The sequence below is a fragment of the Simochromis diagramma genome, unplaced genomic scaffold (assembly GCF_900408965.1).
Source record: "Simochromis diagramma unplaced genomic scaffold, fSimDia1.1 OVJJ01000816.1, whole genome shotgun sequence".
Lineage (NCBI taxonomy): Eukaryota > Metazoa > Chordata > Actinopteri > Cichliformes > Cichlidae > Simochromis > Simochromis diagramma.
Window position 1 is genome coordinate 15934184 of NW_024386908.1, and position 121896 is coordinate 16056079.

At 39.8% G+C, this 121896-nt stretch overlaps 8 protein-coding genes and 2 long non-coding RNA genes across 17 annotated transcripts in view; 8 read left to right on the forward strand and 2 right to left on the reverse strand.

Moving 5' to 3' along the window:
- The window catches only part of rassf3 (Ras association domain family member 3), a 69364-nt gene extending 57600 nt beyond the window's left edge, over positions 1 to 11764 (forward strand). For all 4 annotated transcript variants that reach the window (XM_040035688.1, XM_040035689.1, XM_040035690.1 and 1 more), the window contains 5 exons: positions 4467 to 4574; positions 6202 to 6360; positions 6609 to 6696; positions 8433 to 8548; positions 9331 to 11764. In XM_040035688.1, the coding sequence (XP_039891622.1) occupies positions 4467 to 4574; positions 6202 to 6360; positions 6609 to 6696; positions 8433 to 8548; positions 9331 to 9480 (621 nt within the window). In that variant the 3' untranslated portion in view covers positions 9481 to 11764. The remainder of the gene's footprint in view (positions 1 to 4466; positions 4575 to 6201; positions 6361 to 6608; positions 6697 to 8432; positions 8549 to 9330) is intronic.
- Positions 11765 to 13637: 1873 nt separating this feature from the next.
- Positions 13638 to 16157, reverse strand: LOC120735915. The gene is made up of 2 exons (XR_005696374.1): positions 15652 to 16157; positions 13638 to 15471 (listed from the first exon to the last, which is right to left on the reverse strand). It is a non-coding gene; the product is annotated as an uncharacterized LOC120735915 (long non-coding RNA).
- A 2043-nt stretch (positions 16158 to 18200) lies between these two features.
- Positions 18201 to 22456, forward strand: LOC120735911 (serine/threonine-protein kinase pim-2-like). Its single transcript, XM_040035692.1, has 9 exons — positions 18201 to 18866; positions 19255 to 19491; positions 19617 to 19742; positions 19866 to 19960; positions 20099 to 20146; positions 20231 to 20449; positions 20539 to 20719; positions 20806 to 20976; positions 21066 to 22456. Exons 1-9 carry the CDS (start codon positions 18806 to 18808, stop codon positions 21155 to 21157), a joined length of 1230 nt encoding a protein of 409 aa, XP_039891626.1. The 5' UTR covers positions 18201 to 18805; the 3' UTR covers positions 21158 to 22456.
- Positions 22457 to 28824: 6368 nt separating this feature from the next.
- Positions 28825 to 30666, forward strand: LOC120735538. Its single transcript, XR_005696296.1, has 3 exons — positions 28825 to 28929; positions 29016 to 29186; positions 29276 to 30666. It is a non-coding gene; the product is annotated as an uncharacterized LOC120735538 (long non-coding RNA).
- Positions 30667 to 35143: 4477 nt separating this feature from the next.
- LOC120735540 (serine/threonine-protein kinase pim-2-like) lies at positions 35144 to 38304 on the forward strand. The gene is made up of 9 exons (XM_040034931.1): positions 35144 to 35268; positions 35657 to 35893; positions 36019 to 36144; positions 36268 to 36362; positions 36501 to 36548; positions 36633 to 36851; positions 36941 to 37121; positions 37208 to 37378; positions 37468 to 38304. Exons 1-9 carry the CDS (start codon positions 35208 to 35210, stop codon positions 37557 to 37559), a joined length of 1230 nt encoding a protein of 409 aa, XP_039890865.1. The 5' UTR covers positions 35144 to 35207; the 3' UTR covers positions 37560 to 38304.
- Positions 38305 to 43259: 4955 nt separating this feature from the next.
- On the forward strand, positions 43260 to 46051 carry LOC120735539 (serine/threonine-protein kinase pim-1-like). The gene is made up of 9 exons (XM_040034930.1): positions 43260 to 43389; positions 43778 to 44014; positions 44140 to 44265; positions 44389 to 44483; positions 44622 to 44669; positions 44754 to 44972; positions 45062 to 45243; positions 45330 to 45500; positions 45590 to 46051. Exons 1-7 carry the CDS (start codon positions 43329 to 43331, stop codon positions 45212 to 45214), a joined length of 939 nt encoding a protein of 312 aa, XP_039890864.1. The 5' UTR covers positions 43260 to 43328; the 3' UTR covers positions 45215 to 45243; positions 45330 to 45500; positions 45590 to 46051.
- A 3590-nt stretch (positions 46052 to 49641) lies between these two features.
- On the forward strand, positions 49642 to 52971 carry LOC120736147 (serine/threonine-protein kinase pim-2-like). Its single transcript, XM_040036134.1, has 9 exons — positions 49642 to 50304; positions 50693 to 50929; positions 51055 to 51180; positions 51304 to 51398; positions 51537 to 51584; positions 51669 to 51887; positions 51977 to 52157; positions 52244 to 52414; positions 52504 to 52971. The coding sequence occupies exons 1-9, from the start codon at positions 50244 to 50246 to the stop codon at positions 52593 to 52595; spliced, it is 1230 nt and encodes a 409-aa protein (XP_039892068.1). The 5' UTR covers positions 49642 to 50243; the 3' UTR covers positions 52596 to 52971.
- A 7547-nt stretch (positions 52972 to 60518) lies between these two features.
- zgc:194209 (uncharacterized protein LOC570908 homolog) lies at positions 60519 to 76646 on the forward strand. The gene is made up of 9 exons (XM_040035704.1): positions 60519 to 60635; positions 69996 to 70085; positions 70503 to 70624; positions 70713 to 70814; positions 71417 to 71569; positions 71648 to 71763; positions 73171 to 73331; positions 73473 to 73668; positions 75518 to 76646. Exons 2-9 carry the CDS (start codon positions 69997 to 69999, stop codon positions 75725 to 75727), a joined length of 1149 nt encoding a protein of 382 aa, XP_039891638.1. The 5' UTR covers positions 60519 to 60635; position 69996; the 3' UTR covers positions 75728 to 76646.
- A 1762-nt stretch (positions 76647 to 78408) lies between these two features.
- gnsa (glucosamine (N-acetyl)-6-sulfatase a) lies at positions 78409 to 94303 on the reverse strand. The gene is made up of 14 exons (XM_040035703.1): positions 93980 to 94303; positions 91048 to 91107; positions 90125 to 90331; positions 88478 to 88543; positions 85854 to 85952; positions 85282 to 85449; positions 85044 to 85126; positions 84300 to 84418; positions 83877 to 83980; positions 82881 to 82982; positions 82456 to 82566; positions 82232 to 82342; positions 81579 to 81739; positions 78409 to 81192 (listed from the first exon to the last, which is right to left on the reverse strand). The coding sequence occupies exons 1-14, from the start codon at positions 94148 to 94150 to the stop codon at positions 81117 to 81119; spliced, it is 1638 nt and encodes a 545-aa protein (XP_039891637.1). The 5' UTR covers positions 94151 to 94303; the 3' UTR covers positions 78409 to 81116.
- A 1044-nt stretch (positions 94304 to 95347) lies between these two features.
- Positions 95348 to 121249, forward strand: tbc1d30 (TBC1 domain family, member 30). 5 transcript variants are annotated; one of them, XM_040035695.1, is made up of 15 exons: positions 95348 to 96142; positions 100371 to 100535; positions 108500 to 108561; positions 109115 to 109180; positions 109750 to 109875; positions 111124 to 111309; positions 111497 to 111566; positions 112397 to 112495; positions 112616 to 112784; positions 114204 to 114309; positions 114398 to 114504; positions 114979 to 115118; positions 116201 to 116446; positions 117483 to 117572; positions 119736 to 121249. In XM_040035695.1, the coding sequence occupies exons 1-15, from the start codon at positions 95629 to 95631 to the stop codon at positions 121007 to 121009; spliced, it is 3420 nt and encodes a 1139-aa protein (XP_039891629.1). In that variant the 5' UTR covers positions 95348 to 95628; the 3' UTR covers positions 121010 to 121249. The 5 variants fall into 5 exon arrangements, with proteins under 5 accessions (XP_039891629.1, XP_039891631.1, XP_039891632.1 ...); XM_040035697.1 differs by lacking the exon at positions 117483 to 117572; XM_040035698.1 differs by lacking the exons at positions 95348 to 96142; positions 100371 to 100535 and adding an exon at positions 104008 to 106203.
- The last annotated feature ends 647 nt before the right edge of the window (positions 121250 to 121896 follow it).

Consider the following 121896-nt stretch of genomic DNA (forward strand, 5'->3'; position numbering starts at 1 on the left):
AAAACACTGAAATCACTTCCCACACATACCAACTGTAGACTTCAGTGAAGTGATAAAGGTGGAGCCTGATGTTTAAAGGCCTTTTTGTCCTTCTTTGACTCATTGTGATTAATAATGTCATGGCAGACCTCTTTTTAAAAACCTTCTTTCTGTTCTCCTCTGTCCCTTCAGTGCAGCGTTGCTCTTCCAGCTTTGGTGGGAGGGTTCGCTGCACGCTTAAATTGGACCATGACCTCATTGTGTTGCAGCTCCGCTGTGCTCTGCTTGTCCTGTTTGTTTGGATTGTGGTCACTGTCTCCCTCCCAGTTACCTTTAACCCCGTCTACCCTGCTCGAAGTGGAGAAGCTGACACGCTCACATTCACACACACGCCTGCTTCGTACTAATGTCACTTTAATCCTGCTGTTTCTCTGCTTAAACTGGTTAATTAGGACTTTTATCGGGAAACTCATTAGAGGGAAGGTGTGTGGAAGCATTGAATTGACTATTTAAGATGAGGTGAGGACAGCTGATGTAGATCAGCAGGGTTATCTACTGACCTACACGATCTCCCACAAACAAACACAAACTCTGCAGAGTCATGGAAGGAAGGATTCCCCTTGAGGGAGTATTTCTTATCATATCCCCACTCACATCTTACCTTCTCTTTCATTTTTGTCCTCTCCGTGTGCACATTGAGATGGCACATAATCTGCTTATCTGTCACTTCCTGCTAATAAGCTTTGACTCGTCTAACCTAGCAGCCACTTAAAGGTGAGACCGATGGTGGAAAAACCCCAGCAGGTCAAAATCAACGTCACGACACTCAGGTAGACACAGGTATTACCAAGTAGATGAAAGCATCTGTGAAACAGGGACTCGAACTGTTGTGACTTTGTTTCTGTGCCCGTGTGACTGATCAGATCTGCTTTAATCCCAATGAGTCAGTGTCTGGACTTATTACACGGACAGATTAAGATCAACAGGGTGTCAGGAGGTGACTTCAGAGGCGTGTACTGTAAAGTTCAACATAACCAGGCTTTCTTGACAAAACCTAAAACAGGTTTTGTCAAGTCTCTCACAGCACAAAAGGAGTTGTTGACCGAGGTGGAAAACTGAGTATTTGGAGCTTTCAGCAAAAATACCAAATTGAAAGATCAGGTTGGGCCAAGAAATAAAAATAAAAAATAAATAAATAAAGGTTTATTTTATGTGTCACAGATTTAAGGATAACAACTAATTATTATTATTATTATTATTAAGGTTTGTGTTAATCATAGTGTACTAATTAATGAAGGACTATAGCAGTACCACAGTGCTAAAACTGTACATACTTAGTGTCACTATAGAGGCTGAATAATAGCTCAGTAAACATGCATGATCATTTTTATTATCTTGTTTTGTTGTTTGCAGTGATTTCAAATTGCTTATTTTTATGCAACAACTTGAAACCCCAAAAAACCCTCAAAAGGTAAAACAGTAATTTCTTACTTTTGAGAACTCAAACAAATGAAGCTAAAAACAATCTAAATTTTCTTTTAATCCATTTAGTGACCTACTTCAACTCATAAACCATCAATAAATGCACGGGATTCATAATTTCAGGCAGTGACCGCCAAGTTCCCCCTGAAAAGATCCCCATATTTTCTTTTGTAATCAGGTAAGCATGCATTAGAAGAGTAAAGTAAATGTAACTGCAGAGAAGTAAATCTGTCAGATTAGTGTTATCCTTAAACATAAAGCACTTTAGCGCGGACCTAAACTGGCATTGCTGTTTTTTCTCAGAGCCATAAACCTCAGCGTTTGCACATGCTGTATTGGCACCTTGTCTTTACTTTGAGCACTGTGTGCGTGTGTTATCCATATAAGGGTGTATGTGCCTTCAAAGCCTGCCTAGATTCTGCTGTGCGTGTGTGTGTGTGTGCGTGTGTGTGTATGTGGTTTTTAATAGATGCTGCGGAGAGCTGCACTATGCCCATGTAAGCTCAGACTGCTGGGGAATTAAAGTCGGTCTAGAGCATCTGCACTGGCACTCTCATATATAAACAGAAAATAATAGAAATCAGGTTTAAATTCTGCTTTGAACATCTGGAATCCACTGCTTTGAGACTTAAAGTTGTAGCTTTAAAAAATTATGTGACTTGGAGTAAAAAAACAACATCTGTGGAGAGGAGCTGATTATTTACTCCGTTGTTCTATAATCTGCTGATAATTTTTTGACATTAAAATTTGAAGATGTCAAGTTCTCGGCCACACAATTAATTGGTTTTATTATAGGAAGACAATGTTTGGCTTTTTAAAGAGTTTAGATGAGCTGCAGTGAGCTTTCGATAAGTCAAAGCGGTTAGACCACAAAGGCCAGGCAGAACATCCATAGGATTTACCCCCTTATAGTTCTTATAAAGGAGGATGCTGCTCTTAGAGGATAAAACGATAAAACGTTAAAATATTTTTGCCATTTTAAGATGGGAGTCTATGGATATTGATTCACTTTAGAGTTAGCCTAAAGTGGCAACTAGAGGAACTGCAGTCTATAGCCCTTATGTTAGTTGTTGCTTGGGTACTTCCCCTGTAACACATGGAGGCTTTCCTGAAATGTTTTAGGAAACATTTAAACCTTCCTCATAGTCATTTATAACTCCAAAACATCAGTATTCAGGTTTAAAGTTGGTAACAGCTGTTATTTGAGCTACATATGAATCACTTTCTTACCTCTGAAAAGCGGCCATGTGTCTTCAGAGGCTTCTAGAAACCATTTTATTTGGCTCTGAGATCAACATCCCTGACTTTACAACCCATTATGTAACGTATTTGTTTCATGTGACCTGAATTAGTTTTACACACGTAGCCTGCAGTTACATATAATGCATTCTCATTTAGGATTCATTAAAAAGGGTTTGGATGTGTATGTTTGTGTTCTCATATTGGTTCTTTTTGTCTTTATTGTGAACATTTCCTATCAGCTGACCTAAGTTTGGACCTTCCCCACCCTCTGGCCTCCCCCTATCTTCTTCTAGGGTTATTTATAAAACCACAGTGCTGATGTGTGATCTGCGACTCTCACAGTGAGGTCTGTTGTGTGGCTGACTTGTCAAACATACATGCCACACACATCACAGGCTGTTTGAATCGCTTATGCATGCTCTTCAAGTCCACGTGGCCTCCGGTCAGTCAGACGAGACGTCTCTCTCCTTAAAAACACACTTTTTTTTTTTTCTTTTTTTTTTTTTTGTGCTGCTTATGTTATATTTTCAAATGCGATTCTCATGAAGTGTTAGCTCTTTCCTCCAGGATGTTTTAGTCTAAAATTAGGAGTCAGTCTCTTATCATGAGACCTACACTGATGTAAAAAGGTGTTTTTGTCATGTACTCGCCCTCCAGTCAGAGCTGTTAGTTTAAAAATAAAAATAAAAAAAGCAGACACTTGACACCTGTTTATATTCACAGGAAGGTATATTTTGACAAAATATATTCATGACAAATATAAGTGGGGATTACATTTTGTCTGTTGCAGAGCACTTATATCAACAAACATCATCTTAACAAGTTTACTCTTCTCAAGCTGATATGAGGGGGCGGGGCCACACGGAAACCCCCTTAATACTCACTGGTGTTATTGTGATGACGTATTGTAAATACGCTTATACTCCTTGCTGCCTTTTTTTTTCCTTCTGACTTCTTGTTATTGTTATAAATCAAATGGTAAAGAAGCAGCCACTTCCTGTCCTCTTTTTACTTAATTTATTGAATTTTTTTTTTTTTTTTTTTTTTTTGTGTAATAAAAAAAAGCTGGCTTGTTGCACGTATAAAACTGGGCTAAATATGATTGGGTTTAATACTATTAAATAGCTTTATTTATTCATTTATCCATCCATTTTCTGCCTGGGAACACCGGATAACCAGATTATATCATCAAAATTTAATAAGCATAGTATAAAAATCAGATGATAGAGGTTAAAAAAAATGCTTGATTTGATTTATGTTAGCATGACTTATTTGTTAGAATCCTTTTTTTAATTTTTTTGCATGATGAGAAAAATATGAAACTCTACACATTTCGAGCTGTCGGGGTGCTCGTTGCTTTCCTTAATGAACTTAAACAGGAGGATTGTGCAGAAGCAGAGCTTCTTCTTGGCAGCTCTACACTCACCCTGAGCACCTTGGAGCTCTGGTTATCTGTTTTAAGGCTTGTTTATAAAGAGATCTTTTTGGTTTTAAAGTTGTCTCACCCACTTGAAACCAACAAGAGATACAGTACATTATGTCAGAGTAATGTGCACAGCTTTGTAGTATTGCCGTGTATCATCCTGTAAAATCAGAAAATAAAACGCTGGTTCTTGATTTGGATTAGAAAGAATTATTCCCTCCCTCGTTTTTGTGTCCCACCACTGTTGTCTAAACAGAGGATGTATTGTTTTAATAATCCTGGCTGGTTTGTGACTTATCATGTCGCGTTTCCTTTCCTCCTTTGTCCCTTTTCTTCTAAGGATGTGGAGAAGGAGAGAGAGTTGCGGACAGAGTTCAGCAAAGAGGAAATCTGGCAGAGAATCGAGCAGTACAACTTGCTAACCAAAGACCACCTTAAAATGACGCTGGTGAGTATAATATGCGCACACGCACTCATGCAAACACACCTTTTAAAAAACAAAACCCATCAACCAGGCCCGTCTTAATGGTTCCACTCTCCAGACTCCTGCAGAGCTGTGCAGGCTCTAAATCTCAGATTTTGAGGTTTATAATGTTGCCGTGTTACCTCTGCCTCCCTCCTGCTCCCAGCATTCCTCAGTGCTCGCATCAGAGTGATGTGATGTTATTCCCGCTATTGTTCTCGCCCCGCAGTGTTTTCATTGGCAGCGTGACAGGTGTCTGAAGTTGTCTCTCTCCACTTCAACTCAGAGTGAATTTCAGTAGAAATGAGAGATGTCAGGTGAAACTGGGGTTTTCTGGCCGTTAAAGCACCACATGAAAGAATGCAAGCATTTTTGAAGGAGCAGCAGGTTACAGAGGATGTTTCCTGAGGTTTTTTTCCCCTTAGTCATGGAAAATCATCTATTTTCAGACAAGGAGTTAAGCTGACCGCACTCTTAACAGATGGGAAACGGCACATCTAAAGGCCAGTAGATTCTAGTCTGACACTCAGAGGGGAGCCCAGACATAATAACTGAGTCTGTCCACTAAAAATCACATTTTAACTGGCCAATAAAAAGTTTACATTCATTTATACATTTGAATATGAGTTTTTAGAATATAAAGACAATAAATGGACAAAAAAGCTGCATAAACACATAATATCAGCTTCTATTGGTCACTCATGCCCAAATCAGCATGTATGTAATGAGATCAAATGCCATACTACTAGAGCATTATATAAAGATTAAAACAAAGTGTTGTCTAAGGCTAATCTGTGCAATTTTCCAGTTGATAATAAAGTCTGTTGGGAACTTGAGCTACCTTTAAACACTCCATTGTTAATTACTTGTCATTGTTTTGCTTTTTTATAACTGAGAAAAAAGACAAACTCGCTGATTAAGGAAATAATGATGATACTTTCCAAAATATTTTATGCTGAAATGAGTCATAACTCAAAGTGGGTGTATTCATAAGATGCTCATCGTGAAACTTTAACTTTCACAGTCAGTTTGTTCCACAGTCATTATAATAATGTCTGTAAATGGGTTTCAGAGCTCACATTCAATCCTTTAAAAAAAAAAAAAAAAAAAAGTCCATATGTTTATTTTCATTTATATTTTAAAAAAACTGAGAACTGAGAATATTTGTTACTTTTGCAGTTAATAGATCATCAGGACAGTTTGGAGCCGATTGCTCTGCATATTTTAAGTAGTGAGTGGATGAATGGGTAGTTTCACTATGAGAAGCCTGCATGTTTCTGTTTCAGCACACCTTTTCTGTCCAATTTCCGTCTTCATTCTTTAGGATTTGTCTTTCTTGTTCATCCCGTTTTTGTCTTTTTATCATTCCATCTTTGACGTCTACTTGTTTTTTTACTTCTCTTCATACTTGGCCTCTTTGTCTACTCGTGACCTTCACACACACTCCTCCCAGCCCCATATGGAGTAATGAGATTAAGATAGTCTTCCTCCATCTGGGGCCATCTGTCCTGCAGGTCACACTGGGCTTATTGGGTGAACTGGGCTCACTTGGAGAGATCATGTAGCAGCTACCATAGTGGCCACATTAAAACATTAACTCTGTCTCTGTCAGGGTGGGGGCGGTGTGTACACGGGTTTCATCAAGGTCCAGATGGATTTGCGGAGGCCAATGACGGTGCAGGGAAGTCAGACAAGAGCCGGGGAGGCCTTCTATCTGCCCCAAGGAGTCTCCAACACCCTTCATGTCAGCTCGAAAACCACAGTCAAAGAGGTTGTTAATACACACGCAAACACACACACATGTGAACACACTGCAGCCTGCTTAATAGGTTAATTATGATCTGATGACAGACCGGTTGAAGTCGAGAGACAGACAGGGCTAAGTTCATTGATTTCACTCAGTTTTGTATGTTCTTTATCCTTTTGAGCAATAAATTAACGACAAAGCAACACAAAAATCTTCTAGAAGAGCTGTCAGAGTAATATTGATGGGTGTTTTTCTTTCTCGCGTGTCTTCAGGTGATCGTCGGCTTGCTGAGCAAATTCACAATTGCAGACAACCCAGCTAAATATGCCCTGTACAAGAGATACCGGCGGGAGGAGCAGGGTAAGACTGGGTGTGAGAGACGGGGTTTCATGCCACTATTGCCACGCTCGGGGGTGTGTGTGTGTGTGTGTGTGTGTGTGTGTGTGTGTGTGTGTGTGTGTGTGTGTGTGTGTGTGTGTGTGTGTGTGTGTGTGTGTGTGTGTGTGTGTGTGTGTGTGTGTGTGTGTGTGTGTGTGTGTGCCTCACCCTCATGTTGGATGCCAGAGGCTCTCCCTACTATAACAGCTCACCAGGGATACCCACACATGCAGATATAAATACAGCGCACATCCATGCTGTGAATGAGCAGCTGTTACAGGCTGTTGGGTGTCACACGATGTCTTTCAGTGAGGAGAAGACAGTTTATTAACCTTATGCATTGATTTAAAACTATAAACACAACCCGCAGATGCTTGTTTGAAGCTTGTGAGTCATTTCAACTCAAATTTTTATAGATTTAGTGTTTTTGTGTGTTTTCTCCCCCTTCTTTAAACGCTCCTGTTCTGGTTTGCATTCATGACTGGAGACGTACAGCTAATAAAAGACAGAGTCTAGACAGACGCCTGACTGCAGACACTTGAGGACTTTTAATGAACTTGTCTGGTGTTTCAGGAGAAAAGTTAAGTGTCTGAGATTTAACTGCGGTCTGGAAACGTAGAAACATCTTCGACTTTCTGTTTCAAATTGAGACGAGACGACTCACGATGTGGTTGAGGAGAACTTGGATATGTAAAGAAGAGAATCATTTGAACCAAAGCTTGTAGGGATGTACAGGGTGCAGAAACGTCTCCTTCAATTGTTTTGCTTCTGCTCACCGGTTTTTTTTTTTAGTTGTTCACTTTTATTTTAAGCCCTTCTGAAAGTTAGAAAGCCTTAAAATAATTGTAAATCTTCTAAACCAATAAATGCTGGTCAACATACAAATATGCAGAATTTGTTAGGAAGAGACAAAAAATGCAATTGTAAGCGACACACAGAGTCAGACTGTTTTCATCGCTGTCGGTTAGAACTGCTTTGTCAGAAAACCGGTCTTTGTTGTGTGTGCTGTGGCATGCATTAAGGCAGAACAGATGCTGATTGGTCACTCCTTTGACACTTTGTTAACGAGCAGGGTTACTGGTATGCCAGTGAGGGTTTTAACCCAAACTGCAATCTTTTCCTAACCCTAACTAAGTAGTTCTAAAACACAAAGTGCTCAAAAGGAGTAGAAACCAGAGTCTTCTGGCTGTTAACCCAAGAAATGATGCCCCCAGCACTCTCCAACCTCCTTACAAGGACTTTGCATCTTTGTTAAACATGAGCAATACTTTTGGGGCCAGAGGGCTAAAGGGCACCTTGCAGAAGGAACATCACAAAGTGTCACTGGGCTGAGAACACACTGATGAAGCAGGAGGTCTGTAAATGAATATACACACTACCCTGACATCCTAATTACACCGTAAGCCCTGAAAAATAGGCTTTTGTCCTCTGATGCTGTCAGCAGACAAACCGATGGTTGGAAATATGTGAATGTCAGAATAATCAAGCCTCTAGCACCTTCTACATCTTTTGCAGATGTAAATACATTGCTGGCAATAACAGAATCTGTCCCTCACTGTCTGTTCCTGTAAACTACCGCATGGTAATATGGCGCTCCCATCCTTTCATCCTTTGCCAAATCCATTTATATGTGCACAGAGGAACAGCTGCCTGTGGTTGCATGCAGCGTGCATACTGTACAGACTAATTAAATCTGTTTGTGTGTGTGTGTTTTGCAGTTTATACATGCAAGTTGGCGGATGCTGAGAAGCCGTTGTTTCTTCGCCTGGTGGCGGGACCCGACCCAGACCTGCTCAGCTTTGTCCTGAAAGAACAGCAGACGGGAGAAGTCATGGTAACACTGATTATCACCACATTTCAGCTTTATTGACATCTTCCTGGCCTCTGTGCTCTTTCGTCTCGGAGTTCAGCCATTCCCAAACGAAACGCTGCTGTGGCCCATTTCAAAACTTTAAAATCTAATGCACAATTCTTTTGTGTTTTCATTTGATTTAGATCTTCTGAGGATTTATTGAGGCTGACCTGCCATAAACTGTTTGATCTCAAGTATCTCCCAGCATTTGCTCTTAACAAACATGAGTTTATGATTTTTTTTTTTTTTAAAAAGGCAGAAAATGAACAAGTACTTTTTTTTTTTTTTTTTTTTTTTTTTAAATCCCCATGACTTAAATATCCAATCGCAATTTTTAAGCAAAAATTGACGAAAACTGGCAAAGAAAGTGACTGTAAATGAATTCTGTAGTACCTTTACAGCCCAACAGGGGGCCACAGTGTTTGGCAATCACCATCCTAGTCTTTTTTTCCCCGTTCCTTTTAAATCTTTTACTTTAAGTTATCATTGTACATTATTGTTATCATTCTATATTCAAACCTAGCAGCTGACTATTTTTAAAAAAGAATTGTTTTACTAGTGAAACTTCTACGACAAACTTCTTAAAAAACATGTTTTTAAAAAGTAGTAAAGGTGCCATTGTTGTTATCCCAAGATGGATGCTACGCATAAAAAGAGAAATAACCACTCCTACTGTACTATCAAGCATCATCCATAGACATATACTTTATCAATTAAAAAGGAAAAAACAGAACTGAGCGAAGTTTTCTTGCTTTTCTCCTCAGTGGGATGCCTTCTCCATCCCTGAGCTGAAAAACTTCCTGCGGATCCTTGAAAAGGAGGAACAGGAGCAGAAGGACGCAGTAATTCGTCGCTATGAAACCTACCGGCAGAGACTGCAGGAGGCACTGCTGGAGGTCAGGGGGCCTTCTTAAGAGGATATAACCTCCTCGAAAAAGGACTACTGCCCCCTAGAGGGACGAAGGGGATGTTTTGTTTTGTTTTTCATTTTATAATCTCCTGGTGTACATTTTGATGGAGGGAGGGATGTGAACACAGAATCAGGAGAGAGGATCCAGCACCTGGAAGAAGGGATAATAAAGGATGACAAGAGGACAGAAAAAAGAGACTGCAAATAAAAAAGACGAACAGACAGAATTTTGGTTGCTGGATTCAAGATTTCAAACTGCTTCCCGCTCGGCTCCGTCTGCCTGCAAACACCAAAGATTCACTCACTGTGCCATATCCGTTCATCCTCTTCCCTGTTCGCCGTCCATCCCTCTCTTCTTCTTCTTCTCTCACTCTGTCCTGCTGTCACATAATTTATGCAGTTCATCCTTTTTGTTTCCCTCACCTTTTTATCCTTTGAACTTGTGAAAGACTCAAGGCCATATGTTGAATTATTTTTATTTAATTTGTGTGTTTTAAAGGTCTGTACATATTTTTTTTTTTTTAATTTATATGGGTGAAGCTTTTTATTGTTTTTTCTTTTTCTTTTTTAAACAAAGTCTTATTTTTGTTTTATTGTAGAGGCGGAGCAACAATCTGCTTGTTGACACAGATGCTGAGAATAGTTTTTTCAGACTTCGGCAGGACACAGAAAATCCAAACATCAGAGCATGAAAGACCATTTAAAAAAAAGTTATCATAAAATGGAGTTATTTTAACCCACAGTAGTTGTAAAAGTAAATACTGATTCCTATAATAATAGCTCTAATTACAAAGAATGAAAATGGATTGGAGTTCTTCTGGATTTAGCCGTTCCAAAAACATGTCCAATCAAAATATATGAATCTGAGAAGAAATTCTTATTATATTCGTTATCCATTTATATGGAATTTAATTATCTGTTCATATTTTTTGGCACATTTAGGACTCCATAAAAGCCAGCCTGAGATTGTTTGCATGAAAGAAAGGAGAAATGAAAGGTGACGTAACGGAAAACAGATGCAGGAACTCTAGAGAGATTTTTAATAGGAAGAGTAAAAGAACGATAAGATGAGTCTTAACTGGAACTTAACAGGAAGTAGTTTAGTTTTGGTTGCAGTCTGTAAAAAACCAAAAAAAAAAGCTGTTTGTTTTTTCATGTGGAGTGAAGATGAACTGGTGGGATCTGAAGCCTTTGTTTTTTCCACCACCAGCAGAGTTTCGTGAACCATGAGCTGAATAGACTGAAGCAAACTGCTTGAACTTTGACCCCCCCCACCACCACCATGTGGTCAGTGTGGAGATTTGACAGGTTTCTGGAAGTTGACTGAGAGGTTCAGAGGAAGTAGAAAAGAAACATTAGATGCAGGAAAGACAAAAACTAGGGGAAGATAAATGGCACGAGGAGCTAAGACATGGGAAAGACTCATACAAGCAATGTGACCGTGGCCTTGAGGACCGTGACGGGGGTTTCCTCCAACCGCAAGTCACTTTGATTAACTGCTTGTTCACTTTTTGCATTATGTGAGCTCCTCGAATCCATGAGTGCAAGAAAAGGAGGTCTGTGAGTGCTGATAGCTGCTGAGACCAGGGAGGAAAAACGGCGGCATTGTGTGTGTTTCAACCCGTCTGTCAGCAGGCATTCATTTAAAACGCAACTTTTTGATACGCTTATCTTGAATTAAAATGTGCAGCCTTGACCTCATAAACCTCTCTTAAGGATAAAATAAGAGTGGGACACAAATCAAGGCACGCAGGACTGTAGTAAACATGAGGGTTTAAAGGCAGAAAAACTAAAGAAATGCATCAGAGTGCAAAAGAAGGCTCAACGAGAAAAGGGTTTTCTTAAGAAAGGGCCTTAAAAACCTTTGATATATATATGCAATATTTTTTGTGGTGATGTAATTTATCAGTTAAAAGTCAAAGAGGCTTTTTCTTGTTTGCGTGGAATATTTTTTTTTGGGGGGGGTTATTTTAAAGAAAACAGTCAATAATCTGGACAAACAAGTCAAAACATTAATGTTCATTGCATTTTATCTTTATGTTGCAAAATGCTGTTTGCTGTTTGAGCTGCAGGTACTAAATGATGTCAAACTGAGGGTGCTGCAGGGCGTTTCTGTAGGAGACTGTCGCCATCTAGTGATCAAACACGCCAACTGTTCTCTTGCTTCTGTGTCAAACTTGATTTATGTTATAGAGTTATTTTGTTTTTATTTTTGTTATAACCAAAGATATTTTTTGTGTTGTTGCCTGGAGCAAAACATCTATTAGGGGCCTCATCCCACCAGAGGGAAAAAACATACAGTATATATAGTTTAGAGGTTTTATTTAAAGGGGTTTTAACCCCAGTTTCTTCTATTATTAAACACTGGGTTAATTTTATGGAAGCAAAAAAGGGCCTTTAGAATTTAATGAATTAATTTTTATATATAATCTCTGGGTTATCATGGGCAAAAGTCCAGTATTATAAACTTTAACACGCAAGGTTTAAAAGAGAAGGCGGCCAACTGGAATATGTTAGAAAATGTTGGATTATGGGAAATGTAGTATCTATTGATTTGGAGCATTTCTTTGTAAAAGTTGAAACACCCTGACCCTTTTCTTCTCAGAATATCAGCATTTTTTTATTCCTTTTTCAGTGTCTTGCAGAAATTCCCAACTTTTATGTAATTTCCAAAGACAAAACTCATTTAATAACTTAATGGTTACATGTAAATACAAGAAATTTAAATTTGGAGGTCTTTTTAAATGCTTAATTTTTAGTATGTCATTTGAAAACTTTGAGTATATAATTTTAATTATTGGTGGTTTTACTTTTTCAAGGTTAACAAATTCAGAAAACAAAATACAATTATTTTGGCCCTCTTTTGCTTCCATACTTTATAGTTGAAAGTGATGCGAAAGTCTGAATGGAAACAGTAACTGAATCTTGAAGCCATGTTGTTGCTTTTTGTGTATCTCATAAACAACTTTAGCTGTTAAAACACATCATCCCCGACTATTTGCATGAAATTTAATTTTTGGGGCACTTTAACTTTGAATTCAGGGAAAACGGGTTTTTAAAATTTAATTTTTTCTCCTGTGTACCGCGATCACATGCTCTACTTTATCTTAACATCTAACACACTATAATCTTATTATTCTTTTTCTGTTTTAACTGATGAAAGTATAGTGTGGCAGAAGTCGACGATTGTGAGGTCATTTAATAAGTTTTGGTCTCAGTGAGCTTCCGCAGAATTTTGCTCAGAGTTGGCTGTGAAATATTTTGCTTACTGTAAACAATCCTGGGCTGTTCAACATTAAAAGCATGCATTATTTTAGATAAAACAGCAGTCGGACAGCGTCTGGAAAATAGTTTTCAGATGCCGTTTACCTGCTGCTGATAGAAATGAGGATTTCTGAGGAATTATGTCATGGAAAGCTTTTTGGGCCAGTAGTGTTCATGTATGAAGATCAGATATAATGCCTTGTATGTATTCAGAGATGTTGTTTTTAAGGCTGTTCAAACATACCTAGAGTCTGATAGCGTGCAAACCATTGGCTCCTTAGTCTTAATTGAAATATTCTTATACTTTCTGTCATTTTACACTATTTAAACCCGTTTTCCTTGTTAGCATATGTTTTATTTCTTTAGATGTTGCTGAAATTTGACTATTGTTCTGATTGTTAGGCTAATTTGGATTCATTCTTTATAAAAACATCACAAAAATCATCAAGCCTGTTGAATGTTAATATTTTTACGCTTCATGCGTATTTAAGAGCTTTCAGCCTTCCCTTTGCTTTTCTTTGAAACTAGCTTCACATTTTCACTTTTAGTATTTTTTGTCCCCAAACTGGATATAAATTGGTGTATTATATAGGATAATATAGTGTAAAATGACAGCTCAGAAAACATTCACGAACTTTACATGTAAGAATATGCATTACTTCATTGTTTTAAATCTTTAAATCTTGTTCTTTAAAAACAAACAAAAAACAAACTAACTAAACTAAATTCGTTCACAAGCTTAATTTTCTGAGCAGTTTTGAAGCTTCTCTTCTCAGATTTGTGCGCTCGGGTCTGTGGTTTAAACATCCACAAATTGTTGTGTTAAATGCCAAAGACCTGTGTTGTTGAAGCTCTTCCTGATTTTTTTCCCAGTGATGCTGTTTTTGTTGTTGTTGGTCACCCAGACTCACTATAGAGAAGCGATACACCTTTTCAGGTTTATGACGAGCTTGAAAACACAAAGCTAACTCTGTTGTTCTACACTTGAGTTAAAAAAAAAAAAAAAAAAAAAATCTCTAAAGGGTTTTCTGGGTAAAAGTTTCAGATCTGAGCTGCAGTTGGAGCTCGGTCTGAAATGTCCCGATCTCTGTGCCTTTGTACAGTTCAGCAGCTGCGGGCAAACCTGAAGGAGAGGCTGAAGGTCTCATCGTGTTCTCTCTCCGTAGGCTGAGGCAGGTTTATTTTTGTAGGTGATTTCAATCGTTACCAAATGTGGCCTTTCCTCACGGCAAGGTGGGCTTCATCTATTAAAGGTGAAATTATAAAAGAAACTTAAAGGGTTGTGTGATTTGTCTTCAGTTTCAGTTGTTTACTCATTATTTTACTCAGTTTTACTAAGAATGTGACCCCATTCCTTTTGAATTATCTGAGCGTACCTACTTGTTCTTCAAATGGTTTCACTTCAGACTTTTTATTTACAAATAAGCCATGTTGTTCAGGGCTGTGGACAAGTATTTGTCCACTTCCTGATTTCTTTGGGGGTTTTTGTGTGTATTTGTCACACTTAAATGTTTTAGATCAGGGGTGTCAAACTCAATTGCACAGGGGGCCAAACCTCAAGGCAAACTTTAGGTCGTGGCCCAGTTAAGAAAAACATTCATTGAACACACTAAAACAATGTTTTTCTTTAAAACATAAATATGAATAAAAACAGACAGGAATATAATTCAAGAATAAATAAACTTAAAAAAATAAACTTTAACTTTAAATATTTTGCTCTCCATAAAAATATCCTGTCAAAATTATGCAAGTTAGAAATATGAATGTGCTGCCAAAACCCCAGAAAAAATAAATGAAAACATATACAAGGTTCGAGCCGCATGCAGACAGAGCTGGGGCATTGCTTCAGGAATGGAACTAATAAACTCTGAAGACCATCCAGTGTCGTGCTTTCCCTTGAGTGTCCCATTAGAATGCAGCTCCATCTGAATCTGCACAGGTGCAGTTTCCACGTCAACTGTAAATGGATTGTGAAGCAGCTCGAAATTCTCATTTTGTGCTTCAAAGTCACCAAAGCGCCACGCGAACTCAGTGCGCTCAGTTTATCAGCAAAGTGCGCATTTGTGAACACTGTTGCGCTGACTTTGTTCAACATTACTTGGCAACAGGGAAAGTCAGGCAAGTTGCACTGCTGCATTTGTGATAGCTTCACTTGAAAAGCCTTCATCGCATCATACATGCCATGTCCATGAACTGACAGATTTCCTTGCTGAGTTCAAAAACCCTATTGAGAATTTTTCCCCAACTCAGCCAACGGACCTCTGTATGATGGCATGTTGGCAAACTCTGAATCTATTTCCCACATAAAAGACTGAAATTGACGGTGATTTAAACCTTTAGCTCAGATAAAATTTACGGTTTGCGTCACGGTGATCATTACATGTTCCATTTTTAGGACTTTAGCACACAGCGTTTCCTACCGCGGTAAAGTGAGCCGTCATTTGTGAGCCGCGGTCAAGCCAGCCGCCTCTTATCCGCCACATAAATTTCCTTGCGCTTTTACACCAGTCTTTACGGTAGCGCCTTTTCGCTTTATATCCCGATTGAAAGCCTAGACCCGCGCGCACGTGCACGCGCGAACAGTCACACACGCACGCGCGCACACAAATTACAATGGAACAGCCCAATAAAGTCAATACAATTATGGAAATGTCAGAAATTCATTAAAAATCATCCTTAATAGTTGAGGTCCAACTTTCAACACATTCCTTCTCCGGGACACCTGCTGTACCTGTGCGCCAAGTTTCATCCAGATTTACTGTAAAATTCTTCAGAAATTGCAGGGAACTTGTGTTCAGTTCAATACAGTCAATACACTACAATTTTGTCTATTTCAAAAATTCATTAAAATCATCCTTAGTAGTTGAGGTCCAACTTTCAACACTTTCCTTCTCCGGGACACCTGCTGTACCTGTGTGCGTTACTTTGGGGTTTTCTTGGTTGAGTCTCTCCACAGCAGCCAGGGAGGTGACAAACACCGCCGGCTGACAGTGAATCGTTTTCTGCAGCTCGTCCTCGGGGCCCTCCAGAGACAGCAGGTCGTAACCCAGGATCTTCTGGGCTACGGTGAACATTTCTTTAACGTTGGGGTATTTCAAAAGTCCTCTGCCCATGCCCACAAACTGGCTGCCCTGACCGGGGAAGAGGAGCACGGAGCAGCCGCTGGGGTCTTTTTTGGGTCTCCGCTGAGGCGCCGCGGCTGGCTCGCTGTTCGGGGGAGAAGCGGGGGCTTCAGCCGGAGGAGGGTAATCTCCACTGACTGCCACTGATGCCAACATGAGCTGTTCCTCATCCAACGACGTGTCTGCGGATGAAATAAGACGCACAGCCCGCCCGGACAAACTGTAATCACCGAAAGAGTCAACTTTGCTTGAATTCAACTCTGACATCTGCTCGGCATGACACCTCACAGGGAGACGCCATTTGTTTATACGGAGTTTATTCTCGTCTTCTTCCGGTTGACGTTCAGGCTCTTTCACGCTGCAGCGCCACCTCAGGTCAAAGTATGTAATGCTCTAATGTATCGTGTTTTTCTTTTCTGTGCTTTAATTTGTCTACAAAGTGAAAATAACTATAAGAGCTTTTAAGTATACACAGACATGCGCTTCTTAAATTTAGCTTAATTGGCTCCACAGGTAGGAAGTAAAAAAGTAAAAAAAACCTTCCTTGCTGTACTTAATTTTTACTCCCTACATTTTTAAACAAATATCTGTAGTTTCCACTCCGTATATTTTCAAAACAAACTCGTTACTTTGGGTTTAAGGCATTTGGGGGAAGTTAATATTTCACGTCACTGCAGACCTTCAAACAATGAGATTTGAGCCTAAACAGTGAAAGGCAGTCGCGTTTTAATCAGTAGAGGATGTCGCATAAAAAGAGATGAAAGAGCAAACCATGTACCGTAGTTTTGATTTATTTATTTTTAGCACAACACCAGAACAACCCCACGTGCCCATAATTTGCTGTACTTCAGAAAAAACGGAGTGAACATAAAAGGGAGTAAAATGTTGTGTCAGGTAATTTCAAATGCAGCATTTCTATCACCTCAACAAACACTGTGTCACAGTGTGTTGCTAGCTAAAGCTCCACGTGCTGTATTTCACAGGAAGAGAAAAAGTGAGAGCTAACTTCACTCAGAGATATAGAAAGAAAGAGAAAGAAACCAGGTTGTATTTAAAGGTAAGGACTGCTTAGTGATATTTGATAAAATGTAATTGTATTTTAACAGGGACATAAAGTGCTTGTCTTACTCCCTTCTTCTAGCTCGAAATTACTTGCCAAGTGGTAAGGACCGTTCATGGTCACACAGTGAGAACATTGGTGTTGACTATGAAGAGATAGGGTCAGACAGGGGAGGGGCCAGTCAGATTTATCAACTCAACCTCCTTAAAGCATGGAGAGAGGCTGAAACCAATCTCTGGTGAGCCCGGTTAAGGAAAGAGATGAGTTGGTGCCTGAGATGCCAAATTCCAACATCCTCATTCCCGCCATTGAGATAACACTCTCACACAGGCCCAGAGAGCAGATGTTGCTGCATTGCAGATGTGTTATACCCCCTGCCCAGCCGAATGACTCTCAAAAAGAAAATTTTGCAGAAAATCAATGTGATCGCTTGGATCACTGGAATTATCATCTCGATATCTCTTGTCCTTCTTTCATTTCAGACGTCTAATGCTGCCCAATGCTGGAGGACCTCCTGCTTTACCCCTGGCTCAGATAAACTCCTCTCTGACACAAACACACACGCATACTGAATTCACATCTTGCCATACAAATGTGATACAGTAACCAACTTTCTTTCTTTCAGAAAAAAAAAAATTGGGAGATTCAAAATTTTCCTCACAGTAATGTTTGCATCAGTCTATCAGATGAATCCCCTCCAAGTCCAACATTTACATCAGTTACAGTGATAATGCTTGGTGTCTACTTTCAGCCACCGCAGTAGAATGCCAGGAATGAATCTCATTGAAATTGTAGTTGCATTTGTTAATTTAATTGTCATGGATGATACACAGACAACCCAACAGCAAACAGAGGAAAACAATGGGCTTAAATACACAGAGGGATAAATGAGGGAATAAGACACAGGATGAGAGCACAGCTGTGAGAAATCACAAACAACAAGACCATGGGGAAGGAAAACTGAAAACACTAACATAGTCTAAGGAGCTTAGAAAGAAAACGTCTGGACTTCTTTAAGCTGCTTGAAGACGTTCAAGCAAAGTTTAAGTTCTTTTCATCCAAGAAGGTGAAACATCTTCAAGCAACTTCAAGTCCAGACGCTTTCTTTCCAAACTCCTTAGACTACGATGACCTAGATGACTGAGAACCTTCACAGACATGAAAACACTAACACAGCACACATGACTATCAAAGTAAAACAGCAAACAAGAGACTTTTACAAAGACACAGAGTTGACACAGAGACATGACTGACTGGGGAGACATTGGGGAACATGGAAACAAGAGTGACTAGACATGACACGTGGGACACAGGGGCAAGGCAAAGTAACAGAAACCTAAAGCCTAAGAATATAACACAAGAAAAAAACAATAAAGAGAACCAAAAACATACATAAGAATAATCAATGAATATAAATGAACAAACACAAAACACTGGGTCACAGACTCAGTACCATGACAGTTAAATGTACATAATAAATACTTTAAATCAGATGACAATGTAGCTGACACTGTGTTTATTAGTGTGTGGTCAACCACAAATCTTCATACTGTCATCCATACATGAGGTCTTTATACAAACGATGAAAGGTAATGAAAGAAACTGTTTAATTGATATGAAATGATTGAATCATATGAAATATTATGGCTTTGTCTGCCAGTGTTTTTCTGTAAACTACTTTGAACTGCTGGCAGTCAGTGAAGTCACTGAAAGGCAAGATTCTATGTTGTGTTGCCGTAGTTTCCAGTTTACTTATAAAGCTCACTTACAGAATTCAGTTAGAAAAGTCAAGCATTTGAAAGGTGCACATTTGAAGGAATATTAAGTCAGTATTAACTCATTACGGTTTACATTTTCGATTTTAAAGGGTCTCCGAAATTACAATGAAAGAGGAAACAAGAAAAATGACCACTCCAGGCGATAAGAGAGATTCAGGAGATCAAGGTAAGTAAAATAATAAAATCAAATCCTGGTAAAATACAAATCCTAGAAATGTTGACACTGTGTGCATCATTTTTAGAGCAATTGAATCATATGTTTGATTGAAAATAGCTTTAATACAAGATGTCTAATCAAAGAAAGGTTACCGGTCTTTTGGTAAAATAATGTAATAAGTTTATTCTTGGACTCAACAGTAAAAACAGACCAACAAGTGTCATCAAGATCTAAGACTTAGTGAACCTAGAATCAATTCGCACTGGTCAGTTTTTTTATCCCAAGAATAAACTTGTGATAATTTAAGCAAAAGCAATTTCAAATTCTTTGCCATCAAACTGCTTCCAGTCCTGATGTCGGGGACTCTTTTTCACCACTGTGTTGTTGTCGTTTATAGATTGTAAGAGCAGGACTGCTAAAAGAAAGGCCAGTCCTGAAAAGACGACCCCAATAAAAAGGAGGAGGGTCGCTGACCAGGCTGGTCCTTCCACCAGCGCAGATGTGGTCAAAGGAGTGAAACGCAAGGTTGTGCAAGATGAAGAGGGCACAACAAAGAAAGCAAAGAGGGCTAAACTGCTTGATCATATGAGCGGTGACAAGGAGCAAGCATCCTCCTCGTTGGACTCTGGTAAAGGTAGGCTAATTAGTTGAATAAGGGGGTAGATTAAGTGTGGTTGCTAGGTTTAAGATGTTGGTGTTTAGTGTTTGTGTCTATCATCCAGTGAGCTGATGTGCTTTTGGTGTTTTCCACATCTCCAGACTTGAACAACAAACAGGTGTGTGCAAAAAATGGCAAAAGAAAGGCCACGGGAGACAACAGAGAGCCACCCAAGAAAAAAAAAAGGAATGTGGACCAGGGCAAAAAACCAGTGGCAGACCAAAAACGTAAGTAGCAAGCAGCTTGGGTTTTATATTCAGGGGAAGGGCAAAAGGAACATTTAGGCTACAGAGGAGAGTAATTTGTGTCACAGCTGTAATAAAACAAGATTTGCTGTTTTGTCTGTTCAGGTGAATTCCAAGCCAGATATGTGGAGGAGCACCAGCTCGGAGAAGGAGGCTGCGGAGCAGTGTTTGCGGGCTACCGGATAGAAGATCGTTTTCCAGTAAGTGTTCAGATGATGGTAGTAAGACAGGCAGTAACGCAGATAATGGATAATATCGTAAACTGAGACGTCTGCTGTGTTTCCACCTTTCATTATGTCATACTGAGGAAATGCTCACCAGTGCTCTGTGTCTTCTAGGTTGCCATCAAACACATTCCCAAAAATAAAGTCTACTGCAAAGTGGCGGTAAGCGTCCAACGCTTGAATCAGTTTTACATTACTGGATTGAATGCGGCGTTCCTCATCATCCACTTTGTTGTAATATTTCAGGATGAAAGCGGGAAGAAGCTCTCGGTGGAAGTGGCCATTATGCTTAAACTTGCAGGTGAAGCAGAAGGGTCAGTGGGAATATCAGCACCTGTGTCCTTGCTGGAGTGGTTCGACCTTGGCAAAGAGCTGATCCTGGTGCTGGAGAGACCTGTCCCCGCTGTGGACCTGCAAAAATACAAAGCAGAAAATGGAAGGACTTTACCAGAGGACAAGGCCAAGGTAGGTTGACTGGGAGAGCCTTGGACTGTACAGCATTCAATCAAGGCAGAAAAGCATTAACTCATTATTGTGTTTTTCATCTTTTCCAGGTCATTCTGAAGCAACTAGTTGATGCTGTAAAGGAACTTGAGGATAAACACATCTTTCATCGGGACATCAAGGGAGAAAACATTCTGATTGAGACCGGCTCAGATGTGCCTCGAGTTCGCATCATCGACTTTGGACTGAGCTGCTTTGTTAAACGGCGATCTCTGTATCGCGTCTTCTATGGTAACATATTCTGCTCCTGCTTTTCACAGATGTAACAATTTATGTCTTTTGTTTTAGAAGAAATTGTAATTGTGTCTGTTTGTTAGGCACTCCTCTTCACACCCCTCCCGAGTGGTACAGGAGGAGCTGCTACAGGTGTGGACCCACCACGGTGTGGCAAATGGGAGTGGTGTTGTATGAAGCGCTTCATGCACGGGACTTTAGTACCGAGAGGTTCCTCGCAAAGAAACTGAGCATCAAAAAGCGTCTGTCCACAGGTAAGAAAACTTCACACTTCCAGATTCACTGATGCCTTGGATCACTAGAACTATCATCTTCATCTTTTTGATCTTTTCTTTCTTTCAAGATTGCCGGAATTTCTTGGAGGCATGTTTAACTACAGCCCCGGAGAAGCGCCCAACACTGGAGGAGCTCCAGCTTCACCCCTGGCTAAGATAACACACACAAACACACAATTCACACCTTATCATGCAAGTGTGATACATTGTAGTAACTTCCTTTCTTTTTTCTGTTGTACAGGAATAGATAGGATGGGTCGATCTTAAAAAATAAATAAATAAAAATTTAGCTTTTTTGGAGCTCCTGTAACCCCCCCAGCCATCCCAGGAAAGGGGATCTCTCTTTGAATGGGCTTTCCCGAGGTTTCTTCCCATCGATCTGGCCCCCTGGGGAGTTTTTCCTCGTCTTCATAGAGAGCTTGGGCTGGGTCAGGAGCTCCATCAAAACTGTCTTTATTTGATGACTTCAATGTCATCAAATAAAGATGTGTTTTACTTAAAGTAAAATTTGATCAAAATAAAACTTGTTTAATTCATCTTTGCTGAGGATTCTCCTTCATTACTATTTTGTTTTGTTTTATTTTTTTGTTTTGTTTTCACCCATGGTGCATTTTGACAAATAAGAAAACTGAATCAGGTTAAAGTGTGCACAAAGACAGTCACACTGCAAATGATCTGAAGACTTGCATCTGTTGCTCTAACCCCCAACTAGTTTAGACAGACTTCCTGGTTCTACCAGAGGTTTTTTCCTTCAAGAAGGGAGTTTTTCCTTCCCACTGTTGCTGAGTGTTTGCTCATAGTGGGTTGTAAAAGCATAAAAGTTAATAAGAGGCATTCATAGCAGAGTTATCACAGAGGGAACTATATAGCTTAAATGTACAATTTCTACAGGACGAATTATAACTTCATTATTTATAAAAGCTCCTGTGGATAATTACTCCTATTTGTAACTTTACACAAGAGAAAGTTTGCTGTCACACTATTTATAACAGGTTGGGTTTTGTCCTCTGAGTTCAGCCTTTGGTTGCAGTTTATTGAAGAATTTCCTCTAAAGTAGCTGTTGATAAAGATTTAAAGTCCTGTTTATATACAGAAATATGCTTTAGTTCATGTTTTTTTACATGTCTGCCTCAGTGGATCAGATCTGGCACAGGAAACTAGATGATGAAAAAAGGGTACGAATACACATATATATCTGTATCTATATAGATACAGATATATATACACACACACACACAGGTTGCAACGTAGTATTTTCATTTTTTCTTAGCATTTCTTTAACGTCTTGGTGCAAAAGAATACCTGCATTTGTGTGTAAAGAAATGTTACATATATACTAAAAACAGTTGGAAAAAAGAACTACAAATTTGGAAAGGAATTTATTCATGTTCTTACTCATAGATGGAGTACATGGTTTAAAAAACACTGAGGAAACAGATATGAGGCGGCTGTATCAACATAAAAACATTAATACAGTTAAAAATGAATAAAAAGTTGCACGCTTAAACTTATTTCTCTACAGTTTATACAATTAATCCATGTAACAATAGGTTCTCTCTTAGTATAGTAGTTATTAAAATATCTTTACATAAAAATACATTTTTAAGTACTCTCCAGTGGAAGTCTGTTGTGGCTTATGTTTCTAAATGACACAACCATAAAGCAGCCCACAGAATATACAAATATGTCTTTGATAAGAGAATGTTGGCTCCCACAATGGCCTGTTAAATTATTGCAAAAATAATTTACTGCATAATATGTCAGATTAGAACATGTTATAAGCACAAAACTGAAGGGGAAACAATAAAAACAAAAATGAAAAAACAAATACTAAATTAAGTTAAAGGATATTTCTTACTATATAATTGTATAATGTTGCGTTTGATTGCAAATGAAAACCCACCAAGAAAAAAAGAAAGAAAAGAAAAAGAGAGAATAGAGTTTAATCCCACCGCAGGGAAAAGGGTAACACCACCTGGGTCTGGTTGCAGTTCCCCCCTCCAGGGGCAAGGGTACCTAGACCCGGTTTGTAGAGTACGCTTGGGGAGTGTGATCGTGTGTACAGCGTCTCTTTATGTCTGTCTCCACGTTGGGTGAGTGTGGAGTAAGTGCATATGAGAGCATGAGGGTGGGAATGGATGTTTGTGTCTGTGTGTGCCTGTATGTCTGTGTCTATATGTCAGGTTGGGTATCAGACGCCACCTCTCTGGGGACATCTCAGGCCCTCCAAGGTTTGGAGGCCTTTCTTCCCCCACCACTTCCCCTGCCAGTAGCGGACTCCCTCAGATATCGGTGCATTGGTGGTTCTTTGTGTCCGGGGATGGGCGTCCAGGTACACACCGGCTCACTCCTTGGCGGCCGCTTATCGGGGCCTGGAGCCTGGGGCTCGCTCGGGCCACTTCGGAGGTGGGGTGCCCCCGGCCCCTCGGCCTGGGGCTCGGTCACTCAGGCACAGCTGGCTGCCGGCGGAGCTCACGGGCGCGTCACTGCAACTCCCCCTGGCTTCTGCTCCGCGGCTGCTGAGTGAGCCCTCATCTGGGACTCTCCTCAGCTCTTTCTGGGACAGTGGCGCGGCTGCCCCTCTGTTGGTCTTCCTTGGTCTCTTGTGTTCTGGGGGCCTCTGGATGTCTGGAGTTTTGATCTCCTCCATACCTGCTTCATGCCCTGGAGGACGGGGCTGTGGCTCTCCACACCCTCTAGCAGATCATTACATGAAGGAACCTTTTAAAAAAACAAGCGCGTCCATGCTCACAGGTGTACACACGGGTGATCACACACACAAACTACACCCTTTTTGGCTCCTACCTCAAAGCACACTGTGTGCTGTTGATCTTATGTGCTGCACAATAATGTTTAATATTTAGTATTTACTGTCATATTCCCATATATCATTGTGATGCTGTTTATTCTATTACTCTCGTTCTCTTCTGCTTGTTTTCTTTTTTCTTTCTCAACAGGTGATCCAGGTGATCGATATATGCATTTTCTTTTCTCTGCTTATTCTGTTGGTTTTTGTTTTTTGCCCTTCTCCCCCGTCCCTCTTCTCAGCTGTTTTTCTTTCCCTCTTTCTTTCTCCCCTTCTTTCCCCCAGTCAAGTCTGTCCCGTATTCAGCAAATGAAAATAAAAGAAACAATAAAAGGTGAATCAAATGGACCATTATGGCAAGGCTGGGATGGTCAATTTGGTAAAGTAAATCCGTTGGGCATCCTTCCTCGCCTTTAGACAATAATTCTGATGGCAAAAGAGCCAAACGGGACAAGCAAAAAAAAAAAAAAAGAAAAAAAAAAGAGAATAGAGTTTAATTTATTCAAAACACATTCTTTTCTTTTATTTAATAATAATAATAATAATAATGGATTGGATTTATATAGCGCTTTTCAAGGCACCCAAAGCGCTTTACAATGCCACTATTCATTCACTCTCATTTAAGCTGTAGCGAGATTCAAATGGACAAAAGAGAAAGAAAAATATTACAGATTTGTTTTATTAATCGTGAATAAACTTTATTATACACAACTCTAAATTTCAGTTGGTCTTAGTCAGATGTGTTTTTAATTAAATCCTGCAACACTGTGCTCGCTGCCATCACTTTATATCTTAGTGTGCAATTCAAATATATACTTATTACAATATTTTTCCCCCTTAACTCTCAACTCGCGTTTTTAAAATGTCTGTGATCATATTTGTCCGTTGACTTCTGTCTGGGCCTGGAACGATTCATCAGACAGGTTGGCAGCCTCCAACTGATGCTCCAGACTTTCATCATCGCGTCTATTCTGATCAACTCTTATCTTAAACTTAGTGATGAACTCATTACTGGCCAGCGCGCCCTCCTTTTTAGGGCATGTGGGCTTTGATAACAGCTGGCTTTCCAGTCGCTCTGCAAAGAAAATTCACAAAACATTTCTTATTTGGTAAGCTTGTTAACAAATTTTAGTTCAGTTTTGCTGAAAGTTATAGCATGCATCAGGTAAGAAGCAATTGGTTTTTAAAAAGCATATACATTCCCCAAAACATTTTTATTATGTGCATTTTGGAGAATAAAAGATTGTACACAATTTCCCTTTTTAAAGTAAAAAGATTATTAAGTCTAATTCTTACTTATTCAGTGGATTAAAGTATTGAAACATCATTATTCATAAAATATGCACATTACAAAATTAAAGTTATTCAAAAATTACTCAAGTACTTACTCCAATACTCACATTATTCAAGTAAATTTAATTTTTGCCAATGTAATGTCACATAAAATCTTAATCTGAATAAGGGATTTGAACCCCACACAGATGAGAGCTTAGCAGTGAAGCTCTCTCTTAAAATTTGAGTTATAAAGTCAGAAGTTATCACTGACAGAGATCCATGTTCTTTTAACATAAGAAAGAATATTTGCTGAAATTGACATTAATCCAAGCCCTTAAAACGCCATTTTGGATTAAGCATTTCCTTTTAGAAAAGTCTTCAATGAGCAGGAAGCTCCAGTACTGAAAAAAGAAGCCAACATCAACTGCTAAACGTGCTAAAAGTAAGTAAGTCCCCGTAGACTCCTATGATCAAAACACATACAGTATAAAAGTTATAGGTTACAGATCTGAAAAGTAAAACAAATGTCCAAGTGCAAAAAGACTTGCTTGTTTGCTTGTTTGCTGTGTTTTGGTGAATATGTGCCTCAGTGTGGTTGTCAAACCAGGGCCAAATGAAACTTGCTCTTGTTGAGTATTCATAAAGCTGTTGTGTTGCATGTGTAGTTCATTGTAAATAATTGTACTTTGAGATTCAAAATTTTCCTCACAGTAATGTTTGCATCAGTCTATCAGATGAATCCCCTCCAAGTCCAATATTTACATCAGTTACAGTGATAATGCTCGGTGTCTACTTTCAGCCACCGCAGTAGAATGCCAGGAATGAATCTCATTGAAATTGTAGTTGCATTTGTTAATTTAATTGTCATGGATGATACACAGACAACCCAACAGCAAACAGAGGAAAACAATGGGCTTAAATACACAGAGGGATAAATGAGGGAATAAGACACAGGATGAGAGCACAGCTGCGAGAAATCACAAACAACAAGACCATGGGGAAGGAAAAATGAAAACACTAACATAGTCTAAGGAGCTTAGAAAGAAAACGTCTGGACTTCTTTAATTTTAAGCTGCTTGAAGACGTTCAAGCAAAGTTTAAGTTCTTTTCATCCGAGAAGGTGAAACATCTTCAAGCAACTTCAAGTCCAGACGCTTTCTTTCCAAACTCCTTAGACTACGATGACCTAGATGACTGAGAACCTTCACAGACATGAAAACACTAACACAGCACACATGACTATCAAAGTAAAACAGCAAACAAGAGACTTTTACAAAGACACAGAGTTGACACAGAGACATGACTGACTGGGGAGACATTGGGGAACATGGAAACAAGAGTGACTAGACATGACACGTGGGACACAGGGGCAAGGCAAAGTAACAGAAACCTAAAGCCTAAGAATATAACACAAGAAAAAAACAATAAAGAGAACCAAAAACATACATAAGAATAATCAATGAATATAAATGAACAAACACAAAACACTGGGTCACAGACTCAGTACCATGACAGTTAAATGTACATAATAAATACTTTAAATCAGATGACAATGTAGCTGACACTGTGTTTATTAGTGTGTGGTCAACCACAAATCTTCATACTGTCATCCATACATGAGGTCTTTATACAAACGATGAAAGGTAATGAAAGAAACTGTTTAATTGATATGAAATGATTGAATCATATGAAATATTATGGCTTTGTCTGCCAGTGTTTTTCTGTAAACTACTTTGAACTGCTGGCAGTCAGTGAAGTCACTGAAAGGCAAGATTCTATGTTGTGTTGCCGTAGTTTCCAGTTTACTTATAAAGCTCACTTACAGAATTCAGTTAGAAAAGTCAAGCATTTGAAAGGTGCACATTTGAAGGAATATTAAGTCAGTATTAACTCATTACGGTTTACATTTTCGATTTTAAAGGGTCTCCGAAATTACAATGAAAGAGGAAACAAGAAAAATGACCACTCCAGGCGATAAGAGAGATTCAGGAGATCAAGGTAAGTAAATAATAAAATCAAATCCTGGTAAAATACAAATCCTAGAAATGTTGACACTGTGTGCATCATTTTTAGAGCAATTGAATCATATGTTTGATTGAAAATAGCTTTAATACAAGATGTCTAATCAAAGAAAGGTTACCGGTCTTTTGGTAAAATAATGTAATAAGTTTATTCTTGGACTCAACAGTAAAAACAGACCAACAAGTGTCATCAAGATCTAAGACTTAGTGAACCTAGAATCAATTCGCACTGGTCAGTTTTTTTATCCCAAGAATAAACTTGTGATAATTTAAGCAAAAGCAATTTCAAATTCTTTGCCATCAAACTGCTTCCAGTCCTGATGTCGGGGACTCTTTTTCACCACTGTGTTGTTGTCGTTTATAGATCGTAAGAGCAGGACTGCTAAAAGAAAGGCCAGTCCTGAAAAGACGACCCCAATAAAAAGGAGGAGGGTCGCTGACCAGGCTGGTCCTTCCACCAGCGCAGATGTGGTCAAAGGAGTGAAACGCAAGGTTGTGCAAGATGAAGAGGGCACAACAAAGAAAGCAAAGAGGGCTAAACTGCTTGATCATATGAGCGGTGACAAGGAGCAAGCATCCTCCTCGTTGGACTCTGGTAAAGGTAGGCTAATTAGTTGAATAAAGGGGTAGATTAAGTGTGGTTGCTAGGTTTAAGATGTTGGTGTTTAGTGTTTGTGTCTATCATCCAGTGAGCTGATGTGCTTTTGGTGTTTTCCACATCTCCAGACTTGAACAACAAACAGGTGTGTGCAAAAAATGGCAAAAGAAAGGCCACGGGAGACAACAGAGAGCCACCCAAGAAAAAAAAAAGGAATGTGGACCAGGGCAAAAAATCAGTGGCAGACCAAAAACGTAAGTAGCAAGCAGCTTGGGTTTTATATTCAGGGGAAGGGCAAAAGGAACATTTAGGCTACAGAGGAGAGTAATTTGTGTCACAGCTGTAATAAAACAAGATTTGCTGTTTTGTCTGTTCAGGTGAATTCCAAGCCAGATATGTGGAGGAGCACCAGCTCGGAGAAGGAGGCTGCGGAGCAGTGTTTGCGGGCTACCGGATAGAAGATCGTTTTCCAGTAAGTGTTCAGATGATGGTAGTAAGACAGGCAGTAACGCAGATAATGGATAATATCGTAAACTGAGACGTCTGCTGTGTTTCCACCTTTCATTATGTCATACTGAGGAAATGCTCACCAGTGCTCTGTGTCTTCTAGGTTGCCATCAAACACATTCCCAAAAATAAAGTCTACTGCAAAGTGGCGGTAAGCGTCCAACGCTTGAATCAGTTTTACATTACTGGATTGAATGCGGCGTTCCTCATCATCCACTTTGTTGTAATATTTCAGGATGAAAGCGGGAAGAAGCTCTCGGTGGAAGTGGCCATTATGCTTAAACTTGCAGGTGAAGCAGAAGGGTCAGTGGGAATATCAGCACCTGTGTCCTTGCTGGAGTGGTTCGACCTTGGCAAAGAGCTGATCCTGGTGCTGGAGAGACCTGTCCCCGCTGTGGACCTGCAAAAATACAAAGCAGAAAATGGAAGGACTTTACCAGAGGACAAGGCCAAGGTAGGTTGACTGGGAGAGCCTTGGACTGTACAGCATTCAATCAAGGCAGAAAAGCATTAACTCATTATTGTGTTTTTCATCTTTTCCAGGTCATTCTGAAGCAACTAGTTGATGCTGTAAAGGAACTTGAGGATAAACACATCTTTCATCGGGACATCAAGGGAGAAAAACATTCTGATTGAGACCGGCTCAGATGTGCCTCGAGTTCGCATCATCGACTTTGGACTGAGCTGCTTTGTTAAACGGCGATCTCTGTATCGCGTCTTCTATGGTAACATATTCTGCTCCTGCTTTTCACAGATGTAACAATTTATGTCTTTTGTTTTAGAAGAAATTGTAATTGTGTCTGTTTGTTAGGCACTCCTCTTCACACCCCTCCCGAGTGGTACAGGAGGAGCTGCTACAGGTGTGGACCCACCACGGTGTGGCAAATGGGAGTGGTGTTGTATGAAGCGCTTCATGCACGGGACTTTAGTACCGAGAGGTTCCTCGCAAAGAAACTGAGCATCAAAAAGCGTCTGTCCACAGGTAAGAAAACTTCACACTTCCAGATTCACTGATGCCTTGGATCACTAGAACTATCATCTTCATCTTTTTGATCTTTTCTTTCTTTCAAGATTGCCGGAATTTCTTGGAGGCATGTTTAACTACAGCCCCGGAGAAGCGCCCAACACTGGAGGAGCTCCAGCTTCACCCCTGGCTAAGATAACACACACAAACACACAATTCACACCTTATCATGCAAGTGTGATACATTGTAGTAACTTCCTTTCTTTTTTCTGTTGTACAGGAATAGATAGGATGGGTCGATCTTAAAAAATAAATAAATAAAAATTTAGCTTTTTTGGAGCTCCTGTAACCCCCCCAGCCATCCCAGGAAAGGGGATCTCTCTTTGAATGGGCTTTCCCGAGGTTTCTTCCCATCGATCTGGCCCCCTGGGGAGTTTTTCCTCGTCTTCATAGAGAGCTTGGGCTGGGTCAGGAGCTCCATCAAAACTGTCTTTATTTGATGACTTCAATGTCATCAAATAAAGATGTGTTTTACTTAAAGTAAAATTTGATCAAAATAAAACTTGTTTAATTCATCTTTGCTGAGGATTCTCCTTCATTACTATTTTGTTTTGTTTTATTTTTTTGTTTTGTTTTCACCCATGGTGCATTTTGACAAATAAGAAAACTGAATCAGGTTAAAGTGTGCACAAAGACAGTCACACTGCAAATGATCTGAAGACTTGCATCTGTTGCTCTAACCCCCAACTAGTTTAGACAGACTTCCTGGTTCTACCAGAGGTTTTTTCCTTCAAGAAGGGAGTTTTTCCTTCCCACTGTTGCTGAGTGTTTGCTCATAGTGGGTTGTAAAAGCATAAAAGTTAATAAGAGGCATTCATAGCAGAGTTATCACAGAGGGAACTATATAGCTTAAATGTACAATTTCTACAGGACGAATTATAACTTCATTATTTATAAAAGCTCCTGTGGATAATTACTCCTATTTGTAACTTTACACAAGAGAAAGTTTGCTGTCACACTATTTATAACAGGTTGGGTTTTGTCCTCTGAGTTCAGCCTTTGGTTGCAGTTTATTGAAGAATTTCCTCTAAAGTAGCTGTTGATAAAGATTTAAAGTCCTGTTTATATACAGAAATATGCTTTAGTTCATGTTTTTTTACATGTCTGCCTCAGTGGATCAGATCTGGCACAGGAAACTAGATGATGAAAAAAGGGTACGAATACACATATATATCTGTATCTATATAGATACAGATATATATACACACACACACACAGGTTGCAACGTAGTATTTTCATTTTTTCTTAGCATTTCTTTAACGTCTTGGTGCAAAAGAATACCTGCATTTGTGTGTAAAGAAATGTTACATATATACTAAAAACAGTTGGAAAAAAGAACTACAAATTTGGAAAGGAATTTATTCATGTTCTTACTCATAGATGGAGTACATGGTTTAAAAAACACTGAGGAAACAGATATGAGGCGGCTGTATCAACATAAAAACATTAATACAGTTAAAAATGAATAAAAAGTTGCACGCTTAAACTTATTTCTCTACAGTTTATACAATTAATCCATGTAACAATAGGTTCTCTCTTAGTATAGTAGTTATTAAAATATCTTTACATAAAAATACATTTTTAAGTACTCTCCAGTGGAAGTCTGTTGTGGCTTATGTTTCTAAATGACACAACCATAAAGCAGCCCACAGAATATACAAATATGTCTTTGATAAGAGAATGTTGGCTCCCACAATGGCCTGTTAAATTATTGCAAAAATAATTTACTGCATAATATGTCAGATTAGAACATGTTATAAGCACAAAACTGAAGGGGAAACAATAAAAACAAAAATGAAAAAACAAATACTAAATTAAGTTAAAGGATATTTCTTACTATATAATTGTATAATGTTGCGTTTGATTGCAAATGAAAACCCACCAAGAAAAAAAGAAAGAAAAGAAAAAGAGAGAATAGAGTTTAATCCCACCGCAGGGAAAAGGGTAACACCACCTGGGTCTGGTTGCAGTTCCCCCCTCCAGGGGCAAGGGTACCTAGACCCGGTTTTGTAGAGTACGCTTGGGGAGTGTGATCGTGTGTACAGCGTCTCTTTATGTCTGTCTCCACGTTGGGTGAGTGTGGAGTAAGTGCATATGAGAGCATGAGGGTGGGAATGGATGTTTGTGTCTGTGTGTGCCTGTATGTCTGTGTCTATATGTCAGGTTGGGTATCAGACGCCACCTCTCTGGGGACATCTCAGGCCCTCCAAGGTTTGGAGGCCTTTCTTCCCCCACCACTTCCCCTGCCAGTAGCGGACTCCCTCAGATATCGGTGCATTGGTGGTTCTTTGTGTCCGGGGATGGGCGTCCAGGTACACACCGGCTCACTCCTTGGCGGCCGCTTATCGGGGCCTGGAGCCTGGGGCTCGCTCGGGCCACTTCGGAGGTGGGGTGCCCCCGGCCCCTCGGCCTGGGGCTCGGTCACTCAGGCACAGCTGGCTGCCGGCGGAGCTCACGGGCGCGTCACTGCAACTCCCCCTGGCTTCTGCTCCGCGGCTGCTGAGTGAGCCCTCATCTGGGACTCTCCTCAGCTCTTTCTGGGACAGTGGCGCGGCTGCCCCTCTGTTGGTCTTCCTTGGTCTCTTGTGTTCTGGGGGCCTCTGGATGTCTGGAGTTTTGATCTCCTCCATACCTGCTTCATGCCCTGGAGGACGGGGCTGTGGCTCTCCACACCCTCTAGCAGATCATTACATGAAGGAACCTTTTAAAAAAACAAGCGCGTCCATGCTCACAGGTGTACACACGGGTGATCACACACACAAACTACACCCTTTTTGGCTCCTACCTCAAAGCACACTGTGTGCTGTTGATCTTATGTGCTGCACAATAATGTTTAATATTTAGTATTTACTGTCATATTCCCATATATCATTGTGATGCTGTTTATTCTATTACTCTCGTTCTCTTCTGCTTGTTTTCTTTTTTCTTTCTCAACAGGTGATCCAGGTGATCGATATATGCATTTTCTTTTCTCTGCTTATTCTGTTGGTTTTTGTTTTTTGCCCTTCTCCCCCGTCCCTCTTCTCAGCTGTTTTTCTTTCCCTCTTTCTTTCTCCCCTTCTTTCCCCCAGTCAAGTCTGTCCCGTATTCAGCAAATGAAAATAAAAGAAACAATAAAAGGTGAATCAAATGGACCATTATGGCAAGGCTGGGATGGTCAATTTGGTAAAGTAAATCCGTTGGGCATCCTTCCTCGCCTTTAGACAATAATTCTGATGGCAAAAGAGCCAAACGGGACAGGCAAAAAAAAAAAAAAAAAAAAAAAAAAGAGAATAGAGTTTAATTTATTCAAAACACATTCTTTTCTTTTATTTAATAATAATAATAATAATAATGGATTGGATTTATATAGCGCTTTTCAAGGCACCCAAAGCGCTTTACAATGCCACTATTCATTCACTCTCATTTAAGCTGTAGCGAGATTCAAATGGACAAAAGAGAAAGAAAAATATTACAGATTTGTTTTATTAATCGTGAATAAACTTTATTATACACAACGCTAAATTTCAGTTGGTCTTAGTCAGATGTGTTTTTAATTAAATCCTGCAACACTGTGCTCGCTGCCATCACTTTATATCTTAGTGTGCAATTCAAATATATACTTATTACAATATTTTTCCCCCTTAACTCTCAACTCGCGTTTTTAAAATGTCTGTGATCATATTTGTCCGTTGACTTCTGTCTGGGCCTGGAACGATTCATCAGACAGGTTGGCAGCCTCCAACTGATGCTCCAGACTTTCATCATCGCGTCTATTCTGATCAACTCTTATCTTAAACTTAGTGATGAACTCATTACTGGCCAGCGCGCCCTCCTTTTTAGGGCATGTGGGCTTTGATAACAGCTGGCTTTCCAGTCGCTCTGCAAAGAAAATTCACAAAACATTTCTTATTTGGTAAGCTTGTTAACAAATTTTAGTTCAGTTTTGCTGAAAGTTATAGCATGCATCAGGTAAGAAGCAATTGGTTTTTAAAAAGCATATACATTCCCCAAAACATTTTATTATGTGCATTTTGGAGAATAAAAGATTGTACACAATTTCCCTTTTTAAAGTAAAAAGATTATTAAGTCTAATTCTTACTTATTCAGTGGATTAAAGTATTGAAACATCATTATTCATAAAATATGCACATTACAAAATTAAAGTTATTCAAAAATTACTCAAGTACTTACTCCAATACTCACATTATTCAAGTAAATTTAATTTTTGCCAATGTAATGTCACATAAAATCTTAATCTGAATAAGGGATTTGAACCCCACACAGATGAGAGCTTAGCAGTGAAGCTCTCTCTTAAAATTTGAGTTATAAAGTCAGAAGTTATCACTGACAGAGATCCATGTTCTTTTAACATAAGAAAGAATATTTGCTGAAATTGACATTAATCCAAGCCCTTAAAACGCCATTTTGGATTAAGCATTTCCTTTTAGAAAAGTCTTCAATGAGCAGGAAGCTCCAGTACTGAAAAAAGAAGCCAACATCAACTGCTAAACGTGCTAAAAGTAAGTAAGTCCCCGTAGACTCCTATGATCAAAACACATACAGTATAAAAGTTATAGGTTACAGATCTGAAAAGTAAAACAAATGTCCAAGTGCAAAAAGACTTGCTTGTTTGCTTGTTTGCTGTGTTTTGGTGAATATGTGCCCTCAGTGTGGTTGTCAAACCAGGGCCAAATGAAACTTGCTCTTGTTGAGTATTCATAAAGCTGTTGTGTTGCATGTGTAGTTCATTGTAAATAATTGTACTTTGAGATTCAAAATTTTCCTCACAGTAATGTTTGCATCAGTCTATCAGATGAATCCCCTCCAAGTCCAATATTTACATCAGTTACAGTGATAATGCTCGGTGTCTACTTTCAGCCACCGCAGTAGAATGCCAGGAATGAATCTCATTGAAATTGTAGTTGCATTTGTTAATTTAATTGTCATGGATGATACACAGACAACCCAACAGCAAACAGAGGAAAACAATGGGCTTAAATACACAGAGGGATAAATGAGGGAATAAGACACAGGATGAGAGCACAGCTGCGAGAAATCACAAACAACAAGACCATGGGGAAGGAAAAATGAAAACACTAACATAGTCTAAGGAGCTTAGAAAGAAAACGTCTGGACTTCTTTAATTTAGCTGCTTGAAGACGTTCAAGCAAAGTTTAAGTTCTTTTCATCCGAGAAGGTGAAACATCTTCAAGCAACTTCAAGTCCAGACGCTTTCTTTCCAAACTCCTTAGACTACGATGACCTAGATGACTGAGAACCTTCACAGACATGAAAACACTAACACAGCACACATGACTATCAAAGTAAAACAGCAAACAAGAGACTTTTACAAAGACACAGAGTTGACACAGAGACATGACTGACTGGGGAGACATTGGGGAACATGGAAACAAGAGTGACTAGACATGACACGTGGGACACAGGGGCAAGGCAAAGTAACAGAAACCTAAAGCCTAAGAATATAACACAAGAAAAAAACAATAAAGAGAACCAAAACATACATAAGAATAATCAATGAATATAAATGAACAAACACAAAACACTGGGTCACAGACTCAGTACCATGACAGTTAAATGTACATAATAAATACTTTAAATCAGATGACAATGTAGCTGACACTGTGTTTATTAGTGTGTGGTCAACCACAAATCTTCATACTGTCATCCATACATGAGGTCCTTTATACAAACGATGAAAGGTATGAAAGAAACTGTTTAATTGATATGAAATGATTGAATCATATGAAATATTATGGCTTTGTCTGCCAGTGTTTTTCTGTAAACTACTTTGAACTGCTGGCAGTCAGTGAAGTCACTGAAAGGCAAGATTCTATGTTGTGTTGCCGTAGTTTCCAGTTTACTTATAAAGCTCACTTACAGAATTCAGTTAGAAAGTCAAGCATTGAAAGGAATATTAAGTCAGTATTAACTCATTACGGTTTACATTTTCGATTTTAAAGGGTCTCCGAAATTACAATGAAAGAGGAAACAAGAAAAATGACCACTCCAGGCGATAAGAGAGATTCAGGAGATCAAGGTAAGTAAAATAATAAAATCAAATCCTGGTAAAATACAAATCCTAGAAATGTTGACACTGTGTGCATCATTTTTAGAGCAATTGAATCATATGTTTGATTGAAAATAGCTTTAATACAAGATGTCTAATCAAAGAAAGGTTACCGGTCTTTTGGTAAAATAATGTAATAAGTTTATTCTTGGACTCAACAGTAAAAACAGACCAACAAGTGTCATCAAGATCTAAGACTTAGTGAACCTAGAATCAATTCGCACTGGTCAGTTTTTTTATCCCAAGAATAAACTTGTGATAATTTAAGCAAAAGCAATTTCAAATTCTTTGCCATCAAACTGCTTCCAGTCCTGATGTCGGGGACTCTTTTTCACCACTGTGTTGTTGTCGTTTATAGATCGTAAGAGCAGGACTGCTAAAAGAAAGGCCAGTCCTGAAAAGACGACCCCAATAAAAAGGAGGAGGGTCGCTGACCAGGCTGGTCCTTCCACCAGCGCAGATGTGGTCAAAGGAGTGAAACGCAAGGTTGTGCAAGATGAAGAGGGCACAACAAAGAAAGCAAAGAGGGCTAAACTGCTTGATCATATGAGCGGTGACAAGGAGCAAGCATCCTCCTCGTTGGACTCTGGTAAAGGTAGGCTAATTAGTTGAATAAAGGGGTAGATTAAGTGTGGTTGCTAGGTTTAAGATGTTGGTGTTTAGTGTTTGTGTCTATCATCCAGTGAGCTGATGTGCTTTTGGTGTTTTCCACATCTCCAGACTTGAACAACAAACAGGTGTGTGCAAAAAATGGCAAAAGAAAGGCCACGGGAGACAACAGAGAGCCACCCAAGAAAAAAAAAAGGAATGTGGACCAGGGCAAAAAATCAGTGGCAGACCAAAAACGTAAGTAGCAAGCAGCTTGGGTTTTATATTCAGGGGAAGGGCAAAAGGAACATTTAGGCTACAGAGGAGAGTAATTTGTGTCACAGCTGTAATAAAACAAGATTTGCTGTTTTGTCTGTTCAGGTGAATTCCAAGCCAGATATGTGGAGGAGCACCAGCTCGGAGAAGGAGGCTGCGGAGCAGTGTTTGCGGGCTACCGGATAGAAGATCGTTTTCCAGTAAGTGTTCAGATGATGGTAGTAAGACAGGCAGTAACGCAGATAATGGATAATATCGTAAACTGAGACGTCTGCTGTGTTTCCACCTTTCATTATGTCATACTGAGGAAATGCTCACCAGTGCTCTGTGTCTTCTAGGTTGCCATCAAACACATTCCCAAAAATAAAGTCTACTGCAAAGTGGCGGTAAGCGTCCAACGCTTGAATCAGTTTTACATTACTGGATTGAATGCGGCGTTCCTCATCATCCACTTTGTTGTAATATTTCAGGATGAAAGCGGGAAGAAGCTCTCGGTGGAAGTGGCCATTATGCTTAAACTTGCAGGTGAAGCAGAAGGGTCAGTGGGAATATCAGCACCTGTGTCCTTGCTGGAGTGGTTCGACCTTGGCAAAGAGCTGATCCTGGTGCTGGAGAGACCTGTCCCCGCTGTGGACCTGCAAAAATACAAAGCAGAAAATGGAAGGACTTTACCAGAGGACAAGGCCAAGGTAGGTTGACTGGGAGAGCCTTGGACTGTACAGCATTCAATCAAGGCAGAAAAGCATTAACTCATTATTGTGTTTTTCATCTTTTCCAGGTCATTCTGAAGCAACTAGTTGATGCTGTAAAGGAACTTGAGGATAAACACATCTTTCATCGGGACATCAAGGGAGAAAACATTCTGATTGAGACCGGCTCAGATGTGCCTCGAGTTCGCATCATCGACTTTGGACTGAGCTGCTTTGTTAAACGGCGATCTCTGTATCGCGTCTTCTATGGTAACATATTCTGCTCCTGCTTTTCACAGATGTAACAATTTATGTCTTTTGTTTTAGAAGAAATTGTAATTGTGTCTGTTTGTTAGGCACTCCTCTTCACACCCCTCCCGAGTGGTACAGGAGGAGCTGCTACAGGTGTGGACCCACCACGGTGTGGCAAATGGGAGTGGTGTTGTATGAAGCGCTTCATGCACGGGACTTTAGTACCGAGAGGTTCCTCGCAAAGAAACTGAGCATCAAAAAGCGTCTGTCCACAGGTAAGAAAACTTCACACTTCCAGATTCACTGATGCCTTGGATCACTAGAACTATCATCTTCATCTTTTTGATCTTTTCTTTCTTTCAAGATTGCCGGAATTTCTTGGAGGCATGTTTAACTACAGCCCCGGAGAAGCGCCCAACACTGGAGGAGCTCCAGCTTCACCCCTGGCTAAGATAACACACACAAACACACAATTCACACCTTATCATGCAAGTGTGATACATTGTAGTAACTTCCTTTCTTTTTTCTGTTGGACAGGAATAGATAGGATGGGTCGATCTTAAAAAATAAATAAATAAAAATGTAGCTTTTTTGGAGCTCCTGTAACCCCCCCAGCCATCCCAGGAAAGGGGATCTCTCTTTGAATGGGCTTTCCCGAGGTTTCTTCCCATCGATCTGGCCCCCTGGGGAGTTTTTCCTCGTCTTCATAGAGAGCTTGGGCTGGGTCAGGAGCTCCATCAAAACTGTCTTTATTTGATGACTTCAATGTCATCAAATAAAGATGTGTTTTACTTAAAGTAAAATTTGATCAAAATAAAACTTGTTTAATTCATCTTTGCTGAGGATTCTCCTTCATTACTATTTTGTTTTGTTTTGTTTTTTTGTTTTGTTTTTACCCATGGTGCATTTTGACAAATAAGAAAACTGAATCAGGTTAAAGTGTGCACAAAGACAGTCACACTGCAAATGATCTGAAGACTTGCATCTGTTGCTCTAACCCCCAACTAGTTTAGACAGACTTCCTGGTTCTACCAGAGGTTTTTTCCTTCAAGAAGGGAGTTTTTCCTTCCCACTGTTGCTGAGTGTTTGCTCATAGTGGGTTGTAAAAGCATAAAAGTTAATAAGAGGCATTCAAAACAGAGTTATCACAGAGGGAACTATATAGCTTAAATGTACAATTTCTACAGGACGAATTATAACTTCATTATGTATAAAAGCTCCTGTGGATAATTACTCCTATTTGTAACTTTACATAAGAGAAAGTTTGCTGTCACACTATTTATAACAGGTTGGGTTTTGTCCTCTGAGTTCAGCCTTTGGTTGCAGTTTATTGAAGAATTTCCTCTAAAGTAGCTGTTGATAAAGATTTAAAGTCCTGTTTATATACAGAAATATGCTTTAGTTCATGTTTTTTTACATGTCTGCCTCAGTGGATCAGATCTGGCACAGGAAACTTGATGATGAAAAAAGGGTACGAATACACATATATATCTGTATCTATATAGATACAGATATATATACACACACACACACAGGTTGCAACGTAGTATTTTCATTTTTTCTTAGCATTTCTTTAACGTCTTGGTGCAAAAGAATACCTGCATTTGTGTGTAAAGAAATGTTACATATATACTAAAAACAGTTGGAAAAAAGAACTACAAATTTGGAAAGGAATTTATTCATGTTCTTACTCATAGATGGAGTACATGGTTTAAAAAACACTGAGGAAACAGATATGAGGCGGCTGTATCAACATAAAAACATTAATACAGTTAAAAATGAATAAAAAGTTGCACGCTTAAACTTATTTCTCTACAGTTTATACAATTAATCCATGTAACAATAGGTTCTCTCTTAGTATAGTAGTTATTAAAATATCTTTACATAAAAATACATTTTTAAGTACTCTCCAGTGGAAGTCTGTTGTGGCTTATGTTTCTAAATGACACAACCATAAAGCAGCCCACAGAATATACAAATATGTCTTTGATAAGTAGAATGTTGGCTCCCACAATGGCCTGTTAATTATTGCAAAAATAATTTACTGCATAATATGTCAGATTAGAACATGTTATAAGCACAAAACTGAAGGGGAAACAATAAAAACAAAAATGAAAAAACAAATACTAAATTAAGTTAAAGGATATTTCTTACTATATAATTGTATAATGTTGCGTTTGATTGCAAATGAAAACCCACCAAGAAAAAAAGAAAGAAAAGAAAAAGAGAGAATAGAGTTTAATCCCACTGCAGGGAAAAGGGTAACACCACCTGGGTCTGGTTGCAGTTCCCCCCTCCAGGGGCAAGGGTACCTAGACCCGGTTCGTAGAGTACGCTTGGGGAGTGTGATCGTGTGTACAGCGTCTCTTTATGTCTGTCTCCACGTTGGTTGAGTGTGGAGTAAGTGCATATGAGAGCATGAGGGTGGGAATGGATGTTTGTGTCTGTGTGTGCCTGTATGTCTGTGTCTATATGTCAGGTTGGGTGTCAGGCGCCACCTCTCTGGGGACATCTCAGGCCCTCCAAGGTTTGGAGGCCTTTCTTCCCCCACCACTTCCCCTGCCAGTGGCGGACTCCCTCAGATATCGGTGCATTGGTGGTTCTTTGTGTCCGGGGATGGGCGTCCAGGTACACACCGGCTCACTCCTTGGCGGCCGCTTATCGGGGCCTGGAGCCTGGGGCTCGCTCGGGCCACTTCGGAGGTGGGGTGCCCCCGGCCCCTCGGCCTGGGGCTCGGTCACTCAGGCACAGCTGGCTGCCGGCGGAGCTCACGGGCGCGTCACTGCAACCCCCCCTGGCTTCTGCTCCGCGGCTGCTGAGTGACCCCTCATCTGGGACTCTCCTCAGCTCTTTCTGGGACAGTGGCGCGGCTGCCCCTCTGTTGGTCTTCCTTGGTCTCTTGTGTTCTGGGGGCCTCTGGATGTCTGGAGTTTTGATCTCCTCCATACCTGCTTCATGCCCTGGAGGACGGGGCTGTGGCTCCCCACACCCTCTAGCAGATCATTACATGAAGGAACCTTTTAAAAAAACAAGCGCGTCCATGCTCACAGGTGTACACACGGGTGATCACACACACAAACTACACCCTTTTTGGCTCCTACCTCAAAGCACACTGTGTGCTGTTGATCTTATGTGCTGCACAATAATGTTTAATATTTAGTATTTACTGTCATATTCCCATATATCATTGTGATGCTGTTTATTCTATTACTCTCGTTCTCTTCTGCTTGTTTTCTTTTTTCTTTCTCAACATGTGATCCAGGTGATCGATATATGCATTTTCTTTTCTCTGCTTATTCTGTTGGTTTTTGTTTTTTGCCCTTCTCCCCCGTCCCTCTTCTCAGCTGTTTTTCTTTCCCTCTTTCTTTCTCCCCTTCTTTCCCCCAGTCAAGTCTGTCCCGTATTCAGCAAATGAAAATAAAAGAAACAATAAAAGGTGAATCAAATGGACCATTATGGCAAGGCTGGGATGGTCAATTTGGTAAAGTAAATCCGTTGGGCATCCTTCCTCGCCTTTAGACAATAATTCTGATGGCAAAAGAGCCAAACGGGGCAGGCAAAAAAAAAAAGAAAAAAAAAAAAAAAGAGAATAGAGTTTAATTTATTCAAAACACATTCTTTTCTTTTATTTAATAATAATAATAATAATAATGGATTGGATTTATATAGCGCTTTTCAAGGCACCCAAAGCGCTTTACAATGCCACTATTCATTCACTCTCATTTAAGCTGTAGCGAGATTCAAATGGACAAAAGAGAAAGAAAAATATTACAGATTTGTTTTATTAATCGTGAATAAACTTTATTATACACAACGCTAAATTTCAGTTGGTCTTAGTCAGATGTGTTTTTAATTAAATCCTGCAACACTGTGCTCGCTGCCATCACTTTATATCTTAGTGTGCAATTCAAATATATACTTATTACAATATTTTTCCCCCTTAACTCTCAACTCGCGTTTTTAAAATGTCTGTGATCATATTTGTCTGTTGACTTCTGTCTGGGCCTGGAACGATTCATCAGACAGGTTGGCAGCCTCCAACTGATGCTCCAGACTTTCATCATCGCGTCTATTCTGATCAACTCTTATCTTAAACTTAGTGATGAACTCATTACTGGCCAGCGCGCCCTCCTTTTTAGGGCATGTGGGCTTTGATAACAGCTGGCTTTCCAGTCGCTCTGCAAAGAAAATTCACAAAACATTTCTTATTTGGTAAGCTTGTTAACAAATTTTAGTTCAGTTTTGCTGAAAGTTATAGCATGCATCAGGTAAGAAGCAATTGGTTTTTAAAAAGCATATACATTCCCCAAAACATTTTTATTATGTGCATTTTGGAGAATAAAAGATTGTACACAATTTCCCTTTTTAAAGTAAAAAGATTATTAAGTCTAATTCTTACTTATTCAGTGGATTAAAGTATTGAAACATCATTATTCATAAAATATGCACATTACAAAATTAAAGTTATTCAAAAATTACTCAAGTACTTACTCCAATACTCACATTATTCAAGTAAATTTAATTTTTGCCAATGTAATGTCACATAAAATCTTAATCTGAATAAGGGATTTGAACCCCACACAGATGAGAGCTTAGCAGTGAAGCTCTCTCTTAAAATTTGAGTTATAAAGTCAGAAGTTATCACTGACAGAGATCCATGTTCTTTTAACATAAGAAAGAATATTTGCTGAAATTGACATTAATCCAAGCCCTTAAAACGCCATTTTGGATTAAGCATTTCCTTTTAGAAAAGTCTTCAATGAGCAGGAAGCTCCAGTACTGAAAAAGAAGCCAACATCAACTGCTAAACGTGCTAAAAGTAAGTAAGTCCCCGTAGACTCCTATGATCAAAACACATACAGTATAAAAGTTATAGGTTACAGATCTGAAAAGTAAAACAAATGTCCAAGTGCAAAAAGACTTGCTTGTTTGCTTGTTTGCTGTGTTTTGGTGAATATGTGCCCCAGTGTGGTTGTCAAACCAGGGCCAAATGAAACTTGCTCTTGTTGAGTATTCATAAAGCTGTTGTGTTGCATGTGTAGTTCATTGTAAATAATTGTACTTTGAGATTCAAAATTTTCCTCACAGTAATGTTTGCATCAGTCTATCAGATGAATCCCCTCCAAGTCCAATATTTACATCAGTTACAGTGATAATGCTCGGTGTCTACTTTCAGCCACCGCAGTAGAATGCCAGGAATGAATCTCATTGAAATTGTAGTTGCATTTGTTAATTTAATTGTCATGGATGATACACAGACAACCCAACAGCAAACAGAGGAAAACAATGGGCTTAAATACACAGAGGGATAAATGAGGGAATAAGACACAGGATGAGAGCACAGCTGCGAGAAATCACAAACAACAAGACCATGGGGAAGGAAAAATGAAAACACTAACATAGTCTAAGGAGCTTAGAAAGAAAACGTCTGGACTTCTTTAAGCTGCTTGAAGACGTTCAAGCAAAGTTTAAGTTCTTTTCATCCGAGAAGGTGAAACATCTTCAAGCAACTTCAAGTCCAGACGCTTTCTTTCCAAACTCCTTAGACTACGATGACCTAGATGACTGAGAACCTTCACAGACATGAAAACACTAACACAGCACACATGACTATCAAAGTAAAACAGCAAACAAGAGACTTTTACAAAGACACAGAGTTGACACAGAGACATGACTGACTGGGGAGACATTGGGGAACATGGAAACAAGAGTGACTAGACATGACACGTGGGACACAGGGGCAAGGCAAAGTAACAGAAACCTAAAGCCTAAGAATATAACACAAGAAGAAAACAATAAAGAGAACCAAAAACATACATAAGAATAATCAATGAATATAAATGAACAAACACAAAACACTGGGTCACAGACTCAGTACCATGACAGTTAAATGTACATAATAAATACTTTAAATCAGATGACAATGTAGCTGACACTGTGTTTATTAGTGTGTGGTCAACCACAAATCTTCATACTGTCATCCATAGATGAGGTCTTTATACAAATGATGAAAGGTAATGAAAGAAACTGTTTAATTGATATGAAATGATTGAATTATATGAAATATTATGGCTTTGTCTGCCAGTGTTTTTCTGTAAACTACTTTGAACTGCTGGCAGTCACTGAAAGGCAAGATTCTTTTGAAGGAACATTTGAAGGAATATTAAGTCAGTATTAACTCATTACGGTTTACATTTTCGATTTTAAAGGGTCTCCGAAATTACAATGAAAGAGGAAACAAGAAAAATGACCACTCCAGGCGATAAGAGAGATTCAGGAGATCAAGGTAAGTAAAATAATAAAATCAAATCCTGGTAAAATACAAATCCTAGAAATGTTGACACTGTGTGAATCATTTTTAGAGCAACTGAATCATATGTTTGATTGAAAATAGCTTTAATACAAGATGTCTAATCAAAGAAAGGTTACCGGTCTTTTGGTAAAATAATGTAATAAGTTTATTCTTGGACTCAACAGTAAAAACAGACCAACAAGTGTCATCAAGATCTAAGACTTAGTGAACCTAGAATCAATTCGCACTGGTCAGTTTTTTTATCCCAAGAATAAACTTGTGATAATTTAAGCAAAAGCAATTTCAAATTCTTTGCCATCAAACTGCTTCCAGTCCTGATGTCGGGGACTCTTTTTCACCACTGTGTTGTTGTCGTTTATAGATTGTAAGAGCAGGACTGCTAAAAGAAAGGCCAGTCCTGAAAAGACGACCCCAATAAAAAGGAGGAGGGTCGCTGACCAGGCTGGTCCTTCCACCAGCGCAGATGTGGTCAAAGGAGTGAAACGCAAGGTTGTGCAAGATGAAGAGGGCACAACAAAGAAAGCAAAGAGGGCTAAACTGCTTGATCATATGAGCGGTGACAAGGAGCAAGCATCCTCCTCGTTGGACTCTGGTAAAGGTAGGCTAATTAGTTGAATAAAGGGGTAGATTAAGTGTGGTTGCTAGGTTTAAGATGTTGGTGTTTAGTGTTTGTGTCTATCATCCAGTGAGCTGATGTGCTTTTGGTGTTTTCCACATCTCCAGACTTGAACAACAAACAGGTGTGTGCAAAAAATGGCAAAAGAAAGGCCACGGGAGACAACAGAGAGCCACCCAAGAAAAAAAAAAGGAATGTGGACCAGGGCAAAAAATCAGTGGCAGACCAAAAACGTAAGTAGCAAGCAGCTTGGGTTTTATATTCAGGGGAAGGGCAGAAGGAACATTTAGGCTACAGAGGAGAGTAATTTGTGTCACAGCTGTAATAAAACAAGATTTGCTGTTTTGTCTGTTCAGGTGAATTCCAAGCCAGATATGTGGAGGAGCACCAGCTCGGAGAAGGAGGCTGCGGAGCAGTGTTTGCGGGCTACCGGATAGAAGATCGTTTTCCAGTAAGTGTTCAGATGATGGTAGTAAGACAGGCAGTAACGCAGATAATGGATAATATCGTAAACTGAGACGTCTGCTGTGTTTCCACCTTTCATTATGTCATACTGAGGAAATGCTCACCAATGCTCTGTGTCTTCTAGGTTGCCATCAAACACATTCCCAAAAATAAAGTCTACTGCAAAGTGGCGGTAAGCGTCCAACGCTTGAATCAGTTTTACATTACTGGATTGAATGCGGCGTTCCTCATCATCCACTTTGTTGTAATATTTCAGGATGAAAGCGGGAAGAAGCTCTCGGTGGAAGTGGCCATTATGCTTAAACTTGCAGGTGAAGCAGAAGGGTCAGTGGGAATATCAGCACCTGTGTCCTTGCTGGAGTGGTTCGACCTTGGCAAAGAGCTGATCCTGGTGCTGGAGAGACCTGTCCCCGCTGTGGACCTGCAAAAATACAAAGCAGAAAATGGAAGGACTTTACCAGAGGACAAGGCCAAGGTAGGTTGACTGGGAGAGCCTTGGACTGTACAGCATTCAATCAAGGCAGAAAAGCATTAACTCATTATTGTGTTTTTCATCTTTTCCAGGTCATTCTGAAGCAACTAGTTGATGCTGTAAAGGAACTTGAGGATAAACACATCTTTCATCGGGACATCAAGGGAGAAAACATTCTGATTGAGACCGGCTCAGATGTGCCTCGAGTTCGCATCATCGACTTTGGACTGAGCTGCTTTGTTTAAACGGCGATCTCTGTATCGCGTCTTCTATGGTAACATATTCTGCTCCTGCTTTTCACAGATGTAACAATTTATGTCTTTTGTTTTAGGAGAAATTGTAATTGTGTCTGTTTGTTAGGCACTCCTCTTCACACCCCTCCCGAGTGGTACAGGAGGAGCTGCTACAGGTGTGGACCCACCACGGTGTGGCAAATGGGAGTGGTGTTGTATGAAGCGCTTCATGCACGGGACTTCAGTACCGAGAGGTTCCTCGCAAAGAAACTGAGCATCAAAAAGCGTCTGTCCACAGGTAAGAAAACTTCACACTTCCAGATTCACTGATGCCTTGGATCACTAGAACTATCATCTTCATCTTTTTGATCTTTTCTTTCTTTCAAGATTGCCGGAATTTCTTGGAGGCATGTTTAACTACAGCCCCGGAGAAGCGCCCAACACTGGAGGAGCTCCAGCTTCACCCCTGGCTAAGATAACACACACAAACACACAATTCACACCTTATCATGCAAGTGTGATACATTGTAGTAACTTCCTTTCTTTTTTCTGTTGGACAGGAATAGATAGGATGGGTCGATCTTAAAAAATAAATAAATAAAAATGTAGCTTTTTTGGAGCTCCTGTAACCCCCCCAGCCATCCCAGGAAAGGGGATCTCTCTTTGAATGGGCTTTCCCGAGGTTTCTTCCCATCGATCTGGCCCCCTGGGGAGTTTTTCCTCGTCTTCATAGAGAGCTTGGGCTGGGTCAGGAGCTCCATCAAAACTGTCTTTATTTGATGACTTCAATGTCATCAAATAAAGATGTGTTTTACTTAAAGTAAAATTTGATCAAAATAAAACTTGTTTAATTCATCTTTGCTGAGGATTCTCCTTCATTACTATTTTGTTTTGTTTTGTTTTTTTTGTTTTGTTTTTACCCATGGTGCATTTTGACAAATAAGAAAACTGAATCAGGTTAAAGTGTGCACAAAGACAGTCACACTGCAAATGATCTGAAGACTTGCATCTGTTGCTCTAACCCCCAACTAGTTTAGACAGACTTCCTGGTTCTACCAGAGGTTTTTTCCTTCAAGAAGGGAGTTTTTCCTTCCCACTGTTGCTGAGTGTTTGCTCATAGTGGGTTGTAAAAGCATAAAAGTTAATAAGAGGCATTCAAAACAGAGTTATCACAGAGGGAACTATATAGCTTAAATGTACAATTTCTACAGGACGAATTATAACTTCATTATGTATAAAAGCTCCTGTGGATAATTACTCCTATTTGTAACTTTACATAAGAGAAAGTTTGCTGTCACACTATTTATAACAGGTTGGGTTTTGTCCTCTGAGTTCAGCCTTTGGTTGCAGTTTATTGAAGAATTTCCTCTAAAGTAGCTGTTGATAAAGATTTAAAGTCCTGTTTATATACAGAAATATGCTTTAGTTCATGTTTTTTTACATGTCTGCCTCAGTGGATCAGATCTGGCACAGGAAACTAGATGATGAAAAAAGGGTACGAATACACATATATATCTGTATCTATATAGATACAGATATATATACACACACACACACAGGTTGCAACGTAGTATTTTCATTTTTTCTTAGCATTTCTTTAACGTCTTGGTGCAAAAGAATACCTGCATTTGTGTGTAAAGAAATGTTACATATATACTAAAAACAGTTGGAAAAAAGAACTAGAAATTTGGAAAGGAATTTATTCATGTTCTTACTCATAGATGGAGTACATGGTTTAAAAAACACTGAGGAAACAGATATGAGGCGGCTGTATCAACATAAAAACATTAATACAGTTAAAAATGAATAAAAAGTTGCACGCTTAAACTTATTTCTCTACAGTTTGTACAATTAATCCATGTAACAATAGGTTCTCTCTTAGTATAGTAGTTATTAAAATATCTTTACATAAAAATACATTTTTAAGTACTCTCCAGTGGAAATCTGTTGTGACTTATGTTTCTAAATGACACAACCATAAAGCAGCCCACAGAATATACAAATATGTCTTTGATAAGTGAATGTTGGCTCCCACAATGGCCTGTTAAGTTATTGCAAAAATAATTTACTGCATAATATGTCAGATTAGAACATGTTATAAGCACAAAACTGAAGGGGAAACAATAAAAACAAAAATGAAAAAACAAATACTAAATTAAGTTAAAGGATATTTCTTACTATATAATTGTATAATGTTGCGTTTGATTGCAAATGAAAACCCACCAAGAAAAAAAGAAAGAAAAGAAAAAGAGAGAATAGAGTTTAATCCCACTGCAGGGAAAAGGGTAACACCACCTGGGTCTGGTTGCAGTTCCCCCCTCCAGGGGCAAGGGTACCTAGACCCGGTTCGTAGAGTACGCTTGGGGAGTGTGATCGTGTGTACAGCGTCTCTTTATGTCTGTCTCCACGTTGGTTGAGTGTGGAGTAAGTGCATATGAGAGCATGAGGGTGGGAATGGATGTTTGTGTCTGTGTGTGCCTGTATGTCTGTGTCTATATGTCAGGTTGGGTATCAGACGCCACCTCTCTGGGGACATCTCAGGCCCTCCAAGGTTTGGAGGCCTTTCTTCCCCCACCACTTCCCCTGCCAGTGGCGGACTCCCTCAGATATCGGTGCATTGGTGGTTCTTTGTGTCCGGGGAGTTTGACACATGTGTTTTAGATCATCAAACAAATCTTAATATTAAACAAAGCTTAATGAAAGCTCCGTTTGTCTCATCAGTCAAACGGATCCCCAAGGTGTTATTTGATAAATGTGAGATTAGCCTTTGTGTTCCTTTTGGCCGGCAGTGGCTTTCTCCTTGGACTCTCCCATGGATACCATTTTTGCCCAGTCTCTTTTTAAAAAAAATGTTTTATTGTTGAATCATGAACTCTGACCTTAACCGAGACAGGTTAAGGCCTGCAGTTCTTTAAATGTTGTTCTGGGTTCTTTTGTGACCTCCTGAATGAGTCGTCACTGGGCTGTTGGAGTAATTTAGGAAGGCCGGTCATTCTGGAAAGGTTCACCACTGTTCCAAGTTTTCTCCATTTGTGGAAAATGGCTCTCTTTGGTTTACTGGAGTCCCAAAGCCTTAGAATTTGGTGTGATGTGTTGCTTTATGAGATCATTTAGCGTACTTGAATTTGTCTCACAAGATCTATTTAAGTGATTGCTTGATTCAACAGGTCTGGTAGTAATCAGGTGGTGAAATTGAATTTAGCTTTCCAAAATTTTTTGATTAATCACAGTTAATTCATGATTTAACAAAAAGGGGCAATTACTTTTCGCTGGTTTGGATAGCGTTTTTCCCTTAATAAATGAAATGATGATTGAAAAATAGCATTTTATTTTTCTTGATATCTTTGTTTAATTTATTTATTTTTTGATAATCCAGAACAAACGTGACAGATATGCAAAAGCTAAGTTATCAGGTAGGGGGCAAATACCTTTTCAAACAGTACCTTTTTACTCGTGGACAGAGAAGACTCGGCCAACAGTGCTCTGTTTAATAATCTATTTATCTTTAATCTGGACCAATATGATTACCTGTGGTTACCAGAGGTATCTGCTGTGTTCTAACTGTTCAGAGATGGGTTGTTGTCACGAGTACTTTCTGGCAGCAATTAGTGATGTGTCGGTCGCTAACGAAATGGCTCTTAGAGCCGGGTCTTTGACGTGAACGACACGAGCCGGTTCCTTATCGCCAGCCATGGGTCTCTCTCTCTCTCTCACTTTTTTTTTCTGCTTCACTCAGCATGCGAGCCTTGTGCTTTGCCCTGCAGAGGGGGGAGGGGCAGTAGTTACACTCACAGTAGCACAGGAACAGGCAACCCGTTCTCACTCCCAAAGCGTAACATTTTACGCTAGGTGACAAATCGTCACCATATTACGTTTTCGGCTACCCACCACGTTCCTAAATGACGACCTCGGAAAAAGAGGAAATATGAGAACCGTCTGGACTGAACCTACACATGTTCGCTCTTTTTCTTCAAATCGCTTAGAAACACGCTATTTAACATCATTAAAGTCCTGGTTAAGGTCAGGAATAAGGTTATGGTCAGGGCTAGGGATAAGGTTAGGTTTAGGGCTGGAATACAGGGCTGGAACGTCTACTACCGCGGGAGCGTCATTGCACTGGATTCCAGCCATAACCCGCCGCGTACCATAAGAACGCCGAAGGTCTCCTTTCGTGTTCCTCAGGAACGCCGCTGGACGTGACAAAACGTCGACATGTTACGCCTCGGGAGTGAGAACACTCTGGAACAGAGCAGGAGGGAGAGACAGAAAGAAAGCCAGGGACAACAACATCACATTAGAAAGGTATAGTGATCATCCACGACTATTTTCAGTTGCGGATGATAAAGGATTGAGAAAGTTTATTCATGCAGGCCCATATGACAGAGAATATGCATCTTCTTTTTGTTTTCATATTTTAATTTATATGTAATTGTGGAAACAAGAGTGACTAGACATGACACGTGGGACACAGGGGCAAGGCAAAGTAACAGAAACCTAAAGCCTAAGAATATAACACAAGAAGAAAACAATAAAGAGAACCAAAAACATACATAAGAATAATCAATGAATATAAATGAACAAACACAAAACACTGGGTCACAGACTCAGTACCATGACAGTTAAATGTACATAATAAATACTTTAAATCAGATGACAATGTAGCTGACACTGTGTTTATTAGTGTGTGGTCAACCACAAATCTTCATACTGTCATCCATACATGAGGTCTTTATACAAATGATGAAAGATAATGAAAGAAACTGTTTAATTGATATGAAATGATTGAATCATATGAAATATTATGGCTTTGTCTGCCAGTGTTTTTCTGTAAACTACTTTGAACTGCTGGCAGTCAGTGAAGTCACTGAAAGGCAAGATTCTATGTTGTGTTGCCGTAGTTTCCAGTTTACTTATAAAGCTCACTTACAGAATTCAGTTAGAAAAGTCAAGCATTTGAAAGGTGCACATTTGAAGGAATATTAAGTCAGTATTAACTCATTACGGTTTACATTTTCGATTTTAAAGGGTCTCCGAAATTACAATGAAAGAGGAAACAAGAAAAATGACCACTCCAGGCGATAAGAGAGATTCAGGAGATCAAGGTAAGTAAAATAATAAAATCAAATCCTGGTAAAATACAAATCCTAGAAATGTTGACACTGTGTGAATCATTTTTAGAGCAATTGAATCATATGTTTGATTGAAAATAGCTTTAATACAAGATGTCTAATCAAAGAAAGGTTACCGGTCTTTTGGTAAAATAATGTAATAAGTTTATTCTTGGACTCAACAGTAAAAACAGACCAACAAGTGTCATCAAGATCTAAGACTTAGTGAACCTAGAATCAATTCGCACTGGTCAGTTTTTTTATCCCAAGAATAAACTTGTGATAATTTAAGCAAAAGCAATTTCAAATTCTTTGCCATCAAACTGCTTCCAGTCCTGATGTCGGGGACTCTTTTTCACCACTGTGTTGTTGTCGTTTATAGATCGTAAGAGCAGGACTGCTAAAAGAAAGGCCAGTCCTGAAAAGACGACCCCAATAAAAAGGAGGAGGGTCGCTGACCAGGCTGGTCCTTCCACCAGCGCAGATGTGGTCAAAGGAGTGAAACGCAAGGTTGTGCAAGATGAAGAGGGCACAACAAAGAAAGCAAAGAGGGCTAAACTGCTTGATCATATGAGCGGTGACAAGGAGCAAGCATCCTCCTTGTTGGACTCTGGTAAAGGTAGGCTAATTAGTTGAATAAAGGGGTAGATTAAGTGTGGTTGCTAGGTTTAAGATGTTGGTGTTTAGTGTTTGTGTCTATCATCCAGTGAGCTGATGTGCTTTTGGTGTTTTCCACAGCTCCAGACTTGAACAACAAACAGGTGTGTGCAAAAAATGGCAAAAGAAAGGCCACGGGAGACAACAGAGAGCCACCCAAGAAAAAAAAAAGGAATGTGGACCAGGGCAAAAAATCAGTGGCAGACCAAAAACGTAAGTAGCAAGCAGCTTGGGTTTTATATTCAGGGGAAGGGCAAAAGGAACATTTAGGCTACAGAGGAGAGTAATTTGTGTCACAGCTGTAATAAAACAAGATTTGCTGTTTTGTCTGTTCAGGTGAATTCCAAGCCAGATATGTGGAGGAGCACCAGCTCGGAGAAGGAGGCTGCGGAGCAGTGTTTGCGGGCTACCGGATAGAAGATCGTTTTCCAGTAAGTGTTCAGATGATGGTAGTAAGACAGGCAGTAACGCAGATAATGGATAATATCGTAAACTGAGACGTCTGCTGTGTTTCCACCTTTCATTATGTCATACTGAGGAAATGCTCACCAATGCTCTGTGTCTTTTAGGTTGCCATCAAACACATTCCCAAAAATAAAGTCTACTGCAAAGTGGCGGTAAGCGTCCAACGCTTGAATCAGTTTTACATTACTGGATTGAATGCGGCGTTCCTCATCATCCACTTTGTTGTAATATTTCAGGATGAAAGCGGGAAGAAGCTCTCGGTGGAAGTGGCCATTATGCTTAAACTTGCAGGTGAAGCAGAAGGGTCAGTGGGAATATCAGCACCTGTGTCCTTGCTGGAGTGGTTCGACCTTGGCAAAGAGCTGATCCTGGTGCTGGAGAGACCTGTCCCCGCTGTGGACCTGCAAAAATACAAAGCAGAAAATGGAAGGACTTTACCAGAGGACAAGGCCAAGGTAGGTTGACTGGGAGAGCCTTGGACTGTACAGCATTCAATCAAGGCAGAAAAGCATTAACTCATTATTGTGTTTTTCATCTTTTCCAGGTCATTCTGAAGCAACTAGTTGATGCTGTAAAGGAACTTGAGGATAAACACATCTTTCATCGGGACATCAAGGGAGAAAACATTCTGATTGAGACCGGCTCAGATGTGCCTCGAGTTCGCATCATCGACTTTGGACTGAGCTGCTTTGTTAAACGGCGATCTCTGTATCGCGTCTTCTATGGTAACATATTCTGCTCCTGCTTTTCACAGATGTAACAATTTATGTCTTTTGTTTTAGAAGAAATTGTAATTGTGTCTGTTTGTTAGGCACTCCTCTTCACACCCCTCCCGAGTGGTACAGGAGGAGCTGCTACAGGTGTGGACCCACCACGGTGTGGCAAATGGGAGTGGTGTTGTATGAAGCGCTTCATGCACGGGACTTCAGTACCGAGAGGTTCCTCGCAAAGAAACTGAGCATCAAAAAGCGTCTGTCCACAGGTAAGAAAACTTCACACTTCCAGATTCACTGATGCCTTGGATCACTAGAACTATCATCTTCATCTTTTTGATCTTTTCTTTCTTTCAAGATTGCCGGAATTTCTTGGAGGCATGTTTAACTACAGCCCCGGAGAAGCGCCCAACACTGGAGGAGCTCCAGCTTCACCCCTGGCTAAGATAACACACACAAACACACAATTCACACCTTATCATGCAAGTGTGATACATTGTAGTAACTTCCTTTCTTTTTTCTGTTGGACAGGAATAGATAGGATGGGTCGATCTTAAAAAATAAATAAATAAAAATTTAGCCTTTTTGGAGCTCCTGTAACCCCCCCAGCCATCCCAGGAAAGGGGATCTCTCTTTGAATGGGCTTTCCCGAGGTTTCTTCCCATCGATCTGGCCCCCTGGGGAGTTTTTCCTCGTCTTCATAGAGAGCTTGGGCTGGGTCAGGAGCTCCATCAAAACTGTCTTTATTTGATGACATTAAAGTCATCAAATAAAGATGTGTTTTACTTAAAGTAAAATTTGATCAAAATAAAACTTGTTTAATTCATCTTTGCTGAGGATTCTCCTTCATTACTATTTTGTTTTGTTTTGTTTTTTTGTTTTGTTTTCACCCATGGTGCATTTTGACAAATAAGAAAACTGAATCAGGTTAAAGTGTGCACAAAGACAGTCACACTGCAAATGATCTGAAGACTTGCATCTGTTGCTCTAACCCCCAACTAGTTTAGACAGATTTCCTGGTTCTACCAGAGGTTTTTTCCTTCAAGAAGGGAGTTTTTCCTTCCCACTGTTGCTGAGTGTTTGCTCATAGTGGGTTGTAAAAGCATTACAGTTAATAAGAGGCATTCATAGCAGAGTTATCACAGAGGGAACTATATAGCTTAAATGTACAATTTCTACAGGACGAATTATAACTTCATTATTTATAAAAGCTCCTGTGGATAATTACTCCTATTTGTAACTTTACACAAGAGAAAGTTTGCTGTCACACTATTTATAACAGGTTGGGTTTTGTCCTCTGAGTTCAGCCTTTGGTTGCAGTTTATTGAAGAATTTCCTCTAAAGTAGCTGTTGATAAAGATTTAAAGTCCTGTTTATATACAGAAATATGCTTTAGTTCATGTTTTTTTACATGTCTGCCTCAGTGGATCAGATCTGGCACAGGAAACTAGATGATGAAAAAAGGGTACGAATACACATATATATCTGTATCTATATAGATACAGATATATATACACACACACACAGGTTGCAACGTAGTATTTTCATTTTTTCTTAGCATTTCTTTAACGTCTTGGTGCAAAAGAATACCTGCATTTGTGTGTAAAGAAATGTTACATATATACTAAAAACAGTTGGAAAAAAGAACTACAAATTTGGAAAGGAATTTATTCATGTTCTTACTCATAGATGGAGTACATGGTTTAAAAAACACTGAGGAAACAGATATGAGGCGGCTGTATCAACATAAAAACATTAATACAGTTAAAAATGAATAAAAAGTTGCACGCTTAAACTTATTTCTCTACAGTTTGTACAATTAATCCATGTAACAATAGGTTCTCTCTTAGTATAGTAGTTATTAAAATATCTTTACATAAAAATACATTTTTAAGTACTCTCCAGTGGAAATCTGTTGTGACTTATGTTTCTAAATGACACAACCATAAAGCAGCCCACAGAATATACAAATATGTCTTTGATAAGTGAATGTTGGCTCCCACAATGGCCTGTTAAGTTATTGCAAAAATAATTTACTGCATAATATGTCAGATTAGAACATGTTATAAGCACAAAACTGAAGGGGAAACAATAAAAACAAAAATGAAAAAACAAATACTAAATTAAGTTAAAGGATATTTCTTACTATACTATATAATTGTATAATGTTGCGTTTGATTGCAAATGAAAACCCACCAAGAAAAAAAGAAAGAAAAGAAAAAGAGAGAATAGAGTTTAATCCCACCGCAGGGAAAAGGGTAACACCACCTGGGTGCAGTTCCCCCCCCTCCAGGGGCAAGGGTACCTAGACCCGGTTCGTAGAGTACGCTTGGGGAGTGTGATCGTGTGTACAGCGTCTCTTTATGTCTGTCTCCACGTTGGGTGAGTGTGGAGTAAGTGCATATGAGAGCATGAGGGTGGGAATGGATGTTTGTATCTGTGTGTGCCTGTATTTCTATGTCTATATGTCAGGTTGGGTATCAGGCGCCACCTCTCTGGGGACATCTCAGGCCCTCCAAGGTTTGGAGGCCTATCTCCCCCCACCACTTCCCCTGCCAGTGGCAGACGCCCTCAGACATCGGTGCATTGGTGGTTCTTTGTGTCCGGGGATGGGCGTCCAGGTACGCACCGGCTCACTCCTTGGCGGCCGCTTATCGGGGCCTGGAGCTTGGGGCTCGCTCAGGCCACTCCGGAGGTGGGGTGCCCCCGGCCCCTCGGCCTGGGGCTCGGTCACTCAGGCACAGCTGGCTGCCGGCGGAGCTCACGGGCGCGTCACTGCAACCCCCCCTGGCTTCTGCTCCGCGGCTGCTGAGTGAGCCCTCATCTGGGACTCTCCTCAGCTCTTTCTGGGACAGTGGCGCGGCTGCCCCTCTGTTGGTCTTCCTTGGTCTCTTGTGTTCTGAGGGCCTCTGGATGTCTGGAGTTTAGATCTCCTCCATACCTGCTTCATGCCCTGGAGGATGGGGCAGTGGCCCCCCCACACCCTCTAGCAGATCATTACATGAAGGAACCTTTTAAATACAAGCGCGTCCATGCTCACAGGTGTACACACGGGTGATCACACACACAAACTACACCCTTTTTGGCTCCTACCTCAAAGCACACTGTGTGCTGTTGATCTTATGTGCTGCACAATAATGTTTAATATTTAGTATTTACTGTCATATTCCCATATATCATTGTGATGTTGTTTATTCTATTACTCTCGTTCTCTTCTGCTTGTTTTCTTTTTTCTTTCTCAACAGGTGATCCAGGTGATCGATATATGCATTTTCTTTTCTCTGCTTGTTCTGTTGGTTTTTGTTTTTTGCCCTTCTCCCCCGTCCCTCTTCTCAGCTGTTTTTCTTTCCCTCTTTCTTTCTCCCCTTCTTTCCCTCAGTCAAGTCTGTCCCGTATTCAGCAAATGAAAATAAAAGAAACAATAAAAGGTGAATCAAATGGACCATTATGGCAAGGCTGGGATGGTCAATTTGGTAAAGTAAATCCGTTGGGCATCCTTCCTCGCCTTTAGACAATAATTCTGATGGCAAAAGAGCCAAACGGGGCAGGCAAAAAAAAAAAAAAAAAAAAAAAAAAGAGAATAGAGTTTAATTTATTCAAAACACATTCTTTTCTTTTATTTAAGCTGTAGCGAGATTCAAATGGACAAAAGAGAAAGAAAAATATTACAGATTTGTTTTATTAATCGCGAATAAACTTTATTATACACAACGCTAAATTTCAGTTGGTCTTAGTCAGATGTGTTTTTAATTAAATCCTGCAACACTGTGCTCGCTGCCATCACTTTATATCTTAGTGTGCAATTCAAATATATACTTATTACAATATTTTTCCCCCTTAACTCTCAACTCGCGTTTTTAAAATGTCTGTGATCATATTTGTCTGTTGACTTCTGTCTGGGCCTGGAACGATTCATCAGACAGGTTGGCAGCCTCCAACTGATGCTCCAGACTTTCATCATCGCGTCTATTCTGATCAACTCTTATCTTAAACTTAGTGATGAACTCATTACTGGCCAGCGCGCCCTCCTTTTTAGGGCATGTGGGCTTTGATAACAGCTGGCTTTCCAGTCGCTCTGCAAAGAAAATTCACAAAACATTTCTTATTTGGTAAGCTTGTTAACAAGTTTTAGTTCAGTTTTGCTGAAAGTTATAGCATGCATCAGGTAAGAAGCAATTGGTTTTTAAAAAGCATATACATTCCCCAAAACATTTTTATTATGTGCATTTTGGAGAATAAAAGATTGTACACAATTTCCCTTTTTAAAGTAAAAAGATTATTAAGTCTAATTCTTACTTATTCAGTGGATTAAAGTATTGAAACATCATTATTCATAAAATATGCACATTACAAAATTAAAGTTATTCAAAAATTACTCAAGTACTTACTCCAATACTCACATTATTCAAGTAAATTTAATTTTTGCCAATGTAATGTCACATAAAATCTTAATCTGAATAAGGGATTTGAACCCCACACAGATGAGAGCTTAGCAGTGAAGCTCTCTCTTAAAATTTGAGTTATAAAGTCAGAAGTTATCACTGACAGAGATCCATGTTCTTTTAACATAAGAAAGAATATTTGCTGAAATTGACATTAATCCAAGCCCTTAAAACGCCATTTTGGATTAAGCATTTCCTTTTAGAAAAGTCTTCAATGAGCAGGAAGCTCCAGTACTGAAAAAAGAAGCCAACATCAACTGCTAAACGTGCTAAAAGTAAGTCCCCGTAGACTCCTATGATCAAAACACATACAGTATAAAAGTTATAGGTTACAGATCTGAAAAGTAAAACAAATGTCAAAGTGCAAAAAGACTTGCTTGTTTGCTTGTTTGCTGTGTTTTGGTGAATATGTGCCCCAGTGTGGTTGTCAAACCAGGGCCAAATGAAACTTGCTCTTGTTGAGTATTCATAAAGCTGTTGTGTTGCATGTGTAGTTCATTGTAAATAATTGTACTTTGTGTGAAGTAGTTTCAATAAAACAGAAAAGAATAGTATATTTGTTTGTTTGTTTTTTTATTCTTGATCTGTTCACATGTACTTAGCAAGTACATAAAAATGAAATGCAAACTATTTACATGCCAACACACAGCTGGCATCAATCTTGAACCACAAAATGAAACATTACAGGCTATTTAGAGCAGCACGTTGTTTGGAGAAGTATTTCCCAACAAGTTCAGGAAGGCACACTTTAAGAAAGAAGTCTTGTGCTTGCTTTAAACGCGGTTCCCAGAAATCCACATCAGGGAAGATGCGTATCACAGCAAGGTCTCTCTGTGTCCACACAACGAGGTCACAGTGGTCGTCTGGGTTTCCACTCCACGTCCTTATTTCATACGGGTCCACATTACCGATGCACGCAATTTTTTCAAAGTACCGTCTCTTGGCGTCTGGGCGCAATCGGTCGCGATACAGCCCTTTGTCTTTTGCGCTGATTTTGGTTCTGGCAGTCCCAATTCCAACACTCCAACATTGTGCGCTTGTTTTGCTTTCTGGCCTACTGACATGGCACCGCGATCCCACAATGCACTGCAGCGTGACGTCAACTCCAAAGCCCTATATTCAGCCTCCCACCGGTACTGAAAGGCTCTGTTTTCAGAATCAAATTTTCTCTTCGCCATTGTGAGGGGCTAGCTTCGCAATAACAGAAGTTTGACTTGATTGATGCGGGAATGTTCCCAGCTAGCTAGCATTCAGCAAGGAGGCTGCAGCGCTGCATTATGGGAACTTTAGTTTGTGTGTTATTAGCGCCTCATATCGCCGGGCCATGCATAACAATAATAATAAATCTATGTAAAATGATCTCGCGGGCTAGATATAAATGTCCGCTGGGCCAGATGTGGCCCGCGGGCCTTGAGTTTGACACATGTGTTTTAGATCATCAAACAAATCTTAATATTAAACAAAGCTTAATGAAAGCTCCGTTTGTCTCATCAGTCGACAGAATATTTTCAGAAAGGATCCCCAAGGTGTTATTTGATAAATGTGAGATTAGCCTTTGTGTTCCTTTTGGCCAGCAGTGGCTTTCTCCTTGGACTCTCCCATGGATGCCATTTTTGCCCAGTCTCTTTTTAAAAAAAATGTTTTATTGTTGAATCATGAACTCTGACCTTAACCGAGACAGGTTAAGGCCTGCAGTTCTTTAAATGTTGTTCTGGGTTCTTTTGTGACCTCCTGAATGAGTCGTCACTGGGCTGTTGGAGTAATTTAGGAAGGCCGGTCATTCTGGAAAGGTTCACCATGCACTGTTCCAAGTTTTCTCCATTTGTGGAAAATGGCTCTCTTTGGTTTACTGGAGTCCCAAAGCCTTAGAATTTGGTGTGATGTGTTGCTTTATGAGATCATTTAGCGTACTTGAATTTGTCTCACAAGATCTATTTAAGTGATTGCTTGATTCAACAGGTCTGGTAGTAATCAGGTGGTGAAATTGAATTTAGCTTTCCAAAATTTTTTGATTAATCACAGTTAATTCATGATTTAACAAAAAGGGGCAATTACTTTTTCACTGGTTTGGATAGCGTTTTTCCCTTAATAAATGAAATGATGATTGAAAAATAGCATTTTATTTTTCTTGATATCTTTGTTTAATTTTTTTTTTTTTTTGATAATCCAGAACAAATGTGACAAATATACAAAAGCTAAGTTATCAGGTAGGGGGCAAATACCTTTTCAAACAGTACCTTTTTACTCGTGGACAGAGAAGACTCGGCCAACAGTGCTCTGTTTAATAATCTATTTATCTTTAATCTGGACCAATATGATTACCTGTGGTTACCAGAGGTATCTGCTGTGTTCTAACTGTTCAGAGATGGGTTGTTGTCACGAGTACTTTCTGGCAGCAATTAGTGATGTGTCGGTCGCTAACGAAATGGCTCTTAGAGCCGGGTCTTTGACGTGAACGACACGAGCCGGATCCTTATCGCCAGCCATGGGTCTCTCTCTTTCTCTCTCTCTCTCTCTCTCACTTTTTTTTTTTCTGCTTCACTCAGCATGTGAGCCTTGTGCTTTGCACTGCAGAGGGGGGAGGGCCGGTAGTTACACTCACAGTAGCACAGGAACAGAGCAGGAGGGAGAGACAGAAAGAAAGCCAGGGACAACAACATCAAATTAGAAAGGTATAGTGATCATCCACAACTATTTTCAGTTGCGGATGATAAAGGATTGAGAAAGTTTATTCATGCAGGCCCATATGACAGAGAATATGCATCTTCTTTTTGTTTTCATATTTTAATTTATATGTAATTGTGTTGTGGTTTGCAGTGTTTTGTGTTGTTTCACTTTAAATTTGTTTAAAAAGAAAAAGCTGAAAATTTAAATAGTTAAAAGTTGAACTGTGAATAGTTGGTTTTTGTATTATATGATTTATTTATTACATTTTATGTGGAGTGAATAAATAAAAGTATATTTACGGTGGCCCCTAGAGACAAAGCAGCACGTACAAACTTCAAAACACGTACGAACCCTGAAGCGCGCACAAACTCAGAAGCACGTACAAACTCAGAAGCACGTAAAAACTCCAAAATATGTACAAAAGACAACAGAAGTGCTCCAGGATGCTAGGGGCAGTGTTGAGCTTTTGTTACCTAGAGGCTACACAAGCCAGCAAGTAACAACAACCGGATTTGGTGTGTGGTAGTAACAAGCAAATGAACATTTTTTTTAAATTATTTGAATATATATGAGTGCTTGTGTATAAATACACAAACAATACACATATGCTTTCAATTGTGTAATTTAAGTGATCTAGGTAGCTCTGTCTGGAAGTTCAGTTAACGCTAGAAATGTGTTTTGGAGTTTGTACATGCTTTGTCTCTAGGGGCCACTGTATATATTTATATATAAACATATATAAATAAAACCACTTTTTTTACATTAGTAATTCCTTTTGTGCATAATTTAATATCATTGTAATAATAAATTAATTAAAGCAACAAAACAACCTGAAGAGCCGGTTCGGAGCCGAAAGAGCCGGCTCTTATTAGTAAGCCGAGCCGAAAGAGCCGGAAATCCCATCACTAGCAGCAATGCAGCAGCTCCTCCTTTCGTCCTCTGTTTGACCCTAACTCAAATAACCTCACATAAATGTGGGAGTCCCTCTTTCGAACGCTCAACCTCGTGTATGAAGTTGTCAGGAAAAATACGGGAGTAACATCAATACCACTTTCAAAATAAAAACTGAGCAAGAGTGATATATTTTGTAAATCAATCCATTTTTGGAAAAATGTCCTCAATCAAAATTTTATACTAACTTAAATGACGTTAAAATCTTTGACGGTAAATTTTGGGGTTTGTAATTCTTTGCACTGGATTTCTGTTAAGCAAAGACATAAATAGGTTCCAAAACAATCGCCGATGAGGCTTTTATTTTTGATGGTCCAAACCGGATAAGCTCCTGTACATTCCGGTCGTCTTGACGTTACCGCTTCGCCTCTGCTTGATACGGAGGCTTATCCAGCAGACGGAGGAGTCGCGCGCTCAGAACTTCAGTCATGTAAGTTTGATACTTCGTTTCATTTTTAGCTCGCGCTCATTTAAAACAGTCACTAATCCACCGAAAGCGAGCTTAAAGTGACCGTTCTCTGTGAGCCCTGTGCCAGATTGCGCTTAAAAATGTGTAAATTGATTGAATCTGCTCTATTTTAGGAGAATAACAACTTGGAAAAAAAAACGAATTCAATAGTTTGTTGGACTTACTAGGCTCTGGACTACATTTCGGCTTCGATTACATACTTATAAAAGGTTTTTATTTCCAGTGATTCATGTTACCAAACGCATGCACGACCAGCAAGTGGGAATGTTCTCTTTGCGCTCCACAAACCTCCCGTCAAACATCTGTGGCTATACGTTTACCTGCTTTATCCTAAAAGATTGAAAGCGAGTTAAAGACTTTTTTATGACCCACTAAGAAAAAAAAAACTTCTCGGGTGTAGCAGGTTTGATTGTAATGGTTTTCAGTTGAGCTTCCACTGGCCAGAACAAATGGTCTGAATACGTAATACATGGTGGTGAAAGCTGAACCTTAACGCACCGTTGCAACCAGATAATGCTTCATTACCTAACGATACAACATGGGTGACAAACATGCGGTCCCAGAAACATGCTGTTATGTTATGTTATCTGGCATTTTTTAAGGGCGTAAGAAGACCCTGTCTTGCACTCAGGCATATTTTCTTTAGGTGAACAACTAAAGAATGTACCTTTTTACACTTAAAAGCACTTACTATAAATTCATATGATTAAAAATAATTTAAAGTCTTACAGAATTAACTAAAGCAATCAACACTGTCCAAAACATTCATATATTGTGTTGAAGAGAAATCAACAGAAGTCCAACTAGGGCCAGGCTGTACTTTTGTGTAATACCAGTTTGTACCAGAAGGTGGTGCAGTGAGTCAGCGTAAACTTTATTTTAAAGGCAAGTTTTTATTTTACAATAGCAGACTCGTAAAAATTGAAGCTTACCAAATAAAGGAATATCTAAAATAAGATGGGGAAAGTTTGTTTTATTTATGTGTGCATTTTAAATACAGTTTTTCTACAGTGGTTTTTACTGATTGAGATGGGCTGATGAATGTTGATCTAGAATCTGTGCTGGCTCAACCTTTCTGCATGTCAACCTGTCCCTGGAGCACAGCAGTCACCTTGCTAAGCTGATTAATTAATCATTTTTATGTGCTGCATTAAGAGTCCACTGTTCTCCTTATCACCAGGACTAAACCCTTTTGTGAATTAGTAAACTACTCAGACATGATTCTGTTACTTTACCAACTAACAAATACCAGAAAAAAAGAAATAACTATATATATATATATATATATTAGGGGTGCAACGATATTCGTATCGATATTGAACCGTTCGATACAGTGCTTTCGGTTCGGTACGCATATGTATCGAACAATACAACATTTGTAACTTATTTTATCAATTTTCCTTCTGACGATGCTGTCTGTGTTGAGCGCTCAGTGAATCTGTGTTCGACTGCTCCGCCTAGGCTGCACTGTCGAGCGCAGATCCACTGAGCGCTCAACACAGACAGCATAGTCAGAAGGAAGAGTGCAGGGCAAGCTAGCGAGACAGAAGTTAAGCTCTACTTGCAACATTCAGATCTGGCGTTTGGAATTATTTTGGTTTTCATGTGACGTATGACCCTGAAGGTAAGCGAGTCATGGACTAAAGTAAAACAGTATGTTGGATGTGCCATGCAATGCTCAATTACATTGGTGTGAACTAGTGTGTTAGCGCAGTTAGCTCGTTAACGTGTTTGCCGTCTAGCCCCATGCACGGAGCGATCGGCGGTAGCTCGTTAACGGAGATTTGCCGTGTTGTGGCGTTAAGGTCATTTCAACGAGATTAACCTGAAAGCACTAGTGGGAACACAACGAATATGACTGCACATTTACGCCGACATCATCCTAGTGCAAAGACAAAAACAACAAGCATGCTACTAACTTTAGCCGAGTCATTTAGACAGCTGTTAGCACATGATTCTCCTTATGCTGCTGAGAATATAGCCCAGAAGAAGCGGATAGTATAGCTTTTATTTTGGAAAGAGGCATTTCTCTGTAATAAACTCTCTTTTCCAAAGATGAGTGATTCCTCAATCAGATACAGGGCTTGCAATATCGCTAGCCCGACGTCCCGGAGCTAGCGATTTTTTCAGTCGGGCTACCAAAATCTATCTCTTCCCTGCCCGTCGGGCTATTGTAGGAAAAATATATGTCAATGCTTTTGCATTCTTTCAGAAATGTAGCTGGGTAATTATGTCATTGGCATCGGTGAGCCACTGTCAATATGTGACATATTGAAGTCGCGTTTGAATTTGCGCTTGTTTTTTTGCTTTCACTTTGCAATCGTGCGAACTGTGTATAGAGAGCGACAGCACTGACCTGTGAGTGATGATAATTTGTGCACCAATTCCTCTGACATTGTCTTATTAATCGTTAGCTTACTATGCAAACATGACAAGTGAAATCTCCCGCAGCAAGCTTAAACATGTGAGAGGTTGATCGCGCAGAGAATCGCTGAGCTTATGTGAGTGAGCGTGTAAAAGCATTTCAGTTCTGCTGAGCCAAATAAGACAGGTCAGGGTGAAGAAGTGACAGCCAAAGAAAAGCTTACCACAAAACGGAGAAGTTATGACAAATCAGACTATAAGGCAAAAAGAAAGTGCAGCTTTATGGTTTCATGGACAAAAGAATTTCTGTGGCTGCAATATGACGAGCTAAATAACCAGGGCTGCACATAAGTGGTCCGCAGGTGCGCATTCGCTGTCAAAATAAAAAACACGCACAAGGGTTAGGGTTAAATTTAAAAACTGTACTTTTGAGTTAAAATATATATTTATAATTTTAATAAATGACAAATTAAAAAGGCATGAACATTTATTTTGTATCGAAAAAATATCGAACCGTGACACCAAAGTATCGAACCGAACCGAACCGTGAATTTTGTGTATCGTTGCACCCCTAATATATATATATATTAGGGGTGCAACGATATTCGTATCGATATCGAACCGTTCGATACAGTGCTTTCGGTTCGGTACGCATATGTATCGAACAATACAATTAAAAAAAAAAAAAAAAAATTTTTTTTTTTTTTTTTTTTTTTTTTTTTTTTTTTTTATGTGTCCCGTTTGGATCTATAGCCATCAGAATTGTTGTCTTGGGGCCAAGAAAGATGCCAAGAGGATTTATTTTACCAAGTGGATCATCATATTGGTCCATTTGATTGACCTTTATTATAATTATGAATTTATTTTATTTTCAGTTGCAAACGGGACAGACATGACTGTGGGATAGGACAGGGGGAAAGAATGAAAGAAAGAGAGGGAGAGAAAGAAAGAAAACCAAAGGGGATAAAAAAAAAGAACAATACAAAATTTGTAATTTATTTTATCAACTTTCCTTCTGACGATGCTGTCTGTGTTGAGCGCTCAGTGAATCTGCATTTGACTACTCCGCCTAGGCTCGAGAGTGCAGCCTAGGCGGAGTAGTCGAACGCAGATTCACTGAGCACTCAACACAGACAGCATCGTCAGAAGGAAGAGCGCAGGGCAAGCTAGCGAGACAGAAGTGGACCTCCCCCACCCTCATTCAGATCTGGCGTTTGGAATTATTTTGGTTTTCATGTGACGTATGACCCTGAAGGTAAGCGAGTCATGGACTAAAGTAAAACAGTATGTTGGATGTGCCATGCAATGCTCAATTACATGGGTGGGAGCTAGTGTGTTAGCGCAGTTAGCTCGTTAACGTGTTGGCCGTCTAGCCCCATGCACGGGGCGATCGGTGGTAGCTCGTTAACGGAGATTTGCCGTGTTGTGGCGTTAAGGTTATTTCAACGAGATTAACCTGAAAGCACTAGTGGGAACACAACGAATATGACTGCACATTTACGCCGACATCATCCTAGTGCAAAGACAAAAACAATAAGCACGCATGCTACAAACTTTAGCCGAGTCATTTAGACAGCTGTTAGCACATGATTCTCCTTATGGGGACCTGATATGTTTAATATGCTGCTGAGAATATAGCCCAGAAGAAGCGGATAGTATAGCTTTTATTTTGGAAAGAGACATTTCTCTGTAATAAACTCTCTTTTCCAAAGATGAGTGATTCCTCAATCAGATACAGGGCTCGCAATATCGCTAGCCCAACGTCCCGGGGCTATCTCTGCCCTGCCTGTCGGGCTATTGTAGGAAGGAAAAATATATGTCAATGCTTTTGCATTCTTTCAGAAATGTAGCTGGGTAATTATGTCATTGGGTGAGCCACTGTCAATATGTGACATATTGAAATCGTGTTTGAATTTGCGCTTGTTTTTTTGCTTTCACTTTGCAATCGCGCGAACTGTGTATAGAGAGCGACAGTACTGATCTGTGAGTGATGATAATTTGTGCACCAATTCCTCTGACATCGTCTTATTAATTGTTAGCTTACTATGCAAACATGACAAGTGAAATCTCCCGCAGCTTAAACATGTGAGAGGTTGATCGCGCAGAGAATCGCTGAGCTTATGTGAGTGTGTGTGTAAAAGCAGCAGGATATATTTTAGTTCTGCTGAGCCAAATAAGACAGGTCAGGGTGAAGAAGTGACAGCCAAAGAAAAGCTTACCACAAAACGGAGAAGTTATGACAAATCAGACTATAAGGCAAAAAGAAAGTGCAGCTTTATGGTTTCATGGACAAAATAATTTCTGTGGCTGCAATATGATGAGCTAAATAACCAGGGCTGCACATAAGTGGTCCACAGGTGCGTATTCGCTGTCAAAATAAAAAACACGCACAAGGGTTAGGGTTAAATTTAAAAACTGTACTTTTGAGTTAAAATATATATTTATAATTTTAATAAATGACAAATTAAAAAGACATGAACATTTTTTTGTATCGAAAAAAATATCGAACCGTGACACCAAAGTATCGAACCGAACCGAACCGTGAATTTTGTGTATCGTTGCACCCCTAATATATATATATATATATATATATATATATATATATATATATATATATATATATATATGTATGTTAATGGGAAATAATTGTAACAAACTCATTTTAACAAAGTCTCCTGACTTTTTATTTATTGATATGGGGCAGGAGAATGTGCAGAACAAGTTGTTATTTAGCCTCTAAATTTAAGGAGGTTAGCTGGAAATCCAGCAATCTGTTGCACAACTGTTGCACAACTGTTCCCCAGAGCTCAGTCTTTGGGAATTCTCTCATTCCTACAAAGCTGTCACAACTGCAAAATGTCACATTTTTTCCACTTGACACTCAAATGCCACATCTGAGTTTCTGACTGATTAACATCACCTGATGTGAGGAAACAAGAAAAACCTCCACAGTGTTTCCTTTATGTTCAAAGGAATCAGAGGAGCTTGGTGTAATCAACACTAAGCCAAAGTACACTCCGAGCACTCATTAACTGCAGGTCCTGTAGCGTAACCATAAAATGTGTTAACAAAGGCAGCTTGTTGTGCTTCATATTTGAGCTGATATGTGCGTCTTGTCCAGTCGATATTGAGCAGGAAGCGACATTCAGTGAGTGTCTGGAGGCTCGACGCCAAGGAAGTTTTAAGCTTTGCAATTTTCCTGAATACTGGTGAACTTTTGTGTACCAGGTTGTACATTTTTCTGAAATAGTTTGAAGAAGAAATGGTTTTGTTTATTTAAACAAAACCATTTCTGTCATCCATCCATCCATCCATCTTCATCCGCTTTATCCGAGGCCGGGTCGCGGGGGCAGCAGCCTAAGCAAAGAGGCCCAGACCTCCCTCTCCCCAGCCACCTCCTCCAGCTTATCCGGGGGAACACCAAGGCGTTCCCAGGCCAGCCGAGAGATATAATCTCTCCAGCGTGTCCTGGGTCTGCCCCGGGGCCTCCTCCCGGTGGGACATGCCTGGAACACCTCACCCAGGAGGCGCCCAGGGGGCATCCTTGTCAGATGCCCGAACCACCTCAGCTGGCTCCTTTCGATATGGAGCAGCAGCTGCTCTACTCTGAGCCCCTCCCGGATGGCCGAACTTCTCACCCTATCTCTAAGGGAGAGGCCAGCCACCCTTCGGAGGAAGCTCATTTCTGCCGCTTGTATCCACGATCTCGTTCTTTCGGTTACTACCCACAGCTCGTGGCCATAGGTGAGGGTAGGGACGTAGATCGACCGGTAAATTGAGAGCTTCACTTTTACACTCAGCTCCCTCTTCACCACGACGGACCGGTGCAGCGTCTGCATTACTGCAGCTGCAGCCCCAATCCGTCTGTCAATCTCCTGCTCCCTTCTCCCATCACTCGCGAACAAGACCCCGAGATACTTGAACTCCTCCACTTGGGGCAGGAACTCATCCCCGACCCGGAGTGGGCACTCCACCCTTTTCCGGCTGAGAACCATGGCCTCAGATTCAGAGGTGCTGATCCTCATTCCTGCTGCTTCACACTCGGCTGCGAACCGTTCCAGTGCGAGCTGGAGGCCCTCACCCGATGAAGCCAACAGAACCACATCATCCGCAAAAATCAGAAATGAGCTTCTGAGGCCACCAAAGCGAAAGCCCTCCGCCACTTGGCTGCGCCTAGAAATCCTGTCCATAAAAATTATGAACAGAACCGGAGACAAAGGGCAGCCCTGGTGGAGCCCATCACCCACTGGGAACGAGTCCGACTTATTGCCGGCAATGCGAACCAAGCTCTTACAACGGTTGTATAGGGATCGAATGGCCCGTAGCAATGGGCCAGACACCCCATACTCCCGCAACACCTCCCACAGGACACCCCGAGGGACACGGTCGAATGCCTTCTCCAAGTCCACAAAACACATGTAGACTGGTTGGGCAAACTCCCATGCACCCTCAAGTATCCTGGAGAGGATAAAGAGCTGGTCCAGTGTTCCGCGACCAGGACGAAAACCGCATTGTTCCTCCTGTATCCGAGGTTCGACTAGCGGACGAACTCTCTTTTTCAGCACCCTGGCATAGACTTTCCCAGGGAGGCTGAGGAGTGTGATCCCCCTGTAGTTGGAACACACCCTCCGGTCCCCCTTCTTAAAGATGGGGACCACCACCCCGGTCTGCCAGTCCACAGGTACTGCCCCTGATCTCCACGCAACATTGCAGAGGCATGTCAACCAGGACAGCCCTACAATGTCCAGAGCCTTCAGGAACTCGGGGCGGACCTCATCAACACCAGGGGCTCTGCCACCAAGGAGTTGTTTAACTGCCTCAGTGACCTCGCCCCCGGAAATTGGCGGGTCATTCCCCTCATCCCCAGACTCTGCTTCCTCCTCGAAAGACATGTCAGTGGGATTAAGGAGGTCCTCGAAGTATTCCTTCCACCGCCTGACAATTTTCCCAGTCGACATCAGCAGCGCTCCGCCAGCACTATACACAGTGCAGGTAGAGCACCGCTTTCCCCTCCTGAGACGCCTGACGGTTTGCCAGAATCTCTTCGAGGCAGTCCGAAAGTCTTTTTCCATGGCCTCTCCGAACTCCTCCCACACACGAGTTTTTGCTTCAGCCACTGCCCGAGCCGCATTCCGCTTGGCCTGTCGATACCTGTCGGCTGCCTCCGGAGTCCCACAGGCTAACCAAGCCCGATAGGACTCCTTCTTCAGCCTGGTGGCTCCCTTCACCTCTGGTGTCCACCATTTGGTTCGGGGATTACCACCACGGCAGGCACCAACCACCTTGCGGCCGCAGCTCAATGCAGTAGCTTCGGCAATGGAGACGCTGAACATGGTCCATTCGGACTCAATGTCCCCAGTCTCCCTTGGAATGCTGTGGAAGCTCTGCCGGAGGTGTGCGTTGAAGATCTCGCGGACTGGGGCCCTCTGCTAGACGTTCCCAGCACACCCTCACTACGTGTTTAGGTGCACCAGGGCTGTCCAGCGTCCTCCCCCGCCACCTGATCCAACTCACCACCAGGTGGTGATCAGTTGACAGCTCAGCCCCTCTCTTTACCCGAGTGTCCAGAACATATGGTCGCAGGTCTGGTGATACGATTACAAAATCGATCATCGACCTACGGCCTAGAGCGTCCTGGTGCCACGTGCACTTATGGACACTCTTATGTTCGAACAGGGTGTTCGTTATGGCCAAACTGTGATTAGCACAGAAGTCCAATAACAAAGCACCGCTTGGGTTCAGATCAGGGAGGCCGTTCCTCCCAATCACGCCCCTCCAGGTCTTGCTGTTGTTACCCACGTGAGCATTGAAGTCTCCCAGCAGGACAACAGAGTCTCCAGGTGGAGCACCTTCCATATGACATAGAGCCATATGACATAGAGCAAGGCCATTCGTGAGCAACTCTCACAACATTAAGACAAAGCCGGGAATATCTGAGACTGAGAGCCACGTGCCAGCCTAAGACTACAGTTTTGTAAAAATGAATCAGCAATCTACACAGGGGGAAACATGGCCACAAAATCCAAATAGGCTCTTTTTTTTTTTTTTCTTAAATTAGCGAATATTCTCAGTTTAAACATTTGATTTGTTTTCTGTGTGCTGTAATCGAAAAAGGGGGATGCACATTTCTGGATTGAATGCTGTGTTAAAAGTGTTGTGCTATAATGCAGCTGCAGCTTCCTGTAAGTTGCAAACATGGATAGAAATCATCATCAGAAATATAATTATCACACATTTTCTAGAAAAATCGTGATGGAATTTTAGCTGCATGAATGCTACACAAATAACGTTTTTAGTTAACTAATTAATAATAATGAATTAATTCAAAATCTCCTTGTGGATGTTAACATTTCTACTTTGACTTATGCTCAAAATTATCTACACATGCAAAATGTCTCGTTATGGGGGGATTTTAATCATGTACATCTCATCTGTGTCCATGAAGCTGCCTGAAAGCATGAAATGTTCTAATAGTGGACGACCTCTATTTTTTTTTTTCCCCCCTTCTGGCTCCTTCATGGTTAATGAATCTGTCAGAGCAGATGAGGAGGAGGAGGAGCGTGTGTGGAGCTGCTGACTGAAGTCACAACATTGTTTTTGGTGGAGATAATCATGTTCATGGTGTTAGAATGAATGTTTTTAAGAACACGAGTCATGATTTGGCATTAAAAGGTCACTGCTGGAAAACGTGTTATCGTGCTGGAACTCCCCGAAATTCACATCTGTAGGCATCCAAAGTTCATAGTAACTGTCTCCCCTTTATGGATACTTCTTTTTTTTTTTTTTTTTTAAGTTAAAATACATTTAAAACAATTCAGCTCTGTGGTCAATAGACCAGTGAAAAACAACAAAATGTCAAAGGGTGGCAGAAATATTTGGCCACAAATAGTTTGCAGCTGTGTTATGATGTCATGAATTTTGTAGTAACCAGTGCTTTTTCTTTCCTGTCTCGCTCAGAATGGGAAGGCGATCTCTGTTAGTGGCTCTCCTGGCTGTAGCTGTTGGAGTTTACCTGCTGCCGTCTCCCATCGACCCCAAACCACACGTGTAAGTATTCACACTTTCAGCTGGAGTCCCTCCAATGTGACTGCGGAGTGCTTCAGGCCCGCAAACATGGTTATAGTGGGAAGTGCAGCAGATACAGTTAACAGCCTTTTAAAAGCGGATGCAAGAACCAAACTGCTGTTTTACAAGCAAAGTTAAACCACTGGATCAGATGTGTATAAGGAGAAGAGTTTAAGGGCAGACCAGTCAAAGTCAGATTGCATTTTTATGTTTTAATTCAATCAAGAATGCTTTTTGCCTCTGTGTATATAGAGAGTAGCTTTCGTAAAACCATGTATTTACATTTTTCCTTTCATTTAAGGTTCAAAAACTATTATAATAGCTCATAACACAAAGCTCATCTAGCTCTGTGCTGCTGTTCAGTTTTCCTGTATTGTTACCCACGGTTTGTTTCCTCAGACTGAAGGGGCCACCTCCGGCTCTGGAGGGGCTGCTGGCTGTCAACACCCGTCTGCAGAAGGGTCGCAGGCTGTTCACTGGGAAACTACACGGACCGGAATCCTTCACTGCTGATGAGCATGGTGAGAGAGTTTGTTTTCCCCCTTCTCTCTTATTCCTGTGTGAAGACATCTACGTGCAAGCTACATATTGATGGAGTGTGTGTTTCAGGTAATGTGTACACGGGCACAGTGGACGGGAAGCTGTGGAGAATCGGTCCTGACGACAGCCTGACCTTCATCACTCACATGGGACAAAATCTACCAGAATGCGGTTGGTGTTTGTTCAGGGATGACTGATCCTTCCTCACTTTACTCCTAACTTTTTGTGGTCTTCATAACTTTACTGTGTAGCTGTTGTAATCTGTGACATTATGTCCTTCAAATCAGCACTTCATCTTTTTTAAATAGTATGAAGATAAAAGCTAGCATTTAATAGCTGACTTCACATGACTTTTAAAGTTAAATTTTAACTTTGAGTATCAGAGGGCTAATAGGAGCTCGTATGTCTAAGGGGACAGCCAAAGTAGCTCAGTGCTTCATTTGGTTAGAAGAAAATTGGATGATAATAAACTTTGGCAGTTAACAAGGATTCATTTACCTCAGTGGAAATAACCCAGACCAGATGACTCGCTGCATTTAGCTACAACAACACTGGGAAAAATGTAATTTGCAGCACACATGAAACCTGAATATTAAAGGTGATGCATTTAATTATTCAGTAAACCTTTATTTATTATTTGAGGTTTACTTTTTAGTATTTAAAAGCACATATGAGACTAATGGAAATCTTTAAGTTGATTTTTGCATGTCAAAAAGACACAAAAATGAACAACATTGAATGTTTTCACAGCACCACATGTTGTGTGTCTGCAGGTAGCAGTACAGACTATGAACCTGTGTGCGGTCGCCCTCATGGCATCCGTTTGGATCGTCACGGTCAGCTGATCGTTGCTGACTCTTACTTTGGGCTGCACAGCGTGAATCCCAAAACCGGAGAAAAGACTTTACTCCTGGCTAATTCAGAGGGTACAGAGTGTGCTAGTTGTGCTCCACATGCTGTATGAATCCCTTTAAGACCAGTAAAGTCATTCTGTTTGTCCTCAGGAGCTGATGGCGTTCCCTTTACCTTTTTAAACGGGCTTGAGATTTCCTCCCAAACTGGAATCATCTATTTCACGGACTCCTCCAGTCGCTGGGGACGCAGGCACGTCAAACTGGAGGTGAGAAGGAGGTCTGGGCTTTAAAATAATAATCCAAACACAACTTTTACTGTAGATTTGCGCAAAGAAGATTTGGAAACAAAGGTGGGCAGCAGCTCTGGTCTTCTAATAGATCGCAAAAAGGACTGCTGATGCAAGCAAGCCATTGAGGATTGTTTTTTTTCCCTTCAGAGTTGCTTAGTAACCACAGCACTCAAAAACACAAGAGGACACTTAAGCTAGTTCTTTGTCTCTGTTCATCTGCCCAATTTGCCAAAAAAAGGAACCAACAAGAGTCCATTCAGTCCTGCTGGTGAGGCTTCAGGAAGCACTTTAAAATTGGATTAACCTCTCACAGTAATTATGTAAATTAGAAATATGATTTCCTGGTTCACCGTGGCAGTCGACTGCCTGAGGGATGACCATGTTTTATTTTATGTGGAGTTTGGGTGGTAGATAGTGAGAACCCTTTTAACATAAGGTGGAACCGTTACTGTTCAAGACAGAGCTGATGGATTCTCTAGTGAGCATTATTACGGTCATTAAATGTCACTCTCTGGATAAGGGAGTTATAACACAACCAGAATCCACCCTCTCTGTGCAATCTTGCCCTTGCCCCGTTTCTGTGGAACACCCTCCCTCAAGATATTAGGCAGGCATGCTCTGTGGAGGTTTTTAAAACTAAGCTGAAGACACATTTGTTCACCCTATCTTACATGTCTTAATTCTATGGCTTTTAGTTTTTAAATTTTTACTGTTTTTAACTTGTATTGTGTCTTTTACCTGTATTGCTTTTATTTCTTTTTTATCTTTTTAGTTTCAAATAGTTGTACAGCACTTTGTTTGAAAGCGCTTTATAAATAGTTATTATTATTATTATTATTATTATTATTATTATTATTAAATGTAATAAAATAATGTAATAAAACCATTTTTCTAAATGTTTTTCATAAGCCAAGCAAGAAAACCACAACAATCAGATGGCCCCTATGAGCAAGTACTTGGCAACAGTGGGAAGGAAAAACTCACTTTTAACAGGAAGTAACGTCCAGCAGAACGAGGCTCAGGAGGGCCGGCCATCTGTCATGACTGGTTGAGAGCAGAGGGAGATAGTTTCTTCCTTATTTTCAAGTAGTAAGAAATTAATAAATGAAGATAAAAGTAAATGTATCTCAGATAAGCTACGATTTGTTCAAATAAGCTAACTGAAGTGAAACAGGCAAAGAAACAAATGTAGTTTTTTGTGTATTTTAGGTGATTCAACAAAACAGAGCGATGATAAAATGAGCAGCATGAGTTTATGTAAACTAAAGAGATAAACTGGAGCTTTATATAAATGGCGTTTGGATACATTAAATACAGAGCTGTACAAAATCAGGCTAAGCTGTGCTAAACCGTTCAAACTGAACAATTCTGATTGTTTTTCAGGTGATCGAGCTGAACAGCCTTGGCCGTCTTCTCTCCTACAATCCCCAGTCAGGAAGTGTGACTGTGCTTCTGGACTCTCTCTACATGCCGAACGGCATCGTCCTGTCACCTGACGAAGACTTCCTGCTACTGGCGGAAACCAGCATTGGACGTATACTGAGGTTTGGATTGATTAGAGGATATTATACAAAGTTGCATTCATTTTCTGGAGGCCTAAACTAAGCTTTTCCCTTAAAATTATCTTTTTTCCCCCCAAAAGGAAGAAAAACTCAAATCAAGAAAAATGTTTTGTTGTATATCAGGTATTGGTTAAAAGGCCCAAAATCTGGGACCAAGGAGGTCATCATGGACAATATGATTGGTTATCCCGACAACATCCGCCTCAGTGACCACGGTACATTCCTGGTTGGCATAACAACACCTCGCTTTCGGAAGTTCGTGCCACCTTTCCTGGATATGATTGCTCCGTACCCAGTGGTCAAACGCTTCCTTGCCAAGGTCAGTGAGTTTTGATTATGAGGATAATGTGCTGATGGGTGATAAGGAAAAAAAATGTGAGTCAAACCTTCACTTGTGTGATTATTGGCAACTAAACAGGATCTGCTCTATTTTTAAAACAGCCTGTAAGATCTCAGATAAGTGCTGATTTCATCCTGGTTTTTGTGTTGATAGCTGCAACTCAGTCCAATTAAATTAAGATTATTTAAATTTAATAAGAAAGGCGTCAATATAAGATGTAAATACACAGAAAAAAAGTCTGTAGTTTCTGCAAATAACCAGTTAAAATATTGTTTGGCTGGAATTGCGAAATGACTTCAGTTCCCCAAAGCAACAACAAAATTTGAAATTAGTGATGTTGGATTGAGTTGAGTATTTAAAAGATCCGGCCAAAAATGCCGATGATAAAAACAAAGCTATTAAAAAAAGTTGTCAGTTGACTAATAGGGATAAATTTAGATCAGCTTAAACTATCACCTGAAAATTTTAGTTTAGTAAAGTATTAATCACTTAAATGTTTATTTTTTGTTGTAAAGTAACAAATAAGCTGTTAGTAGCTGGGACATCTTTTGTATTGAGAAGCTCAATGCAGATGAATTAATAATGAAAGGTTTTAGCTGCTTCCCAGCTTAAGTTCAGAGGTTCTGTTGAGAAGCAGTGTAGTTTCATCTATTTTCCCATAATGCATCTGGTCTCCGTGATTCTCAGTTATTTATAGTGTGGTCAAGCTTTGTTGCTGACTGCATGGTGACGAGACAGTGTGAAATCTAACAGGACAGGGTCAGGGCCTCTTTAGCTGGACACACACAGACACTAAATACACTGCTCCGACACACACGGACACACTTGAATGAATTCATCCCAGGACACACATCTGAACTGTTGGTGAACTGCTTCAAGGGTGAAAATTAAATCAAAGACACCACAACAAAAGAAATGGTTCAGTTCAGACACGATTTGATCCCCCAGGAAAATAAAAACTCGCTTTTATTTTAAGTTTATACGATTTTAGCACAGTGGACGTTGATACCAAACTGTTGACGCCACCACTTTCATATCTCAATTTTAGTCTGAATGAAAGAAAACACTGACACGTCTTTGTCTAATGTTGTTTCCTGCCACTCCCTGCAGCCTGACACCATCTCCGGTTATAGTTCCACATTTATGCAAAGCTAAGTCAAACAAAGACAGCACTCCATGCAAAGATCTTAATAAAAAAGGGAACAGGAAGTATTAATGTCTCTTTTTTTTCTCCTCTCCTTAATCATCATTTCGTGTCCTGTGTTGTTAGTAGCTGTAAGCCTCGGGTCTGGTCTTTACATAAGTAAATTAAGGTGTTTGTTATTGGGGGGGGCTTCGTGGCTCTGTGTGGAAAAGTGATTGCGTTACAAAAAATATTATAGCAGCTTTCGTCCATATAGGTGGTACGAAGAAGGAAATTATCGGGGGGGGAGAATAACAAAAAGTGGAAGACTGTAAATGTGTATAGTATTATTATTTATTATTTATTTCAAGTGAACAAGAAAACTTTTGAAGAACTCTTTCAGAAGTCATTCTTTATGTCATGTGTCTTTTATTATCAGCAATTCATTAGGTTGATTATTGTAAATTCATAGATTTTTGTAGTCTGTAAGATGCACAAAAGGAGTCCAAATTGATGTCTTGAAATTGCTAATAGCAGTACTCCATTAAAGTTTTATTTGTCTACTGTCATATGTAATGAAGTAAAGCAGGAAACTGTCACATTACCAGATTTTAGCTGTACATTCTGAGTTATTCTGAGCTAAGTGCTAAAGTTATTTTACACTTTAGCACTAATAGTAAACATTCAATGCGTTTGTGTTTCCAGGTGGTTCCCCTGAACTGGTATAACATTCTGCTGCCACGCTACGCTCTGGTCCTGGAGCTGGGATTGGATGGCGAACTCATGGGAACGCTTCATGACCCGGAGGGCCGCCTCACATGGGCCATCAGCGATGTCTTCCAGCACCGAGGGAGAACCTACCTGGGCAGCACCGACCTGCCGTTCCTTCCCATCTTGGAAGGCTGGGATAGCTGATGATGACATATAAAGACTCTTTTCGTTTTATGTGGATGCAGGGTTCTTCACATTCACAGTAGGACAACCACTAGTGTTTCCAGAGCAGTAAACTAAGAAAATATGATAACCTGAAGACATTTTAAGACACAGTGAATCTACCCCTAAAATTAATGAATGTTGAATCTTTTCCTCTAAAGACACGTAGTGTCCAAAAAACACAGGGCTCCGGATGAATCCCTGAAATACTGCTCAGTTTAAAGAAATAATAATAATTAAACTCCCTGTTAAAAGTGAGTTTATCCTTCCCACTGTTGTCAAGTACTTGCTCATAGGGGCCATCTGATTGTGGTTTTCTTGCAAATATTTTAGGGTGTTTACCTTACAATATAAAGTACCTTGAGGCAACTGTTGTTCTTATTTGGTGTTATATAAATAAAATGTAATTAAATGATCAAACTTATCTTTGACTTATGTTCATATCTGACCACTGTAGGTTAGAAACGATGTAGTTGGGGAATGGGATTACTGAGCAGATTAAAGTAAACCTCTTTTTACTCAACAATCAAAAGCAGAGAAAGTGTCTTTTTCTAGACGTGAAATCAGATTAGAAACCTGCGATGAACAGGGGATAAATATATCCTCACGTAAATAGCTTACGAGTTGTTTTTGCACTGCAGGAGAAAAACTGGAACACAACTGTAGAGACACCTGGTGGCTTTCCAACCATCACTGACTTTAATATCATTACTCGTTAACCCTAGAACACTAATTTCAGGTGATTTTCACCCATCCAGTTATTAAATAGGTGGCAATTTCCAAGAGAATTCATTTGGTAAACAAAAACTTTTATCGTCAGCTGGTCAAAAAATTAAATGTTTTTGTTTCTTTTCACGGAGCAGAAGTTTGATACCATCATGGGGGGGGCTCGCGGCTCTCCAACGGGAGATTGAGAGACCAGTGTCGGAGTGTTAAAGAACAGCTTTAAAATTCTCCTGAGCTGCTCGCATAAAAGAAAAATCAACAACATCAACATGCGGACACCACGGCGCCAGCTGCACGGGCCCAAGGCTGGAGTCGAACAAAAACTCCCTGATAACGACTGTGTGATGACTATTCTTCCCATCCCATGCAAGGCCACCTGGGTTGGCTAGCAGACTGTTTACTTAGCCTGATAGGGTGAAGGACAGTGTCTCAGCTGAACTATGGACACGCACACACATACACTTACACTGATAAGCACTCACACATCCCCCTCCCCTTCCAATGCCTTCGATGCTTGTTGCCTCCTGGGAACACGAGGCGGGTCTGGGCCCGCGCTGGAGAGTCGGCGCAGTGGCAGGATGGCTGCTGTGTTGCCTGGGATTACTCCTTATCCCCTACCCAACCCTGTTGCTGGTCACGTGCTCTGTAATGTTGTACTGTGGACATTTATGTGCTTTTCTGTGCAGAGGAGTTTTTTTGTTTCCTGTTCTCATGCTGTCCTCCTGTAGCCCTGCATGAGTAGAGGTCTCTTTTTTTCCTCTTGTACTTTTCCCATTGTAGTGTCCATTTCAGTGGTTTTTCTGTAATGCAACCGTTCTCTGACTTGTATCCCCATGTGATGTCTGTGTTGTGTGTGTAAGGTCGGGGGGCGGGTTCATTCCACTGCAGGACAACCTGCCACTGCATGTGGCGAATACAAATTTGAACTTGAACTGTCCCGGGCTTACATGTCCCAGGTATGTATGGACCAAAGAACAAGTTCCCAGTTCTATTTTTTATTATTTTTAGTTAACCATTCCCTAATTTTTCACTAATTTTAGGGTACAGGGTCCCCGCATACCTTTTTTTTTTCTTTTTATGAGACTTATAGGGGGTAGTAAAAGAAGAGTACTTCAATTTTCCATATATTGTTGTACTTTAATATATTTTGATGGGAAGTATTTTTTGTCGGGTATATTGGGTAAAATCGGGTGATAGTGTTACTGTTCTTGGGTTAAGTCCATTAGGTTTGGTTCACCATTACTGCTGAGACGCGGGCCTGGATTGTCAAATTTCGCTAACTTTTCTTTCTACAGAATTTGAAATGAACCTAATAAATGTGAATTTTGGACTGTCTTAAACTTGGAGGTTTACTGTTAATATCATGTTGAAAAGTTAGTCTTTTGAATAAAACTTTTACATTATTTAACATTCCATTGTGACTCAGTCCTTGGATTCAAATTTTTTTTAAAAATACATTTTTAAACCACAAATCTTTGGATTTTGGACGTTGTTAGTATTTTGTAACAAATTTGAAAATGACCAAAATTTTCCATCCAATTATAACTTATATTTTATTTTGTATTGTATTGCATTTTGTGTGCAAATTTACAGACACTGGAGATTCTTGCAAACAACGTTATGAAAAGAGGTAAGAACAAAATAGCTGTACATTAAATCCCAAAATGTTTAAATAAGGTTAATCCCTGTGAGCCAAAAGCTTGGGCTTTACACAGCTCTAAATGCTGTTTCAGACAGTTTTTTATATTCTTGGCTCTGTATGATGTCACTAACGATGTTATTTCTGGTAACATGCAGGATCACAGCTAATGCTATTAACTGCAGTGACTGAATGACAGTAGGACTGAGGCAGGTCAGAAATGTAACTTAATAAATATTTCAGGCAGTGTGGGACACTTTGGGATCTTTTTAAAGTGAAAAACTGAAGCAGAATGTGATTGCTTTAGAATAGATCTTTATTTGGACAAAAACACATAAGCCAAAAATACATAATCAAAAACTACTCAAGGGTGCCAAAACGACTGAACTGTTCTGACAGAGCGGAAAGTGCATCAGTGAGTCCAAGATACGATCGGTGATCGTATGGGGGAGGCGGCAAAACAGTCCAGTGGAGGATTTCGATGATCACGTGAATTCAGTCCAGTTTTTTGAATACAGAGCAAGAGGCAATACATGAACACAATAGTATTATTAAAGAGTAACAAGACAGTAGAACGTGGGAAAGTCTTTTCGGTTCTCAGTCAACATGACACGCAGTCCGTTTTAAAAACGTGTTTAGCATTTTCCCTCCGAGGTTTCCACCTCAGAGTGATCAGCACACATCTTACTGAACATAAATTTTACAAGTTTGAACATCAGCACAATGTTTTCAGTTCACGTAGGCCATGAATTTGTGCGTCTCAAGTTTGAGAAGTGCATCAGAAATGTAGTTTTGCTCCATCTTTTCCCCACTAGGATGGTTTTGGAAGGGTTGTTTGGTGCACAGTCTTTTATTTTGAAAAATTACAGGATGCTCTGTACTGTTGCTACATCTGACTTGCTGTCCTCCTATTTTTGGCAACCTGTGGCATATCTGGTCTCGTGCCAAGTGGGTGCAATGAGCTGTGGTTGTCACATCAGAGTTGGAAAGCATTGCAGCCACAGCTGCTATATTTTTGATGTTATGCTACAAAATTTTTGACCGTGTTTGTCTGTTCAACCTTTCTCAAACCAACAAAACAGAGTTTATAGCCGACACTTTAACCACTCATTAAGAATGAAAAAGGATCCAATCGGAGTTTAATTGAGGGGGTCGGCAGAATAATGTCAGCAAACTCTTATTTTTAATTTTAAAAAACCCTTATTAATTAAAATTAAAAGTTTTTTGTTTTGTGTAATCTCTCAAAAACAAACAGTCGTCATTTATCTTGGACATTGCGCTAAATTGGGAAGGGGGATCGTGTTAGAGTTACCATATAAAACCTGGGAGACTGAAATGATCAAATTTTGTTTGCTACCTTCATCACAGGAGGATGTGCAGGGCAACTTGAGAGGGTAATGTGACTGTGGCTTGAACTTGAGTTGATTAATCAGTCTTATAATTCTGATAATTTAAAATTTACTTGCTAAATAATTGTAAGATCTATTTGTTTCGGCCTGTCAGAGGAACCTCTTTTGCTCTGAGAACTTTGCTCTAAACCTGATAAAATTAACCTGGATACATGAACTGTTTATGAAAATCTTAAAGTGGAGCCTTGTTTGCAGTTTAGAGCTTGTATTTGCCGAAGTATTTCAAGTACAACTTTCTGCAGAGCCCCCAGAGTCCCTTAAGGTGACATTTCCTTATTGTGCGCACAGGATTATTTATTATAAACTCCTACGTGTCTGTAACGAATGCATACAGCTGTAATATAACGGAGAAAAATCTGCTAAAAAAAGTTTTAGTTTGACCTAAGAAAGCTTTACAGTGTTAGGTAGTGGTTTGCAAGATAGGTTCATCCTCCAGTCCAAAGACCAAAGTTTTCAGCTAACGTCAGCGCGTGTTTTTACTCAGGGGAAATATTGTAAGGAAAAAAAAAAAAAAAATACTGTCTAGTCTGTTTTCTAGTTTTACGCAGATGGCTCCATTGATTGGATCATTGCTTTGAATAGAAACAAGTTGACTAATTGGTGCAAAAGAAAAAAAGAAAACAAACCCCAAAACAACAACAACTAAAATTGGAGTAGAAACTTCTTGGACAGACTTTTGTATCATTAACTACACAGCAGGTCACATTATTTGTCAAACAACTACAATGAACAAAGGCATTAAAAATAAAGTTGAAATTCCGGTTTAGTTACTCAAAGTAGCTGAAGTAAATCTATGCTGGCATCCACCAGTTAAAGAGGGGCTAATCATATAATCCTTATACCATAATATAACTAAAATAAATGGGTTATTTTTAAATTAAACTACCTTACAGTTGTTATGAAGAGTTAGATTAACGGTAAAGACCAGAACTGCTTTTTGTAGCAGCCTGTAAATGTGTTTATTTCTAGTGCTAAGTTTGACATTTTAACATGGGAATCTATTGGGACTGCCTCACTTTTGAAGCCACCCTCAAGTGGCCATTAGAGGAACTGCAGTTTATGCCAATCATAGTGAGCAAAGTCATATAAGTGAATTTATAGTAAAATTTAAAATGAGTGCATGAGATAGGGGGGAAAAAAAAACAAAACAAAAAAAACCAGTCACACCTAATGGGAAAGTAAGGGCTCTGTAGCTTTCTCTGATAAATTCAAGTGTTCAACCATAAATTAAACAATTAGAAGAGTGAGTAGTTGAAAGGAATTAAAGTGATATGTTCAGTGCAAAGTAAGGCTTATATGAAAACAGGGTTTTAATTCATGGCTTGCCTCGTGTAAATCAGTTCTGAATAATCTGGCTCTCTTTCACACCTACTGACAAAATAATTGAAAAGCAGTCCAAACAGACAGTTTAAAAGGTGGGCCTCCTATCTTCCAGCAGCGCCATAATATGACCCCCACCTGATCCCTTCTCCATCCTCATCTTACAAAGAGACTGGCTCAGGAGGCCCGACAACAAGGCAACAACATCAGGAAAGGCTGAACACATCACTCAACGCAGCCTTTCTTCCCCAGCTTCCCCACATCCTTCGCAGTCTTCCTACTTCAGTGTCTGCCTGAGTCTGCTGAGCCTCCAGCTGTGGCTGGTAAACATTTGCCGTGGGTCAAATTTATACCTGAGGGGAGGAAAATATCACAGGGTAGAATAATTAATGCTTGTGTGTTAATAGAGCCTGGAAAACTTTACTAGAAAGGTAAAAAAAAAAAAATGTAATTAATTAATTAAAAACTAATTGCTGACTTAAATAGAACTCTTGAGTAACAGGATATTTTTATTTTCAAGGTATTTATCAAGAAATCACAACTCATTACATGAAAAATACTGAAAAGTACACAGTAATTGTGTATTTATGCAATAGCCATGATTTAAATAGTTTAGAAAAAAGTGAATGCGCGGGATAAACATTTAAATTCCCAAAAGTTAAGTATGAGAGAATTCACATATAATTTTATTGATTAAAAAAAAAAGAAAAGATAAAATGCAGATTTTTGCTGAACAGACCTCGGATCGTACACGCCGGGTGTCCGACATGACTGTGCGGAGCAGGACTGCAGCATCATCAGCCGGTGGTTCATCTTCTCCAGGACTTCCTTGTCAATGGTTTTTGCAATGTTGGTCAGCTGGTACGGGTCTGCAGTCACGTTGTAGACTTCTACGAAAACCTACAGAACATAGACATCTGTGAAATATGCTAATGATTCAAAACTGAAGAAACTCAAGGACATGCCATTCTCGATTTGACCACTAGATGCCAGCAAATCAAAGCCTTTCAAAACCTGCACACAGTGCTTTTAAATGTGCTATACAAAGCATTTTTCACATGGTAAATCCTCTTTTATCGCTAGCGCTGCAACAGATGTTATCTTAAAAGTGAGACATTCCCAACTGTCCCAGTTGCTTGACTGATTTCTATATTAAGGATACGGGATCAGTTTCTTACACAAAAATATAAAAAGGAGCACTTTTGGTTAGTTCAGCTTTATGAACTAACCATCACCAGATTAATGCAGCACAGCTAAGTTGCACAGCTAATCGTAGCCATCTTGCCTAACATTAGTGCCAACAAAAATAACATTTGAATACAAATGTTAGCTGGCTAGCTTGACAAATTGCTAAAGACTGAAAATCAAAAGCAAATAAATACAATACTATACCTCATTGTCATCAAATTCGCAGTACTGCAGGTTGGAAGAGCGGGCGATGGTGCGCACACAGGCGTAAGTGTTGTTGTAAGAGTCCTCACACACACAGTCTGGGAAACACTCCTATAGAAAAAACGTTTGTTATTTGTGTTTAATTTTTGGTGCCGCTGAAAACCCCCAAAAAACAAAACAACCCACAACAACAACAAAGTTTTACTTCATCCCCGTTTCCATACCGACACTCCGGGTCCCAGTAGCGGGCAGGCAGGGTCCGACTTGTTCCTGCCCTCGCCTTCGTACTCCACCAGGATGTCTGTTCTCCAACTGCTGCTGTTCATCTTCCCCTCCTGGTGACACACACAGATATGAAAAAGTGTGACTTTAAATTTATTTTGTTACCTAATAATCATTACTGAGTTTTGTTGATAAGTTGTCACTTACCTCTTATTATATTATGAGTAATGTGTTGATGTGGCAATTGATCAACATTTGATGATGTAAAAATTGTTTGTTAGTAATATATCTACAAATAAAAGGATTTATTTGTATACTTGGGTCTGACTAAGCATATTAATATTCAACCGTCCCTGAATTCATTACCACACCTCCTTTACCTTGTATTATAGGCAACAAAAGCAGAACACAAGCTTAGTTTTCTCACCATAATTGGCAGAAACGACATGCCGTCCATTTGGGTCTTGTTGACGTTGTACCCGGCGATGTCCAGGATGGTCGGGCCAAGGTCAACGTTCGCTACCAACATCTGGAAAGACAAAAAGAAACACTCAATCCAACAAATGTGGCCAGCAAAATGGATGCACCATCTCTAAACACAGATCCTGTGCATCTGTTCAAAGTAGATTTTTTCCTCTCTTTGCTGCTTTTCCTCTTTTTGGGACCAATACAGGAGGGCTCATGCTGCTACACTGAATATAAATCCACTAACAAGATAAAAACAGGATATGCATTTATTTATAACACACAGGTGACTAATATTTACTGCTTTATTACATTATTACTAATACCAAAAACATCAATGGCAACAAAGTGTGAAACATCAATTAAAGTCAATGTTTTCTACCAGCAACAAGGATAATAATATTCAGCCAAAACATATGCAGGTAGAAGTAACTGCAAATGTTCTCAAACTTTCTGGATTGTGGGTGGTTCCACTGAGTTTCTGGTGATATGATGTTAATCGTTTCAGTTTTTAGCTCTCAGTTTACACCCCGATGTCCAAAATAAACTAAATGTGTGTAAAATGCAAACAAAAACAGAATGCAGTGATCTGTGAGGGAGTTATAGATAACTTAAAGTGAATGGAAACTTAAAAACTGGCCTGGATCTTGAAAGAATATAGCATCAGTTTAATTTTTATGATAGTAATGCTTTAAAAAAAAAAACCTATACTGGAACCAGTTCCTTAAATATGTCAGAGGTTATAAGATTATAATATAGACAGAGAATATGATTTCAACAGTAACTGTATTAATAGAGGATCAGTGAATAATGATAAATACTAAATATTGATTAGAGAGCAAAGGCATCTCATCTTTCGTGTGCGTGTGCGTGTGTGTGCGTGTGTGTGCGTGTGTGTGCGTGTGTGTGTGTGTGCGTGTGTGTGCGTGTGTGTGCGTGTGTGTGTGTGTGTGTGTACCTGGCTGGTCTGGTTGGGTTTGATATTTGGTCCTCTGACCATGAGAGGAACTCTGATGTCAAACTCATACAGCTGCCTTTTATCCACTGGGAGAGAGAACTGACCTGAAACAGGAAGAGACAGGAAGAAAGTCCTTTCATTTTCTTTACTCTGCGTCCAAAAAACAAGTCTCACGCACTTCTTATCATCTGAGACGTCACTTTTAGGTTGTGACTGAGATTTGGCCACATTTTCAACAGTACTGACAATTTTAAAGCAGTTTTGTTTCTCATGTTTTAAACCTTTGTAGGTATAAAAGGGTGGGAAACAATTAGCAGTGAGAGCTAACCAAACCCTACCACACTAAAAACCTTGCTGTTAAACTATCCTCTGAAAAACTGTAGATGTTGAAATAAAAAACAAAAAGCGCTCGCACAGACATACCTGTGTGATATCCATTATCAGAAGTAAAGAAGATGTAGGTATTGTTCAGTTCACCTCTGACCTCCAACCTCTTCACTATTTTCTCCACCAGGTCGTCCACTGACAGTAACGTTTGCCACCTGTAGGACGAGATAAACCGGGAATGAGTGGTCTGTAAGGGCCTACCTTACAGTATAAAGTGCCTAAGTCGACTGTTGTTGTGATTTGGTGCTGTAGAAATAAAATTGAATTGAACTGAAGCCTCGTAGCTGCATTCTGGATGATTTGCTGACCCTTTGTAGGACTGTTTTCTTGTCATTGGTCGGCTGTAGCACAAACTAAGAGGTGTTCTTTGGGCCACTACACCAGGCTCATCGAGGCTGTAAAGCACAATGTGATGGTGGAGTCCAAGCAAAGGATGACAGACTCGGGGATGAAGCAGCTGATTATATTTCATGTCAGAAAAAACTTGGCCAATAAAATATTTACAGTGGAGAAATGTATAAATGGTATTTTTAAATTAATATTGACTCATTTAAGAAAGCTGGTGGCCAGAAAGGAGCTGCACACACACTGCTGCAAAAACAAGCTAAATCTGTGGGAAACTATGTTAAGACCTGAAGGTGAAAAGAAAGGAGGAGAATTAGGAGGATGTGAAAGGTGACAGAAAGCAGTGGTCTGGTAAGGAGCTGAGGAGGATGTTTCAAAAAGGAAATAAGGAAGTGGAGCAAAGAAAGAGGAAGGTGAGGAGGTGAAGCGACTGACCGTCCCCTGAAGGCATCATCCAGAAACTGAATGGAGGAGTTTGACATGGGAGTTTTAGCCTGTCTGATCAACCAGTGTTTGTCCTGAGGGGAGAAATGAAAGTGATCATGATTAGCAAGGTCCTCTTTAGCGTAGAGACTGATGTAACCCAACAGAACTTATTAACCGAGCGCTTTCTTCCATCTTACTTTGGAACCAGCGAAATTCAGCAAGAACTTTAAAAAAAAATAAATTCTACCTTCCCGTGGACGTTGAAGTTGGGATCTCGGGGAGCTTTGGTGTTGTTGAAGCGTTTCTGGTACTGAGGTGCTGCCGTCCAGGGGGAGTGGGGGGCCGGCGTGGACACCATCATGAAGAACGGCTGGTAGCTGGTTTTATACTGGAGGAAGTCTAGAGACATGTTGGCCTGAGAACGAGGAAGAGAGTGATCAGAGCCTTTGATCGCTGATCATTTCTGCATGTGACCCTTACATCATTGTACATGGCTGTCTCTCTGTCAGACTGTTGGTCTTACAAACAATATAAAAGAAGTTACCTCTTTTTCTCTGACATTATATTAAGTCAAACATAACAAAAAAAAAAAAGCAGAGTAGAGCCCTCTCTCTTAAAATCTAGGGGGGTTTCACCCAAAAACCTTTAATTTACGGTAATTTATCAAGCAGACATGAATTCTATCTTTTCTATTTTGTCCCTAAAAATGGAAGTGTGAACCAAAAACTGTCTTTAAAGTAACAAGACAAGGATGCTTTACATTTGTGGCTATATAAATGAAGTAAAGGACGGTGTGCAGTCATATCAAAGGTCTCTCACCAGTAGATCTGTCAGGTAATCTTTGCTGTAGTCGGCTCCGTGCTTCTGAGCCTTCCCATTCACTGATAGTGTGTAGTTGTAGTATTTAGAGTTTTTATCCTGGAAAACACAAACGACACGACTCTGTAAAACACTTCAGGTTTAAAGAGCCACTCGGATCATGTGTAAAGAACTGCAAATTATTACGTAAGCACATGTACCGTCCTCTTCATTTCAGATTTCCCAGCCTTAAATCACACAGAATAAAACACCTAGTGGAAGAAATCATTTCCAGGTGTGTATTATATGTATGTATGTATGTATGTATGTATGTATGTATGTATGTATGTATCTATATAATCGTGGTCTAAGAAGCTGAAATGAATTTTAAGAAGTCAATATAAAAAGCCTGATATTTATTTTTGAATCATGCACGGGGTTAGGGTTAAGAAACCTGGAAACCTTCAGGGTTCAGAAAAAAAAAAAAAAAAAAAAAAAAAAAGTCCTAAAACTGCAGTTCCTCTAATGGCCACTTGATGCTGGGACCAAAAATACGAGTTCTTCCACGTTGACACTAATGTCACAGAAATAAGCGAGTTTATAGGCTGAAATAGTTTTAGCTTGTATCGATAGTTTTACTTTCTACAACAAGTGTACAGTGACTACATTGTTTTTATAATTCTTCCATTTGGATACAAGTTAGGGTCATGATAGCGAAGCAGGTCACCCTCTTCAAATACAGTCACTTCTCACTCCTAATAACCAGCAAGAAGGCGGCCAAAACACTAATGATGATGAAGTGCAGGGTCCAAAACTAATGGTTGTCATGACGGTCGCTGCATCCATCATTTATATACAGTTGTTGCAAACTGATTTAATAACACAGATGAAATCCAAACAAATATGACAGCTTCAAGAATGATTTCCTTACGGTGTCGGTGGGTTTTCTTTCACACTGACTAAAATCTAATTATTTTTTTCTTAAAAACAGCAGTTACAACTGTTGCTCACAGCTGATCACATGAAGTCACCAATGACCAGAGACGAGCTGCAGTTCATGGAAACATATTGTTAAAAGTTCCCTCAAAGCATAGTGATAGTGACTCTGGGGCAGCGCCAGAAGGATTACTGGCTTAAACTGCCAAAATCTTATAAACCGCATGAGTCTCGCTCTTTGTTATGATAAACTTCCAAGTCATGGGACCACGGCTCTAATCTGTGTTTGTTCATCCAGTGACAGTGAAGATAAACCAGTCTGCACGGCAGTCTGGACGTGACCTCCGACTTCTGCAAACCAGTTAGAGACCTTCTGTAAATCCACACAAATCTAATTTTAGCCTTTTTATTAGTCTGTCTCCTTATTTAGCCACATGACCGCCTACATTTCACAGTGGTGTGTGAGGTAGCTTCATATCAGCTCTGATTTAATCAGAAATACACATTTTTGCAACATTAAATATGAACTGGGAACTCATGGAAATAATAAAACAAAGAAAAATATGGATAAAAAACAAACAACTTTTGTGTGTCAAGATGGTGATAAAAAGTGAGACAGACATTCTGCAACCTCGCTTTAATAAAGAATAACCTAAATACAACCAGCTGAGTCAAGATCTCTATTGCAAAGTCATGGAGATATAAAAATTACACATAATGCTCAATTTTCTGATACTGAACTTGTCCTATTTCCCATCAGTAGCAGGGAAAGAACTACATTGGTTGTACTGCGCAGACCATCTGAAGCTGAAGAAGATCATTAACCGCAGAATACAAACTGCACTTTATTTCCTCACTTGAAAGGAAAGAGTAGCAGAGAGTTAATTCGATACGCTCCCATGGTACTACATCTAAAACTCTTATATGTCCTTCTCCCCGGCATTAACAGTTAAGGTTTGCACCTTAGGAATTAAGGGATAAGATGCTTTGTAAATGACTTCTCTTCTGACAGATTTAATCCTAACCTTTCAGGGAAATTCGCAGTAAACATGATGGTTTTAGGAAAATTCTTGGATTTACACAAGCCTTCATTTCCAGGAGCTGAATTTTCCTTTGGAGCAGCATTTACAGTAACTCAGATGTTGAACTAAATAAACTCTGATTGATAGCATCAACAGGCAGACGCCCAAAATGACCACATCATGTGACGATCAATACATCAATCACTGTTCACAGAGACAGACGAGCAGCTTTATCGCAGATGCAGAATTTGCTAATAGAAAACTTAAGACTCCAATCAGCAAAGGCAGCCGAGTCTCTAAACAAGTTCTCAGAAGAAGCAGCGAAGCCACGGACACTTTGGATTGTCTAAGAAAAATGCTGAGGAATAAAAGCAGTAATAGAAGAGGAGACTAACACAAGGCAGAATGATAGAATAATACTGCAGTGAAACATGACAGCTCAAATTCACAGCTGTTTCTTTACTCTGGAGTTTAACCCTTAGGTTTATAAGACCTCTAAAGACAAAGAGGGCCAAATGTTCCTCAGACCATAGGAATTTGAGTTTCTCAGAAACTTGTGGAGTCAGTCCAACTTGAAATGGTATAGTTTTGAGATTATAGTTGCATGACTGTCTCTGACAATAAGGTAAGCTCTAAAACTGGTCCATGATATCTATAAAAGCAAATAATGTGAACATTCAGACTTACCAGCCCGACCCAGTAACTCCAACCTGGAGGAATGTGCTCCACTCCACCAGCTTCCGAGTGCCCATACTGCAAAATAGCATAAATGTTGAGTATGTGCAGTTCTGCATGACGAGATGAAGAGAATTACCCTGCAAAAAAAATAGATGAGCACGACATATAAACGCATATGTTCTTCATGGTTTCCATTTCAGACCTCACCGCCACGTTTCAAAAAGATTTCCACCTTTCAGACAGGATCGATTTGCTCAGCCGAACCACAGTATTTAAACCAAATTTAAGTGTAAAAGTTTAATTTTTTGTTGAAATACATTTTGTTGAAAATCATAAAATTTATTTGAAACATAAAAGACATCACAGCTGATTTCCATGTAGAGACATTTGCAAGATTTTTAGTTATCTTCCAAATTCCCTGCGAGCCACACTGTGTGACATTGATCTACCTGATGTATGCGACTGTACAATGACGTGAATCATGCCGTGTTTATTCTGCAGGACTCGACCTGCTCAATCCAGTTTGAAAATGTTCTTTCATTTTCTGGTACATAAATGCTCAAAGACAGAGTGAAAAGGAGAAGTAGCAAAACAGGCCCAAGTGGCTTTTTTGGTGACACTTTAAACATCCTAACAAACAGGACGTTCTGGTTCTCTATTTGACCATCTGTTAATCACAAGGGGAGATGTAACCTTCACCCTCAGATGATAGATCGTATGACTGCACATCTAATGACAGTCTCCTGAACACTGCAGTAAAGATGCCTCACTTTTATGCATCTCTGACACATGCATACGATTTAAAACTTCAGTATATTTTATTTGAAATTACAATATAATGATATTTATGTACAAAGTTTACCTACTCAGAGAGAGGTATACTAGAAAAAGAGGCAACAAATCTGGTTCATACAGGAAAAATTAAATAAAATATAGTGCAAGTAATTTTAGATATTGGATAACCAAAGTTATTTTATAGAAAAGAAAAACACATAACTATATTTTAAGTAAACTTAAGTAGTGCATAACTAATTTTACAGGACAAGAGATAAATGACAGTTTAAGTTTCCACATTTTAAGTACTGTAAACAACTGTAATTAGCTGATTTTCTGGAAATGTAGTGGTTAAAAACAAACAAACAAAACAATATTCTGTGCTTTTCAGGGCTCGGGCTGTATTACGGAGTGGTTCAGTGTTCCCTCACCCTCTGGGTATTTTAAAGGAAAGGAGACAAAGTACTTAAAATCACTTGCAGTGTAATTTGTGTCTTCTTTTCTTAAATTCCCAGAGGCAAGGTTAAGCCACTTCATAACATGGCCCAGGCCCCGAAAAGTACTGTGTATTGATTTTTTAATGCAAAATTATTATGAAATTACACATTTCTTAAATTTACTTACACAGTATTTAAAAAAAAAAATGGGCCTCGTTTCCTATAAACTAGCTGAAGTATACCAATTATTCATGTTCTACTTAAAAGTGCTGATATTGTATTTCAAATAAAAGACATTGAAATTCCATTTAATTACAGGGGAATTACACCAACAAATTATTTTTGAGCTCCTTCATTCTTCAGATAACAGCGCAGTACAAGAACAAAGGGGGACGACCTCTTACTAAAGGCAAGTCACCGATTCTGGCAAAAAAGCGACACTCACCTGGTTGAGATATTTCCCAGCAAAGAATGTCTGGTAGCCAGCGGAGGCCTTCAGTAAGGCAGGGAAGGTGTGCGGCTCCTCGCTCTTCTGCCAGGCTTTGCTGCTACAGTTTCCATCCAAGGTGTTGTTGATGACGTGGTGGTTGTGGGGGTATTTCCCCGTCAAGATGCTGGCACGACTGGGGCAGCAGAGCGGGCTGGCAACAAACTGAAGGAAAAAGACGCGAGACGAAACTGAAAGGATTTTCTTTAATTATATTTGACTTGTGATTCTCTACATGCAGCTTTTATGTAAAATCATTTACATTTAAAGTCATTTTAGATAATGCTACAAAATAATGTACAGACGCAAAGCAGGGCTAAAATGATACACTTAATAGTCCCTGAAAGCTGTATATAAAAGATGTACATAATTGTGGGTCTGAAAAGTAAAGCTAGTGCAAAATGTCTTAAAATGTCGTTCTTTCTAATGGCCAGCAGGGGGCGACTCCTCTGATTGCAAAAAGAAGTTATATAGAAGTGGGCGAGAATTTTTTTTTTCCTACTTGATTAATTTATTACCTTAAACACTTTCTCAATAAATTTATGGTCCCAGTTGGTCAAGTCAAGTCTCACTTTATATTCATATGGTTATTTGAAATTTTATGGTCCTATTTAGTGTCCAAAAGAACCATAAAGCAGGGTTTACTTTAGGGTTAAGCTACCTTGTGATTAGGAGCTTGCTGCATTAGCATGTAGCATATCTGTTTTTTGTTTTTTTTTGTTTTTTAAACCTGGTCCTTCCTGCATTTGTGCCGTGAAGCTACGATCTCAGGTTTCAAAAGATTTCACAAATCAAATGGGTGATATTACAGTAGCTAAGTCCATCTTTGATATACAGTCTATGCTGATGACAAGAGGAACATGTAGGCAGGCTATACTTACTGCGTTTGTGAAGGTCATCCCTGCGTCACCAATGAGTTTTTTCGTCTTGTTCAGTGGATTCTGAAAGGAAAACACATTTTATATTTTAGCTGACATGAATTAAATTCCCTGCACTTAAACTCTTTGTTTGCTTTTTGGCCATCAGCAATAACAGGATGTAGTTTTTGTCCTATTGAGAAGGCCGCTGTCATAGAAACGGCTTTTTTTTTTTAGACCAGCAAATATTTGATCTATTTGAAACAGTGCTTTCAGAGGGTGAAATGCTAAAATAAATGACACAAAGTTTAGTTCAGCATTGGAACAGCAACAGTGGAAAAGTAAGTAAACGTACATTCATCACATCTTCCCATTTATGAAATTATAATCAAGGATTTCAGATTAAATGCCGATGACTGGATTTCTCTTAGGGTTTAAAAAACACTTGTTATCAAAGGATTAAAAAAAAAAAAAAAAGTTTGAAGAAATGCTTCAGCTCTAACACTAAATCCTCAAAAAGTGCTGTCAGAAAACTGACAAAGTCTCCAAGAAGCCCAAAGCAGACTTGTGCATGTACATTGGGGATTGGCTCAGAAGGAGAAATTGAGGTTTATGACATGATTAATTAACTGAAATGCTTTAGGACTATATAAAAGAGGGAGTACTTCAATTAAAACCACCAAAATCTGTCAAAAGTGTCAGCAAACTGATGTCTGAGACTGGTGGACAATCAAGCAAAACACCCATATGATCTGTGCTAAATTGGGCAATCAGCATTACCTCATGATCCCAATGACAGAGTCTTTTCAACTGCAAAGTATTTTATCCATTGTTGTACCATTCACCTTTATCTGTAGATCCTGTTTGAAAGCAGACCACATGTTTGCTTGAGCAAAGATGTCAATAACGCCAAAGGTTTCCATGTGGTGCCCTCACTTTTTCACATGACTGTGGTCTCAGACAGAGCAGAGATTACACACCTCTGGAAAAACACTGAGCATTTTGTGCACTAATCAGCACAAAATAAATGGATTAACATACTGTGGCTCTGTAATATAACTGCTGCTACAACTGAAGGTGAATTCGTGTAATACTAGGTTCAGATACTCAAAACAGCACAAAATAATCTAAAGTTGGACTCTTTACTCAAACTAAAGTCAAAAATAAGGCTCAGCATGCACAGCAAAATCCCCAGTGTTAAATTAACACTAGAGAGTGTCTATATGGGTCCACACCTCTGAGTGTTAAATACAACACTGTTGAGTGTTAAATTAACACCTTTGACAGTGTTATATGTGTAAAAGTAACCTAGTCAGTTTTGACGATTAACAAAGACTAACACTGAGCAGTGCTGATTTTCTAACACGGGAAAATAACTCAAAATGTTAGAAATATTCCAGTGTTAGAAAATCAGCACTGCTCAGTGTTAGTCTTTGTTAATCGTCAAAACTGACTAGGTTACTTTTAAACATATAACACTGTCAAAAGTGTTAATTTAACACTCAACAGTGTTGTATTTAACACTCAGAGGTGTGGACCCATATAGACACTCTCTAGTGTTAATTTAACACTGGAGATGATTTTTTATTTTATACATAAATTTGGCATTATGTTTAAATTAAGCTGTTCTTTAGGTAATGGCAATATCTATCAGTAGCTTTATATTAGATGTGGCTTTAAAGTCACCAGTGTGATGTAAATTTGATAAAAGTCAAGCATCAACATGTAGTCAGGAGTTTTTGGACACACACAGGTTAAGAGTAGAAATAAAGGCACATGATCAGCAACAATCCCTGACCTTCGTTGATGATGTAACAACATTTAACCTGCGAAACACATGTATCAGCAGTTTTTGTTTTGATTACAGTCTCACATCAGTTACTTTCCGCAGTGACTTTACGGAGTTATGTTTTACTCTTTTAAACAGCAGTGTCCATTAAACAGCATAAAGACCAGGAGTGGGTCAAAAAAATATAAACATTGTAGTGAAATCATTAATCACACTAATTTCTGAATAAAAAGATTTTCCGTTCTTGTGTGATGGTGATGCCAGATTTACCATGGAGGGGTAAAAATGATCGGAAAGCATCTTTAAATCAGCTGGTTTAATTTAAAGATGGGAAAATACTGTTGTTGCCCTTCTTTTTAAAAGACATCTTGGGCTATTCATTACCTGTTTGTAAACAAATCTCTCATGAAATGAAAGTAAATGTAACCTAAAATAATGCCTTATGTTGTACACATTTTTAAGAGGGGTGTGAACCTGGCATGATCTTAAAATTTGGCAGAGTTATTTCTTTCGCACTCTTACCTGCAGAGGTGAATCTAAAGAAGGGCATCGCATTTACCGCACCTGGTCTCCATGACATTTATTTCAAAACTTTAAGTTGCTAACTAATCTAGCTCTATACTACTAATTTAATTATTTTAGCATCCTTTTTGGGCCAGTAAAAGCCTGATTTAATGGGCCTGGAAGCCCAGTGGGGAGAAATGAAAGCTGGTCAGGTAAAATCATTTTATACCTTCTGTAAGCATAACACTTCTTTCTTTTTAAATATGTGTATAAATCTGCATGTAATAGTTTAACGGGCCTAGCCCACTTGAGATCAGATCGTGCTGTTTGACAGACCAGATTTAAAGTGTTTACTTCGGGATTATTATAATTATTATGTATTACCATTACTGTCAGACTGGTTATTATAGCACAAACAACTCATTTACGTAGACCCAGTCTTTATAAACATAACATCCTCTGGCTGGCTAAAAACATTTCTTCTAGATTTGTTTTTTAAATTATAATAAAAACATTGGTGGTGATGGATTGACAAGCCTGCTGACTCTGTCGGATGCCTGCATGATGTTTGCTGTCAGGAATGTTAGCTGTCAGCTGGTTTAATGTCATTTAAAAAAAAAAAAAAAAAACAATGTCACGACTCTCAGATAAGCTCCTACTGACCAGACCCCCGATAGCGATGTCCAGGTCGTCGGTGAGGATCAGAACGATGTTAGGTCTCCGGGAAGAGCTGGCCCCGCTGCTCCCGCTTAGGTGGCTCCACAAAGTGACGCAGATCAGGAGAAAGCTGAACATCTTCGGCCCAGAGCAGCGAAAAGAGCCCATTTTCTTCATCCAGCTACAAACTTCTGAAGCAGAGTGTCTCTACCATCCGCGTTGCGCCTTATAACAGCGTGAAATGGAGAGGCCGCTCCTCCGTGACTGCAAAAACACGGGCACGAGCTCAACCCTGACTCAACGCTTCCCTGTTTGCTGGTCACGTGGTGTACGGAAGCCCGCATCATTTGATTTGTAGGCGTGTACCTGCCCCTCATGACTACAGCTTTTATTTTATGCTTTAATTTTCTTTCTTTCTTTTTTTCGTCTATCTGTAAAAAAATAAAATTCAAGAGCAATCCTCCAATTAACTTCGCTTTTTAAACAGATTTGCTTCTTAGCAATCAAAATATAGCCAAAGATTTTATCGTACCAGACTGCGATAAACATTTAGTTTCTACTCTAATGCAAAGCTGACGTCAATTCAGAGATTTCTTTGTGATCACCTCTTATGTAATCAAATCACCTTTTCAAAGATGCACATGTTTATTACATTTCTATGAATCTATGAAACTTAAAAATTCAGAACAGTTTCATATGATTTTTTAAAAAATCCGCATTTGGGGCTGGGTTGTATACATTTCACTGCTGGGACATATTTTTGATTGCATTATTATGTTTCTTGTATCAGTTAGCATGAAAATCAACCAGGCTCAAGAGAAATGTACCTTTTTAAACAAACACAAGATGTGCTTTTTCATGCTTATTTCATCCTTTACCATGTCACTGGGCTGTTAGAATATGAATATAAGTTACAGATCATTGAAATTTGCCAAGGTAAAAAAACAAAACAAAAACAAAACTCCTGTAAGCTAGACTCACATTGCAAGGATTTTGAAAAATCTAAAGACCTGAAGTTATTTTTATATGAAAGGAAAGCTGTGAAAGATTCACTGCTAAAAGATGGGCCTTGTATTAAAATTTGGGTAAAAAGTATATGCTTCATATCTACTTCATTTTAGCCTTTATTTGTTTATTTAAAATAAATGTATCAATACATATTGAAAAGGTTTTTTTTTTTATCTTTATTTATACACATATTGAACGTTTGGAGGAGTCACATTACGAATTTCCGTGCAAACGTTATTGAATTGGTCCTCAAAGGTGAAAGCGGATTGGTCGAGATACTTTTGGGCTCATCTCTGATTGGCCAATGGAGCAGCTCCCGGCACCTGTCGCACCTGTCGCGCGACCTGAAGAAAGTTTGGCAGCAGTTGGAGAAGTTCAGCGTAGTGGGCTGGTCCATTGTGTAGTCCTGGAGGGGGGGGGGGCAGTGAATTCCAGTTCTGAATATTCAGGAAGGAAAGTAAAAGCCGCCAGACGAGTCTCCACCTTTCTGAGGTGAGAAATGGAGCGCTCCAGGAACTCTATCCTCTTCGAAACGCTCTAAGAAAACTTTGTAACTTAAGGCAAGTCAGGAAAATGACAGTTTACTGTTAAAACAGCTGCAGCAGGATAAGAGAGCTCATTCGTTTTGTTTTCTCTTAATAAAAACAATGGCGTCGAGGGTGAAAGTAAACGGGAATGAACTTTTAGAAGTTGACATATGTGACGGTGGCTTGCGCTCCAAGGAAGAGAGCGAGGTTTATGCCCACTCTGCTGCCTCCCTGCAGGACGATTTCTCCGGCTTTCAGCAGTGGACGAGCCCCACCGAGTCATCGAATGACACATCATCATGTCCGGGAGAGCAGGAGGTGCTCAGAGAGCGTGGACAGCCACCTGGCACCTTTACTGCCACCCAAAGGACCAACGCGGCCGGTGACAGCGACTCTGAATCTGCGGGAGATGCAGTCAGAACTCCGAGGGCTTCCATAGTGGACTGTCTCCTGGTGGAGCTTTATGATACATACAGCGGAGGCAGCAGGAGGAATGCGGACAGCTGGGACAGCTCCACGGAGGCGTCCGGGTCCGATGCCTTCCTGGGCCGCAGTAACTCCGGGTCCAGCTTCCTGCAGGAGTTGCAGGAGAAGCACACCAGGAGGCACCAGATGAACTACCTGGCTCAGAAAGGTACAGACTGATCATTCAAACTCAACCACCGATTATCTCTTTTTCCTCCTCTATGAATGATGCTTACCACCTGTTTGTTTTATGGCTGATATCATGTGTTTTTGGTCCGTTTTATTCCTGCATTATTGCACTAACAAGCAAGGAAACAAAGACATGTTCTTTAGCCCATTTATATAAAAAAGAAATCTTGCATGTTTTGAAGACTTTCACCACTTCATCGCACAATTTACTGTCAAATCGTATTCACAACAACGGGTGTCTAAATGTGCTTTATCTGGAAAGGCCCTGCAATATTAGAGAGAACCCCAAACAACAGATGAGCCCCTATGAGCAAGCACTTGGCAACAGTGGGGAGGAAAAACTCCTTTGCCTCCAGTTTGACCTGGCTAATGCTCAGTCTCAGACACTGAAACGAATGCTAGTTTGAAATGACCATAGAGGTTGAATGAGGTAATAGAGAAAAGAAAACCATACCATGGAAGTGCAAGGATCTTAAAATGGTATTGTATTCCTTATAGGTCAAATGGACAAAGAAATTTGGATATTTCATGAAGGGTCATTCCATAAAAATCTTTCCCAAATATGGAAAAATTCAGAATTAGCATTCTTTTATTATTATTTTATACAGTAACTGTTGTATTTTTAATTAAGTAGGGGGAGGTTTTACCTCCTTACTATGAATATTTTCATTTTTTCCTGGCTCAAATTGAGCTTTTGTGAGGTGAGTATGCATGCAGGTGCAACTAGTCCACATGTTGTTTAGACAGAGTGTGCATTTTACCTGACTGAACAGAAGTTGTGCATTTTTCTGTTATTTCATTTGGGCATTTGATCAAAAGGCGGTATTTTAAACATGAGTACACTGAATCTCAAACACAATTGTGGTGGTTTTTGCTTTGAAAGAAGATCAAAAATGCTTCAGTGGGTGCCAGAATTTATTTGCAGAGATCACAAACCCTGTTGATTGGAGGCTTTTTATCTGTCTTTTAATTCACACCTATAAATGATCTAGTTACTGTTTTCTTGCTCTCTAATTGAGACATTTAACAGAGCTTTTCTTTAAGCTTTGAGGTTATCTTTGTTTATGTTTGTAAAAGCTTCATCCCAAATCTTCTATAATTCATTCCAGAAGTCTCTGTAATGAGGAAGGCGTGTGTGTGTGTGTGTGTGTGTGTGTGTGTGTGTTTTCCAATTCACAGATACATCTTGATATATAGCTGATTTGTCTGTAAGTGTAATCAGATACTGGAGTGAGCCGAGCAGGCTGGGTGTAATGTGGGTAAAGCTCAGTGTTCAGACTGTTACAATGACAGAGACAGAGTGCACTGACAGCTCATTTACTCGTGTCCTTCATTGTTGCCCCAGATTCCCACTTGGCATGTTACTGTGAAGTCCACGCTGCCATTGTTTCCTCTGGTTTAAAGGAATCCTTCAGTCAACACGGGCAGACCTGTGACTTCAGTGTTTGCACTCTGCACTGCTGAGGGTTGGTATGAGTTAGACAATGCTCAGGGCTGCCACTCAGGAAGAGGAAATACTCTTAAATAATACCTGAAATACCAGCCAAAATATGCAGACTCGCTTTGCTCCTGTGTTTGGTCAGGAACGGTCGGTGGAAAAGTTTAAAACCCTTTTTGGTAAATGTTACACTTTATTGATCGCTCCACAGCAGCACAGTTTATTAGCTACGCTTACGCACTCTCGTTTGTATAAGGGATCGACATATCCAACTTTTCCCTGCTTTGATAACTTACAGATATCTTGGCTTCAGGTGCCATTATGCTGGGAAAATATTAGCGTTATTACACTTAAAAAGGCAGAAACTTGTGCTTTTAATTAAGTACATTTCCTTTAACCTAAATTGTGGTTCAGCTAAAAAAAACAAAGTAAAACTGTAAATGCAAACTTAACTGAACTTCTTACACGCTAATGCGAAAGGTATAATGAATATGGGTAAAATTAAACAAAAAATGAAAAAAGGATTTTTTTTTTTTTATATTTTTTTGTTTTTGAAATGTAAAATTTAAATAACTACACAGCCCTGAATTCACGTATATGGTGATGGAGACCACTGATCTGATACAAGTGTTAATTTCACAAGCATATAAATGGTTGGGAGTCTTTTTTTTTTACAAATAAGGCTTGATGTAAACATTGCTCTCCTAACTTTGAAAGAAAAAAGGCAGGGTGGGGTACAGCGTCTGCATCACTGCAGCCGCTGCACCAATCTGTCTGTCGATCTCCCGCTCCCTTCTCCCATCACTCATGAACAAGACCCCGAGATACTTAAACTCCTCCACTTGGGGCAGCGTCTCGTCCCTTATCCGGAATGGGCAAATTTGAACCATCATTCAAATTTTTTTTATTTTTCAAAGATGACCTGAGTATACACAGGTTTTCAAAGGTTAATTCAATTATAAGGGGAAAAAGTTATCCACACCTACCTGAACTTGTGTGAAAATTGGCAGCAAGAACTGCAATCAAGTATTTGTGATAACTGGTGATGAGTCTTTCACGTTGCTGTGGAGGAATTTTGGTCCACTCTTCTTTGCAGAATTGTTTTAATTCAGTTACACTGGAGGGTTTTCCAGCAAGAACAGCCTGTTTAAGGTCATGCCAAAGCATCTCAATTTAACCAAAGTCCTGGCTTTGACTAGGTTACTGCAAGACCTTAATTTTGCTTTTTGGACATGCTGGTTTGTTTCAGATCATTTCATTCTGTGTACCTACACAAGCTGACACAGTACAGTACTATGAATTCCCCTTAAAAAGAAAAGCTTCATCTTCACCAGTGTTGTTGAACAGTTAGTTGGACATTTGAATACATGAAGGCCGTCAGTGTGTGTTTTACCACTCGCCATTCAAATCTGCAACACAGCAAAGCCGACTCTGGTTATCAGCGTGGTGATGTGGGGGCTATTTCAATGAAATCAGAGCATAGTTTCAGGATCAGGTATCAGGATGAATGAAATGAGACTACTGCAGAAAAGCCACAAGTGTCATCAACGGTTGTGCCACCAAACTGCTGACTCTTTGCTGTTAGCAACCAGCGCACTACTGGTACAGCAAACACAGAACAGCATACAATTGAATCAAGTAGATGGACAGATTTTACTGATACCACATCCACCATTTTGAGTCGGGATCTGACCAATAACTAAATATCAGATCTGTGCGTCCCTAATTGGCAACCAGTGACTGGCTGCATTAGACTCTTTAGTCTTACAGTTGTGAAAATTGATACAATGTCTGTGGATATATTATTTTTATTAGCTTTAATCCAAATGTATTTGCAAAAATAATACACACAACAAAAAGCTAAATGCATAACATCCAAATTTTATGTGATTTGTCCGTGTGGTTGTTAGCCGGATTAATAATTTTAAAAAAAAAAAGTTATTGATTTATTTGAATGGCTTGTCCGTCCATCCTTCGATCCTTAATAGATGTATATCACAATGAAGTAAGAACTACTTTTAACTGCTCTTGTATTTGTTTTCGATTGGCTCAGAAGAGACTATTACTACAGTACATCCTCCAAGCTTTTCTGCTTGAAAGTTTGAATCTTTATTTTAAACATTTAGTTAGTTAGTTGGACTCAATTGCAAAAAGAGCTCGCAAAATTTCTTTCACTTTCAGTTATTCACAGTGCTGTATGAGGCCTTTTATTTTACACATGAGGAAAAACAACCAAAAGTGTCCCCTGTTTTTCCTTAAATCTATTGCTGTGACAATCAGATTTTAAACGCCATGTTTCCATTAATGGGTGGAGGGTTTGTGTTTATGTGGCACTGCTGATCTGGTTTTCATTTCCTCCTTTGCCTGCAGCTTGGAAAACAGGCTAATGAGTGTGAGATTATGATTTATCAGAGGACTGCAGATATCACGGGTGTGTCAAAACTGTGCCACGGCTTTATTTGGAGTACATATTATTGTGGAAAATATGTGTTTGAAAAAGATGTAGGTTAAAGAAAGACACATGTTCCTAAAATGTGATCATCTGAAAAAGTTAGAGATCAATAGATGATGTAATTTTGGGCTGTTGCTGGCATTTAAAATGATGATGATGATAATAATAATAATAATAAATGCTGTAAGGGCAGCACAGGTCGAGCAGTGGTTGGCAATATTGCCTCACAATAAAAATGTGCTGAGTTCAATTCTACCATCAAGCCAGGGTTTTTTTTGTGTGGAGTTTGTACCACCAATTTTCTGTGTTTGTTTTCAGCCCCAGAGGAGCTGTATTCAATCATCCAGGAGGTGAAATATCGTACAGGCCTTCAGTCGGCCAAGTTGATCCGCCAGCTGAAGAGACGGGACCGACTTTGCCACAAACTGCAGAAGAACTACGACATTATCACAGCGTTTCTTCAGGCCGTGTCACAAAAACGACGTAAGACTATACACTCATTGTTTTTATGTAATAGCAAACCAGGCAGGGTGACACAGGAGGTGTAACTGTGTGAAACAACAGGTGGAGGTCCTCTTAGCTGACTGCACTGAGCTGGGAAGACCACAAAATCTGCACCATCCTTCAAGAAATTATATGAATATGAGTGGCTGAAAATGAACACAAATTATGTTTATCATTATTCACATTCTTTCTCTCGAATAAATTATGAAAAGTCTCATGAGTTTATTTCATCTGAATTCAGGAGTGTGTATTAACACAGTGTACCTCTTAAAAAATCTACATGTTAACACTAATTCCATTATGGTGTGTTATTTAGTTATTGGTCATTATGGTCAATTTCAGCTCCAGATGTTTGTTTGGACTCATCTAGGGTAGCTTTGTGTGATTCACTGGATTCATGTGATTCATGGTTTAAAATCATCTGTATTTATCTCATGCTGAATCTTGGTGTCTTTTGAAGGAGGCTATTTTAGTTGCTCTATTGTTAAGGTGTTCTTTGTTCTTATTGGCTGCCCATCGTAAGCACTAGGTTTGAACAGCAGGTAGGTAGAAGGTGAGATGACCATATTAAGGATGGCTTTTTCAATTCCATGCAAGCTGAGAATAGAAAAAAAGGAAACAAAATAATTATGGATGGGTGCCGAAAGGACCTAAAATATTTTTGTGACACATGTCCTAGTCCGATATCATACATCATGAAAGAGAAATGAAGTAGAATTTGGTGTGTGTGTGTGTGTGTGTGTGTGTGTGTGTGTGTGTGTGTGTGTGTGTGTGTGTGTTTTTATTTTAACAAAAATACATTTATACAGGTCTTGTAAGGGTGCTCAGGTGTCTCTCCTGCACACCATTTTTTGTCTCCCTTGTCCTACTCGCCCATATTATATATTATATGTTATATTATGTGTTTTGTTTAGAAAGTATCCTGCATTTTGATTGGCTTTAGTGTAACGCTGTACATTAATTGAATTTCACATTTAGACTTTCAGAGCAACCCTTCGTTTGAAAGTCAATTCCCTGTTTGTTTGTTTTTTAAATTTCATTTCACTGAAAAAATGAAGAGGACAAAGATTCACTTTTAAGAGGAAACTTTAGGTTTCCATGTTTTTGCCACCAATTTCTGAATCATGAGAAGGCTGTCGCTCAAAAAAAGGAAAAAAAGAAAGAAATGGCAGTTAATGGAGGCGTTCCTACAGAAACCTGAATAATTACCAGACAACACAGCAAATGAAACATGGTTACTAATTTCACTTTTTTCTGTCCTTTTCTGCAAATCAGATGCAGACACACATGAGAGCCATTTTGTTTTTTTAAATGGTCACATGTCAGCCTTGTTTCTGTGGCCTTTTTGGGGTTTAGATGGTTGAGGTTTCTCATCCTGTGGGACCTTTTCTTTGTAGTCAAACTCCCTGAAGTATCAAAATTACACTCTTATATTTTCAAGAAGCAGGTTGTGAATTAAGCAAATGGTAGATACATGAACATGAATATCCTGACTATACTGATTATCTTTTACATCTTGGAAACAGTAGGTTTGACAGCAGAAATGACAGAGTGAAATAATTCACCCTGAAATTCTCAGAGTGAAAGTACAGAAAGGATTGTGTCTGCACGTCTCAGGGGTTCATTGGTCTTTGGAGGCGCAAATAAACTAGAGCAACAACTTAAAACTGAGAGGTCCAAATTGTGGATGACATGATCCAAACCAGATTTGTCAAACAACAGGAGAAATGGAGTTTAAACCAAAACATGCCAATTTATGATCCAAAAAGAAGCCGAAACAACAAAAAAAAGTAATGATAATAATCTTTAAAATGTATGAAAGTGGAGATGCCCAGTTAATTTAATTTAATTAGTGTAGGTGAGACCAAAACTGTTTTACCTTCCTATACCAGGCAATACGCAGTTTTTAACAGCCTCATGTACGGAAGCCCGTTTCTGCAACTTTTAAAAAAAAAAAAAAAGTATCCATAACTCAAAATTTCGAGTTAGCTCTGCCAATCAGTAATCTGTGGAATGCGCACTCAAAACCGAATCACAACAAATTGGCGCTTTCGAAAGTGCGTTTGTTGATAGTAATGCCATGTGATTCTGCTAATAAAACAAGGATTTCATCATGTGTAAAGCCACGCTGAAAATATCCAGCAATTTGGGCATTAATGACTGGCTGTAATACTGGTAGCTTAGCTGTAGCATTTGTAGCTGAGGGCTTCAGCTTCCGGGTAACAAAAAAATTATGTAATTCACGTAGGTTACTGATTAGCAGCGCTAACTTGAAATTTCGAGTTACTTTTCTCAAAAGTTTGAGTTAATAAGTCGAAATTTCGAGTTATGGATACTTTTTTTTTTTTTTTGTGGCAGAAACGGGCTTCCATACTCATGTGGCCACTACAGGAACTGTAGATTTTGGCCTTAACACTGATTAACTCCACTTATCAGACACCTAGAGGCAGGCCTGGCCAGAGAAGTGAAGATATCACTGAATAGCTATTATGCATTTACTGAGACTGTTCTTTTCCATCACTGTGCATCATATTGGCTCCCATCATGGTCTCTATAACAGAATATAAGCTTTCCAGTGCTGCTTTCCATTTACAGACTTTATGACCAGGCCAGTCGTACACTAGGTGGTCAGTTGCACAACACAGAACATTAATGTGGTAATATGGCTCCTGTTGAACACTGCAAAGGCTGTGATTTGGCTGAATCGTTTTTGCTGGTGACATAGAAAATACTAAACAATAAATTTCAGTCAATGCTTTATTACTTTTTATTGCATGAAATGACATGAACGTGTTTATATCAAGATTATGACTTCATAACAAATAGCAATTTATGGTCTAATTGTTCCTACAGGGGAAAAACAGACCATCTGTTACTACAGGATGTGTGTGAGTGTGTGTGTCTCTGCATTAGAGCAGTGTTTCCCAACCTTTTGGAGCCACGGCACATATTTCACATTAGAAAAATCACACGGCACACCACCAAACAAAAATGTCACAAAATGGATATTGCTAATTTTTCCCCACACACCAGGCATAGCCGAATTGGCTCGGTTTGTCCCCAGTATACCCTTTTTGCTTTCTTCTGACCACTACTCATGCTAGGGTCCCCAAGGGGTCCTGATACTTTTTTGCGCCATGGACCGGTTTAATGTCAGAGAATATTTTCACTGACCGGCTTTTAAGGTGTCGCAGATAAATACAACAAAATAAAATGATACGACCGAGACACAAACTGGTATTTTGTAAATATAATAATAAATGCGAATTCACTGTGTAACTTTATTAGCAGTGTACTCCTGAAATGTGCCAACAACATTGAGAGTAACATCCTCCTCTCGGCCCTTTAATGCTCTCTGGTCGCTATGGTAATGCGTAAATATTTTTATATTAATATTAACATCAACAGCAGCAGCAGGCAGAGCAGGAAAAATGCAGTCAAAATGTAATCAGGTTGAATTATGTGTGGTATAATTTTTCATCTGCATCTTACTAGTTCATAAAATGTCTGATTGTACTTTTCCTGACTCTAATTAAAATTTCAGTTAATTTGGGCATGTTTGCCTGAGGGCTGGAAAGAGCTTTTTCAAACTGGGACATTAAAGATTTATCAGTTAACTATTTATCTTAAAGTATATTTTAATGATGTCTGTCTGCTGTGTAACAGCAGCTTCTGTACATGAGCAGATATGTACAGCCCCAAAATAATTTCCATGATAGAAACACATTTGTTATTAGTGCTGTCCTTGGAAAATAAACATCCAGAGCTGAGGTAATTCATCATGAAGCTTTACCGGCTGAACAGTTTCACCACAAAGGCCTTGATTTATTTTTATGTAAAGTCTGTTGCAGGTAATTTCATTTAGACTAAATGTTTTCCACTCAGGAAGCACTTACTGCACCTGTTAGGGCTGAATCATAATGCCAGCATCATTGATTTTCATTGCAAACATTTCTTTGATTGCTGGCCACATTTTGTTGGTAGAACGTTTATGAAGATGGATAACTAAACAGAAGGAGAGAGTATACACATTTTAGGAAAGGCTTTCTGTTTGAATTGTAGGATAAGTCAGTGTTTCCCAACCCCTGTGCCGTGGCACATAGCTGTGCCATGAGAAATGATCAGGTGTGCCATGGAAGATTATTTGGTTCCACCTGATTAGTAATCTAAGCGACAGGCGTGAGTAACGGGCAGAACAATTACCTTTTTTTCTACTAGAGGGCAGTACAACTACCTGCTCTAATCAAATGGATTGCCAACTGCCAGTAAAACAGAAGAAGACGCAGAAGAAATTACACAATAGTCATGCTGCGAGTGAGACAACGCAGCGCGAAATAGCAATGGATAAATATTTAAAAAGAAAAAGTAGTCAATCTGACCTGGTCCTGGAGAAAATTCCGACCGAGATGAAGGCCCTAGCATGAGTAATGAAAGCAAAAAGTACTGGGGGTATACTGGGGACAAACCGAGGCAATTCCGCTATGCCTGGTGCGTGTCAAAAGATCAATATCCTTTTTGTGACATGTTTTTTGTTTGGTGGTGTGCCGTGTGGTTTTTCTAATGTGACATATGTTCCGTGGCTCCAAAAGGTTGGGAAACACTTGGATAAGTTACCCAATGCCGAAAACCTTTAGAAAAAGGGTGTAATCGTTCTTTTCACTGTGTACTTTAAAGTTTTGTGGAAGAAAAAAACTCTTGTGTATCTATGAGCTGCTGCTTTAAGGAAGAGCTTTGCCTTTTTGGCACTTGACCTTAGCCCAGAAAGGGTTTTCCTGTCTGAGAATGAATCTTTGCCGTAGGTATAGGAAAGACATTTACTTGGTTGCAGGTCTTCTGTCTCTTCGTGTGAAGTGTTGTGCCCTGCTGTCAGATAAAGTCTGCCCGCTGCTGTCTGCTCATCTCAGTTCACTGTGAAAGGAAATGTGACTTCTTTGTTAGATGTAAGCAGCGAGATGACATTGTTGTATTAGGTGCGCTAGGATTTAGTGGGTTACAAAACTGAATCTCCGCTTCCCCTTTCCATGCGCTCTCCTCCACCATTACCTCATCCTTTTATCTTGCCCCACATGTCTCTCCATCCTACCGCATCCCTCCGTCCGTGCGCCTCCTCCCGGTGACGCCATACCGGAGGAGGATGAGGAGGCGTGCAGCATCAGCGGCGCTAAAGGAGCACAAACGGTTACTTTCGGCTATTTTTGACCTTTCTTATGTTTAATGCATCACTTGGAGCCTTTGAACATGGCGTGCTGGGTGATTTAGTACCGCACTCACTGATACGTCGGAGATATGTTGTTTCCTCCGGAATAAATCAGAAGAACGAGACATCACCGGAAGAAGGCTGAAACATCAATTTAATCGATTGATTTACAGGAGAGCGTTTGGAGGAGCGGCCAGAATGTCTTCTAGCCCTCCATCAAAGGAGTGCCTGTAAAAGCGGAACCAAACGATGAGGTAACTGAGCGCGTTTACAGCTCTGGTTCCGGGATGAGACAGGAACGGCTCCCCGCCGCCGGCAGAAGGCCGAGAGCGGGCGTGAAGCAGCGGCAGCAAAGCTCGGGAGGGGTCGGTAACATCATCAGCAGCGTCCTGAAGAAGCGCAACGGGATATCCAGGAGTGCACCCCGGCTGCTGTGTACCTTAGAGCCAGGTGACCTTCGAGTATATGGGCTTATTTTAAACATCTGCAGGCAGAGCAGCGCTAAAAAAAAAAAAGGGATACGTGCCAAAATACTACGAAATGTTGGGCTGAAATATCTAATAATATTAATAAAGTCCACGCTGTTGTTGGAGATTTTGGGTCATGTGGGTGCAGCAATTTTTAAAAAAAAATCATACTTTCCTTTACATATCGTAAGCCAAGAAAGATCACATTCAAGAAATGTATATGTTTCCAATTATGATTATCAAAATAATGGCACAGTAAGAGCGTACAGTTAAGCATTAATGTGGTATTACAAACATTTTAAGAATGGATCCTTTAGGACTGTTTAAAACAATAATTTGTGTGTTAGTCATTTTAAGAGATGATTAACCAGCATAGCGAACAGTCATGAGTGACTTGGCTTATTTTCTGTGTATTTCCGGATGTCTTGATGTATCAGACATGTGGTTAGCAAATATGTGCAGGTGACATAAAACAAGCTGTTTATTTCCAAAGAAATGGTATATATGGCATATGAGGTCATGGGAAAGTGTTGTGCAGACACCAGGTGCTAAAATGAATGGGCACATCTTTAGTGGCTGGGGTTGCTGTTGATTTGCATTCATAGTATTTACTTATAATGGGAGTAAAATATTTTTATATTTGTCAACCCCATGCACTGGGTTTGATTTTTGTCATTAAACATTATTATAATGTAATTCCAATAGTAAATGGCTGTAATATGTAAATATTACAGTACAGTTTACAGTAGTGAACTGTAGCACATTGTAAATGAAAATACAGTAATGTGATGTAAGCGACAAAAGGTCATGGCTGGATACATATATTAAAATGTCAGGCATGAATGTGTCCCACTAAAACTGTTTGACCCACATTTAGTTTGAATCTTGTTAGTTTGGAAATCATTATGATACAGGCTGGAAAAAACTTTATCGCATAGCTCATTAAAGTAGAATTGACAATTAAATGGAATAAGACAAAAACCTTAAAAATATTCGAGATCACTTAAATAGAAAAGGGGGTAACGGAGCAAGTCGAAATCTAAACGAGACGCAGTGAAAGTAAGAATAAGTAGATTCCAGGTTTGAAATAAAACAGACGTTTCTCTGGCACATGTGCGGCAGTGTAAGAGATTGTTAAAACCGCTGCTGTATTTGGGTGGAGGTTCGTTACCTTTACCTTGATAATCGATCAAATTACAGACTTTCAGAATAAGATTTGAATCGTGGACTCTTTTTATCCCATCATTTCACACTCTCCTTGTTTATGTTCGTGTTTACCGTGGTTATGTCACGCACACTGTGGAGAACTGGTTAAATTTGCCCTCTGAACTTTGCTGCTGCCGGCCTTAGCTGCAGTTCTGTATCCACACTGAATCGGCTGCGTTAGACTAATCTGTGACGGGGAAGTAGGAGGGTTTTCCGCGTTAATCCTCTCCCGAAGCCCCGAGAGGACACTGCAGAATAAAACGGCGCTCATCCATAATGGCGCACGACAAAACTGCAGAAGCGGACCGTTCAGGTTACAAGCCATTATTTCTTATGTTCGGAGTTTCATCGTAGAGAAAAACCACGCAGGTGTCCCGCGTGAGCGACACCAATCCTCCAGAGGCTGAGCTGGATGGGGACGGGAAGGCAAATGGCCGTAGTCGGAGCTGTTGGCGTTGAGCCGAGAGAACTGGCATGTCAGGACTTTACGGCTTCTTAACTTCAGATGAGAATTTCTCTTCCGGGTAGTCTTCTCGTGGGGCTGTATTATGCTGTAAAGGAGGTTTTAGACGATATTTAAGCAGTGAAATGGAGACTGAAACGCGGATTCAGCACTACCAGGAAGTGGAGAGCGACTCACAGCTCCAAAGCAAACCAAAAAAATATCACAGTCGGGAAATGAGATGTCCATTTTTCCTTTGGATACACGTGAAAATGTGTAAACTGCGCCATTTTGTCATTGGGTGTATCTGACTAAAACTAGCAGAAAGACTTCAGATCTTTAACATTAAACATTAAGCAGATTGTTTAGTGAAATGAGAAGTACACAAAGGTGTTTGAGGAAAAATGTTTCTCTGGAACGTTTTTATAAATGTGGGTTTTAAATTATGAAGATCAATAACTTGGGTTCATTAACTACCTTATGTTTTAAGTGTACGATTTCCAGATAACATTTCTGTGCATGTGTACACATTTAAACAAATACCAATTCTGTATCTGGAAAAAGTCTGAACATCAAGTAGAAGGTGCCTCTAACCAGCTGTTTGTTTGTTTGTTTGTTTGTTTGTTTGTAGGGGTTGACACAAGGCTGAAGTTTACCATTGAACCATCTCTGGGAAAGAATGGATTTCAGCAGGTGAGGGGTGACGATACACTGCCCATATATTAAGTACACCTTCAGATTATTCTGCAGATACCCCTCCCCCCATATTAGCAATGCATAATTTAGACAAATAGACATGTTAAAATAAAAATGTCTACCATACTAATACTGAATATATATTTTTTTCTTTTTAGTTCATCTTCATTATAAAAATAACTACACACCTTTAAGCACACTTGAACCAGTTAGACAACCAGTGACATTAATCGTCACACTAAATATAAAGTTGGATGAACGTGATTGCACTGAATATAATCTATATGCTATTAAGCCACTAACTCTATTCGATACCACAAGTATCCTTCCTTGATACATCTTCTTTTTACCACTTTAAAGCTGTTGGTCTGAAATTATGTTTACATTCCACTACGTGCATGTTTAGACTCTATGTAGAAGATGGACATATAGAGAGTGAGACTGGATAGCTTTTTCCTTTTTCCTTTAATAGAGTAAGCATATAAAAATTATAATTCTGGGTATTTTCATTGATAAACCAATTAAACTGAGTGCTTTTTCTTCCCCACAGTGGTACGATGCCCTCAAAGCAGTGGCAAGACTTCCAACTGGGATACCAAAGGAATGGAGGAACAGGGTATGTTGCTCTAACCACCCAAATATAAGCTTTGTAAGAACTTTGTCATACTCATTGAGTAAAAAAGTAGAAACTCTCTCTGTTTGGGCACAAAATTGCTTCCATATAAAAAGGTGTTTTGATAAACAACGCGTTACACATTTTTCGTCTCTGGTCGTGTTTTGAAGCCATCAGGGTGTTAAGCAAATAAAAGCGAGAGCCCAGCTGTGCTATTGCAAGAAACGTCTGTTCACTTTGTTGTCGTCAGCCTTCGGGCCAAGTTTTTACAGTCATGAGAGAGAAAGCGTAGTATGAAAGAACAGCGTGTAGAGGTACTTTATCTATGCTCCATTCATCTCACATCCCAGTTTTATCTTTTTTGATGCAAGTATGAAGAAATGGAAGCAATTACTTTCATTTTGTCAGAAAATGAAAAGCTTTTCTCTTGCGTGGATGTAAAACAATGGGAGTCACAGTGAACAGGAGCTCCTAATTGAAGTAAAAGTACCGTTTAAATGTTGGCTGGATTTCTACAAAAACCACAGCACCGACTGACTCATTGTTTATTGGCTGCTGTTGTCATTATCCAGGTTTGGCTAACCTTAGCAGACCAGTACCTCCACACTATCTCTATTGACTGGGAAAAGACTCTTCGTTTTGCCTTTAATGAACGCAGCAATCCAGATGATGACTCCCTTGGGATCCAGATCGTCAAGGTAACCAAATTGTATTTGCAGCATATAGCATAAAATACAGAACAGGCAGACCATTGAATACCTTTTGAAGTGTAATGTAGACATAGTTCAGGGTCACATGCAGGGGCATGGTACTACTCCACGGAGCACTCAAAGCACTTCAGTACTACATACAAACATTCATAAAGCTCTTTTATTCTAAACATTTTGGATCCTGTATCTTTAAAAGAAAGGTCCTGGCTTTGATAAATGAAATGCCAAAAACTGCAGTTCTGTAATTGGCCACTTGAGGCTGGCTCCTAGCATACATTTTACATAAAAGATGGATGCGGTCACTAGGATGTATATGGATGGAGACCCTGAAGCTACATCCGTCTTATACAGCCATTCTGTGGTGCTAAAAGCGCGTCACCCCTGTATTGAAATGTCCAGGATAATCTACAACTTCAAATTAAACTTGTAACTGCAACTAGGCTGTCAAAGGCAAGAATTTTCATTATGTATTTAATCCATTTAGCTGTTTAAATTATTAGTGTTGATGACATGTAATCCTAACACAAAACCCCTGAACCTGTGCTATGAGAATATCTGAATGTATGATGAGGTTTTGAAATGTTTCCTGACAATCACAGAAAAAAGCCTTAAAAACGTAAAAAGTTGTGATGACACGAATTTAAAAATTTAATTTACTCCTGCAAAGTTTGTTTTTTTTCTGTAAAACTAAGGGCTAGGCTTAGTTCTTATGTCAGCGATGACGTAGACCTCAGAATATTAAAGGTAAATTATTCCTCCAGACTGGGTGTGAATGTCATCAAACTAGCATTTAGTCCACTCAGTTCAGTCTGTGTTTGAAACTTTACTACTACGCTGGATTCAAGACCTATAATTATTAACATTTCATCTTTCCCCTGACCATTTTTTCCTCAACCTGTTGAGCTATGATGAGCTGTTTTTGTGAGTGCATACATCCGTGATGGCTGTTTATGTGCATTCAACAGTTTATTCGAGCTACCAATAAAGTATAATGTGTTTCTCGGAAGGTGTACCTGCTTAGATGCTGTTTGCTGATGACTTGTGCGTCAGAACACAGGATGACTCTGTCAGCTGAGTCGTTGCAGATCTTTGCTGTTTCTCACTGACTCATTGATTCAACAGAGGAACGGCTGTTTCCGTAAACAGGGCAAAGTCTAGTCATCATTTATCCTGTTTAATGTTAATGCACGTCCTTGTAATAAAATAATCCAAGCTGTTGTTCCTTTTCGTCCACAGGATCTACACAGGACAGGCTGCAGCTCTTATTGTGGCCAGGAAGGGGAACAAGACAGGGTGGTGCTGAAGAGGGTGCTTCTGGCATACGCCCGCTGGAATAAAACTGTGGGTTACTGCCAAGGATTCAATGTACTGGCTGCTCTTATACTGGAGGTTACAGAAGGCAATGAAAGTGATGCACTGAAGGTATACACCAAAATCTAACCATATAATCAAACTCAGGTCATTGAGTTTAGTCTGCTTACATATGCTGGGGGATTTTAAAATAAAACATTTTTAAGTAGCTTAATTTGCTTTGAATGATCATAACCGTGCTTAAACCATGTTTTTTATTTATTTTCTGTTCTTTTTTTCCCCACTCATCCATATCCAGGTGATGATCTATCTTATCGATAAAGTGCTGCCTGACAGTTATTTTGCCAACAACTTGCGAGCGTTATCAGGTAAACAGCCTATGACAGTACACCTAAGATTTTACTGGCTGCCATAATATCTAATTTTCACACTTATGTGTTAAAAAGATGCTAATGACAATATCGTCGTGCCAAATGTAAAAATGTGAAAGTGGACACCAAACTGCAGGAACTCCATCAGGGCAGATACAGAGTGCTTAACAGAGCAGCAGCAATTAGAGATGCAGGAGATTATCTGTCTGCATTTTAGAGTCATGACTGTTTTGTTGTTTTTTGTTTTGTTTTTTTACTCCCTTGGCTACATTTATCTGATTTGGAGATGAAATAATCTCCATAAATGCATTCCTGTATGTTGTAGTCCACACGTAGGCCTGGAGTAGTGACGTCTCAGCTTCAGTCGTATATTGTATTTCCTGAAATGTAATTGGCTATCATCCATCCATCCATCCCTCCCTCCCTCCACCCTCTTATCCAGGGCCAGGCCCCGGGGGTTGGCTATTGTATGATTGAAATTAAGGTTGTTTCATAATTTTTTTTTAAAAAAATTTGTAAATAGGGAAAAAAGAGAAGCTTAATCTGAATTTCTTTCATCCACTAACACTTGAAGCCCTACAAAAACTGGCCGACGCCCCCAGAGTCTAAGTCAGCAGATGGGTCCTACCTGGATGTGAAAACACTAGTGATTTAATGGACTTGACAGAATAAATTTTATATCAAATTGGGTTTATTTTTCCAGTGAAGAATGAAAATAGTTATGTAAATTTAAAAACTGTGGATCTGGGGATCTAATCTGAGGATTAATGAATACCATTAACTTTTCATCACGCTAGATTTCTTACTCTGTTGTCTCCTCCTGTCAGTGGACATGGCGGTATTCAGAGACCTGCTGCGTCTAAAGCTGCCGAGGCTTTCCCAGCACCTCCACCACCTTCAGAAAGCAGCCAACCGAGAGGCTGGAGGTACAGTTGCTACATGGGATATTTGGTCACAAAGTCTGTAAACTATTTAGATGTTCATCCTACAGAGAGGCTAAGAACTTTTTCATGTATGTTTAGTATCTGTTTGTCTCTCTGCTGCAGGCAGCTACGAGCCTCCGCTGACCAACGTCTTCACTATGCAGTGGTTTCTGACCATGTTTGCCACCTGCCTGCCGGCACCCACCGTGCTGAAGATCTGGGACTCTGTTTTCTTTGAGGGGTCAGAGGTGCTGTTTCGAGTTGGTCTCGCCATCTGGGAGAGACTGGGAGAGTAAGTGAACCTACCTGCAGTCACACCTGGTGTAGAGAACACACCCAAACACATATGTTTTGTTAATTCTGCTGCAGATGTTACGTCAGGTGTGGCTTGGCTGTTTGGTTGCAGTGTTACTCATGCATGCACATTATGAACAGAGGTGGGGCGTAGCTTAAGTGTAACTAAAAAGTGATTGGCTGCTGGAGTAGATTTTATATCAAGATTTTTTTAGCCCTTTAGGATAGGGGAAAACTGAACATTTCATATCATCAATTCATGCATCTGGGTCAGTAGCTCTCCCTAGCCACTACCTCCAGCTCTTCTGGTGGGACACTGAGGCATTCTTAAGCCAACTGAGAGAAGTCCAGGTTCTCCCCAGGATCTTCTCCCATTTGGAAATTTTCAAAACACCTCACCTAGAGGAATTCCAGTCAGAAGCCTGAACCACAGACCTCAGGTTACTTCTTTTGGTGTGTAGAGAGTAGAGGCTTCGGGCCCCTCCCAACTGACTGAGGTCCTTACGCTATCCAGCCCAGATATCCTATTGAAGCTTGGTAATGAACTAATCATTTCATTCAGGTGTGTTTACCCAGGGTAATATCTAAAACCTGCAGGACACCAGCCCTTGAGGCCTGGAGTTTGACACCCCTGCTTTAGAGGAAGCAAATTTCTGCTGCTTATTAATGGCAAGGGCAATTAAATTCTCTTGCAAGCACTGAATATTATAATATAAAATATAAACTCAAATATAAAAAAAAAAAAAAAAAACTGGGTGGAGGTATGTAGCCCAAAGCTACATACCTCCTTGAGCACCATGCATCTCAAGAAAATATCACAAAATAATCAAGATATTCTTCTGTGTCCAGGACTGCAGTTCATGCATGGTGCTCAGGGAGTTATGTAGCTTTGCGCTACATACCTCCACCCAATTTTTTTTTTTTTTTTTTTCCAGTGTTTGGAAGAGAATTTAATTTCCCTTGGTATTAAAAATCCACTGAAAGCGAATATCACCCTTGCTATTCTATTTTATTAATAATAATTACCCCGGAAATGCATCCTGTGGGGTTTCAGCTGCTGGAGCTGATTGCATCCAAACAGGATGTGAGTCCACATATCAGATGGAAAGTGGTTTTGATGGTTTTGAGTCCCTCAAAATGCCTTCAAGTCTATTGTTTTGCAGAAGCTTCACAGCGCAGATGAAGAGGGCAGGACGTCAGACATGGGAACAGCACAGTTAATCTGGTTAATTTTCAAAATAAAAGGCAACCATTTGCAAAAGCGTGTTTAAAGTGATAAAATATTCTGCTAACACTGTTGATAAATTCTGACATAAATAAAAATCGCTTATCAACTTTTTACGTGCATCCCACATCTCTGATGGTTTAAATCAAATTATAAACCCATCCTTGGTTCTCTCACTTCCTCTTTCTTCAGGAGGATAGAGTACTGTCAGACAGCAGATGAGTTTTACAGCACCATGGGTTGTCTCACTCAAGAGATGTTGGAGCACAACCTCATCGATCCTACAGAGCTCATGCAGGTAGTGAACAAACTTCACACACACTACTTTAATGCTGTACATGTTGTGATCATGGCTTCCTCACCTGTCTCCTTTCTGTGTCTGTCAGGAGGTTTACTCCATGGCGGTGTTTCCCTTCCCTCAGCTAGCCGAGCTAAGAGAGAAATACACCTACAACATCACTCCGTTTCCTACCTCAGTGAAATCCAATGGAAGGTTTGTTCTAAACTCAGAAGATCAATAGTGCTGTGTGTAAAAACAAAAAAAAAACAAAAACCACAACTCAATATTTTTCCACTTTACTACTCTTAAAGACATTTTTATGTTCTCTGTGACCGCTAGTGATGACCTGGAGGTGTGACCATGGGACAGATGCTTGTATTATACTGATGGTCACTACTTTCAGAAGGAAAATAGCGCGGTATAGGAAGCAGTAAAGCCTCTTTGTAATCACCAACTATAATTTTAATACAGAATTAACTCATTGTAAATTAAAGCAGTGCAACTCTGCTCACTGACACTAATGTTCAACATTAACAGTAAAATGTTGGTCGTCAGCAAATGTTCAGAAAACCAAAACATTCAGTCCAAAAGTGTGTTTACACTCTTTTTTTTCTGTCTGTCTGACATCTCGCCTCTTGTACAGATAAATATGTGTATTTTGTGGTGGTGGTGATGGTTTTCTTGCAGTGGTGGTCTGGGCAGCTGGGAGAGCGATGATGACGCCGACATGGACGATGAAGATTCTGTGGTGACTGCGCTCGGCTGTCTGGGTCCCCTGGGTGGCCTACTGGCCCCCGAGCTGCAGAGATACCAGAAACATCTCAAAGGTCAGCGCACACACACACACACGGGATTTAAATGGTGACCCTCAGTGTGGGTACAGTCAGGAGCCAAGCAGTTCCAGATGGACTGCTGCCCCAAATCCTCGTGTCCTGCCCTTAATATGACTCTAAGTACTGACAGACTCTGATCTGTTTCCTCCAGACAAATCCCCACTTCCTGCTTCTTCAAGGACTCGTACAAGCATGAAAAAGCTGAAACCAGCCAGGAGGCTTTAGTTAAAAACATTGGTTAAGATCTGTAAAAGCTGTTTTCCAAACCTGAGCTGAACTTTTAACCTCATAAGAAGATCTCAGTACAACTGTCTTAACCTACTTCAAAAGGGAAACTCTGCTCATTATATTTAGAAGCAATGTGAAGGAAAAGAACATCAATCAATCGCCTGCACAGGGGCTCTGAGACAGCAGAGTAATTACAGTGAACAAACTGAGCTGCTTGTCTTTGACGGGGATTTTTCGTTGCGTCCTGCTGGAAGAGCTGAGATGGAAAATAATTTCCAACTTTCAGTGAAGCTGAAGAGAAAACAAACAATAATTCACTCAACAAAATGCACTTTATGTCATCTTCAAAGGCTGCTTGTCTAAAAGCGCCATGATTGTGATGCCATCAGAGGCAAAGAAAACAGGAAAGAGTGACTCAGCCCGCTGGGCTTACTTTGAAAGTCTTTGAAACTTGTAACTTCTAGTCTCCAAAACACTATCAGACAATGCAGCATGTTGTGTACATTTAAGTGAATGCTCCAGATGTTATCATCTATCGATAGCATCAAGCAGCTTTTTTTTTCTTCTCTCGCTTGTACTAAATCTGATGTTTCTAGTGCACAGCTGATTTTGATTTAAAGCCAAACTGGGCAAGTAAATAAGTATGAAAAAGAGCTTAAGAAGAGCCAAAAAGGCACGCTGGATTTGGCCTGTTTTGTATATTCTGCTTAAATTGCTCCATCTGCCTTTTTGAACCACCAGCTAATTTGACTCTAATCACTTTATTTCATGTTCAGTCATAAAATAGATCCAAACAAGTGGAAATAATAAAGCATGTGTTCTGGTTTTACGTGTATTCTTGCATTCAGACCAGCGAGGCGAGCAGGGAAGCATCGCAGAGCTGAGCCCCGGAGCAGTGGGAGGAGGAGGAGGAGGAGGAGGGGCTGGTAGTGGAGGATCAGGAGGAGGAGGAGGTGCAAGGGCAGAGCATCAAGCAGCCATTAACGGCATGATGATGGAGAGAATGAGCACAGACATCTACGCCCTGAAGAAGCAATACGCACGCATCAAACGACGGCAGCAGCAACAGGCTATGCAACTCTACATCCGCACAGGTGAGTGAGAAATGAGTAACAGCATTCACACAGCTGGTTTACCAAGATGATGAATGTCTTTGAGCTTTTGTATTGCTCAAAGACACTCATATAAAAAAAAAAGCGTTTCATTATGTTCATTATTTATTTTTTCAGGATGTTTTTACATTTTTTTTCTTCAGTGCATAAATCTTTTGTGTGTTTCTGCTGTCGAGACACACCAGAACATTTCTTAAAGGGGACCTATTATACGTTTCCTATTGTCTGTTACAATTGTGCATGCTTGTATCAAACATGACCAAAGTTTCAAGTAATGATGTCAGCAAGTACAAGTAATACCTGTGAAATGCTAGCTCAGGCTTCAGTTAAGCAGTTTTAGACAGTTTGTTTTTCTACTCCTTAGTCTTTATGATGTCATATTTAGGGGATATCCCTAAATATGGTCATTTTAGGGATATAGCTCAGCTTTTCCCACAGATTCATGTAGTATTTGTCATTATAAGGAGGCAGGAGAGAATACACATATATCAAAGGAAGCACACACCCAAGCGTTAGAATATAAAAGAGTAAATTAAAAACCATATATATATTCCTCCAAAGATCAATTGTCACTAGCAGAGGTCTGTTTGACCGTGGGATGAGAGACTTGACACGACTAAATGACATTAATGACTGAAATGAACTTCAACAGCAACCTCACTAGACCGTGAAAATCTAGAGCAGGGATTTCAAACTAATTTTACATCGTGGGCAAGACCAGTGAAACGCCTCGTTTTATCAGTGCAAAGACATTTAACTAGTCAGAAGAAGGCTGCCTTAAAAGGGAGAGGAGCTAAATTAGCTTCTTTCAGACAGGATGGTAAGATAGATGAGGCTAATTTTTAAATATTAATCATGCAAAGCTACTCTAGTAGACTTAAAAGATAAATGTGGAGCTGAAAATGAGACTAATGGGTCCCCTTTAATAAATAAAATGCCAGTGAAATGGTACACATGGATGAGAATAAAGAAACCAAAAAGCCAGCTGTTGATGATGATTATGACGTGTGACTCACAGGACCTGGACCTGTAGCGCCCACAAGTCCAGGGGTTCTTCAGGGGGCTTCCAGCAAACAGAGTGGCAGCACTACTGAGCAGCACACTGACGGTACTTGTGTCAACAGCCATTCTGAAATTGGGTGTTCTGGGGATTATTTGAGCAATCTTTGGTGTTCGACTTTTTAGAAATGGTCTTTATTGGAATCAACAGATTCTTACCACAGACACAACTAATACAAGTAGAGAACTAAATTCTTCTGGGGAAATCTTGCAAGACCACTGAATGATTACTAGTGGTGTATATCTATAAAAATGATTGATTTTGACAAAATTCTGGTTTTCGTTGGCTCGGTTTTGCAGATGGATGATGCTCTCAAAATGCTGTGCAGTGCACACATGTGTCTGCAGTGCTAAGAAAGCTTTTATTTATAGATTTGACAGTTGTTGTCTGGTATTTTGAGAGCCTTTTGGAAACAGGTGTCACACTCTACTTTTATATAACTGATATTGGATCAAAAATAAGTGTGGAAAATGAACTACTGTAGCTACAACTGGTGATGGTTTTGCTCTGGTTACAGGTGACATACACAATCAACCACCTATATATGTATTCTGAATGTTTATTTGGAGGCACCTGTCACTGCTATGTATAAATAATATCCTTTACATGCATAAATAATATTTGTATACATTTAACTGCTCTTAAATATTTTAATTCTTATATGAAGTGTACAGTATACATTATCAAAATGCTCTGTAGTGACAGATGTTTCCAGTTACACTTGATTTGGCCAATGATTCACATTCTTTGCCTGCATGTTGGAGGATTTCTCTGTTTTGGGTAATCGTGACACTAACCTTGATGAGCAGCTGCAGCTCCTTCCATGTCGTATTCACACATGATTTATAAGGCTTGTGCAAAAGTATTACAGTCACATTTGGTGTTTTCCCTCTGCAGCTGTAAACATTTGTGCATAACACGCTCTGTAAATCACTTTAATCTGTTTTTAAAAAGTCCTGCTTGTACTGTAATATGGTTTATTTACATTGGGAATGGGCCTTAACACTGTACATAATATGTAATATGAGAAAAATAATTTTCACTCTAGTCCACAGCTTCTCTGAATCTCATTATTGCATAAACCAAAAGCTCCGCATGCCCCTAGTGTTTGATATCTTATATTGCTGCTTGGAATAGCTAAGTGTTTAAAAAATGTTTAAAAAATTATTAAAATAGAAAACATGCAGTTATATACAATTTTTAAAACATCAAGCTTTACTTGATGGTTTCTGTATCAAATAATTATAAAAAATTAAAGTAAAAGTTGTTAAAATTGAGTGAAGGTTTAGTTATCTAGAGGAAATAAAAACAAAGAATGGTTTAATTGGGTCTAAATAAGCTAATAAGACTTAACAGTAGATTTTTTTTGAGCTAACAGGAGCTGTCTTAACCTAACAGGAGAGAAAACTAGATATCTAGAAGAGCTAGCAGAAGCTAACTAAAGCTAACATGGCTAATGGAAAACTAAAAAGGGTTGAGTGGGGTTGACAGGGGCTAATGGTAGCTGACAGGGGCTAATGGTAGCTAATTGGAACAAATGTGAGCAGAAAATAGGTAAAAGAAGCTAGCAGAACTTATCTGAACCTAATAGTATTCAATATTAGTAATGGCAACAAATGAAAGCCTAAAAGAGCAACCGTACCTAGATGTCTAACAGTAGGTACCTGAAGCTAAAAGCGTATGTTTGAAGGTACCATGAGCTAATTGAAGCTAAAAGAAACTACTCAGAACTAACAATTATTTTGAATGAACAGGTGTTGATGGTATCTTAATGTGGCTAGCTAAATTAATCTGGAGGTTATACGAGTTACTAAGAGCTAAAGGGAGCTAACTAGGGCTAACAAAAGCTTAACATAACTATCTGGAGCAAAAATCAGGCTCTAGTTAGCTTTAGTTATCTTTGCTCATGTTATCTTGTTTGTTTTTTAATCTTCTCCCCTAATTTTAATGGTGTTCATATAATGATAGCATGCAGCAGTCATGATTTGCACAGCAACAACAAAATTATGTTTAAGATTACAATTTATTTTATGCCTTAGTAGTTACTTTGGTCAGCTAAATAAATTGTTTCTCTGGTTAAAGGGCAAAGTAAAAATGTCTCATGGAATTCTGTCATTTTTATGCCTTCTTGGTAAGCTCAGAGAGCATCTGTTGTAAGCTTGTTTTAATACATTTTGTTTTATTCTCTCTGAACTGTCACCTCCCCTCCAGATAAGTGTCCTGCCACCCGTGTCCTGGCCTCACAGCTCAACCCTTCCAGTTCAGTGATAAACCATCTCCTCCTGGGCCGAAAACCACGTGGAGGTGCTCGAGGCTACAGACCCACTTCTGCTACAACGTCCATTTTACCAGGGGCCCGACCTAGTTCTCTGTTCCAGAGTCCGGTTCCTCCGGGTTCCCCAGCCAGGCAGCGCTGTAGCTCCCTGGCCTCAAATAGCACTGGATCTCCAGGAAGCTCCAGAGGAGGTGGAGGATCACCTTGGCGCGCTCATGTTCGGCAACATCGGAGGAATATAGCTAGGGCTAGAGCTCAGCTGGGATTTGGAGATTCAGAGGACAGGGAAGATGAAAAGGAGAAGGAAAAAAGAGAATCAGCAAAGTTGGAGGTTGAGGAGCAGGAGGAGAAACAGAGTGAGGAAAATAAATGGGATGATGAGCAGAAAGAGGCGAGCGACTCTTTTATACCTCTGTCTCCTGACTCCTCTGGTACGGGGTCAGCATGTGAAGAGGCTTTACAGGGTTCAGATGAGACTAAAGGAGCAGAAGTTGCAGATGTGGTAGTGCAGCTGGACTCCCTGACTCTAGAGAGTGAATCAAATCAAAGTTCTCCCAACGACCAAAACCCAGATACAGTACCCAAATTACCAGAGTTTAAACCTGCACCCCAAGTCCCTCTCCTCCCTCCACCGCCATCCTCCATCAGACATAAAGAGTCTGACTCATCAGAAAGACACGCTGGCTCTGTCAGATGCTTTTCTCCTCCTACTACTCCACCACCTCACCACTCCTCCAACTCCTGCATCTCTTCTTCATCACCTTCCACACCAAGCACACCCCACTCTCCAACAGCTCCTCCTTCTCTTGATCAATCTTCCTCAGATTCTCCTACACTAACCTCCACTCCAAAACCCAACTCCACCTCCTCCTTACCACCTTCTTCATCAGCTAATTGCTTATCTGCGCTCTCTCCTCCTGCCTCCTCCACCTTTTACAAAACCTCCTCCCCCTCTACCCCCTCCCTCTCCTCTATCTCCTCATCTTCTAGATCCCAAGTCTCTTCTTCCCCGTCAACCCCGGGGCTCTCCTCCATTCCTAAACAGCAAGTCTTCTCCCCGTTCCCTTGTGTGAAGCAGCCCAGGAAGTCTGTCGCAGCCAGAAACCTGGGCCTCTACGGTCCCACCTCCAGAACTCCCACTGTCCACTTCCCTCAGCTCAGCCGCAACCTCAACCGCAGTAGTGCAGCCGGACTGACGGGCAGGCGATGAAAAGTCCTGACTGAACCATGTTGCCTCCTGCATATTAGGGAAAACACTTAATAATAACCGACAGTATAAGGTCTAAAAGATTAAAGCTCAGCTGTAGTTTAAGAAGTAACTAAGTGTTAACTTTGTTTGTTGGGGGGGGGGGGATTCCCGCTGCATTAGTACATTTGAGGAGCTTGGGACAGCATCCAGACCCTCACTGTGGCCTATGCAGGTCATTCTTGACCATAATGGATTTAAAAACAAAACAAAACAACAACAACAAAAAAGATTTCCATGGGTGGAGGCTCCATCTGTTAAGTATATACACATCTCTTCAGTAGCAGCTTGTTCTCCTGGACTGAAACGTGAAGATGCTGTGGTCAGATTCTTCCCTCTGGACTTCCTTGGACCATATTTACCAATACAGTGGAGTATCTTTTCCTATGAGTTTGCACAATAGCCATCCAGTTGTTTCTATGCCAAGTATTTAAAAATGATAAGTACACACGAAACATGACATACCTAAGAATTTCTGTAATGGAGAAATGAAAAGAACTGCCTAATGATGTCCTGAAGCACTTAACATTTTTGTTGTAATGTTAAAATCTGTGCATGTGTTTGTTTGTTTCTACCAGTCATCAAGAGTGAATGAAGATCAGGGGCATTTTTTCTTAGTTTGTTTTGAAGGCTGTGTAAATGAAATTAATCTAAATATAGAAAGCATTTGTTCTGAAACTGGTTACTGGAATTGATGGGCTCTTGTTTTACAGTAGTTCCAAATGTGATGATTTATAAGGCAAAGGCAGAAACACTTATTGTGTCAGCACTTTGAATTTTGTCAGTACAAGTATTCAACCACAGGAATGCTTCTCACTGGGCTTTTACTGCAATGCAGCTGCCTAAATAAA

Excerpts from the sequence above, each read along its gene's own strand:
- LOC120735911 (XM_040035692.1), top strand. The coding sequence starts at position 18,806 with ATGAAAGAGGAAACAAGAAAAATGACCACTCCAGGCGATAAGAGAGAT. Across the intron at positions 19,492-19,616 it reads CTCGTTGGACTCTGGTAAAG|ACTTGAACAACAAACAGGTG; the intron begins GTAGGCTAATTA and ends CCACATCTCCAG. Across the intron at positions 19,743-19,865 it reads ACCAGTGGCAGACCAAAAAC|GTGAATTCCAAGCCAGATAT; the intron begins GTAAGTAGCAAG and ends TTGTCTGTTCAG.
- LOC120735540 (XM_040034931.1), top strand. The coding sequence starts at position 35,208 with ATGAAAGAGGAAACAAGAAAAATGACCACTCCAGGCGATAAGAGAGAT. Across the intron at positions 35,894-36,018 it reads CTCGTTGGACTCTGGTAAAG|ACTTGAACAACAAACAGGTG; the intron begins GTAGGCTAATTA and ends CCACATCTCCAG. Across the intron at positions 37,122-37,207 it reads TCTGTATCGCGTCTTCTATG|GCACTCCTCTTCACACCCCT; the intron begins GTAACATATTCT and ends TCTGTTTGTTAG.
- LOC120735539 (XM_040034930.1), top strand. The coding sequence starts at position 43,329 with ATGAAAGAGGAAACAAGAAAAATGACCACTCCAGGCGATAAGAGAGAT. Across the intron at positions 44,484-44,621 it reads GGATAGAAGATCGTTTTCCA|GTTGCCATCAAACACATTCC; the intron begins GTAAGTGTTCAG and ends TGTGTCTTCTAG. Across the intron at positions 44,670-44,753 it reads AAGTCTACTGCAAAGTGGCG|GATGAAAGCGGGAAGAAGCT; the intron begins GTAAGCGTCCAA and ends GTAATATTTCAG.
- LOC120736147 (XM_040036134.1), top strand. The coding sequence starts at position 50,244 with ATGAAAGAGGAAACAAGAAAAATGACCACTCCAGGCGATAAGAGAGAT. Across the intron at positions 50,930-51,054 it reads CTTGTTGGACTCTGGTAAAG|ACTTGAACAACAAACAGGTG; the intron begins GTAGGCTAATTA and ends CCACAGCTCCAG. Across the intron at positions 52,415-52,503 it reads CAAAAAGCGTCTGTCCACAG|ATTGCCGGAATTTCTTGGAG; the intron begins GTAAGAAAACTT and ends CTTTCTTTCAAG.
- zgc:194209 (XM_040035704.1), top strand. The coding sequence starts at position 69,997 with ATGGGAAGGCGATCTCTGTTAGTGGCTCTCCTGGCTGTAGCTGTTGGA. Across the intron at positions 70,625-70,712 it reads CTTCACTGCTGATGAGCATG|GTAATGTGTACACGGGCACA; the intron begins GTGAGAGAGTTT and ends TGTGTGTTTCAG. Across the intron at positions 70,815-71,416 it reads ACAAAATCTACCAGAATGCG|GTAGCAGTACAGACTATGAA; the intron begins GTTGGTGTTTGT and ends GTGTGTCTGCAG.
- gnsa (XM_040035703.1), bottom strand. The coding sequence starts at position 94,150 with ATGAAGAAAATGGGCTCTTTTCGCTGCTCTGGGCCGAAGATGTTCAGC. Across the intron at positions 85,127-85,281 it reads ACTTCAACGTCCACGGGAAG|GACAAACACTGGTTGATCAG; the intron begins GTAGAATTTATT and ends TTCTCCCCTCAG. Across the intron at positions 84,419-85,043 it reads GATGATGCCTTCAGGGGACG|GTGGCAAACGTTACTGTCAG; the intron begins GTCAGTCGCTTC and ends CTCGTCCTACAG.
- tbc1d30 (XM_040035695.1), top strand. The coding sequence starts at position 95,629 with ATGGCGTCGAGGGTGAAAGTAAACGGGAATGAACTTTTAGAAGTTGAC. Across the intron at positions 100,536-108,499 it reads GGCCGTGTCACAAAAACGAC|GGGTTGACACAAGGCTGAAG; the intron begins GTAAGACTATAC and ends GTTTGTTTGTAG. Across the intron at positions 111,310-111,496 it reads ATGAAAGTGATGCACTGAAG|GTGATGATCTATCTTATCGA; the intron begins GTATACACCAAA and ends ATCCATATCCAG.